We start from the raw sequence: 139,787 nt of genomic DNA on the forward strand, positions 1-139,787 counted from the left end.
AATGTATGTCCATCAAGCCACAAATCAAATATTAAAAGATGAAAGTATTCATAATGTCAACCATAGCGAAGAAACAAGTATTCTAAAAAAATCATTTTCAAATAGACTTAAACGAAAATCAGAAGACGAATTAGAAAGGCCTTCAAAAATCATTAATAGAGGCATTTTAAATAATCTAGAAGTGACGCAAACTTTTACAAGTACAGATATTAATAATATTTATCAATGTTTAAACCGTTATCGTAGATCATCATACCCTAAACTCCCAACAAATCTTACGGAATTAATAAATATAATGAGCGAGCACCAAGTTAAAACCGTCCAAGATGAAAACTTTATTCTTTTAGTTGATTCGGATAACAAAATTATTTGTTTTTCAACAAAATCAAATCTAAAATTATTATGTTCAGTAAATAAAATATTTATGGATGGTACTTTTACTTACTGTGCAAAATATTTTCTTCAGCTATTTACCATCCACATTTTTAAGAACGGACATTATGTTCCACTTGTGTACTTTTTACTACCCGACAAATGTAAAGACACATATGCGCGATCGTTTGGTTATATTATTGAAAAATGTTCAGAAATAAATTTATTGTTCAGTCCATCGAAAATAGTTTCTGATTTTGAAGAAGCTATCCATATTGGTGCAAAAATAATTTGGCCAGAAATACAGATTGTTGGATGCCGATTTCATTTGACGCAAAATTGGTGGAAACACATTCAAAGTCTTGGTAAATATGTATTTGAATACACACACAAATATATTATAAATATTATTTTTGTATTATTTATTGTTAATATCAATTGTATTAATTTATTTTTTTTAGGTTTATCAAAAGAATATAAAGACGAATCAAATGAAATAGGTAATTGGCTAAAATTGGTATTCGGCTTACCATTATTAAATTCGGAAAAAGTAAGCGATTGTTTTACGACAGATTTGATGTCAATTGCTCCAGATGATGAAAGGGTAGGAAAGTTCTGCGATTATTTAGTTGATTATTATATTGATGAAGGAGCAAAATTCAATCCTCGCATTTGGGCATCAAGGGAAATAACATCGGAAGGTACTACCAATAGCTGTGAGTCTTTCCACTCGAAATTAAATTCACAATTCACAAAAGCTCATCCCAAGTCCCAACATTTTCATATTTACCCATGTTTTAAATACAAAAATACAAACTGACACTTACATACATATAAATAGAATAAATATAAATACAATCAGTAAAAATAGCGCTTTTATCAAATGATTTGAACGATTATAAAATTTCTAAGATCACTTATTTAAAACATGTGTCCAAATATTACCAAAAGTAGTTACATTTATATTAATTAGATTACCTATACATTTATACAATTATTATTATCATTTTATACAATTCAGACTATAGTATATATTATATACATTTTAATATTTTATCATTTATTCACACATTTTAATTTTTAGTTATACAATTATTACTATTATCATTTTATACAATTTAGACTATATTATACATTTTAATATTTTATAATATATTCACATACACGAATTAATTGAAATATACATTTTATTTTTGAATTATACAATTATTATTTTTTATTATGTACTATATAAAATACATATACAAGGGGGGGAGGGGGATAAACAGTGTCCGGCGGAATCATTATGTAAATAATATTAACAGTAGCCGGCGGAATCGATACAAACCTTTTTTCTAAACAGGTAGTTTCGGCGGAATCAATAATTCCCCGATAAATTAGTACTTATATTTTTGAATTTCATATTATATATACGTATATACTGTTTATTTGGCGGTGCACACTAGTTGCCACCTTCCGAAGTCAAAAAAGTCAATAATTTTTATACGAGTTGTCTCCCGATGTACCCTAAATCCCTAAATGTTATCGTAAACAAAAAAGGTTTAGTACTTGTTTCCTCCTAATTAGCCGGTAATAAATGTATTAATAGTTCCATTTTCAAATAGCATGTATCAAAATAAGTTTGTGATTTTTAAGACATAATTTATGACTTTTTGCATTTATATTTGACACATTTATACCTGTATAACTGAACATTAAGATAATATAATTTTTTCTAAGTTTTGAGTAATGATAAGATGTAATCCATATTTCCAAACTAGACTTAGCTGAGTAGACAGTAATAATTAATAATATACGCTATCGTAAGTGATCGAGTATCAATTGTAACCACTGATTGTAAATGTAAATAAAATTACCAAATATTTTTTATTGATTAATTTTTATATAACTATTATTTTAATAAAGAATTTTGAATATAAACAAATATTGGCTAATATATAATGTTTATAATATATACCCAAATAATGTATATTCTTTCATTATAAATAATTAAATTCGATGAACTTAGGTATATCTACAAGCAAATTTCATAGTGAAGTTTATGAACTGCTACTTGATTCAATACAGTAGACAACTAGTGTAAACATGTTTGGAAGGCAACTAGTGTATATTAACCTTTTTATTTACGATAAGGCTGGGAAGCAATTCGTATATTTTGGGAGGTAACTAGTATGCACCGGATTATCTCTATAAGTAGAGACCTGTATAATATAATATTTTTATAATAAATAACATAGTAAAATAGATTATTCTGAACTTAAATTTAAAAGTGTTTACATAACCAACTAAACAAGACAACACAATATGTAAATACAACATTTCACATACAATATTATACAATTTTAATATTAAACATATATTTATTAATATATGAATTCATTATAAAATGTAATCATTCAACTTATTATCAGTGATTGGTGCGTTTATGCATTAATCATTTACATTATAAAATGTTATTAATATTATTTTAATGAGAAATATTTCAGTTACAGACAAATTAACTACTAACACCTAAGATATGTTTGAAATCTTCAAACCCGAAAATAGGAGACGAATGTTGTTTCACTCACTCGTGCATTTAAGATGCAATTACACAAGTTCCAAGGTGTATAAAACCTAACATCTAGATACAAATTTAATAATAAAATATCGGATAACCAAATCAATTAGGTATTATACAAATTATAATTACTGTATTTTTAATGTTGTGACTATATAGAAATAAATAAATAATCTTTATATGAGCATTTTATCTAGTTTTTATTATATGCCTATAGATAATGTATTAAAATAATTATCTTGATCAAAATGCATTTGTTTAGCTATAAAACGTTCTGTCTTTGTATAAAGAAAAATGTATCTTAATTTCCAATGTAAGAATTGTATACTCATAAAGTGTGTTGTACTCAAGACACACAAGGCTCCAGACTAGACAGTAAAATCCTGTAATGTTTCTAGGTTATTAGTATTGTCAACTCAAAAAATATTATTTTTGAAAATACTTTTTCAGTTGATAATAAAATAATGTTAGGTGTAGACATTAAAAAATAATATTTTTAAAAAGATAAATTTTTATAGTTTTTAGTTTTAATTTTTAAAGTTTTCAATTTCATATTTTAAAATATAGATATTTTACTGAGAAATTCGATGTTTAAAACTTGAATTTTGAATGAGTATTAAATTGTTAAGTGTAAAGTATATTTTAACTCGGGACCACTCACGTAAAAATTAGGTACAAGCGCTACAGCGTACCGTCAAAGCTCGTTCCTATAAACTGTTCACTTTAGAACACTATAATATAACAACATAACTAAGTCGAATCTTCAACTCACCCCAATACGAGAGGGGGTCAATGGACCCAGCCAACTGTACTTGTTTCATGTTTGTACTGATCGGTGACAAAAACCGTGACCATCCACCATTACGATTTACGAGCCTAACTAGTAACGATTGTAACTCAAATTAGAATTAATTTTATAATAAAATCCAATATCCACTGTACATGCAATGTTGAAATTATTAGCGTCTATATTTTATCCTCATCTCTCATCTAACATTAATTATGACTGGACAACGACAATCAACGACTGAAGTCAAATCGCAGTCAGGTTTCCGATACCAATTTTACTCGTACGGAGTAATAACTTACTTATATTTTAGTGTATTATAAAAAAACATAATGAATATTTATTTATTTTTATAATCTAAATAGTAAATTATGTCATCAGACGATATTGAATGATAAAAACAAGTTATTATTACATTTAGATTTATAAGTACATTTTAAGTTTAACTGGGGTAAATGCTTATCCCACATGAGTGTAATAGGTTACATATTATTTCATAATAATATTATTTTTATTCACTCTACTTATAAAAACTAAAAATATTGTGAACCTAAAAGTTAACCTATACGTTCAAATTCAATTTATATACCTACATGGGAAATTCTGACAAATATATTCTATCTCAAAATATGAAATTACAAATGTATAATATTATGTTTTCATTTAAAAAAGTAAGAAACTTAAAACAAATTTAACGATACAGTTTTTTTTTTCAAAAATGTCCTGTTGTAACTTGCAATTAATTACTTCAAATTCCAAAATTAAGATAATGTATTAAAAACCTACCAATATTCTGCTTATCTACGTATAATAATATTTGCTACGGAAAACTAATTTATTAATCGAGTACCGAGGCATCTCCATGCCATAACGATTTAACGTGAAGTACACTTGTTTTTTCTTTTGGCTCATACTTACAGTAATAACATGATATCATTATCTTGGTATTATATAAGGTATTCTCGAATTTTTTACGTCAGAAGCCGCATCAAAAACGATATTGATAGGTAAAGTTTATTAAATTTTCAGAACGTCAAAAAGTTATATCGTTGAGATTTCACTTGTATATTTGGGTTTATTATTAAAAATATTTTTTTTCTAAGTTCTTACATTTATAATGCTATAACCTTACTCGTGTGACGAACCGATGTCATTCTACTATTCAAAAACCACCGTGCACAATTATTCATCTCTCAACTTTATTGACAAATTAATACAATGTAGAATATTGTCCTATTGATTATACACATGTTCACATTTCTTTTTATTATTTAGTGACTTTTAGAATATAATCATTAAATTATAACAAGTTAGTACATTTTCGTTTAATTATTTCTTTTATACATGTACAAAACTAATGCTACGAAAATCAGCAGAGAAGGAAAATGATAGAGAAATGTTTCAACTTTTTTTCATATATAAAATATTTAAATTGTATTTATAAGTGAATTTAACTATACTTTAATCATTAATTTATTTTAAATAATTAACTTGTGTTTGAATAAATATATAAATATTAATGTATGGTATTATTATTATTTATTATAAACGTGTCTACTTTGATAACAGTCATGAATGTGTAACTGCGGGTGCCTATAGTTGTCAATGGTTTAGGCATGGTCACTCACTCTCCGGATAATTATTAGGTGGTTAGGAAACCATCTGACTATAAAAAAATCAGATAAGGATTTTGCGGTGGTTTGATTTTATATCGAAATCTATTGTTTTCTATCTTGCGTTACAGATAATTAATTTAAAACGAGTGAATATAACGATTTGAAAAAAAAATTATAATTTGGCAATATTTAGTTTATTTATGTTTAATGTATTTATAGCTTTTAAAACTAATAATGAAATTAATAGTATCAGATTTGATCATTTTCCAATGTTTTAATTTGTCCTTTTAAAACTAAATTATTAGAAAATTATGTATAAATATTTATGTCATAGTATCATACATAAAAAATAAATTCAGTTCGTGTTCACTGCCCGACCGTGCTACACGTCTGTTTCGCATATTATCGCATTTTATAGCTTTCGATAGCAGTACGCACCCGTACTCTCAACGTGCAGGTAATATGTTTATCTTTATTTCATTAGTAACACCAATTAAGTAATATCCCAACAATGGGTGATAGGCCTGTTTCCACTAACGATATGAACAACACCGACAGTCCTTCTCAACACACACTTAATAATCAAACATTTGCAGAGATAGCTTCAAATATCACTTTACCGAAAATGAACCAAGCAATTGTTTTCAATTCTATCAATAACATTAAACAAATTAAATATGTATCGGCAATCAGTAAAATCGTACCTGTGGAGAATATCATATTTGTTTCGCGTATTTCCAATAACAGATTTTGCGTCTTTTTTAACAGCCAAGCCGTTATGGAAAATTTACTAAAAACTCATTCATCAATTCAACTTAATGGAATAGATATTCCTATTCGAAGACTAATAAACACTTCCAAGAGAATCATTTTATCAAATGTTTACCCTACCATTCCCAATCAACTGATATTAAACGCTCTCCATCAACAAGGAATCAAAACTACGTCACAAATTACACACATGAAAGCTGGATTCACTACAGAGCAATTTTCACACATACTAAGTTTTAGAAGACAAATATACATAAACCAAGATAGCGCGACCAAACTACCTAATTCAATCACCGTAACCGTAGAGAACACTACGTTCAGAATATTTATCACTGATGATATCGTAACTTGTTTCCAATGCCACCAAACCGGCCACTTCTCTAATCAATGCAAAAATATACCTGATCCAATTAATGTCACTAATGAGACTGAAACCGTAACGGAATCCCATATTGATTTACCACCAACCTCAATTGAAGATAAAAACTTATCTTCCTCGTTACCTATTGTCAATACTCAAAATACTCATAATACCCAAGAAAGTGATAGTGTATTATTAGACCAATCGGTTAACAAAGATATTATTACTTTATATGAGCAGCCAAATAAACCTTCACTAATTGACAAACTTAAATTGACTGCTAACCCTAGAACAAAAGTACCGCTTCCTCAGCCAGCTAAACGTCCAGCTCCTTCAACCTCATCTACGTCTCAGCCTTCATCACTAAAATCGTTACAACCATCTAGCCCCCCATCAACCAAGCAGCCTCCCGGCAGCAACACACTCGACGGCCTAACCCAACAATCCAAAAAAACCAAAGGTAATGTAACCAAAAAACTAAAAGTAAGGGCCAATTCCAGCTCCAATGATATAGTACATACAAATATCGATGAATGTTTAGATTCCACTCAAGGTCTGTTTGACACACACCTGGATTTTTCTTTAACCTTTGAACAATTTAGAGATTTCTTCGAAAGTGCAAAAGGTTGCTCCGATCTCGAAAATTTATGTAACGAATACGCTAGTACTCCAGATGATATTCTAGAAATTATTTCAACAATTTACCCAAATATAACAGTTAAAAGCACTAAAAATCGTCTAACCAGATTATCTAATGCATTGAAAAAATTAATTCATGACCTCAATGCCTGTCAGAACGCGGAGCCTGACGGGGATGATGATGAAACCTTCTAGTAAACCATTAACTCTTACACAAACATCATATGCCAAATAAACAACTCTAACCAACCATGAACAATAACATCTTTAATATCATCCAATGGAATCCTAATGGATTCTACTCAAAAATCGAAGAAATAAAACTAATAATCAACAGGTTCTCTCCAGTAGCTCTATGTATACAAGAAACCAACTTCATTGACAACAAATCAGGATCTTTAAAAAATTATGTAAACTTTTTCAAAAACAGAACCAACCATATTAGGGCTAGTGGGGGAGTGGCCACCTTTATCAATACACAATATCCCTTTGAAGAAATCACCCTTGTCACAAACCTAGAAGCAGTAGCAGTAAGAATTTCTGTCAAATATAAACTAACTATTTGCAATTTGTACATACCCAACTCGCAGATCTTCAATTACACTGGTATCCAAAACATTATCGACCAACTACGCCCTACCTACGCCTTTTATAATTCTAGGTGACTTCAACAGTCACAATATCTTGTGGGGCTGTAATGACACCGATCAAAGAGGAAGAATTATAGAAAAAATACTCGATAACAACAACAGCATTAATATCCTCAACAATGGTCAAGCAACAAGAATAAGCACTAGTACAGGAAACCTCTCGGCAATTGATCTCTCTCTTTCTTCGTCAACTATTACACCTCATTTTGAATGGAACACAATGCCTGAGCTCTCTAGTAGCGACCATTTTCCAATTAAACTAACCTTAAAGTATACCAACCCTGATGAAAAACACTCTCGTAGTCTTAAATGGAAACTGAAAAAAGCCAACTGGGACACCTATCAAGCAGAAATAGAAAAAAATATAATAAATCATTCCATTTCCTTTTCAAATAATAATGACGTGGAGGATACTATGGAGGAACTCAGCAATTTAATTTATAACACGGCATCCAATATTTTTGAACAAAATAGTTATTCTGGGAAACGACCACCAGTACCATGGTGGAACAAAACCATCAAACATGCTATAAGGAACAAAAAAACTACCTTCAATAAATTCAAACGCACAAATGATTTGAATGATTTTATCGAATTCAAAAAATACAAAGCATTAGTCCAGTATTTAATAAAAAACGAAAAAAAAAAATCTTGGATAAAATTTACGACAGACCTTAATAGCAAAGAGTCGACTACCAATATTTGGAAGAAAATTAAAGTCATTAAAGGCATTCCCACGTCCCAAATTAAAATCATTTTATCAGAAAATTCTATACTTACTGAACCTCAAGAAATAGCCCAATCAATCGGCCAATATTTTTATACTAACAGCAGCGACTCCTCATTAACCCACGATTTTCTCAAGTTTAAACAAGAAAAAGAAAATGAAACTGATACTACAACAAATCTATTACCCAATATTGGCCAAGGTGACATATTAAATGAACCAATCACCATGCTTGAAATTGAATTATGTCTTCGGGGAAATAAAAGCAAAAGTTGCGGATCCGATAAAATTCCATTCATATTCTTACAAAACCTACCTTCTAGTGGCAAGTTTCTTCTACTACGTCTCTACAACCTAATTTGGAAAACAGGCTTAATCCCGATCAAATGGAAAAATGCAATTATCACACCCATACCAAAAAATAATCAAAACAGCTTCAAACCTACAGGATATCGACCAATATCGGTACTCTGCAGCATGAGCAAGTTATTAGAAAAAATCATCTACAACCGACTAAGTTGGTACGCAACTCATCATAAACTCCTCTCACCATGTCAACATGGTCTTAGAAAACACCACTCGACCACCGACTGCCACGTAAAAATTGAAACCGAAGTCATAGAAACCTTTGCAAATAAACAATCAATGATACTAATAAGTCTCGATTTACAAAAGGCATACGACACTGTTTGGCGACATAGAGTAATCAATTTACTTAAGAATTGGAACATACATGGAAACATGCTAATCTTTCTAACCAACTTCCTAAACCAACGATCCTTCCAAGTCAAAATTAGAGATCAAACTTCCAATACATTTATGTTAGAAAACGGAGTGCCTCAAGGTTCTCCTCTTAGCATTTTTCTATTTCAAACAGCAATTAACAACCTGCCCAGCATCATCACAAATCCTGCAAAATCAATTATTTTTGCAGACGACACTTACATTTATATTCGAGGTAAGCAAATTTCTGCAATGACCGGAACACTCCAAAAATGCCTCAATGACCTGTTTGAATGGTGCTTCAAAGCCGGGTTCATTTTTTCGCCTCAAAAGACGAAATGTATTTTATTTTCAAAGAAAAGGAAATTAACTAAACCAAAACTCTTTCTAGGTACATCCCGTTTACCCTTTGTTGAAGATATTTCAATACTTGGTCTCACTTTCGACAAAAAGCTTTCTTGGAAATCCCATATTATGTCACTTAAAAAAAATTCATACAAAAGCCTTAATGTCATCAAATCATTAAGTCATTGTGAATGGGGCGCTGAAGGAACCATATTATTAAATGTATATAGATCGCTTGTAAGATCCAAACTTGATTATGGTTCTATTTGTTATGGAAACTCAGAATCAAAGCTCTTAAATATTGTAGATAAGATCCACAATGCCGGACTGAGATTTTCAATTGGAGCATTCAAAAGCAGCCCGATTGTTAGTTTGTTATCCTTGACTGGTGAACCCCCACTTCAGTACCGAAGAACTAAATTATCACTTAATTATATAGCTCGCATCTTATCTTCACCGGAAAATTCAACTACTCACTTTTTAAACAAAAAACGCTTTTCAAATATATATGAACACAATTCTAAACTAAGAAGACCATTAGGATTGAGGTTACAAAAAGAGATGATGGATATCAACATTGAATATAACGAAATATGTCAACGCGAAAGCAGTCTGATTCCCACCTGGCAACAACCAAATTACCTAGTTGATACAAGCTTAACAGAACACCTTAAAAAAGAAACACCAAATACTATTTATAATAACCTATTTAATGAACTAATACACACTTCAAATACCAGCACTCAGATCTATATGGATGCATCCAAAACCGATTTGGGCATTGGACTTGCAGTAGTACACCTCAATACAACCAAACAGTACAAACTCAATAAATTATGCAGTATTTATTCAGCTGAATACCTAGCACTATTGAAAGGAGTTCAATTAGCCCTCGATATCAATAATACTAAAATCGATATAAGTTCTGACTCACTCAGTGCCTTAACAAATCTACAATCCAAAACCCTATCAGAACCATTGGCTCTTTAAATTAGCAACCTTCTTTCCAAATCAAACAAAGAAATAAGATTTATATGGACCCCAGGTCACTGCAACATAAAGGGAAACGAGAAGGCAGACGAAGCGGCTAGAAATGCAGTCAACAGTCCTGATGGTGAAATCATTCCTTTTTCCTCACTTGTAGATATAAGAAGAAACATAAACAAATACTGTATGAATTGTGGAACTCACAGTGGCACACGACCACGGAAAATAAACTAAGAGAAATAAAACACTCTGTCGTACTCTGGCCGAAATACACTGACATAAACAGAAAAAATGAAGTGATTCTTAATCGACTCAGAATCGGTCACACGAAACTGACACACGGACATCTTATGGCAAAGACAGATCCACCCCTTTGCCCAACATGCAATACAAACTACTCCATCAAACATATCATCATCCACTGCCCAAACTTCAACGAAGCTAGAAAAGATTTCAACATCCCAGACAACCTGTACGAAGCAATTGGTCCATTTTCAAACTTTCATAGCATAATTTTATACTTTAAAAAAATAGAATTGTACAATAGCATATAATCATTTAATGTAGAAATTAACACATGTAAGCTAATAACCTATGTAGTTGATGCTTAACCAATAAAAATAAATAAATAAATAAATAAATTGTACTTTTAAATTTTAATCAAATAAGCCATAACTAGAACTGAACAGATTTCAAGTTTTTTTTTTAGTACTTAGTAAAATCTAGACAGTTTTTTCTTTTTATATAGGATCGAATTTTAGCTTTTGTTTTTTATATTATTTTACATAATGGTCATTTAATACTTGGATACTCACATTCATCATTATTTAGGTACGTTAAAACACAACTTTTTCATTACTCAATACATAATTAAGATTTTTTGGATTAATGATTATGACATATTAAGTATATTTTATACAAGCTTAAAAAACTATACATACAAAAAAATTATAGACATTATACAATATACATAAACATATTATTTTTAAGTCTTAAATTGTTTTCTCCTTATTGCTATTATATTATAAACATCACTATAAAATAGCCAAATATGTACCTACTTATTTGTGAAAATCAGAAGATTTTGTTATGAATGCTTCAAATATTCATATAGCATATTTATTATTTATTAATTTATAAATTAGACATGAATTGTGTTAATATCCTGTAGTACCTAGTTATCAAAAACTACACTCAGTAAATCATTAAGCCTGATTTATTATTTTCAAGAACTTTGAATTATGAAAGCTGGGAAAAATCACTGAATTACTTGATTCCATGTAATTTTAAGACTTTGAATTACAATATCCTTCTTCAATTATTTCAAAAATTAAAAGTGTACATAAATACTGATATAATAATATTACATTCCAAAATGTTGTACTAAATTGAAATATTACATAGACATAAAGCGATACACACTAATATACTTACATATTATTTATAAGTATATACTTTATTATTAAAAATCGACAAAAGTATATTTAATATTATTAAATTGTTAACAAGTATATCATATTATTAAATCTTTCTATTAGCTTCAAAAGGCAATTAATAATTGTTAAATATTTATAAAGTTACTTTCATCTCATAATTCATCACTTAATTAAACCAAATATAATTTGAAATACGTATGTGTAAACAAACATTGTATCATTTTAGTTACGTGCTTAATAATTGTTAATAGAACATTAGGACAGTTAAAATATCACGTAATAATATTATATTTTCGGTAACCTACATATATATTGTTTATACCTACAACCACCAGCCAACATAATTTTATTTAATTGTATATTATAGTTCATTGAAAACATACTTTATAACCATATTATATTAATATATTAATAAAAAAAAACTCAATTACAACCTCTTTTGGCGGTTACTATTATATAATATCTCTATACATGAGCTCTGATTTACTGAATATAATCTGGTGAACTACCTGAAAATATATTGTCAGTATTCGAAAAAAGCCATATGATCAGGTCATACTGGACTGGAACACAATGAAAACCTTAACCATACTCAACACCCGGTGAATAGTTGATGAAAAATAATTTGCATGCGTACACTTAAGTACCTACTGGCTACTATAGGTAATAATAATTATGATATGTGAAGCAATAGTAACAATCGATTTGTTTTGCATATCTTAAACAGAAATAAACATGCACCCGGTCGAGTTATATGTACGACCAGACCAAGTAGTTGACGGAGTATGACAATAATAGCTGATATCACTTATAAAAATATAAATTCAACATAGATGTTCATCTGGATGAAGTTGTTTCGATGAATGCTAAGAATTAAAAAAGTAATCGTACCTTAGATAACGATATTGTTCAACACCATGTAATTTATAATAATATGAATTATTTCCAAATTCAAAATAACTATATATTTATAGTGAAGTTAATTACCATAAACTTTTGTTTATAACAAATATTAATGCATAATTGTACATTATACTATCAGAATAGAACCTGGTATTACTGATTGGACGATTCTCGTGGCAAGCTTGAATGTGAAAACCTTGGAAAACCTAACAATTGTTTAAAAAATGTAGCAATTCAATACTGATTTATTTTAGATATAATTTATTACTCATAATACGAGTACTTAAGTGGTCTCGTTATGCGAATTGAATTGGAATGGTCGATGCACAAATTTGAATTATTTCGCGAAACGTGTACAATGTGTACACGACTACACGTTATGAACTTTTTACAGCCAACGACGAATTGATCAAATGTTCAAAGATTCAGTTACTATACATAATATTACATACATTTTCATTTGTTTTATAAAAAAACAAACATACTTATGTTTTAGTATAATTGATGATTATGCGTATTCAGTGAATGCAGATATATTTAAATTCATATCATATTCGTATGGCACTTAGAGATTTTCATAATCGAACTTACTATCTACTTTTTAACTGAAAAAATTGTGATTACATTATTTAGATACGTAAAACTCAAAGACCGACCAATTCTTATTTTAGAAAAATTGTAGTCTCGGCTTATAGTCAGAACTAGTGCTTTAGATCACAATGATTTTATAGAGGTATTTAGTGTTTGAAGTATGAGAAATATTTCACAACTTAGTGAAATATTTCAATGTTTTATGAAATATTGGATTTTTATTAATTATTTCACTATTTGGCCCTACTGCATTATCAATTTTATCTTCCCGCCAATTTAGGAGATAACTATATTACAGTAATTATAATTTATATTATTTCAAGTTCATTAGCAAAAAAACTATGATCTTTATAATATTGTATACTAATATACCTAAGTACTGGTTTCCTAAAAATCAGGGCTTTAATGTTTCTTTTTAATATTTATTAATTATTATATTTAATATTTTTATTATGTTTTTGTTATATTTAATTATATAATTACATGTTGATTATTAGTATGCAAACTATGATCTTTATAATACATATCTAAGTACTGGTTTCCTATACAAATAAATGTCATAAAGATTCATGATCAAGAAAACTCTGATCTGATTTTTAACATATAAGTAATAACTATATATTATGTAACCACGTTCATGATACATATATAATATACGATATCTACCTATTCCTTATTTATTTTACATTTTTACATCAAATAATAGGTACAGCAAAAAAATATAACATATAATACATTGAAACTCAGAAAAAAATTTGTGTCAATGACTAATGAGGTATTTAATTTATTTAGATTAATTATTTAATATTTTACAAGACAAAACTACAACAATAATGATAATTGAAATATTTCACACATTTTGAAATATTTCCTGAAATATTTCATTTTTTTAAATTTCATGAAATTTTCAAACACTGGAGGTATTAATATACAACAAAGACGAGGGAGTGTTAATGGTTATAAAAATTACAGATGGCAATAAAAATACTGTAGTAGCTGTTCGAGCGCGATTGACGTCATGGCGACGCTTCTATATTATTAAAGCTGCTATCCAGCCTCTACGCCGCGCGATCGGACGATGACGACAAATCATCCCCCTCCTTGTCATATTATATTGCCGGCCGATGTCCACGACTCTCACTCGTCTGGCCATCACCGTGTTTTGTTTTTCACCAGCCGCCAAACCTGGCGTGTCTCGTATTTCGTCTGCGGTTCTTTATACTTAGTTTTTTATTTTGGTGACCTCGTGGTCAACTGACCCGTGTTTCATTTTGCTGGTTTTTTATTATACCGAGGGGTGTAGTGGCAACTGTCGTAGTTCCGAGATAGTTGGAGTCAGACTTTGCTCACTACATTCCGGCTTTATTCGAGCGACTATCAAATTATCATTTGTCATCGTCATCATCTCAAAAGGCTGTCGCCGTTCCAGCCTGGACTCAACGGGGAAGCAACAGCTCAGGTTTCACCTTTCTTTTGTGTATTAATTGTTGAACATTGAAATTGTATGTGTGTGTCAACAATCAAACCTTTTGATTAACATACTATATTATTATTTATTATTGTCTTTCCGCGTACGGGCCCGCGTAATTATTATTATTATTATTATTATTATTATTATTATATATATATATTTATTGTTGACAATATATGTCTGGCGCCTATATTAGTTAATATTCAGTAATTTGTTATTATATTATATTTATTAACCCTTTTTTGTACGCCGTGGGAGATCCCACCCCCGTCCATCACTACGCGAGTCGTTTGCGCTAACCGCAATATTAAAAGTAGGAGCGCACGGCGAACAGTAGCTGTTAAACAAATTATGATTTTTATCATTATTTTAACATTATAAAATTAATGTTTTTATTAACCTATTATTTTTCCACAAGATGAATTAATTCAATTTAAACATATGTGATATGAAATAGTCGATTTTACAAACCACGATTTTTTCAACACTTTAAATATTATACCTACCTACCCAATAACATTCCACTAACAGATTATTATTTAAGGAAATTCGGGTAACTACCTAAAAAAAAATATATAAAATATTAATTGAAACTTTAATATTAATGTGTATACTGTATAGTATGTTTAGCATATAATACCTTTCGGAAATTACCCAGTTTTCTATTATTCACTAAGATGGCTGATGTTTGCAAAAGTGCCTTTATTGAAATTGACACAAACGGATACAACCGAAGAATTATATATGCTTAACATAATTTCATAGATGACTTCATACTACTGATTTCCAACTTGAATAAATCAATTCAAAAACTTCTTACAATACTCAGTGTAACTAACAAGATATGACTATTATTTCCACTAAAATTAATACACCATGTGAATTATGACCAACTGATTTATTTTAAATATATTCAATTAGGTGTACACCCAACCGTTTTGCGTCTTGTATAAGGTCTTATGCATTCACCTTCAATAGTAAAAAATATGTACATTGATATTAACTTATAAGGCGAGCCTAAAGTCACCAAATATAACTTAATAATTTTAAGATACTTAGGACTAAGGTTTAATCTTTTTAAATATTTTATATCGTTAAAAACAAACGAAATTGTATTTTAAAATATTTTTTTCCAAAATTTAAGATTATGTACGTTAGAGCATATTTAAATATATAGATGAGTTATGCAAGACAACTTTTGAACACCGATTAGATGACTAAAACAAAATCTACTACCTTACACCAGCTCCCTCTACATTCAAAATATTTCAATATTGTATTATTCTATCCTTTAGTTTATGTTTGTACAAATTTTTAAGCAGTGGTACAGAATTTGTTTGACCGAAGGGACTCAGATATATCAAAAATGGAGCACGTAAATTCTCGCCAGCTCCCAACGTAGGAAATTTGAATTTTTCACCAATCCCTTGCCCTCTACTTGTACGCGCAATATAAACTTTCATACGCCCTTCGTTTTGCACATTCGTTATCTTGTTTATATGATGCTTTTATTATTTTTAAATTTAATATTTCCAACATATTCAATCAAACCTATATGCACATTTTAGTTTTATAAAAAAAAAAGCGATATAAATATAAATAATGTGCTGACTTATGAAGTTTATAAAATATAATGTTTAATTTTTCCCCTCCATTAAAATATTCACGAATTTTTAGTAAAAATTATCAATAAGTATACCTACTATATGTATTTGCACAACCCTCTTCTTAATTTTCCAAAAAATCTATACCACTGCTTACGAATTCGTACTCACTTACTAAAGGATAGAATAATAAAATCGCCATATTTTGAAAATGAGGATAGGAGGACTGGCGTGACATACATACAAAACTCGGTTTAGATTCAATTTTCCAATGGTCTACCACAAAGTAAATAAGAAAGCCAGAATTTCATTGGTGTTGAATTGTTTAATAAAACCTTAATATACTTTCACATAATATATTATTATATTTTAACCACAAAATAATTCCATGAATAAAAATTGTATCTTTATATAATATTTTAATATTTACATTGTATATAACATTGTATATGACATAATAATATATATAATTATATTGTATTTTTAATAATAATACATATTATAGTTGCATATTTATTATATAGGTACTTCATTATATTTATTATTCGTGATCAGCCGATATTAGATCGGTACCATCATGGCCAATGTTAACAAAAGCCAATAATTGACGATGTACAATGTGATCACGATTAAGGTAACACTAAATATGTCAGGTGGTCGTGGATGACCTTGTATTGCAACTGGATTTTCGAGAGGAGTTAGGGAGTACTTAAATACATATTTTCATATAAATTTCAAATTTTTAACACTATTGGTGTGCGCATGCGCAATAAAGCTTATATTTTTTTTAAATGAAAACACTGTTTTTTTTCTACATGTTCGGATAAATTTATTTTTTGTATTACAATTTTTTTTCTTTTTACAAAACTGACCAAGTTAGAGTAAGTATCGTACGTATTGGACGAATCGTATAAAATGGTTCTTAGAATTATTTACATAGTAAATTATACAAGAACGCCTACTGACCGGCAGTGGACGGACCGTACGCTTTAGTCCGTCGGTAATGACGACGAAATTTATCGAAGAGTCAAGTTTTCCTATAGGTACGGATGACGTCATACGGATTTTCCGATTCTAATGCGACAGTATTATCGAAAACCGATTGCTACGGATATAGTGAACGCACTAGAACAAATTTATCTGTTTCATACGAGCTGAGGTGCTGAGGTGCCAACGCGGAAGTGATGAACTGCAACGCAATTGGGCTCGTTTACCAGGTGTTGGTGACGACATCTCTGAACTTTTCACCGCCGCGCCGTTTTGGAGGAAGTATAACCGCGTTTCCGCCACCTATATGAAGCCCAAAAAGAAAAGTTCACTTACTGGATGACATTCGTGGCGATCCTGATTGTGGAATTGGCCTGTCCCATTATTTGGATTGTTCGTACATATCGGACGAGTCGTATGAAACTATGAAACAAATCAATTTGTGCTACTACGTTCACTAGGGGAACATGAGGCAAAGTGGGGTACCAGGACAAAGTGAGGACATCGTAATATTTATTTGTTCATGTATAAATTTCATAATATTTTTAGATTTATAACTTCCTTGGTCGTCTGAGATTGTGTGATAGAAGTTTTGAAATAAAATATCGATTATTTTTGGGATTAATCGATGAAAAACTGTACATGTGCCTGTTATCAGTTACTTGATAATAAAATTGTATAATTTGTTATTGACAAATATTAAATTCTTTTATGCTTTGTTTTTGATAGTTTGTTTTTTAATTAAAAGTGTATATTGTGTGCTTTATGATTAGCATACTTTATTTGAATTTAGACATTTGTATCAAATCAAATCAAAGGCTCTAGGTAAGTTAATTCATTGGGGCAAAGTATTTTTTAGTTAAAATATAATAATATATTATGTGAGGGTATATTAAGGTTTTATAAGATAACAGTGGTGAGTCGATACGTTAAAATTAATTATAATTTTAATTAGAACCTTAATATATTCTCACATAATATATTATTATATTTTAACTAAAAAATAATTTCATGAATAAAAATTTTACCTTTACATACTATTTTAATATTTAATTGTATTTTATATAATAATATTGTATTTTTAATAATAATACGTATAGTTGCATATTTATTATATACTTAATTATATTTATAACTCGTAATCAGACGGTATTATAGGGTACCATCATGTGTTAATAAAAGCCAATTGGTGATGTATATCATCGACAACGTGTTAAGGTATATGTATTATACTACGTATCGAACCAAATGATACCTATAACAAAACAAATGATGCAATTATACACGACTGAACTTCTCAATCATATTGGTACATACTTTTTCTTGTCTAGAATACTATGTGTTCAGTCTGAATCATCGGCATTGAGCTCGAAATGCGGCCGTATGATTTCGTTGTATATATACGCCGAGCCGTTTTCTTTAATCGGTGCGAAACACCAAATAAAAAACCACGTCCTGCACATCTGGTACAGTGGTAAGAGCCGCAGGATCGGCCAAAAGATCGATTCCGCGATCAAGATCACCGTGAACGTCATCCAGTAAGTAAACTTCTCGTTCTGAGCTTCATAGGCGGCGGAATCGCGGTTATACTTCCTCCAAATCGGCGGTGAAAAAGTCAAAGATATTGTCGCCACCGCCGGGTAAATGAGCGCAATCGCGTTGCTCGCCAATTCCGCGGTGACCCCGTGCACGAGCAGCACTGAAGTCACTAGGACGATGCATAGCAATAGCTTAAATCTGGGCAAACCGGTAGCCGATTCCAAACGTCCAAATGATGAATCCCATGGTTTGGATTTGTCGTACAACGCGCTGTCGATGATGTCCATTACCAATTGGATTTTGGTAGCACTAGCCATGATGGTGCTAGTATAATATCGCCCGATCACGGATTGTTATTTTAATTTGTGATGATAATGATTTAAGCGTGCTATTTATTATGCTTAGTTTATAAAACAATATTATGCAAGCACGAATAATGCAATACTGTTATCGACGAGAAAAGCATACAACGTATATTATGATAGAAAATCTTTAGCGAATATTTTAAAATAAATCATTAAACGGTTATTTGTTGAAATTATTTTATCGTGAACAAAAATTTGAATAGTAGCACTTGACAACGAAAATAACCAAAACAACGTTAGGTACATATTATAACAAATATTTAATATATTAGCCAGATAAGAAAATCGATTAATTAACATAATCATATAATGTTTCACGAAGTCTGTAAAATTGATTATTGGTAAAATACGCAACACTAAAGATTCTAATATTTTGTTACTTCACAATATAAAACTAAAATTAATATCTAATGTTTAAAAAACTATAACACTATAAACATGTTGACAAGATTTTTTTTGAGAATATTCTTGACAGTCCTAATATTGTGTGTACATTTTAACAGTATTACAAAAAAGTTTGTACTTGAATATTGTAAAATATTTTTCTTAGAATCGAATTTTTTTTCTTAAATAGGTACTTTTAGTTTAAATAAGTAGGTATGGCCTATTCAATGAAAACTATTAAATTTTTTTTTGTTAGTTACCTATCAAATAATAAGCATTATGTATCATGTTAACATTTCTTTAATCTTTTACTTGGTATCACATATAATTATCATTTTATGTATTAAATTGACAATCGATGAAGAAACTGTCACCAAAACCAAATATCAATAGGTAATGCAAAATAAGTAGATTTTCCCACATAGGTTACTATGAACCATCAATCTAGTGAATCATGTTGAAGGTGGCTTGCAAAAATAATTTTCAAATAATAACATTACTTTAAAATAATTAAAACACTATTCAGAGAGTTATTTTCAAGACTAGTATTTTGGTAGATTTTTAAATAATTGTTAAATTTAATTTTTGCAACACGTTTGTTAAGATAATTTATAACTTACAAGTAACTTATTACTTACATGTTTGATATCTAATTTTTTGGTGTTTAATTTTATTAGTTCAATACTGTTTAATACTCGTGTTTCAATTAATATATTATCAATAATATATAATATAGCCATATAGGTTTAGTATATTTTAGTTAGTTCGAAAATTCCATCGACTCGTTTCTTGCAATGTATGTGTATGACATAAGTAAAAGTAATATTTTCAAAGCGACAAAGCTTGTAAATTATATGACTATGCATTTTTAGAATCAATATACCTTTTATAGTCCAATAGCTCTCCCGAATATAGTTAGATAATATGTATATCATCTTATTGATCAATTATAATAAAACATCACTTCTATAAGAAAAAGTGTTTTTCCTTGCAAAACTCGTTTTTATTCTATTCAATTATACTCTATTTTATACTTGAATGAGTATAATATAATATTCATAATAAATGAACCAGTCAAAGTGTTCCAGCGTCATTATGAATAGTTAAGTTTAATTAAGATTTTTTTTCTCTCGTTTTCATTTTCTTAAAAACAATGAAACTCTTCTGTCATTGTTTACAAAACACAAACATAATGGTGATGATAATGATTATGTTGATAACACAATGAAACGTGCAAAAGTGGCAACGGAAAATAATTTTGTTATTTTACTTTAATGCCAACTTGAAAAAAAAACCTTTCATGTTATAAATTAAATTTAAATCATCACAATTTCCGTTAACAATTATTTAGTTCTCCAGCTGTTTGTTTAGGAAACGCATTATCGTAAGTATAATTAGTCATTCTAAACACGAATAAGGCTAACGTTATATATACGTATAAATGTACTATACGTACTAACTTAAGGTACGATAACGAACCGCAAAAATTGATATTTTATAATACCGGATGTCTTATAAAGATTTTCCAATTATAATTTATAAGTGGTAGACTATTGCTGTTTTTAATATTCCAGTGATCCAACCTATATGTATACTTGCTTAAGAATTCCGGAAAAAAGTCTTTTACTCTAACAAATAGGATTAATGAACTTTTTTTAGCGAATTATAATACGCTGATTACAAAATCAAGGTTAAGTTTAAGATTTTATTTTAATCATAAAACTAGATACTGCAAGTTTGTATAAATAGAAAGTGACAATCCAAATGAATTTCCTTAATTATTTTAAAGCATAATATATTATGCAAATACACAGTTTCCATTTAAATAATAATAATAATTTATATAATGCTTATAAAGCACAGCCCATAATGAGTAAACGTACGCACTAGTTATTATTAAAAATTATATTAATTTCCTTTTAGATTTCTTTATTATGTTACCTTTATAATTCATTGTTACGATTTGAGAAACTATTTTCCATTATAAATTATAATGTTAGCATATGATTTAAAATGATGTATACATAAAACAAGCATATACCTACTTTTATCAATAAAATATACGTATATTGTATTATAACTCTTGAATAAAATTTAACATACATTTCGTTAAATTGCCAAAATGTATTTTTATTTTTATTTTTATTGTTATCAAACAATACATTATAAAATTATAACATTAAATAACATAGGTATACTAGTTTTGAGATATTATTAACAAATAGTTATGGGTGGATCTGTTTAACCTAACCTAACCTAACCTACCATTACAAAAGTACATTAGATAATGAGATCAATTAAATATCAAAAGGATAGTATATTATGAAGTAAAGCCTCATAAATTATACATTATATTTTAGATTATTATTATTATATGTAACACATTCTGGTAATTTATAAAACTAATAAAATAGTTTAAAATATTTTTATCGATAACATCTTCAGAAATATCATAAGTTAGTAACTGAACAAAATAATGCTTTGTTCAATTAACAGTGAAACACATGATAACCAAATGCCTCAAATACGAACAATATCAACAAATCATTGGGCTAGATAGGAGCCTCGGCGTTGCACTTGGACCCAACACCAAAAAGAATAGTTAGATGATACAATTTTTGAAACCAACAAATCTTTAAAATATAATCTAAAAATAATATGTAAACAATTTTTATATACAATGTAACCATATTTTACTTTTAATTTTTAGTATCTAAGAGAAATATTTTTTAAAACTGTAAATACTGTAACCTAATTTAAATTTTAACTAATGGCCATACCTAGCTGGCGAGTTTGAAATTATCAATAAAAAAAATAATGCTTTTACTATAATATTTCAATTTTAAGTTACATATTTATATAAAAAAAAAATTTTTAAAAATGATACAAATAAATAATAAAAAGATCAATAAATTATATAAAAAGATGAAATTAATTGCGTAAAATTGTATTTAATAATTAAAATCAATTAAACAATTTTAATACAAAATATTACCTTCCTCATTAAAACAAAACATTTATATTTTACATAACTATCAACTATCAAGTACCTACATATTTATATTTATTTTATTTGTATTGAATTTTTTATTATTCTAGTTTCGAATCATGCTTCCACTTCATTTTACAGTTAGGAAAATGTCCTTTTTTCATAAATAAATAAACGCCTAATAATAATATATATAATAAGGAAGTGCAAAACGTAGACGGAACACTATATCATTTTCGGAAAGTGGTTTTTTTTAAATATTTTAGTAAGCTATACATAAAATAGTATGTATATAAATTTGAAATGTTTAAAAAACATGTACATATTATATTCATAAACACAAATACCCTATAACAACCAAGTTTATTCAAAATCTGATATTAATATTTAACAACTAATTACGCACATTTCAATATCTATTTTGCTTTAATTAAAATCAACAAATCATTAATTTATTGGAAGTGGCTATTTCCGCGTCCTATGCTGTGATTGGTCCAAATTTTGATAATATCTTATCATTACCAAATACCAAAAATTCAAATTTAATATAATATTTTTTAACATAGTAATTATAATCAATAGTATTAAATTAGTATATTACAAATAGTGTAAATCAGTCGTTCTTATATAAAAAAGTATAAAATTCTATAAATCACAAAGTATAATGTAAGTATTATTTAATACAGAATCATAATATTAGTTATATGTATTTAAGTTATCAATCATAAGTTACTTTACAGATACTGCAAAACCATATTTTTTTTTAAATGTTGTTTTAACATTGACATACTTAAAATGAAACCACTCTAAGCATCTATTGCAACAAATTGAATTATTTGATGAATCCTCATTGCAAGATTTACATATCCATGTTGGATTTATCCGCTTTATCTCCACAACTTGCTGGAGAGCATTGCAGCCCAGCCATCGCTATCAAAATACCTTTTATATCATCAATCGCAAGGTTACTGTCTAAAACAGCACAATGTATATTATTTGGATTATTTTCAATTGATGGTTCACTTATAAATCCATTCCCAGATACCACAATACTGGCCACATCCTTATCCACAAACCAAATTAACAGTCAACAGACTATATGTCTATACTGTCTTGAAAAAAGGAGAATAATTGTGTTATCTGTAGGATTATCCACTGAGGAATATACCGGTTATATGTGATTGACACAACACTTCTCTCAAATATAATAGAACAGACTATATGTCTATACTATAGGAGAGTATTTTCTTATCTGTGGGATTATCCATTGAGGAATATATCAGGTTAAAGATCTATATCTTATAAATAATTATCTATCTTAAATTGCACATCTGATTTAAGACTATATATGACCCAATTTAAGACGTAATTTTTTTATATATTTATATTTTCAAGAAATTAATAGGTCAACAGAGCATGTATATTATATACAATAACATAATAAATATAAATAATTAAATTATCGTATATAAATATTAAATAATAATTGATCTGAAATTTAAATTAAGGCGGTAAAAATCAGATGATAAAAATAATAAGACATTATCAATATTTGGACCAATCACAGCATAGGACGCGAAAATAGGTAAATACGCGTCGGACGCGGAAATAGCCACTTCCTAATTTATTTTGAATGTACCTTTCTAACAACTATGAATATAATGTATAAATCAAATCAAATATTGAAAGCTCCCATTAATTATAATAAATTATTTTAAAACGGTCATGACATTGCATTATCAAGTGGTAAACTCTCCTAACAGCATTCTGCTGAAATATAACTCATATCAAATGTATTTTCCTAAAATAAATAAACGTCTCTCTCAGAGAGACACACATAATCAACTTATTAATTATATTCAAATGATGAAACTCAAAAAATATATTTTTTTTTATATATCTAAGCGATTAAGCAATTACATGGTTTCACTATAATATTATTTATTAATTGTTTAAGCCCGTAAAATTTTTTGGAATGTACCTACGATCTTATATTTACTTGTGAATTTAGTAAATTCGGGAATTGTCTATTAACAATGTTTCAGTTCAGAAGTTAATTTTTTTGAATTTAGTTTGATATTTTAATTATTCAATTTTGGGTATTATTAGTGATAATCACTAACCTTAGTCATAATATATTACTAAATAATTTTAAATCAACCTTTTCGTTTCCAAAACTTTGTCAATTATGAACATAATTTTTCATCAGAGTAATATAACTATATTCTAACCTCTCTTCCACATCGACCATTATATCCTCTCTATGTATGAAGCTTTTCTATATTTTAAAAAAAATGTATATTTTTCAATAAATTTTAGAGGTAGTTTTTAGAATATATTCATATTATATTATATATATGTATACACGATTTTCTACGTCTACCACCGTATATATTCAAAAACAGCTGATTAAATACAATTACACGTTTCCATATGTTCATATTTACCACACTCGAATTACTTCTACTTCAAAATATGTCTTACGCACGACACATAATAACCTGTTATAAACCTTAGAATTTCGATATTGATTTTGAAATCATAAATTACAAAAATGTTACACTTTTGTGCGCTTTTTGTAAGTTTTTAAAATTACTTTTAGCTGTCTTTGAATATATCGTGTAATATTTATTAAACATTTTTAATAATATAGAACCTAAATTAAACACATACACAGGCTCATATCGTGCATTATAATAATTTTTAAGGCACTTTTCGACTAATTTCTAAGCGGGGTTTCAAACCGTTGTTAAAATTTGGTTTACCGGTTATAAACTAAATATGTCGTTAGTGTTACCAATCCCTTAAATATCCAAATTTTCGTACTACACACAGTCTCAAATCAGTCAAATCTAAATTATACATAGTTTCTATAAATTAATAATATATATTTACAATAAATGATTTTTATTTAAATAAAATAGAAATTTTGTTGAAAAAATTTTTTTTATAACTCATTTTTAGTGTACAAAATGCATGCAAATAATAATACATAATATCAGTAAAAAAAATAAAAATAAATTTAGATTACGTATCTTAAAAGTATGTAAATTATAACATGTACTACAAAAAGTGTGTCTTACTACACACGATTTTGAGAATTGCCTTTTACCGGAATTATACACAAGATAACAGATAACCAATTTATCTATAACCACTTCAAAACAATAGTAATCAATAGTATAAATAATTTAAAATCAAAAACAATGTCACGTGCAAAAATACGTTACCTACGCAGTAAACCTGGAATTACATATATAATTAATATTGTTTATGTAAATTGATCGTTCTTAAATAATTTCATTCTCTTACAATATTTAAAGTGATATCATATTTATGAAAATACATTTATGAACAATCAGTGGCGACGGGTGTCGACCCCTGTTGCAAAGTACGGATATGGACGTTAAATTGCATTAACATTAACATCGACGAAAATGAATATTTTCAAATAGTAAATATTTTCATTATTTTTATTTTCAAATATGTATATCGTTTTTACAATGCCACCCCCAGATTTGGATATCATTGACGTACTCACGACCATAATTTATTATTTTGATGCGGTGCAAGCGGATTTTTTTATGATTCGCCATACCTATTTTTTATACAATAGCAGACGGATATCCGGTACCTGTTGCTATTGTATCCACAACTACCAGACATTTGACAAGATTTACTTATTCTAACTGCATGAATATATTTATCTGAACTTATTTTACATTTAACAACAAAATTGAAAACGGATGTAGCATTCCGAAATCAAAAAAGTAGCTGTTATTATATTAAGACATTATAGGTGATTGAGAAGAAATTATTGAAATAACACTTCATTATATATAATATTATAAGATTTAGATAAAATGAAAATTATTATTATTATACTATACGTAATAAATAATAATTATTATTAATGGTGTATAAACTATAAAGTATAATAATATTACGATTCCAATGACAAAATATGATTTATAACAAATTTTCGATGCGATGATATCAATTGAGGACATTTTAAAACAAACATACTTTTTTATTTTGTAAATGGCAAATGTTATATAAGCTATTTAAATTTTAGCATCATATTCGATTGTTAGCCATTATTATGATTTTTAGAAGTTCTCCTTATTATCGGAAATGATTTATCCAGCTATTGAAAAATATAAAGAAGCCACGATCGTTGACTGTATAACCGTAATCAGTGGCAAATTTAAGGGAGAGGACAAAGGGGCCTGAGCCCCCCATGGGCCATGGCCCATAAGGTCATTTAAATATATTATACCTACTTTATATTTATAAGTCAACCGTGAAAGATGCTATAATTTAACGTCTTATCACGTACTGATGTAAAAAAATATTACCCCCCCCCCCCTAAAAGGTCCACCACTAATCGTAACTTGTCTCGATAAATGGAATATTTATATTAGTTTTTACTATTTATTTTTATTTTTTATTTTGATCAAAGATTATCGGGAACTCTGTGCCCCTTCAACAATATTATAAATATACACATTGAACCAGTGGTTCTCAAGCCTTTTTTGGTTCACGGCACACTATTATACATCACAAGTTTTCACGGCACACTCAACACAAATATAATAGAATAAAGTACTGTTTTCAATATTTTTTACCGGCATAATTACAAATATCAAAATATCCGATATTTTTATCGACACACCGCACACCTAGCCGATCTTGCGGCATACCGGTTAAGAACCACTCCTTTAGACGTATTTTAAGTATACTACATCATTACCGAATGCATTGCTTCCCACGTGTGTAGAGTATCTATTATTATAGTATTTTTAAAACGCCATACAAGATCTAATTTCGATAACAACAGTTTTCTTTATAGAGAGTTGGCAGAGAGGACATTATAGGCGCTGGTTTCGAAAATATAGTTCCATAAATATAAAAATAAGGTCGTTACGAAAAAATAATAGTGTTGACCAACGATATATTTTTAATAATCGATATTGCATATTATATTATATTGTTTCCGATATCATATCGTGATATCGGGAAAATACCGATACCGATATCGATTTAAATTTTCACATAATTACAACAAATTACATTTCATAATATGTTATAAGTTATATTTTATATAATTTACTTATTATTATACTTATCCTTATATCGACTGGTCTTGCATGGAAAAATGACCTAGGTATGACAGTTTTTCTTTGATAAAAATAAAAATATCAAATAAATGCACTTGTAGGTAAATTAATGAGAACAGACTTATGAAATGCTTGACGTCGTTTTCGAGTATAATGATATATCAGTACCTATACGTTAATACCAACATTCAATCGTGTATATTTATGTCCTTCTTTATAAAATTTACTTCAGTGAATGCCGTATGGATTGTTAATATACACACACACACAAATGTATATATATATATATATATATATATATACTTACCTATATTATATTATTTTATTAAATGAAAGTGCGATCGCCACTGTGTATTCACTTAAATCTCTTAAGTTCAAATACGTTTTAGTAAGAACGCGTGTTACAGGTGTTTGAATTTTTTGTTTTTGTTTTTTTATACTTTTTTAAAATATTTTATAAACACAATAGGTTTACGCCATACCAACGCCAGGCTTAACTCGTTGGATGAAACACGGAACGCGCGAATCAGACATTTTTATATGGTTTAAAAATTGAATATATAAATTATATAAGTAATAATGGAAAATGTAACGATCAGAAAAATAATCACTTGCTTAAAATAAGTCAATGATATTATATCATTGAATTCAAATCACCATCTATTGCAGTAACCCACGTCTTGTAAATTATACTGTAATACAGCAGAGCAATATCCACTTACCTGTTTTTATTTTCTAGAAATGATATGCTTTTAAATATATTTTGAGATTTTTGAGTTATTTATTGAAATTTTTTTTAAATTAGAGATATTTTCATATTTTTTCGATTTACGTTCATAAAATAATAACCAATTGTTAATTATAAAACTAATTATTGATAACCTTTGCAATGTCTTTTGTGGTTCAAACAAGCAGATTTTTAGAAAAATCTTAACTTGTGATAATAGATCCACGACAACGGATTTGGATGATATAAGAGAGGCTTTGTTGATTTGAAAGATTAATATCAATCTATGCAGGAGGCTGGCTTTATTATCTGAGTCTTTTTGATTATATAATTTATTATATCTTTAGCTATTTATTTTATTACTTAAATTTACTATTATTCTACTCTTTTCTTTTCTTTTTTTTTTACTTAAATAATGTTAAAACAAATCAAAATGTCTCCAATCGCAAAATGTATAAGAAAAAACAGGTTTTCAAGGAAGATGGGCCGTTAACTATCGAAGAGCTTCTGTACCAATATCCAACATGTCCTCCCCTCAATCCTATATGAAAATAAAAGAATTCTATAATAATCGTAGTTTAAAAGATACATATTAACTAACTGAAATACGCCGAAAAAGATGTACGAAATTGGTGTTTAAAATTATGTGATTGGTAATTATCTGACTATATTAATTATTATAGTGATCCTAAGGTCAAGCCATATTTTAACGCTTATAATAGATTACGTTCGGCCGTATATTACAATGTTCAATTTTCGGTTCAATTAGCCAACAAACTTTTATTACATCAATATAATAGCACAGAAATAATTTATAATTTTCTTACAGATTTGATTAATGTTTTAGACCGCAGAACACCTAAACAAAACACTTTAGCTAGGTATTCATGGTGAACCTTGTTCTGGTAAATTTTTTTTTTTTTGATGCCGTTGCTGCTTTTTTTAAATTACGGTCAGTTAGGTACCGCTAATAAAACTGACAATTTTGCATTTCAAGAGGCAGTCGATAAACGTTTAGTTCTTTGGAACGAACCAAATTACGAATCTTCTCATATAGAACAACTTAAAGAATTACTTGCCGGCGACACAACACGTATTCAAATTAAATATTACGGTGATTGTGCAGTCCAAGGTCCTCCTATAGTAATATTCACTAATGACATGTTATCAATATTTGGTATGGAAGCTTTTAGGAGTAGGATAAGATTACATAAGTGGCATAGAGCCGATTTCTTAATAAACTATAATTTAAAAATAAATCCATTGTTTTTAATACCACTTTTTTATATGTATAAGTATAAAATAAATATTAATAATACATAATTTTCATTTTATTTTATTAATATTTTAATTATTTCCTTTATCTTTCATGTCTTTTTTCCATTGTTCCAAACGTAGGTTTTCATAATAGCGATCAAGGTCTTCTTGAGTTGGATCCTCTTCCGTGACAAATTTTGGAATGTTTGATTGAGTAGTAGGTATTATGTTTGATTTTGGAGTAGTTTGTACGTTGATATTTGACACGGCGGCTTGATAAAAAACCGATGGCGTAAGTAATTGCTATAAGTTAGGACTATTGTTGTCTGCTGGTGATATGAATTGACTATTAAACGCAGACAGTTCTTCATAATACATTTCACCAGATTTTACCTTGTCTACTAGCATTTTCCAATTCGGTATGTGGAGCGGTGAAATGTGAATACGAATACGGCAAACCGTATTCGCATATCATTTCTGTTTGTATGTCCCGTGTACATTCTATATCTGTAAATTTGTCTGGTACGAAGTACGCGTTTGTTGTAGTTAATTGCGGTACAGGACAAACACCAACATGTAACGAAGGTTGTATTTTTACAGAAACAGACGGTTTAAGCCCTTGCTTTATGTACTGTCCACATTTTATGGGTTCTATATATCTGTTGAAATTGTTAGTAAATATTTTTTTCCAATTGTCTGATAATATTTGAAAATTATTAGACGTCGAAGTCGATGATTGACCTTTAACATTATCAATATGTAATTGATTAGGTAAACGGTAAACTAATACCCGACGTATCAGTTAATTTAAACGCGGTGTGATTTAATCCGCCTGTCTGCATGCGTCCAGAATAAACATTACTCCATGGCATAGATAAATAAGATAAGACGGGCGTATACGAATAATCGATAATTTTTTTACCAATTAACGCATTAGCGTTGACTTTAGTAATTTTTTCGTTTATCATTTGCCAGCCAAGGTCACAATTTTTCATTGTTTTATTTGCATACATGGCATAATAAGATGGAAATTGCATGGGCAAGTTTAACAATGAAATTAAAAGCTTCCACTTATAACATAAACTCTGAGTTTAATTAACATTTATATATATACATATATTATGTATACATAAGATAATTCACCAAGCACGCTCACCCAGCACCCTTATTTTTATTATAATCTTGAACCACTAACTTATTCACACGTCACGCAATTTAATTGTATATGTATGCCACAAACGTCGTTTATTGTTGGTATCGACTTACTACCAAAATAATATTTCATGTGCATATACGTTATTTTATTTTATATTAAAGTATTATTTTCCTACTATCGCTGATAATTATATAATAAAATATAACAATGACCATTATACAATACGCCTGTCCTTACTCCTTACTTAAGGATATGGAATTATTTAGGGTTAAATTAGTGGAACTTATACTAAATATGATTAATATAAAATTCCTATGTGTAGAAATGTTATAGTGATCTTCCCAATAACGATATAAACTTAAATCTTATGTATAAAAATCAACCTATGTGGTTTTAATTTAGTTTATAATTTATAATTAATTTTAATTAAAACACATTCGTGTTAAAAACAAAATATGAATAAACTACCTATTTTTATTATTAAATAGTGTTATTTCATTAAATTGCATCAGTTGAGCATGTTGACCGTATATTTATTTAACTGTATGCAATTGAAAATTGGATTGAAAATACAATGCAGTGTTAAATTGGAATATTTCACAGTTTCACACCACTGCAAGACTGTGAAATAAAAACGATTATGGCTGCAGAGATTCTCTATGTACGGTTCCGCTACATGGTTAAAACAATGCTTAACTTATAATAGTTAGAGTTGTAAGTAAACTATTTATACAGTGAAATAGTTTTGCGAAGTTTTTCGTAAATATTTCGTGTCATATAATCTGAACAAGATGTGTATTGGTTAGGCCGTATGAACGTATATAAAACTGTGTCGAGTCTTACAATTTTCCAATTAAATGTAAGAGTGGGTGAAAATAATTTTACTTTTCTGAAAACCTTCTAAAATATAGATATTTATAACGACCAACAGTTCAATGATATTAAACTATAATCTAGGACAGAAGTTTTTTTACAACCACGACGAACAACTGTCAATAATTGCTTCTTCTCAGGCTTAAGCATCTGAACAAAATGATAATAATACTAATATGTCGTATTATTTTTATATAACGGATATGACAAGTGCCGCATCAGCGAATCGATTATTTCCGGCATATACTCAAACAGTTTAATACATTTGATCGAAAACATGTAGGACGTAGGTATTATATATAAAATATAGTTTTCACAGTTTTTCTGACGGTACTGCAAAGGCGGAGAACTGGAGAGTTCTATCAATATATATTATCTGTCTCGTGTATAGACTACCAAATACATCTACGTACAATAGGGAGTATGTACCTAAATATATTTATATAAACGTCTAAAAACTGTACTTATTGGTATTTGGTGCCTAAAGTGAGTAGTGAAATAAGAATATTTTCTTAACCCTATTTTTTCTCTTATCGAGCCAAGCACTAATAATATTATTTCTAAAACATCAAATTTCTCTCCAAGACCTATACGTATCATGGATAGATCCATAGCAGATTTGCTGCCAAGTGCGTGGAAATTAGTTTTGGTTTTGGTCCAGTGATTTGGGCCAATTCCCACAGCCAATATCAAAATATACCTATGTATTTATTAATCAAGTAAAGCCACTCACAGTACAAAACATTTTTTGTTTATGTGTAGAATTTTTGCTTTATAAATTTCACGTAAAAATGTCCAAAATACTTACATAGTCACAGCTTTAGGCTAATTATATAAATATTTATAATGAATTGTATTGTATTGGTATAATAGCACATTCTAGGTATTTTTACCGTTTGTTTAACGGATATTACATGAGTTGAATGTTCATTCTGCACATTGCTCATATTATATACTATTATAATGGTGTTTCTTGTTGAAAGATTAAGAAATCAAAGATTCGAAACAATAAAATAACGAATGTTGGAACTATCGCAATTTTGTTACATTTGTGTTAATGTTACTGAAAATTCGAAATGTCGTAAATAATCATAATATTATGTCTAATATTTTTTGTTCGGAAAACACATTTCATTGTTGTCATATTGCACATATAACTGTGTAGATTAGAAATGTAATACGAATCAAGCTCTATAGAGATTCTAGATTATTATTGTTTTTTCTTAAGTTTAAAACTATTGAAGTGATTATTAATAATATTGAACATTGACGGGCGTTAAACAAGATTCTGAGATTTTCAATATTATCCATAATGTCTTATTGTATATATTATTATAACAAATAAAACAATAGCCCCCATTCGCGCAGTATTGTTTAACGTTTTTATATTTCCCGAACAACTATATTAAAACTCGTGCAAAAGTTCTCGTCAAATGTCAGCCGCTGTTATTGTGCTGATATACTATATATAGTCTCCAGTTTATCGCAAAAAAGTTGTTATTATTATACTGTTTGAAAATGGGTCTTCGTCTTTCTCGTTATTTCTCGACTACAACAAATATCTTTCAAATTATCGCTATGGTATTGCAACGAGTGAGACAGTGTTTATTCCCTGACTTGACAATCAGTAACGGTCAAGGTCCAAGAGCAAAATGTAAATCAATAAAATATACACATTCAGCAATAAAAAAAATTTTAATCGATACTATCACTTATGCTGATATACTACTTTATGACCGTTCCAACGGTTATGTAGGTGATATGTAGGTGTTACATGATATTTATATAATTATATTGATCAGATTTTTTTACATTCAGGCTAGAGTTTTGAACTATCTTTTTTCCAAGCCAATTAATTAAACTTAAAAACCTAAAATTTTGTTAATATAATAAAGTCAAATAATTAAAATTCAACGGACACAAATCAAGACGATTGTAAATTGTTTTAAGCCAATTGATTTTATGAGAAATTGCAGAACGGTTAGATTCATCAATCTCAACTCAAAAATATTCAACAATTTCAATTCCAAAATCATTTTTTGGAATCCAAATATTTTTATAATCCAATTGCTTTATCGAAAAGGAGAATGAAAAAGATCAAGAGGTTGACAAATGAGTTGGTTGTTAGATAATATTGTATTATTGTAATGTATGATTATTGATTGTATGAACAAATATTTAATTTTCTAATGATTACAGAAGTTCAAGCATGGAGCTTCGCATGCTTCATGTAAGTAAAAAGCCTATATTTTATAAAATATTTGATATTATACAGTGAATTATGTACAGCAACTCATCAAATTTAGTTTACTTGTGCTTATGTTTTAATTTTTTTTTTTTATAATAAGATTTTTGTAAATTATATTTTTGCTACCCTCCAATTAAACTTCAAAACTTGTATAACTATTAATTATAATAACTATAATAATGCAATTTAAAAAAAACTTGCATATTGTTATGTGTACCATTATATTTGAACAAATTAGTTGTTTTCTATTTTAAATGAACAATCCTTAGTAATTTTGAGATATTGTAAAATCAAATATCCTTATAGATGCTCTGATCTACTCTGATCTAATCGGATCTTCTCATCTCACTTCACTTTACTTACAATTATTGTAAACTTGATACAAATTGTGTAATATAACAATACTTGAGGTTTAAAAAAAAATCCTATGCAAAAAATATTTAAACAACGTTTGATTGACCTAAACCAAACGATAAGACACTCTGTTTATTACAGATTTTTTTCAAAATGACACGTTTAATATTATGTAGTATTTTTTTTAAATGAATATACATTTCAAAGGTAAAGTTATCGCAAAAAATCTGACAGTGTTTTTTGGCACAAAATGTACGTGACTGATATGGTCACGTGAGGGCTGAGAAGGAAGGGTATAAAACCCCCTAGCATTATTCACCTCCAAACGATAAATCCTAGAGACGTGGTTATTGTAAGCATTTGCATGCAGGCCTTTGAATACCCAGCACCCCTTTAAAAAAAATTCAATTCTAGAATCTACTGAAATACCACCCCGAAGCAATTGCATGACGACGGCGATGATTGCCTTAAATGGAAAAACTAGACGTACTAGCAATATATTATAAATGATTTGTACTTATACGTAACAACATGTGCTATACGAAGATTTTTTTATCGGTGCGATTGCGTGAATGATATTCACGATAAATAATCATTACAAAACTTACATAATATTATAATTAATAATTAGCTATTTGATTATCAATATCTACTCTATCTTATCCAGCCATCCACGCCTACATACAGTCAATTATTTTTTATTATTTTTGGAATAATCAGTTTTTGGATCTATATTTTTATGAATATTTTCAAGCATTGATAATACATATAGGTATTAGGTACCTATTACTTACCTACACATCATTCAACGCCTACAAGCTTGTTGTATGTACTAGAATCCACCTATAAATCAGCGGGATTAAAAAGAGACGAAGGAAAGCAACCACACACAAATAGGAGTTATACGACGATTAGAGCCAAACTTTGGAAAAAATGGCCTTCATTATCATGAACAATTTATAAGATGAGTATCTATTACGTTTATTACTTACGACCTACCTTATTTAAATGTATGTGATGGTTACAGCAATCTAATTTACAAAAATTAATTGTGATCAATGTTATGATAATATTAAAGTATCTAATTTTAATGAATATTTTAATATAATTTACTGGTTGAAGAATTAAGAATCTGTTAGTTCAAGTTTTAAAGACAATTTAATTTACATATACCAAATTATCAACAAAATTCGATAACTTATTCATGTACTAAATGTTATATTTTATCATTTGTTTCATAATTCAGGCGATGTTTTCTCTTTATATAATTTTAATTTCTGATAACATGAGCTTTATAAATTATTACTATATGTTCTTCGTTTTATTATTTAATTTTATTAGGTATATAATTGTATACAATTTTAAATTAAATAATAATATTTTATTGGCATGGTTTAATATTATATCAAATAGATTTAATTTCAAACTGACCATTTAAAATTTAAAAAGTATACAAATAATGTTCTGTTTCTGGAGATATAAAAAAAATTAAGCTATTATCACTTTATTTCTTTTATCGATTATATTGTAATCTTTTTGTGTTTAAAATAAAAACCAAAAAAAAGTATTATATTATTTACATTGTAATTTTGAATTTATAAATTCTTGTTTATGTATAGGTATAAAATAATATAAGGTAAATAATGCAAATGATGCAATTTTCAAGGCGACGAAAAAAGTAGATTCGAGCCCCAAGAGAGATTAGTCAAATGAAAAATAAACACGATTATGGTGAAAATCGGTATAGTAAAACCCAACTTGATGATAGTATGTTATAGAAGATTTTTCTATTATTGACAAAATATTTTTCGCATATGTTATAACTCATTAACTAACTTTAAATTAGCTTCAAAAATCTATTTACATAAAATATATAAGTATAAATAGACGAATGATGTATTTCGAATAATTACAAAACGATGTACATCAATGATAATGACTTAAAAAAATATTTGCCCAATCCAATGGTCGTTAATATGTAGAAAATCCTACTGTCTACGGTGGTTACTGCGAATTGTCTGCAGCTGACAATATTTTCCCATATGTATTTGAAATGTATTATAATAATAATATTTATGCCAAATTTGGTGTAGATACATTCCCAAGAAAAAGATTGCGTCTAACCGGAAATATTAATAGTGGGCATTTTGATGTTTATTTATCTATTTCTAATATTCCAAATTTTACAAAAAATGTAATTTTTACTTCAGTGAGCGATTTGTCTATTTGTAATAATATCAGTGTCACAGACAATTTAATTAATAAAATTAAGAAGCGTCGCCGTGCTAGATCTACAGATTGACCTCGAAGCAATCAAGTCAAGGAAGTTAAAAAAAAAAGACGAAAAAACTTTTTTCGGTCTGAAAATCCATTGCGCAAATTGTTAAAATAACTGGTCTTGCATATCATCCCAAAAATTATATTGGCACTATGAACCAAAATTGTAAATTTTGTAACTCTCCTAAATAGAAAGACAAAACACCTGGCATGTGCTGCAATTTAGGTAAAACTAAACTCGATATCTTGCTACAGCCACCAGAACCGTTACGCAGTTTACTCATGAGTGACTATCCTGATCACGATCACTTCATTAATCGTGCAAGGAAATATAATGGTTGTTTTCAAATTACTTCGTTTGATGACAAATAAGTTGTTGAAAAAGATTCTATGCCATTTTTTAAAGTGCAATGCCAGTATACTATTTGTATGACAGTTTAATTTAAAACACTCAGGAAGAATGCAAGTTAACATTCTACAATTTTAAGGTGGTGATTAACGCAGGTAAAAACCCTGCTAATGCAGCAACGACTAATGAAGTAGCTTTAGTAATTGTTGGGCAGTGATTTGAAAAAAGAGATATTATCATTCAAAAATAGATAATCGACTACAATGGATAAGTGAATTACACAGATTCTACAACGCACTTCAATACCCTCTAATGTTTTGTTATGGAGAAACTGGATACTCGATAGATATTTTACAAAATAATACTCAGAAGGATGCAAATAAAAAATTTCCCTTTAAGGATAAAACTGTATCAGCATCTGACTTTTATTCATACAGAATTATGGTTAAAAAAGAACTAGACAATCATTTGCTTCATTATGGGCCATTGTTAAACCAATATTTAGAAGATATGTACGAAAAAATAGAGACTGAAAAATTAAATTTTATTAGAAATCATCAAAAAAAGCTTGAGCACATAAGTATATTCATTTAAAAAATGTCGTCGGAAGACAAGATATTGAAGCAGATCAACTTAGAAGATTAGTCGTATCATCTTTTATAGCAAGTCCACGATATATGCATGAATTATCCCAAGATGCACTGACGTCTGTTCGACACCATGTCAGTTTAGATTTATTCATAACTTTTACGTGTAATCCAAAACGGCAAGAAATGTAAGAAGCACTCAGCTATGATAGATAAATTCGTGTGTGCTGAGATTCCAAATCCAGTTATAGATCCCTTATTGTACGATATAGTAAAGGCTAACATGATACATAGATCATGTAGACTTTTGAACAAAAGTTCTTCTTGCATGAAAGAAGGTGTTTGCAGCAAACGCCATGCAGTTTGACCTCATTAAAGAAACTCAAAGAGGAGAATATGGCTATCCAAAATATTCAGGGTGATTGATTTATCAAACAACACTCATTTTTTTTCAAAAAGTATTGACTTTTTTCAAAATTTTTTTTCTTCAAAATTGTAGATTTACATTCTTCTTGATTGTATAAATTTTTTATATTTTTCGCGCTTATATTTATTAGGTAAACCACTATCAACTTTTGATTTTCAAATGGTAACCTATACTTAAAATTTCATAAATTAATAAAGCTATTTTTTTTAATTAATTATATTATTACGTTAAAATTTCGAATTTAGCGCTAGAAGTTTATGAGTTATAGGTATTTAAAGTTTAGATTGGCGGAGTGGAGTGGTACGGGGTTACCCCGCAAAATGTTTGTCCACTACTCCGCTTGTCTAAACTTAAAATACTTATAACTCATAAACTACTCGTCCTAAATTCGATTTTTATGTATCAACATTTTTAGAAAAATATTCTGCTTTGGAATATGAAATTAAAAAACTATGTTGCCATTCAAAAAAGTAAAAAAAATTAAAAAATGATAAGGATAAAAAATATTTAAAAATATAATTTTTTAATAAAAGCGTTGGTTTTTTAACAACTTGAAACTATGTAAAAAATATTTTGAAAAAAGTCAATACTTTTTAAATAATAAGTGTTATTTGATAAAAGAATCACCCTGTATAAGGCAATATACAAATGATGGAGGTTTCAAAGTGAGTATTAAGTCGATTTGACTTGAATAACATGTGGATTGTTCCATACAATCCAGTTTTGTTGCGTACTTTTATTGTTCATATAAATGTTGAGATAATGTCACAGAAAGAATAGAAAATCCACCAACAAAATACTCTTCAGACTTTTTTCTGATATGTCAAACAGATGATTTTGGAAGAACATTGGTTTATCCACGAGTTGCTTCGTATTATGTGTGGATAAATAAGAAATTTGTTATATGGCCAGAATGTCGTGGGTTGATCAGGATTTAAGAAAGATACAGCTTTGGGTAGAGTTTATACAATCCACTCAAAGAATATTGAATCTTCGTATTTTCCTCCAACACGTAAAAGGCCCAACATCGTATTCATTTTTGAAGACTGTGAGTCTATGAACAACACCGAATATCCGACATTTCAAGCAACATGTAGAGCACTTGGATTATTAGAAGATGACAATCAGTGAAATTTAGCTTTAGAAGAAGCAGCAGTACGTCGTTTGCCTAATAAAATGAGAGAACTATTCGGTGTAATAAATATCCCCAACAAAAACATAGCAGTGAAAAAAGGCCAAGTTCCAAACTCCCACCCAAAAAAGTCGGCCTATTAAAGTAGTGAAATCTACATTGTGGCCAAATCTGCTATTTTTTAATACATAATCTCAATGCACACCTACATCAAAGAGCAACACGTCTTCTATTTTATTTGTATTGTTTAACACTTGGTCAGTTTCTGAATGAGGAATAAACTAGACTTGACCGCAATGTAGATACCACTACTTACTATGATTCGCTATCTTTTTTGAGAAGAAATCTAAACGTTTTTCTTTTTTCTGAGTTCTCTTCTCCTCACCACCCATGTAAGTCATAAATGAGCACATTCGATAATGATGTTTTATTCCTCATTTAGAAACTGACCAAGTGTTGAACAATACAAGTAAAGAGAAGTGTTGCTCTTTAATGTAGGAGTGCATTGAAGTTATGAATTAAAAAATAGCAGACTTGGCCACAATGTAGATTTCACTACTTTGATTGGCCGACTTTTTTGGGAGGGAATTTGGAACTTGGCCTTTCTTCACTGTTATGTTTTTGTTGGGGATATCATTTATTTTTGCGGGCTTCAACGTCGTGGATGACGTGTTGTTATTATTATTATTATTTTTTTTTTTTTATTTTTTTTTTATACGTCGTAGATTTTCTCTTGTAAGACCGTTTGGGTTTCTGTTGAGGAGCTGAGAAATTGGACTCTTGAGCGTTATCAATACCAGGCAAAAATACCTAAGTACGGTCTTTTATTTTTCGTCGTCGAGACTTAATACCATATTGTAACGCTGTTTGAAAGTAAATGTTTATACGCGCCACTTCATACGTTTAGAAATACACACTCTGGAGAGGCATTCATTTTGAAAAAATTCAATTTTTAGATTTTTCGCTTTAGTTACACTGTAAAATCAACCTTTGTGCCAAATTTCACGTTTCTACCTATACGGGAAATGTCTTATAATTTTGATGATCAGTGAGTGAGTCAGTGAGTCAGTGAGTCAGTAACAATATTGCAAATTTTGAAATCCTGCCATTTTGAAATGGCACATTATTAAGGGCTCATTTTCTTACAGTGTCCTAAGCTACTAGAAGTTAATCTGTGTTTTAAATTTAAAAAGTTTATCTTAAGAGGAAACAGAGATATATGGGTTAGAAAAAAAGGACGAATTGGTTCGTGTAAAGATACACTGGAATTGCTGTAACTTGGCCTGGCACTCTGCCGTGCGCTCAGATTATGGAATTCATCGGACGCTTCAAGGTTTTGGAATAAGTATAAGGATGATTTTTCGGACGATATCCGGCGACAATACCATAGACAACACATGGAAAATAATATAACAGACGATGAACTTTATAATAAATGTTTAGTATTAATTGAAGATTTTGTTTTGAATTTAAATGAAATGAGCTTAAAAGAATATGGAACTCCTACAAGATATGTGGACTGTTAGAAAATAGAGAATATTTAAAAGAAACAAGCTATGGTTTAATTGCTTTACACGAGATTGTTAAGCAAAATGAACACTCATTAACTGAGGAACAGTGATTTGTTTATAAACAAATATTAAATAGCATCAAATTAATTAAATTTAGGAAAATGTATATTTTTGAATGTCCTGGTGGAGCCGGTAAAACCAACTTAATCAATCCACTTTTTGCTAAAGTAAGAAGCTCATATTAGCTCATAGAGAGGGCCATATTTATTTATTTATTTGTAATAAGTATGCACCCAAAAATTAAGGCTCAGAAAGTCAGAACAGTTCTTTTACACTTAATAGACAAAAATGCAAACATAAAACATACCTACACGTAAGTTATACTAAAACTAAATGGCATTACAAATTTAATAATTAACATTTATTGCTTAAAAGTACCATTAACATTTAAAATCAATGATTTAAACCTCGTTAAGTTGTCGTGGAAAAAAATCAAAATTATTAATAGAATTCCCAAAAATTAGCATTCTGTTGATCAGAGCGAATTGACTGTAATTGTTTCGATGAGTGTTAGGATAAAACATTTGTGACCCACGAGTATTACTTTGAGGGACTCTAAAAGGTATTTGACTATGATTAATGAGCTTAATAATTTGTACAACTAAGATAAATCGTGATATTTTCTTCTAATTTCAAGCGACTCAATATTATATTCACTGGATAATTGCTTTTTTTATTGACGTCAAAAATTGATACAGCGGGAGACATAAACAAAATATTATTGGACTCTTTCAAAGCAAAAAATATGGAATACAGATCAGTGAATTCAGTACTAAAAGTAGATGATACAGTTAATTATCCGGTTAAATTTCTCAATTCACTCAACCCTCCTGGATTTCTACTACATTTATTAATATTCAAAAGTCCTATAATGCTTCTCAGAAATCTTAATCCACCAAAATTGTGCAATGGGACACGTCTACAAATTATTGGTCTACAAAAGTATTTTTTTGAAGCTATTATTATGACTGGATCTGCAAAAGGTGAATCAGTTCTTATTCCTCATATACCGATGATACCATCAGATTATCCTTTCCAATTCAAGAGAATGCAGTTTCCTGTAAAAGTATGTATTTCCATGACAATAGACAAATCATAAGGTCAAACCTTGAAATTTGCAGGGATCGATATAAGAGAAGATTGTTTTTCACACGCCAATTATATGTGGCATGCTCCAGAGTCAGTACGCCCACAAGTTTAGTTATTTTGGCACCAACAGGAATTACAACTAATGTAGTTTATAGAGAAATATTATATTAATGATAAAAATCAGCTTAATAAACAATTAATATAATATGACATATTTTTTTAAACAATCTTATTTAAATTTAATTTAAGTAAATATTTAATCTTACCAGATAACAACAATTAATAAACCCGGTAAAGACGGGTAATTCAGCTAGTAGATGATAAAACAAATAAATACAAATACAAGGCATATAATAAATAAATAAATCTGTACATAAATACATTAACTTAAAAACAAAAATAAGTTACACAATAACAGGAATATTAACGCAAACCCCGTTTCAACAATATCATTTTTTTTTTTTTGTGGTAAGTAATTCAATAATAAATAACTGTGAGAAATGCATGAAATTAAAAAAAAAGTTTAACGTAAAATCATACATTTTTATGAGCGATAGAAATTCAAATTTTGACCGCACTAAAGCACTATTTCAACGTATAATAAATATTTATCTCCAAACGATAGTATATGTTATTTTGTTATCATTCAAAAAATATAAATCGTATAGAAACACGAAACATTCAACCAATGGTTAAATGATGATTTTCTACACTCAATAAATGACGTTTTCAAAATACTTAGAAAATTTAAACTTTTATTATGGGCAACTTATTTTTTTTTTTTTACAAAGGATAATAAATATTTTTATGTTATAGATCAGAAAGTATTAAAATATAAGATTACTCGTATGATGTTTTTATCGTTTAGTCAATTTGTGGAAACTCTTAATAATATAAAAATTGATATATCTATTGTACAGTTTATTATGGCATTATCAAAGATGTAAGATCTCTAGATCTCTTTACTGTGACCAGAATTGAAATCGACAGTATTCTGAAAAAGTTTTTCAGACGTACGAATGAAGGCGTTAAATTAAATTTGAAGCAAATTATCTAAGTAGGTATGTTACCAAAGTGTTCTCTATCAACCGCCCACATATATTCGTTGTCGTCTGAGAGCATCTATAAAAGTGCCTTTATGTTAGGTACATTTTAACAGTTAGTAAAAAAAAACCATAACTTGTGGGTATAACACTTGACATTTCTTCTGTTCTTCAATAATCTACCAACTGGATTTATATTTTCACTTTTCATGAACTAGTTTGGTATTTTCAAAAGTAACAAAAATATACACTTTCTCTATATACATTATATTATATAGTTACTATAAATATATACTATATATACTTTTCGCCGTACACAAACCCTTATGTAATGCAATATTGTAACTACTCAAAACATGTCATGCCAAGTGCACAGTAGTAATTACTTTCACTGCTTGCTAGGTTTTTCATGTTTGTCTTCTGACTGGACATGATGGATTAGGTAATAAAATATACTGCAGCGAGTTAATGTAAAGACAAACAAAATTTGGAGTATGTATTACGTGCACATAACAAAGCTTTTACATCAATTGAGTAGAAGACATATTGACCGAAATTATACAACTGAAGACTATAATTTTTTCAGATTTTGGACTACAGAAGTAAATTATTATTATTATAGGGATTTGAATACTTAGAGGTACCTACTTTAGACAACTTCGAATCTATTATTTCAGTTTTTGTTTCATAAAAGTAATATATTATCGTACTATATCTGTTTTTGGTTTCAATAAACTGTTGTGGTTATAATTCTGGTTCTGACAAAAAATGAAAATAAAGATTTCCTTTTATGTTTAGGTTCATAAATCGGTTTTAATACATACCAAATTTTCAGTTGTATTTTTTTTTTTTATAGTACATTAACGTTTTTGATTTTAATTTATGTACATGATGGAAATAATTTTACCAGACGCTAGAAGGGAAAAATCTGATACATTATTTTTATTGATCCATTCACCAATTATGTCTGTTTATAAATTTTAAACAGTTAATAAATTATAACTATCATAATATTATTCAGTCGTCGAAATTTTTGCTACGAAAATATATAAGTAGGTACCAGAACCATTTTTCATGTCTACAACATATCGTATTGTTAAATATAGTCCATATTATATATTATTTTAAAATTAAAATAATTTACTATGTTATAATAATAATTATTAAAATATTATTTCATATTATAATATTAGTATCTGTTATTAACTCATAAGTTAATACCAACCTAACGTATAATGAAGAAAATAGGCGCATTGTGTAATTAATAGCTTAAAATTAAAGTGTATGGTAAATATAATACACGAAATGTTGCAATATTTTAATTGACAGCTTCAAACAAATAATTTTTTTTTAAACTGTGCATATTATGCATATTATGTGCGTATAATATCATAGATGTAATATTATAAGTTAAAAATTTTTTTAGATTATTGTATGAAAAACTTAGGAAGAATCTTATAATATCTTGAATAATTTAAAAAAAATTTAAACTAAATATTAATTTGCATATTTTCGAGAGTTTGATGAGTTTGGTCAAGTTAAAAATTCAAAGTTCAAAAGGTTATAAAAAAATTGAGGTTTTGAATTTTATATATTTTTAGCAATATAATAACTAATGTGTGAAATATTACATTAAGTTATCAAAATTTACACCATAAACGGCATAAACAGTAATTACCTATTTATTATCAGCTATACCTACTACCTATTACTTTACTTTAAACTTAAAAGTTTAAAAATAATACTGTATTTAATATTTAAATAAGAAATCACATATTTTAATCTCTTATAAGATTAAGTTAAATCGATTTTAGTTTGTTTTAATTTTTAATTTTCCAATCAAATACAGTACGCAGGAAAATTGTGAAAACTACCATCCATTCACCATCTGTTTCACGTTTATTATACATTTGTATTTTGTATGAATAAACTGTAAATAAATGGAAGCTCATAGTAGAACGATAATTTTTCAGATATTATTATGACTTTTTTTTGTGATAAAATATTTTTTATTTATCAAAATTATTAAGTTTAGCTAAATATTGTTTTTTGAATTTTGACTAATTATTATCGTAGTCACAAAAATGCCGATTAAAAATAATATAGATCTACATTATAATATATTATTTATGGTCACTGCGAAATGTGCATATTTTTTAATTTTTTTTTTTTACATGGTCAATTATATTCATATTAGAGCGATTTTCATATTGGGTACATGATGAGTGACAATCACTGCTTAATTGCCTGGAATCAAATCCACAGTGTGTAGACTAATACCAGTAAACATTGATTGATTCACTTGTTCGGTCGTCAATCGTACGCCAATCCATACTAATTAGTTTTACCGACTTAAGTATTGGCTACTATAATCGTAAAACAAATTAATTGATGCATATTATTTTTAATTAATTGATTGCATTCTGGAATCCAATTCGAGTAAGAATTGATTTACTGATTACCAGTAAAAATTGTTTTTAATTATTTTTATTTTTTCTATTTTTTATTAAATAATAAAATATGTACTTCAGATACAATACGAAGATAGATTGTTAGTAGTAATAGAGGTTACAATCCCGGCTCTATTTTAAGATAATAGAATATTGGAATATTTCTAGATCATCCAGAAATTTAGTTAGAAATAATTTATAACAATCACTATAAAGATATTTAAAAAAATGAATTTTATTTATCTTTAATTTTTATCTCTTTATATAATAGAATAACCAATCCTAAATTCAATTTTAAGCAAGAAAATATTAAAATTAAATTACATTTAAAAATGTAGTAAATGAAATTTTTTTTTAATGTTTTGAATATATAAACGAATAATCCTATATTACGAATCGTCCTATATTTCATCTCCATATCTGGTACTTAGTTAATTTATCTTATATGCTGCAGCAGAAAATTTATAGTAATTCTAAATAATACCAACAAACAATTCATTTTCAAATAGATGCATTTCTTTTTCAATGATTTTAAGTAAGGTTGTTAGGTTCAGTGGTTATTTCACTTTTGCTTAATTTTAATTTTTTTTTTTTTTTCGGAAGTACTAAATAAAAATATAGTGGCTATTATATTTTGCATCAGCAAACCCGACAGTTTACCTATACTAATTCACTAGCAAATGTTATATTCAAAACAACAGAAGGGATACACTATCATAGCCCATAGGTATATCTGTTAAATTTGGTCTAAATATTTTCCAACAATGATTGTATGTAGTTAATTTTGTATACTATAATAATAAGTACAACTATATAACTAAAATCGTTATTTTTTCACTTGAGTACCTATCCAGTTTCATGATAGTTTTACTTTAAGATGCCCAAAAAAATTAATATACCTCTATGGTGAACTATTTTTTTAATCACATTATGAACAGCCTATAAGACATTTTTTATTAAATTTTCAATATACCGACCGGGTTTAAACACTTTTACCACCATTTAAAGGAAAAAGTAGGAGTCAAGTGTACGCCGTCATCGAAAGTTTCACAATAATGGAGTATTGAATTTAAATTTAACATTCAACGATACATAATTTCATACAGAAAATGATTGTGTGTGGTGAGATTGTCCCAGTATTCAGCATACATTACTATAAATTTTAATATTTCATCATATACAGATTGATTCACCGAGCTTGGTCACCCCCCCCCCTGTTTTCTTTAATAATTCAGTTATTAAAAGTCTGATTTTTAGAATATTTAAATATACTCAAAGACCTTATATTAAAGATCTTGAGATTATTTGGACCACTTAAACCTGTGGCGATACAAACTTTTGTTTTCCAAATGAGAACTCCCTTTTTATAATAAATTATTTAGTAGATAATTTTTTTTTAAATGTTGATGTATTGAAATCAAAATTCTAATGAGTCGTTTTTGAGTAATTTAACTTTGTATTCTAAGGATAAATTCTCATTTTTCTCAGTTATGAAAAAAGTTCTGAGAATTTTGTATCTTTGACTACCTATATTCACTTTCTTAACAGAAAAGTAGAAAACGATATGACAGTTGAAGATAAAAGCATTTTTACTGTTCCAAAAAGTGATGAAGGATACAAAAATAAATAAATAACTAAAAAACAACCATCATTATAAAATTAATACATTCATCAATCAGAATGTAAAAGTTAAATAATTTAAATGTCTATAAATATCTATAAATATCCAAAATATATATGCAAAATTGTATCATGACTAACAGTCTATAAACTATAGATCTATTTACCACCAGACACCACTCTTGAAATGAAAAATTAAAGCAACCCTTTACCCTACTCCAAAAAAAAAAAAAAAAAAAAAAATGACAGGTACAATATTTTATTTTGTAATACATAGGTATACATCGCTCCACTCGATATTCAAGATGGATATTATAACCCTACAATAAATTTTCAGGAAATTATTAAGCTACCTTTTTGGTTTTCTCTATTTATATCATTTACCTGTATATTTTAATCAACTAATTTGTTGTACATAATTAAATTATAATTTATACTACTATCATCATTTATGATAATTAGAATGCAAATAATGAAGTGGTAATTAATCAACAAATCATGTTTATTGAGTGAATATTATTATAATAATATACCATCTTATTCAAATATCTATATTCTACAATCTAAAATACAATCCTCTATTTGACATAGAAATCAATATTAGTTGAGTAAATGTACAATAATATGATGAGTTATAATTAATTTATATTGATGGTTATTAAAAGTCTACACGCACACGATAGTTGATCTTAAATTTAAATTTAATTTAGTTAAATCTTATATACAGTTTTTAACATAAAAACAATTTAGGAAGAAGTATGTAACACATTTTTATAAGTGATTCTTTTATAAATTAGAAAATCAACGAAATCTTCTCATAAAATTCATGCATTCTCAATCAATTCCTGATGAAAATCCTAATAAAAATAATGACGTGGTTTCTTGATCTTTTATTTTGAAGTTTTTGTTTTTAAATATAATCATCAACCACACAAACTAAGTTCACTAATGGATGACTTATTGCTCACACAAACTCATTTTATTCTCCTATTATCACATATAAGTAACTATTTATTATGCATTATATGTGTAGGTATATGTTATATATTAAATTATGCATGTATATTGTATATTATACTTTTATAAATATAAATTTAATTCAGTATATTAGTAATTAGTAAATAAATATAAAGTTTTAAACAAATAACAATTTAGGTAAATACTTAGTGCTTTGAGATTGTTTACTATCTCATTTAATTTAAATACACATATTTAACATATATAATTTATATTTATATTTAAATTGTGTCAACAGTCATCAAATAACATGTTTTACGAATTTGATGATTTTACGATTTTAATTAAATAATACTTTTAGAAAATTAATGTTGTAGTAGATAAGTGACAATAGAAATTGTATTTTCACACGTGTTAGTGTGTTACTCGTTGACAAAAGGGTTAGGTTCAAGTTTTTTTCCAAAAGGGTTAGGTCTTGTGGTAGCGAGAGTCATATATGTATATTTTTGGTTTTGGTTTCTACTTTATAGTGCCGAATTCCTTTAAATGTTTTAAATTTCGTATGGATATTTTTGAATCTGGATTTATTCCATTCTTGAATGCACATTTTAAATACTTACTTTATAACGAACTGAAGAAACAAATCTTTGACTATTTTAGTACAGTAAGTTATATAAAATTTGTACAAAGAGAATTAATTTTAAGTTTAGCTTTGTTCATGAGTAAAAAGGCAACTGAGATATTTGTATTTTACATTATAGCAATAAGTAATTGAAAATCATTAAATTACTGTAATTAAAAATTAAAATAAACACAATTCTCAATATATACTTGTTAATATTTTTACAATAATTTTCCACTTTAATTTTATATTTTATATTTTATTTCTTTAAAAATAGTTTATTATACATTCTACAGAATTTCATATACACAAAAGTGAATATGATATTTTGAAAAATAATACAAATTATTCTAACTATGGTAATACTTCAAGGTTCTTTGGTAATCTTAATGAATTAAGAATAATTTTAAAAAAAAAATTGTTGAAATCGTACGATGATGGCGAATATTGAATTATACGAGAAACGTAAATTAGAAACGACATGAATAAACTAGCTTCAGTGCTAGGTTCCCGCTGACCACTTGGGATTTATATAATATATACTCCATTTGAGATCCAATTAATGTGATCAACACACTGCCACGGCTGATCTCATAATAATTAACGACAAATATACTAGGATAAATATTATTCCAGATCTTATGTAGATTATAATGTAAATGTATCATATTATAATGCATATATACCAGATACCTGAGGTACCTATAAGTATGGCAGTATAGGTAATATTTTCTAGAATATATCATTTTTTTTTTTTCAAATCAATGGATAGGTATTATTATTTTTTTTTATTAGCAATGATTACCGATATAAAATGTATTGTTACATTTACAATTTAATAATTAATAACTACTCCATAAATGTATAAGACTCTAACGACAACAAAGACGATTAAAAAATGCATCGTAACATCATTTAAATTTAATCGCTTTAGAGTTACAGGACCTTTTAATTAATAATTATACACTAGTAATAATTATTCTATAAATTCTATGTATAAAATATAATCTATTCAAGATTCAACAAAAAAAGTTGTTCATCGTTCAATGTAAATGTGTAGATATCATATTTTAAATTGTTAGTGATACTTTGAAAACACCAGGACATACAATACTTTAATAGTACAATTTTAAAACATTTAATTCAATCTTATACTTCAAAATACTACTAGAATATGATTAACGTAACATAATTATAAATCAGTAAATCAATACTAACTTAAATGCCAATTGAATTTATTTAAACGTTTTTTGTCTACTTAAATTGACTGTCGTAAATGAAAAATCTCAGAAATATATTACGACTTATGTCATTAATTATTAAAATCTTAATTTATAAGTGAAAATATAAACCACTTTTAAACATAGAACAAATCTACATTGGTGATTTTGATTACACTTACTATTTTATTATTATTAATGATATAGTATAGCACATAGTCTCTAGTAGTATAATACCAAATTACCGGAGTATAAACGCAGCATATAATGTAGGTATTTCGTCAAAACATAGCATTTGGTGTTAAAAAAATATGAATAGATAATAATTTTGTTTATTATACTTAGTATCTGATATGTTTTACACTAGGTAGGTACACATTTGGTTTGAATATGTGTTATGAATATTTTACAGGTATTCATTTTTAGTGTATAAATTAAATTATTACAATATTCAACTATTATACAATATTGAAGATTTCTTTCAAATAAATAATTATTACCTAGAGGTTTAAATAATATAAAAATTATGTGTTTGTTTCTCGTCCAATACTCCCAATAACATACAATAGGAGGAAAATAATTTCAGAAATTTTTTTCAGGTATAAAATTAAATAAAACGGCTTTGACATTATTAAATTTGTTGAAATTCTTTTGCAGTACATTTTAATGAATTTATTGGTTTTTTTTAAATTGATTTTTTTAACGTTAATGTAAAATTATTAAAATCAAAATACATTACTTTTGTACAAATTTAATAAATTTGACTAACGATTTTTAGTAGCTACTTTCACAAAAACCTATATAGTCAAATATTAATATTAATATTAATGTCATTGCATTTTGAGAAATATTCAATGATTGTTTATTAATTATAAAAGTGTAATATTTAACTATAATTTTAAAAAAAATCTGTACTTTTTTTCATTGTTTACAGATGACATTAGAACTGAACTTATATCATATTATGTATACCTAGTACCTAGTACCTATATCATTTTCTATAACAATTATAAACTTGTAAGTTTACTGAAATATAAAAAAAAATGCAATGTCTAAAATTATAATTGACTAATTAGGAAGACAGGGTGAGTTTAGCCACTCAGTTTTTTAATCATAATTTAGTTTAAAATATCAATTATCAGAGTGTATACTAATGGTACCATTTTTGCCCTCTAGATAAATTTTCCTAGTCGGGGCTATATTTAGCACTAATAATTTAACAATAATTTTCACTATTAATGGCAAAACTATAAATATATTGTAATGCAACATTGATAATATAAAAGGCACCGTCCATTGAAATAATTGCATACCGAGTAGGTGACTCCCATGATAACGTCAATATTATAATAAGTACCGTTGGTATAGAAATACAAACAAATCAAAATTGAGATTGTTATTTTGGTTTATTCAATTTATTGTGCTCCGTGTAGGTATTGTTAATGGGTTTGCTTATAGCGGCCGTTTCCTAATTATTTGTTGGTACCTGCATACAGTAATATGCGCTCCACGTCGCATCCGCTCATAGGTATATAAGTACATGATGCTATGGTGGCGTTAAGTGCACACTTGTGTTTAATTAGATTTCCGAAGAAACGCCGCGTCGTCTTTAAATCAAAAACTATTTCTGTGTCATATGTATTATGTACGTATAATATATATATATACATACACTCTCTCTACCACACACACACTCACACAACACATATATTAAACAAATTATGCGTTACAAATTTTTAATTTTAATGAGAATAATACTAATTATAAGGTAAGTAAAATGTAAAAAAACATTTATTGTAATGCACCAAGATTCAAATACTTTGATATATTATTATTGTATATTTTCTATGAAGTAAACTTGACTGGTTTGTTACATGATTATAATAGTTATAAGGTTATAACCATTATAGTGTGATCAAAATCGTTTTATATAAAATCAGAACACAATTAAGAACAGTAAAATTACAACCTTAATCAATATTATATTTTAGTTTTCATATTTGAATACAATGTTATACCATATCACATTCATAATATGATTTAAGGTAAGCTCTGCAGATTGTTCGAAAATGATTTTGGTTTACTTAGAATGAAAATAAATGTCATTAGGTGTGTTAATTATGTGACAAGAATTCATGAGGGAGGGTTTTTAATAATTCCACTCAAAGAACGATTACAAAACGACATTCAAAATAATCATAATATCATAATATCATAAATTATAATAAATAATTTGTCATCGTTTTTTTTGTAATTATCTCGAAAATATAAGTGATTTCTAAAAAAAAAAATATGCGTAGGTACTATATGAAAATAATTATCGTAATACTCATAATCTGCATTAGGGGGATTGCAATCGTATAATTATTTACCTACACATATATAGCACTGTATATTGCATAATATGCAAAATATTATATTATTATATTTATATATACTATAATATCATGTTAGGATAGAGCCTCTTGATCGCTTTACTCACCAACCCCTTGAGAGGAATAAAAATATCCAATCGGGAAACACCAATCTTGGGAGTTTTTTCACCAATAAGCATCTTAAAATTAAATATATACTATTAAAAATATTTGGAAGATAAAATATACAAACCTATTTTAAATTAAAAAGAGTATTTAATAACCTTTTTTTTTTTTTTTCCTCATGGTATCGAGGACTGGAGGAGGAACTATGGTGCCAGTACTTCTCCTCCAGCCCAAAGTATTTAATAACCTACCTAACAATAATGAATAAATATAATTTTTCCTATACCAATTATATTATACAGAAGATAAAAATATGTACGAAAATTTTTTATAACATAATAAAGAGATACAGATGGTCATACATTTAAATGCAATAATATTACTACATTTTTAAATAGAATTCTCAAATATGAATTTAAAAAACAATTGATAGATACTTATAATGTCTACTTAGATACACAGTAATATATTAAATATTTAAATATATTATGCCATGGAAATAAAAAATTCTGATCAGTAAAATACCAACATTGGAAACATAACAGTAATAATTTAAAAGTATTCTATTTGTTTAATTCAATTTCAAGAAAAGTAAAAGATACTTTGATATTTTTAAATTACAACTATTTGTGTCACGTGAACTATTTATTTCCTTTAACATTTAATTTTGTGTTTCATTATATTGTCAATTGCTATGGATTCTATACTAAGTATAGAATACAATGTAAGTAGCTATACATTTTTTGAAGTTACTGAACTAGAAGTTCTAAGTTCTAATTGGTAAATAAAAGAACATTAGATAGAAATTATCATTGACAAACAACAAAACTGTTTTGCATAGATGCCTTAACAATATTTTTTTAAATGTTTTTCAAAAGTATGAACAAATATCATTTTATCATATTATGTTCAATACCTACCTAATTACTTTACATATACAATTCAAGCCAACTTAAAATTTTTTTCTAACATTGTATAACATAACATATTGAGAAAGGTAGGTTTTACTATTTTTAGTCACTTAAGAATGTAAATTATTTCATAAATACACGAATAATATTGAGAAAATCGATATTAAACTGGATAAATGCCAAAATATCTAAATAATACAGCAGCAAATGTACCATGCTTATATACATTTATCATTTTTTTTTTTTTTTTTTGGTGACCATAAATTTAAACTAACTACTCGATTAAAGCGTAGAATCGGTTTTACCTAGTTTTCTCAGACAAATTTACAAAAGTAAAACCTTTTGGTTAAAATATTTCAATACTGTTTTATTTCAACCTAAATAATATAAGGTATATACTATATATTATTAGTTATATTAATTCTACAGGCACATTATTTTATCATTCATAATAATCAATAATGCTTTAAAAAAAAATTTTATTAAAAATCTTAACTTGGATTATTTTAATTTATATTTAAATTTAAAATTTAAATATCTGTTCACCCAAAAATATTATTTAATAATTTCTAAATGTTCTCATTTATAGTAAATAAATATTTATAATTTTATTTCATTTTAATTATTTTTAATAGTTACATTTCAAACTTTTTTGACATTTTTTAATGTGGATTCTGTAATTTTCGTCACTATTCAAAGTAAAAATTTAAATCTAGAGATAAATATTATATGTACCTATGGATTTAATGCCTAAGTTACGGTGAATTTATAAGTTGACTAATATCATTTTTTCTATTAGAAAGTTTTTCCAGATATTTTACATTTTTACTGAATTTAAATAATTATTTATGTAAAATTATAAAATGACAGTATTTTTCCCTAGTTTAACATTCTACATGAAACAATGAATGTATTGGTGTTACAATCATATATATTTTTTTCTCTGTAATCGAGTTTTGGATAAAAAGATATCCTTCAATCTTTGACATTTACGTTAATTTTTAATAGCAAATATAGAATAGTTTGAGGGGCCAAAAGTATAAATTCTAATAATTATCTAACTACATAATTTGAAAAACTAAAAAAAAAAACCAATATTTTATGCAAAAATTATTTTCGACAAAATTCATTTCGTTAATCTATTTGTTTTAATTAAGAAAGAATAACTGTAAAAGATGAAATTATTATTTACGGTACAATTTAAAAATATTTTGACTATTTTAAATTATTTATAAACATTTAAAATGTTTAATTTTAGTTTCTCAGCACTGTCAAATAAGTTTGAAAATGAAATGTAAGAGTCCTTATAAGTTTTTTTTCAAAAATTATGTAATATTATGTAAAACACAAAAACACAATTTTAGTGAAAGCAGTTTGAAATTTAAATGTTGAAAAAATTTATCAAAATCACAAAATTATGGTATTTATTTTATATTTACAAATTCAAATTAATAAAGAAAAAAATAAGTACAAGATATAAATAATACCATATTTGCTTTGATACCTAGTACATGAAATTAAGTAGTTTATTGTGTTCTATTAAAATACGTTAAGAAACCAGAAAAGATATTTATTGTCCAAAATTTGATTTTTATTGATAAAAATAATTGATTTTAAATGGACAAATCTTACTATAGACCATATATATTTTTCATTTAAGTCAAATCTTATTAATCTAGAAGAATAACAAAAATAAATATTAATCTTCGCTATAACGTTGAAAAACATGCACTACGTACCAGTAGCGTATATAGAAATAATTTTTGGGGTGAGCTATAATATATAGCGACTAACAATAATTATCTAGCACCTAGAGACTACACTATAGTTAACAGTTAAGACTGTAATTTCGAGAGGGACTGCAGACCACTAGCTCCCCTCCCCCCCCCCAACTATATACACCACTGTTACGTACAACGAAATTTTCAATATATTAAGACTAATTATCTATTTATACCTATCGTCAAGGGCACTCATTAATCAAAATCTAGGGGGGGGAGGGTGGTAATATCACAAAAAAAAATAAGAACCGACAAAATCACTTTTATAGTTGTATTAAATAACAGAAAATATATTTATGACATAGATAAACGATGTTCCTACATGTAATATTGTAATACAATACACCATGTAGTATAATACATTTAGTAAAAATAGTTTATTATTTACAATTCAAAAAACTTTTTATCATTTCATTTTTGTCTAGAGAGGTGAGATGTAAATCCCTTGCGCCTCCTGAAGGGTGTCCTTGCCTATACTAGGTAACCATATGGATGGAAATTAGGTGCGCTGCGCGCCTTAAACTTTTTTCCATACCTACAGTTCAATGTTTAATCTTTAAATCAATGGTCATAAAATCAATATAATACTATAATCTTATGATGTGAAACATAATTACGATTATTACCTAGTATTTAATTTAAACATATTTTTTATCCTATAAAATATTATTAAAATTAATCAAGATTGTAGACTGAGGGAATATAGTGAAATATATTTAATTGAACTATAAAAGTACTTAATCAAAATGTATATAATATGTATCTATAATATAGTTTAGAATTTATTTGGTTGAATTTATAACCAATACAGCAAAATATTTGAAATAAATTACTCTCGATATAAAAAACCATTAACATCATACAGTTAGTGCTAAAACTCAAATCATACCCACAATTTTTCAAAAATAAAAAATTCAACATGTTCAAACTAGGTACTGTGCAGTTTTTCTTATTAGGTAAAGGTACATTTTACCTTTCAACTCCAAACTTAATCGCCCTAATAATCTCAAACGTCATCACCAGTTACTAAAACTTTAGTAAGCTTGTTTAGTATACATGTTCTAACATGCTTTAATAAATTAGGTTTGGTGTTATAACCGTATTAATAACATCGCGAAATTATGTTCAATACATAAACACATATTTGTAGACTATTGAATGGTCAACTAATTTCTCATTTTTTAGGTATGATAAAAAAATGCTTCGATCTTAAAAAACGGAAGCATTTCCAGTTTTTTTTTTTATATTGGGGAAAATCAAAAACAAAACATACATTTTAACTCAACGCAAATTTTAACAAAATCGATTTTGTTATTTTGTCTTAATTGTGGAGTTAATAATATTGAATACTAGAAATTGGTGAAAAACATCTATACTGTCATAACTCATAACCTTCAAACAATATTATGGTATAATTTTCAAAACCTTTTGGATCTTTATAATTTATTTGTAGTCATTTGATATATCTGATGTTCGATTTTGTTTTTGTTGATTTTTTAAATTGAAATTAACGTAATACATTATAATATATTAATGATATTATATTATTGAATATAAATAAATAAATTATCAAATACCCTAAACAAGAACGTATTTTTTCGTGTTATTGACGGCGATACCGGAACTGATTTCCCATTAGCATGAATTATGACCTACTCAAAGACAAATGACGATACACCTACACTCAAACCTCCAATTTTGTGCCAATCTCATCTAGTATAAAAAAAATCGGGTAAGTGGGTATCGCTCTGCTGTACATTGGGGGTGGGGTAGACCTCTGACTAGGGTAGGTTAAATTTGAATGCAATGATAGGTATCATGGTATACGAAAAACGATTCTGAACGGAGACGGTATATCTGTCAAGAATATATTATAGATAATTAGAAATTTTCAAATCTTAGATTTAAAAAAAAAATTTTTTATGAATTTCTAGGATAAAATAATTTACGAATTTTCGTGATTTTTACATATGTTGTCAAAATTAAAATTTGAATGCATGTAAAAAAAAATTGTGGCTATATATTTCTTTTATTTTTCAACTGCTATTGTAAAAATATGATAAGAGCCTTGTATTAAATTTTCAAATCATAGGTTTAAAAAAAAAAACTTTTATGAATTTCTATCTAAGATAATTTGAACATTGCCGTAATTTTTACATATTAAGTCAATATTTGAACTTTAAATGCTAATAAAATCGTGCCCATGTATTTTTATAATTTTTTAATCACTATAAGAATAACTTATGCGGAACTTTGTATTAAATTTTCAAGTATTTTGATGGGGCCAAACAATTTTTATCGACACTTGAAAAACAATTTTTCAGACAAATTGAAAATTTCAGTCGTCTATAAATATCTCAAAAAAAGTCAAAATATTTTGAAAATTAAATCATGTAAAGAAAATTCCAATCTAAATAACTTGTGAAATTTTCAAATATCTACGACTTATACTTTTTGAATATTTACAAATATTTAAAATCGTTTGAGGATAAATCGTTATCGTTATACGCTATTTCGTAAAAATTTAAAATTCAAACGCACTTAAAATTTTTCCTATAATTATGTTTCGAGTTTTCTCTATAGCTATTGAAGGAAAACTAATATAAAACTTAGTGTTGTATTTTTAATCCTTAGTTATAAACACAAAAAATTTCATGATTTTTCAACTTCAAAATTACCTGCAAATTTTCGCGTTTTCGACAGATTTCGTACTATAAACGCTTATAAAAAAAAAAATTGTTTCCTAACGATTTTTAATTTTTTTTAGCTACAATAAGAACAACTCATAAGGAACCGTGTATTAAATTTTCAAGTTTTTTTGGTCATCCAACATTTTTTACCGACACTTCAAAAACAAATTCTTATAAAAATCGAAAATTTCAGTGGTCTATAAATATCTCAAAAAAAGTCAAAATTTTTTTAAAATTAAAATGTATATAGATAACACTAACATAAACATTCGGTGAAAATTTCAAGTATTTACAGTGATTAGTTTTTGAATTACAACCATATAAAAAAATCGATTTGGTCGAAAACTGGTTTTGCGTAAAAATTCTCGATTTTTTTGAATACTGTTTACTTTTGACCTCTATAATGCCAAGGATATTCACTTTTACATCGGAAACCACCCCCAAAGTTTGAAATCGAAGCAATATTTCAACTAGTTATGCTGTACACAGACACAAAAAAAAACACACACATCATTGTAAAATCAATACATTCATCACTTCGTTCAGAATCTAAAAATAATAAAATATGTACAATTTATTTTTAAAAATAGAAAACGTGTCGAATGTTTATGGTTGTTTAATAATCATATTCTATAGATTTATTTAGATAATGCTCAACATTGTTTATAAAATGGTGCCGTAGATTTAGGTATGATCATAACATGATACATGATAATGTGTACAATATACTTTAAATAAAAAGATAAATTATGTCCTAACTTTTTCCAAATCACTTTGAACACATTTTAAGTTGAAGAACTTAATTTTTAAGTAATTTTAAGTTGATTTTTGTAACTTGTAGATTCATGAATTTAAAGTTTTTATAGCTAAAATTAACTGTAGAGTTGGGGCTATCTTCACCATCACCATCACGTCTAGTTACAATAATCATGTATGCTATGTAAGATTTAACTGTATTTATAAAATATTTACAAACTCAAGTATAATGTAACTACACAAAATAGATATATACATAATAAATAGTAATAATTTAAACGATATAATTTTTTTTTTTTTACGACCTTTTAGACCATACATCCAAATATAGCTGTTTCCGTCCTTCACAATTTTGCTTCAACATAATATGCCAATGTCAATCTTCGTATGTGTAAAGTATGCTATGTCTCTTTCAACACAATCCTCTATCGAATTTGGAGTAATTTCTTTCTTGGATTCTCTTCTACAATCGTCTATAACAGGTTAATGTTTTCTCCACATTTTGCCTGCTCATTCCAGTCTTTTCTTTTTATATCATTTATTATATCCGGTCTATTATACACATCACATAACTCATCATTATGTGTTTTACGCCATTTTTCCGTTTGTGGATTACGGCAGGTTATATAACATATTATATACTTCTTAATAATTTTCTTTCAAACATCCTCAATCTTTACTGCTCAGTTTTCCTTACAGCCAAACATTGCTCTACAATATCATAGAGCTTATTAACGTAATGTGTAGCTGGACTTTTAGCTTTTATAAGAGTGTTCTTGGCTTAAATAAATAACTAATGCGTAATAGCACTTGTAGTCCATTTGAATCCTTTTTAGTATCTCATATTCCAAATTGTTTGATTGTACCCAGATATTTTAATTCTGATAGACACTTTCTTGAAACTGAAGAACCCTACCTCTGAAAACTCTCCTGTTTCTTTCGTCCTGTCATCTTTCGATATCATTATACTCAAGCATATAAGCATATTTATAATTTATTGATAATCTAATACGACAGAAGCAATAGGAAATCCGTGAGAGGTGAAGCGTTTGGGAAATATATACACTTGACTTTTGTTCCTGAGGTATACAATATGAAAAATAACGATTTTAGAGTCTATAAACATATACATAGATGGTTTATCAAAAAATTATATTATGTGTTTGTCGTTTGACAAGACAGATAGTGATGTTATTAAGCTTTTTTTGAACTATTATGAAGAACTATGAGCCCACGACTTTGAAAATTTCTGCCGGAGAAAAACAATCTTATTAATTTTCAATTCACTGAGTTCCTTAAATTTCTGGGTTTCTACTAATCTACCAATTTCCATATAAGTATTTATCTAATTTCTGAAACTATGCACATATGTATATCTATTGGATAAAAATAAACTAAAACTTTAACTCAAATACCTATATAATTAAGATGGATTATGATTAAATCTCGTCTACCGTAGTACCGTGATCGTTTGAAAATTTACCTATACGACTAACCTCCAATGAATATGTATTTGAATGGTTAAAAATTACATACAATCAACGCTTATGATTACAATAAATTAAGTACTATCGTTGTGTTAATTTTTATGATATACCGTTAATAGTTAACCTTAAGTGCGCCAATTTACCCTGAGTTCCCCTAAGTATATAATGTATAATTTTAAATATATGTATATATAACTTAAACTAATTATGTACGTATTTTTCATTCTAAATACCATGATATAGTTAAAATTTTTAATATTGAAAATGTAATAAATTATTAATAATTAGTATTTATAAATTATTATTTTATTACATAACACAATATAAATTTTAGTATAAAAACGTGTATTTTCAGAGAATACCAATCATAAGTCATTTGTTAGTAAACTAATTATTGCAAACCCGAGTAAGTATTCGCAACAAGGAGCAAGAACTTACAACTGCGAGCAAGAATCTGCAACGGGCAGCAAGTACTTGTAACGAGGAGGGGAGAACTTGCAAGGGTGAGCAGATTCTTGCATCTTGTTGCAAGTGCTCATCCTTGTGATAATTAGTTTATTAACGAATTTTTAGTAATAGGTCATCGGTTATCTAGTTATTTCTAAAAATACATTTTTATAATGAATCATCTCATTTTGTAAAATTGTATAATTGTATCATTGAAGCTTTGAAGGAAAAATACATACGATTTAATTTAATGTATATATATTTTTAAATTATACAAATAGTTAACTAATTTCACCTATATTTAAAATGCAAACTTATTGTTCAAATTACTTAAAAAAATCAATTACTCCAAAAACGATATTTAAAATATAGGTAGTCATTAAAAAAAATGAAGTTGTATTGAGCATATTATACATCAGTTAAAAAATATGTAATTAATAGGAATTTACGATCCATGAGTCTAGTTTAACAAACAGAATTGAAAAATAGTTACAGAGAAATAAGTGATAAAGTATGCTTTCCGCGAACACAATATATTATTTTAGAAGTAGGTATTCTATTTAATTATTATTACCTACAATAATTATTTTATGTATTAATGTATTACCTACCACTAATATATTAACTAAGGTATAACCAGAAATAAAACCAGGTCAGCGGTGGTGTACCTTTAGTTGACTACCAATAACGTTATGCAATTGAAACAATATTATGTTTGCGAATAAACTATGCCTAGTTACTCCAAAGTAATATTATTTTTTACTATTCTTTTTAGTGTGGTATTTTTCACATTGTCTGCACCTCTACGCTCTACCTACTACACTGGTTTTATTATTTCCTGCTCTATATTATTATTATTATAATTATTTTATATTTTATTATTATTACTATTATTATAATTATTATTGTCTCCGGCATAACAAAATCGTGAAAGTAACGCTTATTTAATATAAGTTTTATAACTTATAGACGAACTGCACAGATGGCGTATAACAGATGTATTTCGGTGAGTTCTTTATATTTTTACTTGAAAACAATATTAAGTTTTTGTAATTTACATTAAATTCAAGAATTTAAGGTTATTATCTATATAATAGGTATTATAGTATAATATTAATATAGGTATCTACTGTACACTAATATAAGTAGGTATATAACATATTTTTTATACATTAGGCATACTATGAAATGTAGGAAAAATATAGAGAGAAGCTTAAAACTAAATATTTTGTACAATATAATGCAAAAAATCTAAGTTTCCTGCCGTTTGTCTAACATAACATTGTCTATTTCACTTCTAGTTTTGCCATCTAAAGCAGACCATAACCATATAGGTATTATAGCTTACAGATGTCTTAGGAAAAATACTTTTTAGAGGACAAATCTATTACCATTTTTACCATTTAGTATTTACCACTTACATATCATATTAAAATACAATAACAATTTTCAGAGTATAGAAACATAATATTTAGTGTGTGGTATAGTAACCAATGATAGCTGTAATTTATATTGTATTCTGCGACACGCTCATTAACGGAAAATGCACGTAGGTACTCTTGTACGTCGTTTAGGCGGAGATTTAAATGAAGTTGACTCGTACTCAATGTTAATAAATTAAAGCAATTTATTTCAAACTTAAAAACAAAATAGAAATGTATTAGATTTTTAAATTTGAAGACAAAATATATATTAATACCTATTTTACCTGAGAAATAACTATCGACTGTAAATATTATTAATGTAACAAATGGTCATGATTAGCCGGACTGTTAGGTGCGGTGTTATTTAGTGCACTAGTCCATATTATGGTGATTTTCATCACATTTAACTTATGATCACTATGGTGATCTTCTTCACGTATGATAACTAATCTAAGTGTGGTTTGTTTCAATAAAATAAACATAGGTAGGTACCTATCTATTTCAATCAGTAGGTATATAAACACTCACACTGGACAATATTAGATTTTTGTGGTTTCCAGCGAATCAGAATTAATAATTAATAACTAAAATAATTATTTACGTTAAGATTTAATTATTGATTTACTATAAAATATATTTGTCGACAGTTACCTTTATACATTTATCAACAATACAAAACCATACCTATAGCGTGACTGTTTGATATTTATTTTGTAGTATTTGAGTCTTTAAGAACTTTTTGACAACTTAGAAAGTACTTACTCGAAGTATTTCCTTTTTTCAGTTACTATTGTGTGCCGTCGAAACTACGTTTCAGACAATTTTAAAAGAAATTACACGAACTTTACAAACTGACAAGTAGACATTGTGTATCCATAAATTGGGTTTATATAACTGCAATAAAAATGTTTATTCTTTTTTAGATAACTCAGCCATATGTTTTTAACGAGTAAGCAACAAATACTATGAACAGTAACAATAGGTATTATGGTCTTGGTCTATGATTCTATGTAGTACTAATGTTATAATTTTATAGCCTTATAAGTACATTTTATAAACTTCTCTAACGGAAGATGGGAGCAATCTGCAATAATCATTAACTTTATAATTACGTACATATAATCTATATTCTAATGTTAATGTACCTATGTGATTGGGGACACTGTTAGTTGATAGTCTCCGCTCCTAGCGGGTGAATAACAAAATAAGATTTTATGTTATTGGGTAATGTTGTACCTATCTATATGATAAATAATAAGGTAATGATAATATAATTGTATAGTTTTTTTCCTTAATGTTAGTTTTGTAGTAAAGTTTTTGTAACTAAGATATTGTAATTATGTTAAATATGCAAATCGTTATGTCTCATTGCATTATGTCTTATGTGTATCTGTTAATATTATAATGTGGAACGACGATGAACGGATCTTACATATATCATATTAAATAATAATAAATAGAGATTCGGGTTGCTTATCCTCATCCATTCCAATTGACAGTGCCGGATCTAAGAAATGTGACGTCCGGGGCTGATAAAAATGTAGTGCCCTTACATAGGTAGTACCTATTAGCTACGGGGGTCAGGGATTGCGTGTTGTCCACACTAAACAACATTTTTAAGCAGATACCAATCATACATTGATACATTTTACAAGCATACATTTTATAATTTAAATTAATGAAATCAAAAATACCTACCTACATAAATCTAAAATGTAAATGATTTGTAGGAAATTTAAAAATAAAACAAATAATTATTTAATATTCTATACTGAATTTTTTAGGTAAATTTCTTTATTAAGCAATAGTGCAATACAAATTAATTTATTGTTGCAACAGAATAAAAATTAAATTTCCAGATTTAGATGTTTAAACGTATTTTAAATAAGAGTTCAAAATAAAATGTTTTATTTGGACCTTGATTAAATTTAACAATCAATGTATAATTTATTTTGACAGGTGTAAAAATTGCTAACCGTTGGTTTCTGTCATTGAAAAGAAATCGATGATTGTACATTTTTTTAAGTTCCACTTTTCTTTTTCCATTTTCAGCCCTACTAAGCTTTTCCTGTATTAATTTCTTTTATTTATTTATTTTTGATAAAGTGACTTAAAAAAAAATGTTAGAGTTGAAATAAATCTGACGACTGTTGACTATTTAACATGAATAAAATATGAACAGTAAAAATATTATCGAAACCCGAAAATATAATATGCATTTATTGTCGATCGCCAGTTAAGGTTTTCTCCGAAAACTGACTGATACAGACTGGGCAACTACGTATAAATACAAAATATGTCAACACCGGACAAAAATACAAACAAAAGATAAACGTGTTGGAATATCTAATATTATTTATTCTGTTTAAATATAATATACATATATAATATTTAATTTACCTACCTATGTATATGCTCAACACGACAACACTACCTACTTTATTGCTATGCGCGACGCATTTGTTTTAAATAATATTTAATTTATTTTCTAAAAATCTAAGAATACAATGTTTAGAAACCTGCCAGAGTAGAGACATAGTTTAAGTAACCCGTTTAGTATGCTCTGGTTGGTGTAACGGAGCTGCTGTGGGTGAATACCCACCACTTTAAAGAAATTATATTATTGTAACACTCGGGTGATTTCGAGTAATCAACATGTTTTTTATTTCTATGTAATGTTAATATCCAAGGTATGGGTATGATGGTCCACGTCTCCGAGGTCGTATGGTATGGTTCACGGGGTCGAGACCATTTTGTCAAAGTGGGGAGTGAGTTGGTTTATTCACAGTTCACGTGCGTTGATACGTCCGGACCGCTCAAATAAGTGGCGTTGGTGCATATTCTCGTACGGGTAGCGTGGCCTATGCAGGCGTGCTTGGAGGGACTTGTCTGATTTATCATTTATGTGCCCCGAAAACGGGTTTGCAGTGGTATTCCGGTCCGGCGGCGGTCTTCGGTGTCCCGTTGAGCTGGATTGCTCGGCGTGGCTGGCTCGTCCGAGTGATCGGCGACTCTTCTGCGCCGTCCTAGGGCACCGTCTTCGATCTACTTGAACCGGCTTGGCCGCTCGTTCCTGGTTGGGAGCTCACTGGTGGGACTTCTGACGGCGGTTGCGTCCACTCGGATTATCGTCGCATGGCCCGACGGTATAAACTCGCGACGGCCGGCAGCGTGACGATGGTGTGTCGGCTATGACGGAAGGTGGTGTTCCCGCTGTCGTGCCAACGTATGGATAATCACTTATCGTGATTACCACAACTTCGAGGGCGTTCGTCTATCGCCCTACGACAGAATGGAGATTCGATTAACCCTGAGCGATTGTGATACAGTCGGCATCCGTGTAGAGCCCTTGACGATGACGACGCTTCGTAGTCTCCAGCCTCCGCACTGTATGTGGACAGAGGTTTCGGACGGTTGGGTGTTCGTATCGTCACTCCGGTCATCGTAGCTGGGTTTCGGACGGCGTCTTAGGGTTCGCTGGTATCGTCGGTCGGCTCCTGCAGTTCTACTGCTCCGGTGCGGCGGTTGGTGGTCTTCTCCATTTTCAGGTGACAGCAGCTATGCATTTTGAATAGTCTTGAAGGTTGGAAAATTACTGATAATGATCCTTGCTTTGTTTTTTTCTCAGGTGGGGGGGGGGGAGTGGTTATGCCGTTTCTATACCAGGCTCGCGCCTCTACTAGTGGGTGGAAGTTTGAAGATGGTTAGGTTTATAGGCTAATATATGTAAATGGGTAGGGTTTGGGTTGTATTTTAGTAATAGAAATAGTGTGAATTTTACCTAGAAGTCAAATGTGGTCATGATCTAAGAAGGGGCTCTTGTAGAACATTTATTTGGATTGGTACTGAATAGAGGTTTGGATGGATTTGAAGTTTGCAGATTTAAGGAGAACCGAATTTTTGACGATAGTGGGCATATCCATTATTGTACGTATACCGATAATTTGGACAGATTCGATACCCCTCCAATGTGAAGGACCGATGAAAGGTGCTCAAGAGGAGGTCAGCATATGTAAGAACCCCCTGTTCTTACGTCACCCCTAGACGTATACCCTGTGTGCATTAATGTGATTTTGATATCCCAGCGATTGTATTTACAAGTCTCAAAAATGTGACATCACATAACTACTACTATGTGATTTCCAATAGATGTTATGAAAAAAAGTGTTTAAAAGTATGTTCTCTAAGATTTCACAAAGTGATTTCTATGCGATTTAATTTTGTAATAACAAATAGAAATAAGTATTCGATTACTATATGAGTTTTTGTATGTGATTTCGTATAGATTTATCAATTAGCAATATTGCAATAATGCAATTGCCAAATGCGATAACAAATAGACATCTCAATCTCGTCATTGTGTCGTGACTCCATTAAATTATATAGCATTATGTATCAAGATCCCATTTCATCTTGTTTAATTAAATCATTTTATATTGACAATAATAATGATAATTTTTCTAAATCAATTGGCTTAGACTGTTTAAAAAGTAAATGTTTGTATATAGGTACCAACAGGTAGCAAATCTATTGCTATTGCTTTACTTTATCATGAAGTATAATTTGTTTTTTTAATGCTAATAATTAATAATTTCTGTACCTTTAATAGTTAAGAATGTTAAGATAGTTGATAGTTAAGTTAAACTATTAATAAAGAATTTAATTTTGTCAAAAATTGAAATGAATACTAATTTGTTTTATTTATTGCTTGTGTTTAAATCTACCTACATAATTTAATTTTAATAACCAAATAAAGAAATAAAGTAAAACTTTATATGATTGCATAACAAACTAACAAATAAAGTTGTTTGGTTAGGTAATAATTATTACTAAAGCAAGGACTTTCATGCACTAAAAATCATCAAATATGCATTTAAAAATATGCACTTATGCGTCAAAAAATTAAAAATATTTGGTTAAATATGCCCTTAAAAAAATTAATTTTATTATTATTCTATATAAGTTTTAACTAGATTTATATTATTAAATTCATTTGGAATCTGTTTTGAATGTTGGATCCCATTCTTCTTAATTATTATTCTGCACATAATAAAACAAAAAAGGTATTTTAAAATAATTATTGAATTATTAACAAATATTTACTAGATGTTCTAGAACTAATGCGAATCTAATCTACTCACTGACTATAGACATTTGATACTATCGTTTTTATATCACGTACCTACTATTCGTCAAAAATAGACAAAATAAATACCTACCGACCATTATTATTATTTCAAGATAAAATTTATCTTTATCGTCTTTATGAGTTTATAACAATTGTTGACCTTAGTTCATGAAAAATGTTCACCAAAGAGCTTGATTTTTGATAAATCATCAAAATATGCACTAAAAGCTTAAAATATGCTCTTATAATCAAAAATATGCCCCTTAAACCAAAAAATGTCCAAATATGCATTAAAAACTTTATAATAATATAATATATATATATATATATATATATATATATATATATATATACGAGTATATAAATAATTAATTATAATATTATAGTTGTTAAGTTGTAATTATTATGTTCTATAAAGAATGTTGTTTAATATTAAAGTGAAATTGGCTATTCATATTAGTATAGCACCATATTAGCATTTTATTGATATTTTAATTTTTTAACAAATTGTGAGAATTTTAAAATTGTAATTTGATTTTTCTGAAAAGCCAAGGGTGGCAAATTACTCAGGGTCGCTTATAATATAGTATTAGCATACTTATGCTAAATTTGGTAGTTAGTGGGATGGGACATGTTCGGTTAAGTATGGGGTCGAGTATACCACGATTACGGGTGACCTTTTTGGTTATGTTTTGGACGTGCTGTCCGAAGTTGAGTTTGCGCCCTATTGTAACGCCAAGGTATTTACTATTTAGCTTGTTTGGACTGTGCGGTTGTCAAGTAGTAGTGGTGGTATGTGCGTAGTGTTAGAGCGACCGAATAGGATGCCTACAGTTTTGGTTGGGTTAATTTTATTACGCCAGCGGTTGAAGCAGGTGGATGCTACGTTGAGTTGTAATTGTATGGCCACATTCTTGGGGTCTTTGTCGGAGGTGAAGAACATAGTATCATCGGCGAAAAGTGAGAGGTAAGCTTTTGGAGTCATTGCTGTAGGTCAGGTATAGAGTTGGGGATAGGTAGGATCCTTGAGGGGCGCCTGCGAGGGTAGTTGGAAAAAAAATTCCGGAAAAAAAATCCCCGCACTAGGAAAAAAAATCCCCAGTGGCATTATACCGGTAGTAATAAATTATTTTATAAATTTTATTATATGAAAAATAAAATAAATATTGTATATTATGTTAAAAATTGTTATTTTATAATAAATTAAATATTACTAAATATATAAATGTATTATATTATACGCATATAAAATGTATGCCATGATGGATAAACTTTCGGGGTTTTGAACAGTATACTCGAAATCGCGATCAAGATGTAATTCCAATTTCCAACTGACCAATTAGTTGTTATTTGTTTCAGTTCCGGTTTAAGATTAGATAGTAGACAACACGCATCCTATAATCGTCGTTAAGAGTGTTTTTCCAATGTAGGTACTCGTACTTTATAGGTATTCAGGTAGGTACACAATTAGAGATAATGAACTTTTTTCGATTGCAATAAATTGATGTTATAGCGATCATATTATATGGTATAGGTACCTATACGGCTATACTGCAAAGAAACTGCGCTCAGTCATTTGTTGGCACTGAATTAGTTTACTACATAGTGTATCCTTAAAAATGGAATTACTAAAAACACAACGAGGGTATAAAATTGCATATAAAGGCCATATGTATACATTACAAAAAATATGTTTGAATTTTATTCGTTGGCGTTGTTCAAAATTTAGTTCGCTTAAGTGTCCGTGTATTTTAAAAACGTGCTTAAATATAGATAAACCAACGTTTTTAACTTTAAATAATGACCACGTGCATGAGGGAAATGACAATTTAATTGGTGCAGCTAAAGTGAAACGATTAATGATCGAAAAGGCGAAATCATCACATGCAACACCTAGTCAAATATATTCGGAAATAGTTGCCAATTGTACTACCAATGTACTCGCAGAATTACCTCGGGAGGACTATTTAAAACGGTCGATTCGAGGTAATTGAAAGAACTATGTACACGAATCCAAAATGATGAAATAAATGTTGAAGACTTCCTAAAAGCGATTGCTCATAACATCAGAAAGCGCTGTAATGACTAGGTAATATTATAATTACATTACTTTTTACGGTACCTAATATACAATATTTATTTATATTACCAATTTTTTATAAAATGACAACTTTTAAAATAATATACAATATTAATTTTACTTATATTATATAATTTATAACATACCTAATAGTACGGTACTACTGGGGATTTTTTTTCCGGGATTTTTTTTCCCATGGATTTTTTTTTCCGCAATTCCCTGCGAGGATGTTTCTGGAGGACGAGAATGAGTCTTTGATTTTAGTGATGGAGGTCAGTAAGAAAAGATTCAATGATTTTAACGATTTCAGTCGGAATGTTGAGTTGAAAAAATTTGTAAAGGAAACCTTTGTGCCAAACTCGATAGAAGGCTTTCTCCACTTCGAGAAAGATGGAGGTGGTGTTACCGTTGTTGTTAAAGTTCTGGCTAAGTTGGTGGGTAAGTTTGGTTAATTGTAGAGTAGTTGAGTGTTCAGGTCTGAAGGCAAATTGTTCTGGACGGATTTTGTCTTTGAAATTGTTTTGAAGGTGAGCGAGAATGAGACGCTCGTAGATTTTAGATAATGAGAATAGTAGCGCAATGTGTCGGTAGTTTGTGGTCTTTGTCTGGTTTGAGAATGGAAATAATAACTGCTTTTTCCAGGCAAGTGGAGAGTAACAGATTCTGAAAGAGCTGTTGATAATCTTCGTTAGGAATAATACGATATTGCTTGGTAGGAATTTAAGAGCCGTGTTGGTGATGAGATCGTCACCAGGGGTTTCTTTTTGCGAAGACCACTAATGAGTTTTTGTATGGTGCTTGGGGTGGTAAATAGGTGGTAATTAGTTAGGTTGGTGTTGTATAGTAAGTGTATAGTGAGTGATGGTGATCCGTTACTTCTGATATGTCGGGGCTTCGGTTAATTTGAAATTGGCTTTTGAATGAGAATCGGCTATCAGTTCAGCACGATCTTTGGACGAGAAAAATATTGATAAAGATCGAACGAATGCACCCGTATACATATATACGCATCGACCAACCCTAGCGTTGTTATGATTGGTGGGCGTATCGGCGTTCGGCGAATGAACGTGACATCGATCTACGGGTCGCCAGGTATCCACAATGTCATTTTCACTCGGCAATATTGCGTAAAAATACTCGTGCACAATACAATATTGTTTGTACAAATAAATAAGCTAAACATATCTCATATAATATGTATACCTACCTATAAACATAAAATTACAAATTTTAGAAAGCTATAACTTATAAAATAAGTTTCCGGTAAAAAATGTTTATACCATCGTTTAAAAAATTTTAAATCATGAGGGGATTGGTGAAGTATATTTTAGTACAAAGTTTTTATTCATATACCTACCATAGATAACTAACTATGTACCTATAAATAAAATGTACAACCAAGCACTTTCTTTAAAATATTAGTTATTTATTTGATTTTATCGCCATGACTCCATAACATAATTTTAAGTAAGTACAATAAGTACATATACTAAAATTATTTTAATTATTTTTTTGATTGATGTTATAATATAGTACAGAGGTTCCCAAACTTTTTTATCTCGCGGTGCCCTTTTTTGAAATAAGAGGTTTACATGGTACCCCTCATAAAAAATAATAAAAAACCAGAACAATTTGTAATATAAATATTATGAAAATATTTATTTAATTGTAATTATACATATATTATAAGGCATTAGTTTTATTAATATTTAGGTATATATTTATTTAATTATTTATATATATTAAATTAATGGGATGATGAATGATAACATTTTACGGCAGCACGGAGAGTCCCTGTAGAGACACTACGGCGCGGCGCGCAATAGCGAACCACTGATGTAGTAGATATTTTACAGCTATATAGGACTAAGTACATGTACATATGCAATTACTTATAACCTATTATAATAAATTATGTGATTGATAATAGGTAATAATTGAATCACCAAATATTAAAATGGGACTTCAGACAAAATTATTGCGATAAATTAAAAAAAGGTGGTTAGCACAATTTTTTATAGTAATTTGTAAAAAAAATTTTAACTCCAATTCCTTTTCAACAGTGGACAATCTAATTATTGAATACCTTCCCAATTATCAAATTACATAACAAATGCTTTAAAATTAAGAAAACTATGCATCTACATATAATCAAATAAATAATTTTTGTTTTCAATAATAAACATAATATAATAATAGTCATACATTTTAACCACAGTTTGATATTTAGATAGGTACCTAGTACCTACACTTTATGCTAGAATCAGAATTACACATTAAAAAAAAACATTAAATTTTTTTTTATATTTAATCTGAGCTAGTATATCATAGCGGATAGGCCATTTTTGGCATACAGGAAAATTTTAAAAAGGGGTCCCCAAATGAAAAAAATCTAATAATACATAATATTAAAGGACCCATTGGCCATTACCAAAAATATCCCGAAGGAGAGGGCTCACCGGGAAATGCCCGGTAGGCCTATCCGTCCGTAGTATATTATGATTTAAGGTTAGATGGTTAACATGTAATTACAAAAAAATTCAAAATCAAAATAATAAAATTTTGAATTTTAATCCTTTTTAACCAAATTTTTCCAAAGAAGTATGATTGACTTTTTGGAAATATTTATTATAATATGTTATTGTGATTAGTTTTATTATGGTAAATATCAATTTTTGTATGATGCTATTGCTTAAAAATTAAAATTAAATGCTCATCAGAACTATATATTTAGGGTACAATTAATAATCAATAAAATGTAACAAAATCTTGTGTTGATATTTATTGGTATTGCTAAAACATAATTTAAATCAGTGATTGAACAGGTATACTTCATTGTGTTAGTTACTTATCTAATAATGATATGTTATTATATTCATATATTCTACCAATATTGATAATATTTAAATGTGGACTTAAAAAAATACCATACAGAATAAATATAATGAAATAAAGTACTGTACATTTTTATATATTTATGGATTTTTTTTTTTTTTGTGTGTGTGTGTTCAGCATAACTAGTCGAAATAATCCTTCAATTTCAAACTTTGGGGGTGGTTTCCGTTAGAAAAGTGAATATCCTTGGTGCGTTTTAGAGGTCAAAAGTAAACATTTTCAAAAAAAATCGAGAAAAACAAAAAAAAATTGACAGAAAAACGGGAATTTTTACGCAAAACCAGTTTTCGACCAAATCGAGTTTTTTATATGGTTCTAATTCAAAAACTAATCACTGTAAATACTTGAAATTTTCACTAAATGCTTATCTTAGTGTTATCTATATACAGTTTAATTTTTAAAAAAATTTGACTTTTTTTGAGTTATTTATAGACTACTGAAATTTTCGATTTTTATGAGAATTTTTTTTTGAAGTGTCGGTAAAAAAATGTTGGACAACCAAAAAAACATGAAAATTTAATACAAGATTCCTTTTGAGTTGTTCTTAATGAAGCTAAAAAAAATTAAAAATCGTTAGCCACATTTTTTTTTATAAGCGTTTATAGTTCAAATTTTTACGAAATCTGTCAAAAACATGAAAATTTGCAAGTAATTTTGAAGTTGAAAAATCATAAAACTTTTTGTGTTTATAACTAAGGATTAAAAATACAACACAGTTTTCCATAACCTTTTCTTCAAGTAGCTATAGAGAAAACTCGAAGCATCATTGTAGGAAAAATTTTAAGTGCGTTTGAATTTTAAATTTTTATGAAATAGCGTAACAATAACGATTTATCCTGAAACGGTTTTAAATATTTGTTATAAGTTGTAGATACTTGAAATTTTTTTTTTTTCAAAATGACCAACTAAGTTACTCTTAAATCATAAAGCTTCAATACTTCTGATAAATATAGGATATGTAAGGTATCCAAATCTACAGTATTATCTATAACAATATCTCTAAAAAAACAAACCCTTGTTCATATTTAAGTCAAAAAGAAAAACATTTTTGATTTTAAATAATGTAAAACTTGATTTTCCTAGAATAATCCAACAAAGACATTTAATCATGATGAAACTAGTCAGCTAACATGTCCTAAATCTGCCTGAGTATTATGTCCAACTGTTCAAGAAATATTCAAACTTAAAGATCTATATGCAGTTAAACAAAGTCATGAAAAATAATGGATTAGCTACAACATTATGCACTTAATCTGCAAATGGTATTTTTTCACCACCAATGGTAGTATATCTATTAAAAATATTTCCTACTTAATTAATGGTAACATTTTCCAAAAATTGTACGGTTGGAAAGCCAAATTTCAGATAGATTTTGAATTTTGAGCGTACCCAGCAATAAATGTACTTATTATACAATGATATGTTTTTTCTGTCTGTCATTAACTTTTGGAGTAGTCAAAATGTTCTAGTTTTTGATTTCAACATCTTTAATAATAGTAAAACTAATTTATGCATCGATAAGATAAAAATAAAATTTGAAAAGTGATTTTCAAAATCATCAGAAAAAATAAAACAAACAAAATCCTATACATATATATATAACTATATAGATAAAATTAGATACACAATAGACTTCTACTCACATTTTAATTAAATTTACTTTATTATTATTATCAAAACTGACTATTTCAAATTAAAATTAAAATTGATATATAATGGTACTAAAAATATATTAATATGAAAAACAAAAGAACATAGTACCAACTCAGATTCTTTACAGTCTTATTATTTCAATTAAATTATTTATGTAAATTATTATATTTAAATAATATTCTTAAAAATTAATGATAAAGACTTAATATTGTCTTATTTATTAAATTCAACTAAAATGTAATTGTATATCAATCAATTTATTTATGTTATCTTACAGGACACAGGTTATATTTATATTCAACAACTCAAAAATAAACAAAATCCTAAGTATTTATTAAATATCTAAAATTACAAACACTTCACATTTTCCTTCATTTTCATGTATCTGCATATTTGAAAATGTTATAGCTTTTACTTCTGTTCCTTGAGGATGTTTCCCAAGTTGAAACTCTTCTCCAAAGCCTTTAGCTTTAATTTTAAATGCTGTTGTGTCAAATTCTTCTATTTGTACTTTCTAAATTGAAATATTATACATTAATTAATACAGCATATTAAACTATGTTCAAGTTAATAAACCAAGTCAGCCGTGACCAGTTTTTGTAGGGCAGCAGTCAGGCAACATCTGTTTGTCACTTTGTCGCCCTTCCCCACTCCTAAGTGAAAACTTTTTGTACACCTGCCATATAGTATTGCCATGCCCCTACATACAAGTCGGCAACTGAAAACGTTTCTTAACTTAAACAGGAAATATTATTGGGAGATTTTAAAATTTTAAAATTACTGAACTAAATAGCTTACTCTTGCAATATAATTAGGTTCAGCACTAAATATGAACAACAATTCATCAAGAAAATTGTACAAAAGAGTCATCATATCGTGACCCTCAACTTCTATTTCATACGACTCTTTCATTTCAATATAATCAACCTCTGTCATGTAATGAAACATAGCATTGGCACATTGTTCAAATGCTTCAGACAAAGTACTTCCCCACGCATGTATTCTACAAAAATTAAAAGATATTAATAATTTTACATTCATTAACAATTACATTTTAGTTGAATTTAATAAATAAGACAATATTAAGTCTTTATCATTAATTTTTACTAGTATTTTCCAATATGTATTTAAGTTCTTTAATGAACAAAAAATAATACTAACTGAATATCTGCTGTATGGTCCAGATCTGAAACAAATATGTAAATTAAATAACGGTTTTAATAAACGAGAAGTATTTTAAAAACATAATATAACATTTACATATTTTTTAAGCATTAATTGATTTATGAAAAACCTATAACATAAAAATAATGAATAGTAAAAGTTCAGTAGGTACAATGAACAAAAAATTGTAGAGGAATTGAAAAATTTAACATTAAAAGTGACTCATGAAGAAATTGTTGACAAATAACATTTACCTTTAAAAGAACACTCATTTTGACTTTAATATAAAATCAGCATGGGCATAAATAGAGGGAGGCTTAGCAGAATTAGCACCCTCAATTTTAAAATTAGCACCATAAAATAATGTCTGTTCTTATGTATCAAACACTTCTTCTTATAAAAAAAAAAACTAAAATGACAAAATGCATAGCTTAAGCACCCTTATTTTTTTATTTTTTTTATTGAAATTGCGCCTATGATAAAAAGGAATTATGTTGTACAAGAATAATAAGATGTTATGGTGTGAGTGATGGAAGCCAGTAAGGCTGCTGCAAAAATACACTTGGGATTTTTATTTATTACGTATATGGAAACATGGTAAAGAGATATACACAATTTTTTTCGAGATGTCAAGAAAGATTGTCTGGTAATGAATTAAAAGCAAGATTTGAGGTAATGATACCTCCAGGACCCCCATATCATACTTTTGGTCCAGGCACAGAACTAAATCCTGGTCCCCTCTTAGATAACAATTCATTTTTAAACATTTTTCTTATATATATTGAAGTAATTAATTGCATAAACGCCAGACACTTCAACAGTCCAGGCTCCAGTGCCATGGATTCTTTTGACCCCCCCCCCCCTTTTGGGAGCCCTGGCCACTGGATACCTCATCACTTTTTAGTCTTTAATATTTTAGTTAGGTATCAAAATATTTACAATTCTATCACAAATGTAATTAATTTGTAGTAGGTTAGGTTAAAAAAAATTTATATAGGTATATCAGTAGGCTTAGATAGCTATTCTAGCTAGGAATGCCTTAATTAATAATTTAATAAAAAGGAGGTAAATAATTCAAAATATATTTTAAATAATTGAACAAAAACAATTTTTAATTTATAGAATCAAGTAAAAATAAAACCAACTTTTGACTGTCCTAAAAATGTTAATTTCGAAAATATCAAAATAACTCAAAAAAAATAAAGCGATTCAAATCCATTCTCAAAAATAGTGGTTTCTATTTAAGACATTTTTATTTTACTGCGCATGCGCTGATAAAAATAGTTAAAACTAGAATTATCAAAAACATATGTATTTGTATATGATATATAATAATACAGGGATGGCCACTAACCTTAATTTTAGGAGGGGCAAATGTATGAAGCTATTTTGAAGTGAGCCACATTATTAAAATAGAAAATTTTTAATTTTATAACAAATTTTTTACACTACACAGAGCATTATTGTTCAGGTAGGTAGGTACACATTAAGAAATGGGATTTTACTTTTGAGAAGTGTTTTTTATATTATATAAATTAGAGATTGGTGTCAAGAGCCACAAGAGACTCACTTGAGAGCCGCATACAGCTCCTGAGCCTCGTTGTGGCCACCTCTGTAATAATGTTTGTGGTCCTGTAAGCAATAAAATCCCTAATCAAATTCCAGGTGATGTGCTCGAAATATTTCCTGTTTCTTTTAAAATTGAACACACAGAATATGTGAAAGATATTTTTACCTACTTGATTACTTATTACTTTTATCAATAATTAAAGACAGAATTATGATTTTTATTATCTTATAAAATATAAAATATGCCAATTGTTCTGGTTAAACTACCATAAAAAGGTACATTAAGTTTTTCTTTTTTATACCACTTTTTATATTTATTAGTTATTCTTATTACAGCTTGAAAATTCAACAAGAAACTCTTTTTTTTAAATTGTTAGTAAAATATAACCTATTTTTCCACAAAATTGGAAATTACAACTCAAACTAATAATTAGCAATATCGTTGATAAAATAAGCTATATTTTAAAAAGAGAAGAAGACAGTGTATATCTCATCAAAAATACGTAAATAATTAATAAAAATAAATGGTACATAATACACATAATATAATATAAAAATATGTAATCAAATTATTAGATATTTAAAGTTTTGTTTTTGTGTTCTATTTTATAATTGATAAACCAGAAATTGTACAAACTAACTTACATTTGTGATTGAACCATAACAAGGTATAATACAAAAACATATTTGGCAAGCCTCACATTCGTATTTGCACTCCGGTAAATTCCAGTCTTCTTCTTTAATGTCACCCATATTTCACAATGTTCTTTATTGAATATTTATATTATATTTTATAAATAAGTAAACATAAGCAAAGTTTAGTTTGAACTGAAATGTGTAAGCAAATGATTTAATATTTAATCATTTATAGTATTTGGTATAAGTTAAGTTATAACACAGAACAATGTTATAACTAAGTCATAGAATATAGATTAGACTAAGTAGTAAGTAGTAAACTAGGTAGTTAAACTAGTAAATAAAGAAAAAGAAAGTCAATTTTTATCGTTATCAAAACCAAACGGCAAACAGTACCAACCACGATTTAAGATAGTATATCTATATGGTACCAACACTATTATAATTTCGTCATGACCTTGAAAAAATAAAAACCACGTGATAAACTTATAAATCATAACCACAATTTAATTTACACTACATTTCAAAAGAGAACATATAGTATATACACAAATCGACGAATCGATTGTAAATGGGAAATCAATCCGTTCATTGTATGAAAAGACTTGGTACATATAGCAAATGAACATGAAATATTTAAATAGTATTTATGTGACCTTTAACATGTTTAATTAACATTGACTTAAGATTAAATGATTTATCACAATCATTACAGAAGTACACATTTCTTTTCAAAAGTCTGTGCTTTTTAAAACCCTCATGTTTTTTCCTTAAATGCTTATTTAAACCTGAAATGGACATAAATTTAGCTTGGCAAACCTCACAGGAAAACATATTAAAAATAATATACTAATTTATAAAAAAAAATTGTATGTCAAAATAAAACTTAAAATTGGGAAACCGGAAAATCTACTAGTCGGCGCTGGCTAAACAAGAAAAGTTTACTAACAAGGAGTACACTACTAAAATAGGCAATCTTTCAATAACCCCGAAATCTCCAATTTATTGTTGAGTGCCCTACTTTTATTTTTATGACCCAATTAATGCGATAAGATAAAATGCATGCAATGAATAGGTATTTTCGACGTTCAGCTTTGACTATCCTCTTATTGCTCTTATTATTAGGGCCCGTATTACAATAATTGAACTCAGGTTAAACTACCGAATTCGGCCGGTTAAATCAGTGGTTCAAGCGTAACCGAGGTTTAAACTATGACGTTTAATAAAACGGTATAAATCATATTTCGCCGCCAAAATCATGACTTTTGGCAGCAATTAATAAATCTACATTCTACAATCACAATTTATATACAATATATAATACCGTGATAAGTGATGTGGTTTAAAATAATAACCGCGAACGTGGTACCATATACATGGTATAAGTGTGATAAGGAAATGGATCATACGAAAAAATTTTCCTGCGAAGAACGGTTCGTGTTATTAATTTGTTTTGTCATAAACACGATGTAGAGAAGATATCTTCTCTACATCGTGGTCATAAAATAAAAATACTGTTATAATATAATATTTAAATCATAAGGGCCAGTTGTAAGTTGTACCGTCTCTGATTAAAGTTAACGGGAGTTTAATCTAGTGACTAGAGGGGTTCGTAACATAGACATAACAATAATATTATTATGTCTATGGTTCGTAACCACAGGTACAACTGGCCCTATGCGGTAAATCTACGGTACAATCATGGAACGAGTGAATTAATGAATTTTAAAGTGATAAGAATATAACAAATATTTTTTAAAACTTCGCCGTTACGTTGGCTACACTCACGTCCACCGTTTCGTTACGAACCCCCTCTAGTCACTATAGGTAACAACAATCGGAACGCACTTCAAACTCAACGACGCGCAACTACTTTAGCGGTACCTCTCTTCTTTCTCGTCAATTGCTTATTTGCTTGTTCTCAGCGTCAGTACACGCAGAGCTAAGGCCCAATTTTAGGCGACTTGCGATTTCTCAATTCTCAGGTTTTTAAAAATTTTCATCCGTTCCGATCCAGCTACGATGGCCATCTCAAAGCCCGAATTAGCCTGCGTCTACGCCTCATTGATCTTAGCCGACGATGACATCGATATCACGGTAAATATTCTCAATCCTCGTATAATGTCGATGTTTATGTTATATTGTGACTAATACAATGTCTGAGAGTCCCTTCTATTTCTCTACTTCAATCCACGATGGTCTGTTATCCAGCTGTAAACGCCACCGAATTCAATGGCCATTTCCTTTGCCAAGAATTTACACGACAACTGTCGCCACCATTTTTCACGTTAACCACGGTGATCCATTAAGCTCGAGGACCACATTTGCGCTGTCTGCGACCGAAATAATCGCGGATATAAACTAAACAACAGTGAATTGTCTACTGATTTTTCGTTCTCAGCGTTGCCTCTTTAAAGTTGCCTTTTCCATTTGTATTGACTGGATTTTCGTGCTCTTTTTTTTCAAAATTCCGTTCCCACTTAATTGTCGAAATGGTATCGTATCAATATGTTTCGAAACTCGGTTTAGAGGATATCTGAGAACTTTAACTACTCATGTTCTATTAATATGGATAATATATTATAAGATTCTTTTCTTATTGTTGACGCATATTATGTTAAAGCTTGCAATTTATTGTGTAATGAGTAAAAATGTGAAATGGTCAATCGCTTTTATAATATGTTATAAATCCTTTATTTTAGATACGTTACATTATCTTCTGTAAGATATTTTGCTTTTGGTTGATAATAAATAGACCATAATCTAAATTATAAGGTTGTTTTCAGCTGGTTTTAGCTATGTTTATTTTATTTATGATCTTATTATTAAAGGGAGAAAAAATCCAAACAATCCTAAAGGCTGCCAATGTTGAAGTTGAACCATACTGGCCTGGTTTGTTTGCCAAAGCTTTAGAATCTGCAAATGTTAAAGATTTAATCTCGAACATTGGATCGGCAGTAGGAGCTGCACCGGCTGCAGGTGCCGCAGGTATGATTATTTTCCTATAACAAAAAACTATTTTCATGAAAATTAAGAGTAAATGATAAATTTACATCCAATTGCAGTTGCTGCACCAGCGGCTGAAGCCAAGGAAGAAAAGAAAGTAGAAAAGAAGGAAGAAGAGAGTGAAGAGGAAGATGATGATATGGGCTTTGGTTAGTATATTTAGTTTATACCCGTATAATCTTTTGTTTAAGTTCACACGTACATACTCTGCTGCTGAATAGTATGGCCCTTTTGGTCTATGCCAGGTGCTACATTATAAATTTCAAGACCATTTGTAAACTTTACTCTATTCAGTTTAAGTTGACTCTCTCTCGCGCATGCATACTGAACCGCCAAAACGGTCAGACCCCTCTGGTCGGGGAATGGTGATCCGTGATTGGTCGCCTAACCTAACCGGTGTCATGGTCAATAGGTGGTAAGGCGACATCGGACACTAGCGCTGCAAGACATGCAACTGAATAGAGTATATACACAAAAAAAATACTATATCTACAATTAATATAGTCTGTATATTCCATATTTCTGTGTTTTTACTATTTAGTTCAGTATGTAATATATTATATACTGCTAATTATATATCAAATTCTATGTGAAATATGGTTTAAACATACATTTGTTAATTATATACTATTATGTAAATACATTTTAAAACATCTTTGTGATATTTATACTACTTTTACCTCAACTTGTCATGCAGTTATACCCTTCTATTTTATTAAAATTTCCAAGGAATGGTTTTGTTAGTAGACAAGTAGGAAATTCACCAGCTAAAAGAAAACTGTTTTTATGTGAATGTACCCTTGCTTAGTTGTGTAGTTCTTAGTTGTCATAACAGATAGAGGGTTGGATGCTTAACCAAATTTTTTTTTTTTTGTTGAATTGAGTTTAGTGAACACTATATTTTCTTATTTATTTACTATAAATAAATATGACGTAAGGTTTTGTGATGTATGTAACCTAATTTAGCTTTGTTTTTTTAAAAAAATGTAGTTGTAATTAAGTAGTCTTTCTTTCTTACTTTGTGTACTTTGCATTATCTTAAGATACTGATTAAAGACTATTTCCAATGATTAATATCAAATTTGGCATGTATTATCATAATTTTATTGATGAGTACAATTTGTATGAGGAAATCAACACCTTACTAATGTTACAATATAAATTAGATTTACATAAATATTTTATTATTTTTATAACTTCAGTTTTAAATACCTCATATTTCTGTTCATCCGTTAAGTTACGTCATGTTCATAGTTACAATTATTAGTTAGTTTGTCAGTTATATAATATTTTTTGTTTGTATTAAAAGAAACCCTATACATGCATTTGTTGTCTCAATCTATCAATTGCGGAATATATCAATTTTATGCTGAGCAGTTTGAATCTTATACCTTTAGCTTAAAAATTGGAGCGAATAGACTGATTATGAAACTCGATAGTAAAAACATAATATGTGTTTTGCTGGAAGTATATTTTCCCGTTAATTCAGTTATTAAGTGAGTTAAGGGCATTTTTATTATACAATTTATTATACGCACACAACTCAAAAACTGAATTATCCTAATTAACCAATTCCAACTAAATACAGATATTGTTCTTACCATAACATTTCATAACTATTCACTCTAATTTTTAAGCTAACAGAATAAGATGTGAACTGCTCAGCATAAATTTATTATATTCCGTGTTTGTGTTAGACTGAAACAACAAATGTGAGTGTGGCGTCCTCTTATTTTCATAACTTTTCTTCAAAGTAACTTCAAGATGAACAGTATTATCAAAGATATCAATAATGACTATTAAATATAATTTATAAATACTGTGGAATCCGCTAATTATAGACGCCGTATAAAGGGCACAAATCGGCAGAGTCCCTAACAAATGCATACATTTTAGGCAATTTAACTTCATTGATAAGGGACAAACCGTTGGTTTTATAAGAGACATAGTTTCATCTGTTAAACCCTGTTTTCTTAATGATACTGTGATTATCTAATCATAATGTCTATTATATTTTATGCCATAAAATATGTTATAATTTCATACGTAGATATACAGGTATATATTTCATTTTTATCCTACTATCACCATGTGCATATTTCATGAAGATAGAAATGGTTTTCGAAATAATATTTCTAATAAGTATACAAATTATAAATGTATGTAAATAACTAAAAATTATTTGTCTTATTTTCAACATGTATGGTCAAACTACATACAAAAATCATTGGTTAATTGAAACAGTCGGATATTAGGTACTAATTGGTCATCGCCCAATGTGTCCCAATTTATCAGATTCTACTGTATAGATTATTGTGGTGTTAGCTTAAAATATATTAAGATACTGGAAATTTAACAATCTCTGAATGAGCTTTAATGGTTTCAATAAAATATTTTAATATTAAATTTTTTATTTCCAGGTCTATTTGAATAAAAATCAACTCCATCGACTGACTTACCTCTACCAAAATAACAACATTAACTTTATTTGTATTATTTTGTAACTTGTACAACTATGCAGTTTAAATTAAATGTTGTTATATTTTAATATTTATGTTATTAATGTTTTTTTAGACCTTAATGTTTTCCAATATTAAATTTTTGAACACTTGGTAATCCAAAGCTATTGCTTATTTCCTTAAAAATCTTTTGGTTATTTGAATAAAAAACCTTGCATCTAGGTGGTCTTGGTAATTTTAGGAAAAACTATATGACAACCACCATTCAAAGTGCATTACTTGCCAATTTTAGGTGTATTTGTCAAAATGTATTTTTATAATTATTAATAATTTACCCAACAATTGTGTATAAATAAAGCTTATTATTTGTCTACTCACTCAAATTCTAATCATAGGTTGTTATTCAGCGGGTTTTCTGATTAATTCTTTGCCTTTTTTATACTTGAACCACTCAGAAATTTAAAATTTTCAAAAAGTTGCACTGAATTATTGGGAATATATTCGATTTATATTAATGTTCATTCTTTTCTATCCTGATTTGTTATACTTCCAAGTGTTATAGAAGAAACCAGTAAAATGATCACCCAGATGCATCAAATTGTTGATACCATAGTCCATAGACATATAGAATAGACTAGGAATGATACGAATTATGTGAGGCTAATATGACTTAATAAATTTGCGGTTTTACATGGTAAACATTTATCGTTCCTGGTCTATTCTATTGCGTATATGTCTATGGTTGATACCCTTGAGCTCTAAAGATTATAGTACACTGATAAAAAAATTGTAGGTTATTAAAATGTATTATGTAATAAATTATAATTTAATCTTGTAATTGGTTGATATCAGATGGTGAATAATTAATAATAAAATGGTGATTAATTATTGATCATTGATCAATATTTTAAACAATTACAACGAAGAATTTCATATAAGAAAAATCAAATTATCTAAACTCGATTTAGTCCTTGACTTTTGAACTACTTCCTAACCAAAACTACCTTTGATAAATATTAAAGGTTCATCAATAGCTTACAAGTTGAATACTTAGTCTGTATTAAAAATTCATATTTAAATTTAGCAAAATGTCCGATAAATTTATATCCGTCAAAGATTTTGAAAACTATGCTGTTGGTGCCTTGCCGCGAGCTGTTCTTGGATATTATCAAAGTGGGGCATGCGACGAATACACACTTTCTATTAATAATAAAGCATTTAATAAGTAAGATTTAAAATTTTTTTTTAATATTAACAATACATAAGAAATGTCTAAATGTACTATCTGGTTTGAAGATTGCGCATAGTACCACGGATGTTACGTGATGTACAAAATAGGGATTTAAGCATCACTGTTCAAGGTGATACAGTAAAAGTACCTATAGGTATATCTCCTTGTGCTATGCACAAAATGGCTCATGAAGATGGAGAATGTGCGTCAGCTAGAGGTAATATACTTTCAAAGAATTAGTACCTAATATTTTACACTATAGTCAATTAAAATTAAAAACTTTAATGTATTGTATTTATTAATCAATGATTCTAAAATAAATGAATTAAATAGCTGCTGGAAAGCATGGTGCAATTTTTATACTTTCAACATTGTCAACGTGCAGTTTGGAAGAAGTTGCTGCGGCAGCACCAAACACTGTTAAATGGTTTCAATTGTATATATATAAAGATAGGTAGACAATGTTAATTATTAGCAAATCTCAAATACATTTACTTTAAATTTATAATATTTGTTTGAGATAATAATAATATAGTACATTAATTATAGGGTTTTAACTACATCATTAATAAAAAGAGCCGAAAAAGCTGGATACAAAGCACTTGTGTTGACTGTTGATGCCCCTGTGTTTGGCATCCGGTATAAAGACATAAAAAATAACTTTAGTTTACCAAGTTGGTTAAAGTAAGGCAACTATATAAAATAACTGATTATTTTATGATTTTATTAAAATTATTATATTCTAGATTAGGGAATTTCTCTGAAGACCTGTCAGTAATGCATCAAACTAGTGGTTCAGGCTTGACAAAATATGTAATGAGTCTTTTTGATGATCGTTTAGTTTGGGATGACATCAAATGGCTTAAAAGGTTATTATTAAAATACATTATGCAAAAATATTTATGTCTGAAAGCTAATATACTGGAATGAATACAAAAATGAATATCTTTTATTTTTAGCATTACAAACCTGCCAATTATAGTAAAAGGTATTTTGAGTGCAGCTGATGCAAAAATTGCCGCTGACATGGGGTGTGATGGTGTATTTGTTTCCAATCACGGTGGAAGACAGTTAGATACAGCTCCAGCCACTGTATGTTATGAGTGCTGTGTAATCAAAAAAAATTTCTTCTTGATAACTCTGAATAGCATGCAATTTATTTTAGATTGAAGTGTTACCAAGCATTGCACGAGAAGTTGGACATCGTGTTGATATTTATCTCGATTGTGGCATAAGACATGGAACTGATGTATTCAAGGCTTTAGCTCTTGGAGCTAAAATGGTACCTACATTTCTAATATTTACTATCTTTATGAGTTATACTCATTAATTTCCTTTAGAACTTTAAAATTACATGTAATTGGTAAAGTTTTAATATTTGTTTGTGTAGGTAATATATTATTTTAATTTCTAGGTTTTTCTAGCGCAGCCTATATTATGGGGCTTGACATATGATGGTCAAAAAGGCGTAGAGGACGTTTTTGGTATTGTTATTAATGAATTTGATAACGCTATGGCTTTAGCAGGTAACTATTTTTACAGTTATGCATAATGTTAAATTGCATCGGGTTTCAACTAAAATACATGACGTTTTCAGGTTGTGTGTCAGTAGATCAAATTGAAAAGGAAATGGTGGTACACAAATCAGTATATTCTAAACTTTAAGTATATTATAATATATTGTTATACACTTATACTTGTACAAAATTGAAATAACAAGTATATAGATTTGCTAATAAATATTTTTAACGTATAAAGTTCATGGTACTCCTAAAATGTGTCATAACGTAAAAACCTTAACATTGAAGCACTATCTGGCCTCAATCCAAATCAATCAACTACTCAAATCCACCCAAGCTAGTGAATTAATTTCAGAGAACCATACGCTTCAACTAAAAAGATACTGGTGTAGTGGTGTCATCAGAGGCGCAAACTAATTCAAATTATGGGGTGGCAAAACAAAAGTATTCAATACCTACCTGTTAGAAAAAAAAATTTCACTGTGCTCACTTACATATAAATAATAATATTAAAATTTATCAAATAAAAATATAATATAATATAAATGTATTGTAATATAATGTATGCTTATTGTAATGTCTGAAAATTGACCAATGAGTATCATTCAATTGACCTACCAAATGAAGAGAGGCAATTGCCCTCCCTGCACCCCTAGATTTGCGCCTCTGGGTGTCATAACCTTTTAAATCTTAAACTTTATTAATGATTAAATAATCTTATCTTCTTTCTTCCAAGTTAGATTGTTTCCGTTCTGGTGGCCAGCCCTCCACACTTTTTTCATGTTGTATATTTTAAGGTACCACATTCACTTACTGTATAAAATACTAAAAAATAAAAGTTGAAATAGAGTTTCTCTGATTTATATCATTTTATGTCCTACTATATCCAAGATATACTAAAGTATGATGTACGATATATATTTATTTATATTAAAGCATTTAAAGAATAATGACTTATGTATACAAATATCTAAACCACTATAATTGAGAAAAAATATCTTATTATAATTTATAATTATAAAAAGATTAGAGTACCAAGTAATTATACAAATTTTTAAATAAATAGAAATTGGTAAATAGGTATTCCATTTAGAAAAATCTAAAAATTATTGTATTAATTATCAAAAAGTATATTTTTCTTTATATTTCACTCTAACTGTATGATCAGTGATCACCCTTGTTCTGCACTCATGTAGAGTTCTTTCCTCGCACCAATTAGTTCCATGTCACTCTATTATGTTTACCAAAATTTGCTAAAATAGTAATCACTAATTTTCATAACTGCTCTCACTACATAGGACTAAGGAGTCACCTCTTGTTTATTAAAATATACCTACAGATGTTCAGTGGCGCAACTATGGGAAATTTGTGGCTTGTAACCCCCTCTCCCTAAAATGTTTTTAAAAGTAAAATATTTCAAAGTGAAGACCTCCCAAAAATAGATCCGAATTGCGCGAGTGCAGACGTTAAATTAAAGACAGTCATAATTTAAATTATGCAACTGGTGAAAATTCTAAAAACTTAATAAATTTGAAATTTCTATTCAACCTTATACACTTTTAAGATACTGCCTAATTTACTGAACTGAGAATATAGCGGCCGTAGTGTTAGCAAATCAAGTACGAATGGACTGATACTCCACAAGAGTCATTATAATACCCCCACACAACTCCCTACCAAATTCCAAATTGCTCTGTCGAATATCACATTTAATATAATATACAATTTTTGTATTTATAACCTAGATCAATATGATTATATTATGTTCATGGATTATTATATATATATATATATATTGTATTTACATTATAGTCTTACATGAAACTCTGACATGAACGCAGTTTGTTCCATAGACTATTAGAAACAAACTACGTTTTTTATTACTTTTAAAAAATAGATATTAATTTTTACTTTTCAATAATTACCCTCTAGGTACAATTAATTTTATTGAAATCTTATTTAGGTGTTTTCTTTAATGTCAAATTATTTTAATCCTTACCAAGGAGTGAACTAAGGTTAATTGAAAGCATTTGTAATTCATCACTTAATGATTATTGAAAATTAAAAAGTAATTATGATTTTACATACATCATCAAGCAATTTACTAGAGCAGTTAATTTAAAATTTGGTTTGTTCCAGGGGGATAATCGAAAAGTTTGATTTACAAAATTGTAGAAGATTTTTGATTATGTACCTACCTAAGTTAGTATTTAATATATATTGATACTAAATATGACAACAATTTTCAACCCACAAATAGTATATGATCCAAGACTTAAATAACTGTTAATTTATATATTATATCTATTTATTCCACTATTATATACCTATAGTTTAAAAATTAAGAAACACACTGGTATGTTTTGTTTTTTTTTATTGTTAAAAAGTAGAAATTCTTTTTTACTTTTCAATAATAATTATAGTTTAATTATTAAACTTTATCATTTATTTTATTGAAATCTTATTCGGGTGTTTTGAATCAATTTTTTTTAATCCTCACTTTGAAGTGAACTAGTGAACTAAAATTAATGGAAAAAATGTCTAATTAATCACTTGAAGATATGGCAAACTCACTGATCCAAAGAAATGTTTTCCATTTTCAATAATATTAAGTACAAAATATTAAAATTATAAAATAGAAAAATAAAAGTTATTATGGGCTTGTGTTTGAAAATATTTGAATTTTAATAAATGTATTGTATATTATAAAGCAGCTTATATGAGGGATCTTCTATTGTATTTTTAATTTTCTGGTCGAGAAACAAAAATTTGTATAATCCTCATAATTCATCTTCAAATAGGTACACAAAATACAACCTTGGACCCCTGATATTAACATTTCAAATAGTTTAAATATCTGTAGCTCTGTCAAATACTATATTATTTGGTACTCAGTATCGTTTTAGTGATGGTTTATTATAGTAATATTTGTTATAAAAATTTGTATAGGTACCTATGACTTATTTGATTAGATATATGCATTATGAAAAACTAACTTAACCACAAAAAATTTGAATGCAATATAAAAATAATTGTATATGCCTAGGAATTAAAAATATCAAATACTTATTGCATGTGATTTATTGATAAAATTAAAAAAAAAATTTATACCCACCTATTTTATTTTTACAAATGTTGATAGCAAAACTAACTTTCGATGATTAATATTACCTACAAAATGAAAAGTAAAATTTAATGTCTACTAATTTTCATATACAAGGAAATTATACTGATTTCAAGATACAAGTGTACCTACAACCTTTTGATAGTTTTGTATTACCTTCTATTCAGGCACAAATTTAAAAACAAAATCCTTCATCTCAACTATACATTTAAGTATATGGATGTGATTCCAAATCACTGTCTAGTGTAAAACGTGTTTTTATTTAAGTAAATGCCTTAAAAATGTTCTAATGCAACGAAACATGCAGGGTTCTTATTATTTCGCGCGTAGGTACTGATTCACATAGATGGTGCGATTTCTTAACAGTATTTATTTTATAAGTTTTAATTGATCCGATTTTTGCGGTACACTAGAAATTTACACGGTATTTAAATAAGGTACAACCCTGGCCGTATACAAAATTTCATTATTATTGGTAATGTTTTTAAGTTTTCATCGATATTTCTGCGACAGGTAACCAGGATGTGACATTCGACCACAGATATGTATTTTTATATATCTGTGTATTCGACAGAGAAACTTGGAATTTGGTAAGAAGTTGTATGGGGATATTATAAATTATAATGGCCCTTGTGAGGTTTCAGCCCATTCGCACTTAATAGTTGATTTGCCCACGCCACGGCTGCTCACTAAGCTGCTGTAGCCTAATTTCAGAAAATCAGCAGTTCAGCAAATTACTAATTAGACCAACACTGAACACAAACATTTTTCTCAATATCATATTTGTGGTTAATTTCTCCATGAATTATCATCATTTTTAATCTTATCATTGCCGGACACTGTGAGTGATAAGTTATATTTTTTTTTAAATTATAAGACATAAAAGTAAAAATATTTTTAGCATAACTATTTAATTTTTTAATTTTTCAATAATTCTAATCTTGTATTCATGATTTGTCATGCTTGCAGCTTTCCCTGACAGCCTGATATAAAATGTATACATCTTTTAATATATTATACTTATAGACGTTCATTTAAAAATATTACAATGTTGAATGTTATAAATCGCCGTGTATTCAGGAAACTAGATCGGAAACTTATTGTTCGTTATACATCCACTAACGATTTCTACGGATTAGATAAAATAAAACCAATACCCGTTCCGGATATAGTGAGAAAACCACGTCGCTTACCATTTTTGAAATCAATATACGCTGGTCAGTATGATGTTGAAGTTCTTACATATCCAGAAACACTTAATCTGGAAAGGTATAAAGACCTGGAATCTCGAGTGCAACAAGTCCAGCACAATTGCACGAAAATTGACACTGTCCGGCAACTAGGACTATTTGGCATGAGTGCTCCATACCCAAGTTCAGGTCTCAACTTATCAGACACTGAAATAGCCCGTGTATTTGAACACTTTGATTCTAACACTTTTAAATCCGTGTTTGATCACATTCTCTGCGTCGACATAATCAAAACTTTTGGTACACCAAGTCAAAGATCAAAATATTTACCATTACTTGCATCGGGTGCTGTATGCACATTACACGTCGATACTGTAATGGGTACACTACTCCCAAACGAGAGCTGGGAACTCACAGGCTCTGTTAAAAATTCTGCAGATGTTTTCTTGTTATTTGTTATTGGAAGTAGAGCCTATATAGTCGAAAAGGATAAAACTTTTGTCAATGGGGAAAATTTAGAATTGAGACAAATTGTTGTTACTCCAGATGATGTAATGGAGAATGTTGATTTAACCAAAATTATGCACAGAGGTAAATTATTCACGTGTTCCATATTGGCAACATCGTTGAAGAGAGTTGTTCAAGCAACCATTCAGAACTTATTACCAAAAACAAGGTTAAATCTAAAATTGAGAGAATATGATTCTGTTCTGAAGATAATAGCAAAATCATTAGTAAACATCTATACACTGGAAAGTATGATATATCTGACCACGTGGATGACTGATGGATTTGATGATCCAGACATTGAACTAGAGTCAGCTTCCATACAACTATTTGCTCGTCAAACAGTTGACAGTATATTGATAGATTTAAAAATGGTAAATGGAAGAAGTTCAATAAATGAACCATTTTTGACTTTATGCAATGAGGTGGAAGATTTAGTTGAGAGTTTGGAAGGAAGTATGAAATTAGCTGATTTTATTAGTAGTCAAGGTGTGGAGTTTTTCAATAAATCTGATTATGAAGAAAATATTTCATTTCTAACTAAAGCTTATAGAGATATAATGATGAAAAGAAATGTACCAAGTTTAAAATATGGTCTTCAACAATTTCTACATCCTGCACTCAAGGTATATAATATTAATAATCCATGGTATTTGTACTGAACTAATTTTACTTAATCAATTTTTTTTTCCTTTTTCAGCATTCCGCAAATTTTCTTGAGTATGATGTATTGAAATTCCAACACATAATTAACCAATGCCATGCTGCTGGTCAACTGAGCACCGATAATCAAATGCTTATGGAAAGGTTATCAACAGTAATTGTATACATTTACGCCATGACAGCAGTTCTTGGAAGGGCATCTAGATCATATTGTACTGGAATCCGGTTTTGTGATTATGAAGTAATTAAAATAACTTTTAGAATTTTTCGTTTTGAGTTGTAATTTATTAAGTATAAATATTATAATTATGACTATATTTTATTATTATTCTTAGATGAACACTGGAGAAACAGTGGTAAGAGAATCATGTACCTTACTTAAACCAATCTTAGAAGAACTGATGAGTGGTAAATATATTGCAACTGATTCAGTCTACGAAACATTTGCTGACCAATTACTAGTTGATAATATAAATAGGGGACAAACAGTTACGTAAAATGTATAATTTATTATTTGTTACATTTTTATTTTTATCGAATAATGTATAATACAAGTATTTTTCAAATTCAATTGTGTATAATTCAAATAAAATAAAAACAAAGTTTTAGTTTAAAGTTGCATACGAACTGTAGTTACCTACATCCCAATATCTAATTGAATAAATGCTCTTTACAAGAATATGTTGTGTGGCCATTGGATATTTTCTGGCACTTAAATGGGTTTGAAATGTTTTACTATGCATTTTTATTTCTGAGGACAATAAAAATGTATTGTATTTTTCAAATTCATTATGGAACAGGACTATTTAACAAATTTACATTGCAAATGTTAAAATATTTCTTGCAAAATGTTATGTGTATAATATTTGAGATAATATCACATGTGTTGTGTTATCAATGTTGAAGCTCTGATTTATCAGTGCAAAAAAAAATAATATATAATACAAATAATTAGTATAAAAATACTTAAAAATAATACTCATTTAATAAATTAAACAATAAAATAATAATTGATATACTTTGTGCATTTTAAAATAATATGTTCAATCTTAAAGAGGGTTATTATTTTACGGTCTGCAAGGCATGACATGAAAAAATAAAAAAATTAAGTTAAAGTAAAAACTTGATATTATTTATTAATGTTTATTGTATGGCTAAATTTCTTTTTTAATCACACATGACAAATTGCCTAAGGCCAGCTTTGGTTGGTATTATTCTATAATGGGTAAAATTGCATAATACAAATATAAAAAATATTGTAAAATAATACTAATGTATAATACATATTGTTCCTGTTTGGCCTTTAGTTTGGATAACTGTGTAGTTTATTTTGAGGTAGTTAGGTAGATACTAGGATTAATCTACTTTGAGTGAAACAAACAAATGTGTATAATTTATTTATTGATTAATTTTTCATTTCAACAATGACTTGTGATCAAAAGTTAATGATTGAAGCTTCAAAAATGGAATACATTAAAAATTCAGTTTTAAAACTGTTAATTAATATACTTTTTGGATAGCTCCTATAGTTGTAAAAAAAAAAAATGATGTCAGTTCCTCGTGTTACAATTTCTGTATGGAGAATAATTAATATAAGTACCTACCATTGATTTTATGATATATTATAAAATCACTATTAAGCTATTATACTATCATACAATTTCAAAAATATTTTTAGTCTAATTAATTTAATTTTTTTTTTCAGTTATAGCTAGTTAGGAACAACTACAGCAAACTGACTTTGTGTTTCAATTATTTATTCACAAACAACAAATTTACTACATTTAATTTCTATTTATGTTTTACTTTCTTTACTTCTACATACATGTTACTATAGTTACTATATCTTAGTTATTCTTAATATAATATTGCACTTTGATAAATGTTATACTTTTATTGAGATTTCAGCATTTTTAAATTTTATCCAATAGTATAATATTTTAATGACATATGTTTGTATTCACCATATCTATAAATTATGACAATAATATGTCTATTATAACCTATACCAAATGGCTGCATGCCATATTGTATAAATATCTAAAATTTAGACTCCAAAAATCATAAACAACTTATGTAAGCTTGTAGTCCAAATGATGTGATGATCAACATCCTTTAGCTGATTTTCAATTTTATAATAACTACACCTACCTAGAAACTCATAAGCACTTAAGTAGGATTGAGGACTTATAGAATTTACATATCGATCATAGTGTTATAATAAAATATAGCAGATTGATATACAAATACATTTAAAATATATAAAAAGAATTTACATAAATGTAAGGTTTGATACTTACTATGACCTTGAAGAGATAGGTAATATAAATAAAGAACAAATAGAGTCGTAAGATGTATAACTTATACTTTATTACATTTATATTTGTGTCTAATAATGTATAATAATACAGATATATGTTTCAAATTCAATTGTGTATAATTTAAATAAAATATTCTTAGTTTTAATTTTATAATTACATAATAGCTGTAGCTATCTACATTCAAACAACTAATTTTGAAAAATGCTCATTATAAGAATATGCTGTGTTTACATTGGATATTTACTGGCACTTATACTGGTTTAAAATTGATTTTGATGAAAAAATATATAATTTTATTTACTATGCATTGTTATTTCTGAGTCTTTATATAATTTATATAAAAATAAATTGTATTATTTAATTACATTATAGTACTTAAATAATATCATAAGGGTTGTGGCAACAATGCTATAGATTGCTGATGTGTCCATACAAATAAACAATATGCAATACAAACTAATGACATAAGTATAAAAATACTCATATACATAATACTCGTATAATGTAAAATCAAACAATTAAATAATAATTAATATACGTAAAAATATGGTTTGAGCGTTAAAAACAATGATGAATCTTCAAAGAATTTTTAAAGAATGTTAAGAATCTAAAAGATGAGAATAGAAGAAAGAAAATTAAAGAAACCTTATAGAAGAAAGTGAATATTATTTACAAATACTGGTTGTTTGGTTCAATTTATTTCTTCTTATAATCTTCTTGGTAACCATATTGGGGGGCAGCGTGGCTGTATGATTCTTCTTTCCAGTAGTTGAGGTCGATCGATGGAATTCTATCGTAATCGTTGCAGCTCACCAAAGGATTCCTAATAATTATATTGAATATGATAAATAATTATAATGTTATATTATATTACCAAGCAAATCATAATATTAATGTTTTTTTTATCGACTACTCACTTTTCAGAAATCTTCAAGAAGCCTTGAGGCTGGATTGTGTGTAAATCATCGCTGTTATCACAGAATATTCTAGAAACACTAGATTTTCGGATTTCGTTAAGTTGTTCTAAATTTGAAAAAATAATATTTTTTTAATAATGTTTAAAAACTCTTAATTATCAATAATTGTATATTTTATTACCTGGTGTGAAGGATCCAGCTTGTCCACCCAATTCGTAGAAGTATCTATCAGAAACTTTAGTTCTGTAAAATTGTTCAGTCAAAAGACACAAGAATGTTGGTCCAGCCAATGTGTTTGGTACATGAGCTTCCAAAGAACCACCGACGGAAAGATCGACATCGTCTGGGTGGTTGTAGAGCAGAGCGAGTTTTTCAATTCGCTAAAATGAGAAGAAAAAAAATTTAAGTTGTTATGAACTGCAAGTTATAAAAGTAGGTATACAGGGAGGTACGATAGATACTCACTTCAACATCGATGTAATCGGAAAAGTCTTCAAATTTGTGTGCTCGTGGTAGACCACAAAACTCTCTGTAATCGTTGTAAGATGCAAGACCGTGGTCTCGGCCTCTTTGTACGTCAATAGCTCTCAAGTCACGACCGAATGGACGGCCTGCTCTGAACAAGAAGTCTGTAATCTATGAACACAACGATTCATTAGTGATTGTACAGCATATCCTACTGTGATTCGTCATAAAGTGTTTAATAATTACTTCGCTGGTGAAGAACGGATCGACTTCTTCTTGGCTCTGGGTCGTCAAACCTCTCGATAAGTGATCGAAGTTGTATCCCTTTTCAATGATAGTCGGCCTGTTGAAGTAGTCCGATAATCTGACTGCGCTCAATAGATTACGGTCTTCGCCGATCAAGCTATACACATAAAATAAAAAATATTCCGTTTAATGAATTTGGCTCTCGATGTTGACGAGTGTGTGACGAGAGAAACCTACTGGAATTGTCCTTGGATGGATGAATGGAAGTATCTGAATGCTGCGTGAGCGTGAGCGTTTATGACACTAGGATCAACGTTCTCTTTGTAATCATTTGTGAATCCTTTGGTCTTGTACAATAGACCGTATTTCAACATGTTGTCTGTTCCTAAAATAATGGGCAACCATTCGTGGTAGTTGATGTGTTGGAATTCGGCTATCAGCACTCGTCTGGATTCTTGGTAAAGGGTTTCATCGTCCCAGTGGGGGTTGATGTGTGACAACACCGTGGCAATGCGGTTGTGCTCTCTGAGGAACAGAATCTGTAAAACGGTCAGCTGTGGGTTCTGGTTAGCTCTTCGGTCACCTGAAACGACGATAGTGTGTTATAAAAACAGTTTTTATTACCAATTTCTACCCAACATCGCTCAAACGTCAAAAATGCAATACTGACCGAATTGGTAACACGGTTCTTCTTCTGTTTGTTGATCGCAAACGGCACTCTTGTTGGCCGCTGCTGGGGGCCATGGTCTTCCATCTCTGAACTCCACTCTCAACCTACCGCCAATTCCTTCACGAAGCGTGTCTGCTAAACGTTGGTTTGAACCGTACACGAAAGAAGCGTCCATCCAGTGTGAAACGACTACTAACTATAGATAACATGCAAAAACAATATTATGCCTACGAATTATTTTGCGTACAGCGTCGCTATATTTTAGTGCTTAATATTTTATGCGTGCAATTTTATAAGTATACACGCGGTTTAAAACTGTAGACCTTAAAAACTTATTAACTTATAGGTCAATAGGACATTAGTCAATAAGCTGAGAATGTTTTTTTTTAAGTTTTGTAAAAATGTAATACATTTTACTCAACCCTTGTTTTAACGCACATTTTATGCATGTATATATTATACTGTTTATACAGAGGTGATCAAATTGAATAAATTGGATGAGATCAATAATATATTAGTTACTTGTTCTGCGGGCTTGTTTCCAGCGTTGCATCCAGTTTCTTGGTCAGTAGTGGAACGGACAAAGTTCATGCACTCCCTGTGGAACTTGGAGAATACTGGGTCATCTTCGGGGATCGTAATAGGGAAACAGTGCACATCTGGGTTGTTGCTCAACAAACGGCCGTTGTCGTCGCAACATCTGATTGAGTGACGTTCTACGAACAAAATAAATTGCATTCGTTTCAATGTGTTTCAACCTCAAGTCTAAAAATACTATTCAGTCAACAGATATTATTATTATAATAATAAAATAAAATCTGCCTAAATTCCAGCCTTACGTCATATTGCTATCACTCTCGTATCATGTTTGTTAAATTTACTCGCTTTGTATTTATTGAGTAACGAGGAGAAGGCGCGAATTATTGTAAAAATGAGTTAAGCAAAACAGCACACTATTCTGTTCGGATAATCGTGTTTAAGAAAAAATTAGGATATCTAATGTTAATTGATTATTAGTCATGCGTATTACGCCATCATATCGAGTTTATGATCGAATTTATGCTACGTTGATGTGTCAAACCAATTTCAATATTTTTACGAATCCATTAGGATATAACATTATAGATGTATATAGTGTGTATGAGTGGTTATTTTAATCTACATCTATATAGGTAGCTGATTCTGGTAATTCCACAAACGTTTAAATGTCCTACATTTTAATTTAGCTTTCAACTAGGAAGAAAAAACGACCGGTTCGGTTTGCAATACACCTACCGGCCCTGAGGCCGTTTTTGGGCAAAATATAAATTTTAATCATTTATCGCACGCTCATCTATCCTTAATGCGCATAATATCTCCGTAATACAACACAGAGTATAATATGGTACGTGTCAAAGAATCACTTTCTCCGCTAGAAGCTCAATATAATAATTGAAAAAAATATGTGCATGTATATTAATACATAATATGTTATAGTATCCTCCCACTCGTCGTTAATTTTACTCGCGTGTCGAGAAAAAAAATTAAAGGGCGTTTTACTCTGCAGATACGTACGAATTCTACGATTTCAATCGTAATAATGTGTATATTATACTAGGTACGTATAGAATAATATATATACGTGATGAATACCAGATACCTTGTATGGTTATATGAATTACACGTTTACAGTCTTGTACACTTACTTGCTTGTGTTGTACCCATGGACATGGACATATCATGAGTTACGATTTGGCCCCAGGTCATGGTGATGAGAGTCCACACTGGATCAGGGATGGGGACATCCGGGAACATGACGATACTGATGAGACGGGAACCGGGAAGTGGTTCGCCGGTGACAGACGTGGGTGGTGCGTGGATTCCTGCATGATTGATATATTTCATGATTAAAAACGTACATAAATGTTTTAACTATCACACAGGCCCTAATTTTATGTGTACCACGAATGTATACAAGTGTGCACTACGATTTGAACGTGTGTGTACTACTGTGTACAAAACAATAATTACATAATACACCAGCTACTAGAAAATATGAGTATTTCCTGAATTTTGTTGTTTGATTTGATTGCATTGTTAAATTACTTAGATTACTATACTAATATTTATATATATATATATTACATATGTAATACATTGCTTTTTCTAAGATAGTGGTGAATACAATTTTCGTTTAAAGCAATAAAATTAAGTATGCAATCCGAAATTTTACAAATAATATGGCTTGCAGTACACGTATAAACGATCTTATATAATTCCATTAAAGTGTGTAAATTGGCAGATATAGGTATACTTGCAACATTGTGTAATTGTGATGTATATAATATATTTGAACTTACCGTCAGAATACTTGGGTGGCAAGAGTCTGGCGTACTTGGAGTTGGGAATACCCCAGTTGGTGTACCTGAGATTGTTACAGGATCCATCGATGGTCCTGTATTTGTTGTTGGGGCATGGGCCCACAGGTGGCTGGCATCCAGCGCCTTGTGGGGCTGTGGGTATCTCACCGAAACTATATAAAAGCAAGCGCGCGAAAGGTTTGAAAATGGTCCACGTTTACTCTTGGGTTATGACTAAAATATTATTATAACACTCACTTGTTGGGTCCGGGACGTGGTCCTAGACCGGCAGCGGCGGGTGACGGTGCGAAACCGAAACCTGGCTGTGGTGCTTGGTAGGGCAACGCGACTAGGGGTTGTCCATACGATTCTTGTGGCAAATAACCTCGAATCACGAAATACAAAAATTATTATTTTACATACGCGTCATAAACATTGTATATTTACACTATTTACAGTTCTACAGATAATTTTAGATATGCAACCACTTACGTGCATTGTGTAATGTAAAATGCATATAGCATATCATAGTGATGGGTATTGTAACTTACCGGTGTAATTGTACTGTTCCGGAGCCGGGTAGTACGATGGCTGGTGGAATATGGCTGCAGCCGAACAGAACAGGCTCGCCGTCAACAAGACGACCATTTTGTTCAGCGTCATCTGTAAGCAAAACCGACGATATATATAGTAAAAAGTTATTTCGTAAACAAATGTATATCCGAGAGAGCACATTTTTTAAATTCTATTAATTGTCTAATAGGTTTCCAAATTTCCTTCGGCATTGCAACGCACTTGCACGATCATGGGATATAATAACCCGCGTCATAGATCATATAATGCAATATAGTCTTGTAATATACGATTTATACATAAAGGTATTGTAATAGGTAGGTATTAAATATATAACAAATGGCGATAAAGATCGTCAATTTTGCAAAAATTTGTTGAACGATATTAATCGCTCGTTCGATATGCAATATTTTTCTTTTGCCCATTTCGTCGTCTACGCGTCGTCGTTAGGCAAAATGGCCTTTGTAATATTATAATAATAGGTTTTTTCTTATGTGGAATCTCACGACTTTAATCGTTACAGGGGGTAGTGTAACTACTAGAAAAAAAATATTTCGTATGCCAAAGAACAACAATAATAATACGAATCACGCCTAGTGATCTGCAAATATACACGAAACTAAATATCTAATATGATATATATAACAATATCGTGCGACTATTAATAATCGTGTCAAGGGCGATTAATCTAAGATTTGGGTGTGTGTGTTTTTATATTTTTTTAATGCGGTATTCTATGATTATAATAATGGTAATAATTATTATTATTGTCGTTGTTATTGCCGGGGCCGTAGACCGTTTTCCCCTGACCATGCTTTGCGTATAGGTACTTACGTTGGAATGTGCTACACATACCTATATATAGAACCATAAGTCCTATATTATATACGCGACCGCGGCTGTCCGTGTATTATTACATTATATAATATACGTCGACGACTTCGTATCGTTTCAATGATCAATGCTGATCATTATCATAATATCGTTTATTTTACATTGTTGTATTATAATGACGCTCGCGTTGCACTCTTCGGTTTATACGCGATGACTTCTCAATTTAACCAATCACAATTTTTTACCGCACGATAAGAGGGCTGAGGGAGGGTGACAGCTACTTTGCCTCAGGGTCCAATACTCGGATACCTAATGGTTGTGTCTTGTGTGAAACGAAAATTATATTTTTCATTTCATACTTTTATTAGGACATTCATTATTGTTCTGATATTCGATTTTTAACATTTTGAATATACCTACGCAACGTTTATTCAGAAAAAAAAAATAAAGACAAAGACAAATCTAATATGATCTGTACATAATATGTAGGTACATTATGTAGGCACACACTATATTATGCACATATCATGCAAATGCATTTATAATAAACTAGGAAATATTTATCATTTTAAAATCACATAGGTACATTATATTGTATATTTATTTCGATAATTTCATAAGTTAGAAGGTATATTGTGAAAATTTATATTTTCAAATGAACCACGATCCGGGCCCCTCCAATATTAGTTTTAAATATAACGTCCTGTGCGTATCTATATATTAGGTATATAGTTATATTATAGGTTCGACGAACGGGAGACATGGCACATGTATTACGTATAATATTATAATATGATGTGTATAGTCGTTAATCGTGCAGCACTATAGCTGTTTTATTATATATACGAATGCATTAAATAGTTAGTAGGTGTATAATGTTTAATGCAATTAAAAAATCACTGCCATTTATATGAGTTATGTAATGATATATATTACGGTTAAATCTAAAATGATTACACAACTTGTGGATCGATAAAAAATCGTCTTAGTAAAGGTACTTGAAAGAAATAAACTACATTTTATATTACAAAGCACCCGGATACGTGTATCATACATAATATAGTTAAATTTTTTTTTGCACCTACTCCTAGTAGGTAGGTAGATAAGTCGATTAATTATTAAGGATAAAAAGCAGCACTGCATAGGATTGCAAATTAAGTATTGCATAAAATATATTAGCGTATTAATATTAGTAGTACACATCTTTCATTGTCTAATAAATATTGGTCTGGTTTTGAATGAAATTCGCATAAGCCACGACAAATTTTTTTTTAATTTAACAACGTTAATGCATTTTTTATTATGACGATTTACTCGATCAAATTGTTTTCAAATGAAGATAAAAAATATCAATTTTTCAAGAAGACTGACTGTTTGAATAATAAGACCTTAAAGAAAAATTGTGTTTTAACTCTTGGATCGTAACAACATACCTACGATAGTATACGACTTATCGTTAAACAATAATTCATATTTGTGTAGGTATATAATTACAGACGTTCTTGCTTTTTAGTGTGACATATTGCGTGTTGAGATTGCATGCGAGACACCGAATCTGAAATCTTAGTTGAAAACTATCATTGTCGTAGGTAATATGTAGGTACTCTAGAAAGTAAAATTCGTTATTTCAGAGCCGACATTTAAGTTTAACAGTTCTACTATTTATCATCGACTTCCGTTATTCGTTTATCTATCAAAATACTAAATATTATTTGATATTATTTTAGGCATATTATATCATACGTCGAGTTATACTACAGACTCATCGTGATATTATAATATCACTTTGACACTTTCAAATATCGAGTAACAGAATAAAAACCCAGTTTCAAACGTTTCGAACCAGTTTCAATATGGTCCACAATATTATAAAAATATTACATACAATATTGTAATTTGTAGACACAACAGTCAACCGACAATTATACGAGTACCCGATTGACACGGTGAGAATAATAATTATCAAACGTCGTTTGTGATCTACCGCAATAGTACCTACAAGTTCGCAATAAGTGTAAAATGTACAACGTAAATGATGGTACCTCTATATCGTCATATACTAAGGCTACAGATGCTGTTTCTATATGTTGATATGTCATACTGACGACCGAGTTGTACATTGTACGTATTATTATTATTATGACACTAAAACGATTTTAAATACACATTAACCATATTCGCCGGTATAGACCTTCTCAACGAACAAATTGTGAACGGAACCGAAAAAAACAAAAACGGTAAGTCGCGCGCCATCCGTCCTTGACTACATGTCCCCTTGTCTCAGAAATCTAGGCCGCGAGAAATTTAAGATAAAATAATACAATATTTTTTATACACAACATAATATTATATAGATGCCTACGTATCATATTATACGACGATGACTATGTCACGAAAAAAGTGGTTACGTCTATACAAACGAGAAGCGGGATGAATAATTTATTATGTGAATCAAAGAATCAAACAGCAGGAAACATAAGAGTTCAATGCAGAATTCACACCGTTATAATCGATAAAAGTGAATGAAGATTCTGCAAATGCACGTAAATAAAAACGGTAATAAAAGAAAAAAAAACTGTATTATTGCTATCATCGATTTCGCAAAAACGTGACTCAATATCACGGTATTTATCATTACATTAAATTATTCGTTTTTCGAATGCTCGGTGCAACAGAGCGTATTTATTACTCGCGACAACCGAAAGTGTTGATCGCCCAAAGTCACTACACGCAAGCATATAGGTACCTCGTGTGTCGGCATTCGTTTTGATGTACGACAATAATAATATTATATAGTTATCATTAACACGTTCACCTCAAAAACTACGGTAACCTAGTTATGTCACACTATATATATATATATATCACAACGACTTTACACACACACACACACACACACACATATATATATATATGTATGGATGTAACATGTAACAAGTTTCGCCTCCGTTACAAAACGCCGCTTACGTGTTTATGCTGATTGGTTAGGTTTAGGTTATATATAATAATATTGCAGATACGCGTGCATGTTTATTGTTTACGACGTACGATGTTAATACATGATTTAGGTATAGGCAATTATACACGTATAACATTATGTGAATATACATATAATAAAAAGCGCGCAATTTATACTATGACCAATAATTCACTATCCACGATCACCGTACGCGATAAGTACACGATATGGCGTGTTTCCAGAAAAAATCTCAGCCGGAGGTTGTGGGTTAGAAGTGACGCAGTGTCAAGGTTGCGGTCTACGAAGACCAAATCGTTTCATCATAATCGATCTGGTAAAGCGGTGAACTCGCAGTATAATAATTATAATTCATAATAATATTTGAATAATCCCGTGGGGTTATAGCAATAACAGCCTGTACACGATCAACCTCTCGATTCGACGGGACCCAGTGGCCGGTGAACGGCAGTGATTAAAATAAAATGTCTTAAAGAATAAAACGTTGCCGGATAGTTTAGGCACCTACTCGAAATAATACAATTATATAAATCGTCGAATACTACAATGATTTGCCGTTTTATTGGTGTAAACGTATGGGAAAAAATATAATTTTTCAACTTCGGTTGTAAAGTTATACCGAAAACCATCTATATTTACCTAGCGATTTTATAGGAATGTCAATAATGAATTTTTTATAACATTAAATACTATTGTCAATAATAAACGATCTGGGCACTGAGAATTCGGTAAGAAGACGTTTTCTATTACTATTGAGTTTAAGACACAGGCAACACTTGTGGATACCACGTGCTCTTTGGCTCTTTAAGACCCACGAAGTCGGTACCCAAAGAACGCGCCTGGTTAGCTCTATAGTACTTATCTTATATATAATAATATGCATTTGTCTATTACGTAATAGAACTCAAACTCAGTTAACCCGCGACTTCGTAACGCCTATAATAATATAATATAATGCAGCGGCGGCATATTATTTATACTGCAACTGTGGTGTATGTTTTGTGTGGTACGAGTATAATACGTCTAGTTAGTAGTTACTACAATAGTTAGTCGTATTCTCGCGTTTTTTATAAACCTTAATACGGATCGGACGAATCCCGCAGTGACTGCCAAGTTGCCGAACGATCGTGATTAAATACAAAAATATATTATTGTTGTGTTATACGGTTCGTATCCTCGGGGAATAAGGCGGGTTTATAGTCACGGCTAATGCAACTAGAAAACCTTTCGTTCTACACTCGAAATGAACCAACATTCAACACTGTGGCTGTATATAATTTATAATAAAGTTACAACGGCTCGACGCGTGGACACTGCCAATTATAATCCCATCACTTCCTCATCGTCCGTTGCTAAACCTGTGCATGTGGGCACACGTTATAATGTGGATAAAAATAAAAACCACCATGCAGTTCACAGATAAGCGGATATATAATAATAGGTAGTTACCTATAATATATTATAAATTACTTTCGTCACTTTTACGATTTCGTAGTTTCGACTGCAACGACTGTAAATAGATATAGGTATAGGTATATTATATGACGTGTATGTGTGATATTATGTATAGTGTTTATCTCCTAGGTACTAGTGGTAAGTGATGACGAAAGTAGGCTTATTTGATGGGACCGGATTTTGACTTACGGAAAATGCCTAAAAAAAGTGAAATGTTGTTTTCAGCGACGATGCTATGGGTGCTGTAAATGCTTACACAGTTACACTGGGCTATCAACAATAGATCGAAAACAAAACCATAAATTTCGGCCGTGGTGAAGATGTTGACAAAATTATGATTATACTGGTTATAGACCCGTGATGAATTTGGGAGTAGAGATCTTCTCAGTATCTCACTACTACCAAAAGGCAGCAAATCTATATGTGACAGTACTAATATCAGCACAAAATTACTTGAGAATAAAAAGCCGTCTAAGAATCATCATGCTAAAAAATAGCTGCTTGTAAAAAAAACTGCAGTTGGAATAACAATTTTTAAATATACCTACATAATTTTTAAATCAATTTTATTTGGTAAATAACTGGTGCATTTAATATCGTCATCCAACGTAACGTAACATAATAATATTATACATCTGTTAAACCTCTTCTCAGACTTAAACGTAATTGCATTAATCTCGATCGACATAATAACTAACTACATTATTGTTGATCAACGTCCAGATTAATTATTATTATAATGATATCCCTATATTACTATATGTGTTAAATAAATGCGCAGAAAAAAAAGATTGACGAAATAGCGAAAATCGGCCACGCATATATAATATAGGTAGGTAAGTATTTCGGTCAGCGACAGGTATATGCGCGTTGTACGTACTCGATCACTTTAATTCGCTGAGTAAACATAATCATAAATAAAAAATAATGATATAACATCTTGTGATGATGGGTGCCACATCATTCGCAGCATGCACAGATCTTTAACCCCACTTGCATGTTTGCCTAGCTCTGTAGCGGGACACTTGCGAAACACGTGAAATCTTGTGGGTCAGACGCAATAAAGATCGTCGACAATACGTTTCGACAAAAATCAATATCACGAGAGTCGTATAGACTTACACCTGTAGATTTTCGCCATTTTCGGCCCGAGATCGTGCACGCCGCGGCGCATGAGTCGAGGCTGTTTGGTTTTTTTTTTCGAAAATCGACCCAGTTGATGTGTCGTAATCACAACAATTGCTCCTTAACGAGTAGACGTTATGACGAACGATAGTAAATTCATTGTTGTCGTTTAGTCGCGAGTCAAAAAAACGTCCAGACACGTGTGACCCGCGGGGCTCCAGCGAGATTGAAATCGGTCGATACACGTCATAACACAACACAGCTGAAGCACGTTTATGGTATATTATGCACAAGTGCATATATGTGCATACATTGCGTGTACGAATTTTCGAAGGGATGTGTTGTGTGTTCGCAGCACTAAAGTAAATACATGGAAGGCGTGATTTCCATTGGTCGACTAAGAACTATACTGAATTAAATACTTATAAATACTAAACAAATATTTAGTTCAGTGACTCACAACGGGTTTTTATTCATCAGAAGTGGCGCAGCATTTGAAAACGACACTTACAAGTGCAGCCCTATAAACAAAATGTTTTCGTTTCTTCCTTCTTTGGCTGTCGTCAAATTATTAATTAAATGTGCCGCGTGGTTAATTAATTTTAGCTTTTTCTTCGTCCTAAAACGGTGACGTTCAAATGTTTCATTTGACAACCGACACTTAACTCATCTTAATTGTATTATTATAACATCAAATTCTATTTGTCTGTTCATTTAATAACATTATAAACACTATAAAACTTTAGTTTAAAAAACTGAGAGTAGTTTGCGGAAAAGTATAAGCAATGAGGGAGGGCTGGAAAAAAAATTGAAAATAATATAATTTAAATATGAAGCCTTCAGAGATGTTGACAGTTAAAATTCATTTTTTACCTACTCACTTAGTCGCTTAATGAAACCTAAGGTTTCATTATGATAATATAACGGTGAAAACTTCGCACGACCATCGGATTGCGATGGGGTTGCGCAACCCACCACAACGAGGGTCATATTTTGTCGTCGTTGTAGTTTCCAATCGTTTAACGGAATCTGCCGTTACGCTTATAAATACACGGTAGGTACGTGACGTGTGAGTAGGTGAGAGTGGGCATGGGACGTTATGTTTGTATGCATAAAATAAAAATAATATGATATTGTACGTTATGGAAGGATAATCGACACGCGTCTTAACGGCAGTCGGCCTTCAACTTGACACTATAGCTCGCGCTTGATGCAGTTGTACGCTCATCGTCATCGTCACGGTGAAAATGCGATGCTCGGCGAACGATCGATTAACCGGCGGAACTCTAGTCGTTAAAACCACGATTTAAGATCTATCTTCGTGGTTATGACCGAGTGTTCGCTATTACTTGTTACAATAATATAGTTATGATTGTTGCTTATGTTTTTATTGTTATTATACGTAGGTATTATTCTCTATGGCTTAGTCAATAATTACAACGCAATCACAATTTAACTACAACTTCGTGTATCCAGAATCTTGCGGTTTTAAGATAACAATGATTTGTCTATTACTCTGTTTACCTAGGTTATAATTTGATAAATTATAATATCCCGAAAACTACTATGGAATTAAGAATTTATCAAAGAATGATATTGTTATTATTTTTATTTTTTATTTAAACAATTTATTCTTAAAAAATTAAGAGGACTCTTTTGTTATTATTAAAAATAAATGTATATTTTATTCTTATTACTATTAATTACTTATTGATTAAATTATATTTAGTAAATCATTTTCCTTGGAGAAATTTAATAGGTATGTTTTGATATGTAACATGATTTACACGGAATTTGCAAAAATATATCGGTTTTCTATATAAGTTCATGGATCCAAGGGACAAAAATATCAGTTTTATATAGGTAATATATATATCAGGATATCGGATATAAGAAAAAAAATGTATCGGCCTGCTCAGGATTTGAGAGGGAAACGCATCGATGATGTGCACGTGAGCCGCGGGAGATTCGCTTTCGCCTTCTTATTGGCGAAAAATGACGTTTGACGCGCTGTAGCGAGTACAGTATCCTTGTCAGATAAACAACCTCGTCGGACCGGCTTTTATATTAATTTTACGCGTACCAGCTATATACTGTAAACTCTACAGTGTAGAGGTACGAGGTACGATGACCCATAGCGACGGGAATGTAAAAGTTATACTCCAGTCTGGTATAGGCCCATTAAATTTTTATTAGTAAGAAATCAGTCTGGAACCCATTTTTTTAGGCACACCGAATATTTAATATGTATAATAGTTATTACCAGTAGGCTTTCTTATAATTGATGTGTTACTGTTTCATAATAATGTCCACATTGCATTATTTTTGTTTCCGTATATATATATATATATATATATATATATATATAAATTGTGTTGCTCAACGTTTCATCAAATATAACTTGTGTAAAGTAATAAAGCCCCGTTATATATTATAATATCTATGCATCGTAAATCGTAATTTGTATAGAACGCGCATTATATGATACATACTGAGCAATGTAATAATTAAAAATTGACTACGCCGTTACGTGATTTTTTTGTAATAATTTATATTTTTTTACGAAATACGCATATCTAATATATGCGTATATTATAATATATTTTATATACATACGGGTGTCTGGATTATTGCGTTAATATAATATTATTATTACAATAACTGAATAACCCCCAGAGGTTCACGGCATTGGACCAACTTTCGTTGGACCAGCCCAAGGCTATAATATATGTTGGTCCACCCCACGTTTGTAATACTAAGGTTATATCAAACGCGTGTTACCCGAATTATCGATATAAAAATCGCAATTAAACAATTATTAAAAACGTGCCCGCAATCAATGCCAGTTGCTTAATTATAATGGATGTTTAAATCTATAAACCCTTGTGAACCATTGTTGTCCTACAAGTTCATTGTTCATTGCGATCAAGTAACCAGAAAAAGGGTAACGGCGTTTGATGCCTTGCTAGTGATAATACTAGTATAGGTACCTATTATACATTCTAATCCGAACATCAAACGATATCCAAAAAAGCTAATTAAAAATTTGGAAATAAGACGACAGGCTGCCATATATAGTATTAAAAAGAAAAAAAATAATATCTATATATTTATGTGAGAGTACCTAAAACTAACGATTTAGTTCACATAATATTTATTAAAGAGCGACTTTCACTTAATAATCATCTAGTGATTGATGATAGTTGCGAAATTATTGGTTATTTCATCAAATATTTTATAATTGTATAATTTTAAATTAATTAAATAAATACTTTTATATTTACGTGGTATATAAATTCTAGTTCTATATAAGTATATATTTACTATTATACAATCGATAATATAAATAACGCGAGTATATTATGATATAATCCGATATCGATCGCGCTTAATTAAAAACACAAGTTCATCATTCGTTGTAATAAATCAATCACGCATTGGATTATATTTGCTAAAGAAATATATGTGTAATGTTATGTACTGATAAGTATATTGTGATATTTATGAAAACAGAAACGTTTACTAACAAGAGGATTATATTGTCGTTATTTTTTACGTCACATAACAATAGACTGTATAATATTATTATATTTTCTTTCTTATAATGTTCCCTAATGTCCACAGAAACACACACACAATACACACACGCTTATATTATGCATACCTATATAAATATATAGAGATCACATAATAATATGTCATGCTTGGAGCGCACAAGTTTTATTCACACATACACACGTGTGGCATTATAATAATAATAGACACACGTAAGTGACAGTTTATAATGTGTAAATCATGCGGACAAAATGCCCTAGGACTACCGTATGAGAAAATAAACGACTTCGGCTATGGGTCACACAGACAAGGTGAGCTATGTCTCGATCTGTACCACCTGCAAGAGTTCGTATAGGTAATATTATATTAGATACAATATAATTGACGTAGATTAAATCGTTTTGTTTTGAAATTAATTACAACAGAACAGTAGTAGCTGTTACATTTATTATTATCATATTTTTTTTTTTTTTGACCTCGATACAATTTATTTCTATGACCTTGTCACGAGGTAGGTTTGTCAATAATAATTAATAGCTTCACGTATAAATATTTTAAATATTTTGTGGGTCAAATATTAATCATTACAATGGAATTTTGTCCAATTATCTATTTTTGTTGAGATTATTTAACCTATATACAGGTATAATGGTACAACCACAAAGTAAATATTATAATATAAACATTATAAACCTACAGGGTATTGATTTCCGGGAGTGGTTAGTTTTTATTGAAACTATTAAGCAATAATTTTGCTACTTAATAATTTGTGATCACACGAACACATTATTAATTGCGATGTAAATATAAAAAGCGACACTGAAACGCCTTTAACTCACACACAATCATAGTATTTTTTATTTTTTATAATTATTAAATATCATATACAATTATTGATCATATTACATGTATTGTTTAAAATTTAAATATTCCTAAGTACAGTAAATTGTTCTGATTTAATATTTTGTGCGATAAATTAATAATAGATTAAAATACATAATGAAAAAACTAACCACAAACATTTGTAATATTAGAAACAGTCAATTTTTAGACAAACTAATAAAATAATATCAATAAGTCACTGATTTTATGTGAACACATTCATTTGAATATACTCGTTGTATTAATGTATTATAATATAATATGTTGTATCTATACCTATATAATAGAAAATTAGACAAAAAATATTATTTTATGGTACCGTAAAAAATTATTTCACTGGTAGTTTTGCTCTATAAAGTAAGGTCATTTTTATAACTAAGTCATTGTGCAAATAAGATTATATTATGAGGGTGATATTGGTAATAATTATACAACGAAAAATATCATACATAATATTTTATGCGTCCTTATACAATATAATGTCCTTAAGATTTAAATGCTTAACGTTTCGATTAGATCAATCTATTATGTGTATATATCTAAAGTATGTAATTTATTATTGGTATGTGGGGATAATATTTGAGTACCAAATTATTGAAAATAAAAATAAATGGAACACGGATAAGGTCATTAATATTTCAGTATTATGTATATCGATCATTATAATGCGAGCAGGTATACCTTAGCCGTATATACACGCATTATTTATAACTATATGATTATTTTTCAATGTAATTTATCGACCAATGGAAACCTAACGCTTTGTAGATTATGTACGGGAAAGAGATATTTGTCAAGATACTATAAGATATAATACATTAATACGGTATACATACAATATATTTAAGTAGATATACTATACCTTTAGAAAAATATAATGTATTCATCATAATATCATTCATATCATTATGATATTAAAATAACTATAATATACACACTTAGCGCTGTTTGAGTAACGGAAGTATACCTATTACATTTTATACATGTTATACAATATTATACACGTGCAATATAATATTATAGGTAAGTCGAGAGTGTTTAATATCAGATTCTCATCAGAATATTGCGAGTGTGTGTGTGTGGTATACGCTGCAAAAACAGGACACAAACAGATGCCAAGGTATAGTTTTTCACAATCGTTTTTACTATCACCTGGATATTATACAATCAGATCACTTCGCTAAAACAATTCCATAATAAAATAAACAAGAGGGCATTGATCAAACAACTATTTGCCGGGACCGGTTTTCGTTTGTACTTTCATTTGACAATGAAAGTCCGGTTTTACGTATTTATTATTATTTAATGTAGGTATATTGTATATAGTGTTTCTATATTATTATACTCTATATAATAATAGTTATTATTTATTAAACAGCAATTATGGTCTGCATGAATATATTATAACGATAAATTTCGATTTCTTACGATCAACGCATATTCCGGATCACCGTGAAGTATATATGGTGACATGCACTTTGCAACCTTAACTCGGAGAGACTCGAAAAATATAGGGTATAATAGGTGTACCTATCGAAATTATTAAGTAGGTAAGTGGCGTATCTAAGATGTTTACACGAGAATTTCCTAAAACTTTTCAAACCTTTGATAAAAATAGGGTTCACTTGGTCTACTAATAGTTTTACATGATATAATAATATAATGTTTTTCGTATAACTAGACGTTATCGATGAAAAAAAAATTATGAATATGAGACTTTTAGTCTCCTCACCACTCTTCATTCCCACGCATAGTTAGTTTTCACCCCACGGCGCCATACCATCACCGATAATATTATGCAGATATATGTGCATCTTAAATCACAATAATATAATGTCCGTGACGCGGGCAGCTCATCACGATGACTGTGGCTGTGGAAGGAGCTAGGCCCATATACGAAACATTTCGCGTGCCCGCCAACCTAACCTACCTATACGTGTGGGCACGCATAAACATAGGTACCTTACAATATGTGCCCCTTGACAATACCCGTTATGCAACGCAGCGTTGCAAATTAGACAAGTGCAATAATAGTAATAACAATAATAATAATATGTGGTCTACGGCGAGATGATTGATTGTATTTATCGCGCTGCCGCAATTGCGGCGTGCGTGTGCCGCAACGTCGCGGTCGTCGTGACAAAAACGAGACCAGCGTTGAAGTCTCTGGCGACTGTTATATCATATTATAAGCTGTCATTATTATAATACCACCATGATGTGTACTACTTGCACAGATGAACGGTGTGACAAGTGGGAGCCGAGAAACTAGCGTTATAGTATGTAATCGTTGGAGTGAAACTTATGTCTTATAATATATATTAAATAAATTAAATATGTGCATACAAATTTTTGTTTCAAAAAAAAGGACTTGAAAATTTGCCAAATATGTACAATATTTCGCGAAACGGTCTCAACTAGATTTAAACTTTTATAAAATCCTTAATCACAATAATAGCACTAACTTTTGAGCATGCTCACAATATACCTAATACAATGATGTGTAGCTGTAGGGTTTTAGATAATATTTGACAACGAATTCATACATAGGTAATGTACGTATATATATACTATATACCTTTTTTTTCATGTTCAAAAACTAGGAACGGGTGGGAATTGTTCATCACAATACTGCAATACCTATATTATAGTCCTTTAAGTAGGTATACTGTGACACTTTGTCGATGTTATAATAATAAGTGACGATATATTATAATATAATGTTTCGTCCATGTCCCTCGTCGTTCCGGTACAGTCTATTCTGGGTGTTGCGAAATTCTAGTCATCAGCACGAGGTACGTTATATGTTCTACAAATATGATAGTATATATTATTATGGCTCGTGTACGATATATTGTCATCGGAAAAAATCTTGCGCGCCCAACTCGACCGTGAAATGATAAACCGTCCGTATCGTGAATAAAAATATATGTATAGGTAAGTATTTATTCGTGCGGTAATGAACGGTGACGTCGGTGCTGTCGATTTTCATGCGTATATGTATGTGTGTGTAATATAGTGTACCTAATACCCATAATATTATGTGATATTCATTATCTGCAGAGGAATGTCGTCTAGCGGTGAACGTAACGACCCCGGAGCTAAGTGCGCACAAATACTATAGCTAGCTGCGATAACGACGACAGAGCGGGCATGGCCGTTGCCGGGATTCGAATCCACCACTGCTGCCGCAATTATCTATTTACACATTGATATATTATAATATCTTATAAGATCGTGTCCGAGCTGTATATTACGAGAAAATCGCACCGGTTTCATCATACAGCGGCGTACATGACACATTATAACATTTTATATTGTACCTACATTAATACATTATGGTAATATTGTAATAATGCACGTACCTATATTATATTTTAATCCGTGTGCGTCCATTTTGTAATATTTTATAGTTTTATATTTTATATCCTGTACTACAAAACACATACACGACAGAATATATTACACATATATATGTAATATATTATGTAAATTAACGTATCTATGTATTGAATATAATATAATGCAGGTATGCGATGTGTGTCATCTTCGCACCGCCGAGCGCGTTTAAACTAGATAACTAGATCATATTATATAACATATAAATTATATACCTATACTATCGCGGAGATATGATGGAAATAAAAATGTTACAACAAATATATATATATGTACTATGTACGATCTCAGACAGTGAATTGTATTTATAATAGAGTGTATGATCTGAACGTGACAACGTGAAAATCCGTTACCGATGTATATATGTTTGAAACTTGTTGCATCATAATGTACTCGACAGGTTTGCACAGATAATCGCAACGATATTATTATCAGATATTATTTATTTTTTCGTAGGTCTTATTTATATAATATAAATATATATATATATATATATATAGGTATACCGACTATAGTTAGGTACCGTAGAACACATACCTACAAGTCTTCGGACCCAAGGACGGGTCGTGAAAACCGCACAGAATCGAAAACACAATTTTTGCGTGTCGCGACCGCCGGTCGGATTTTTTTTTAAATATTTGATTTTGTAACGAGTCCTTCGGAATGCCACTGAGGACTAGCATCACGTCCCGCGCGATGTGCTCATGAAAATCGATCGATTATGATGTTGTTTCAATATACGTTTTATTATATCGGTATTTAAATTGGCCAACGTATTTGGCCGCCAAAGAGAAGTTCTCACGACCGCACCCACGCACTGCACATATTATGTGTTGGTGAGGTGCATAGACCGTAAAGTTAGTACTTCGTGTACTTACTTCATAGTTCGTCAATATTTCTAGTGCTTTTATAATATATTTTGTTACACAACAGGTTTAATTAACTTTTAAACCATATACACATGTCGATAGTATATCTACACACTGAAATAAACGCCTAACGATATGTATTTTCATATATTATAATTAAAATAAATACAACAATTATTCGCGTGATTCTGAATATAAAAAATTATTTTATGTACAATATAATACATAAACATATATGCATAAAGGCACATAGTACATTTGAATTGGGAAACGGACGCTGCACAAGTGCGAACAATCCTTTTTAATGAGCTCCTAATTTCTCCTCGTTAATCCGATACGTCATCTGATCGATATAATAATGCGTGTTGTACCTAACAATGTATATATGTGCACCCATAATTGTATTATCGTACACAAAATCGTTGACTAAAATCGTGTCTGTTGTCCGTATACGTATTCACAGCGATCTATATGTGTTCATACGATAGATTTGCCGATCAGAATATAAGAGAATAAATCATATTATTATTATTATTATTATATATTACAAGATTCAATATATTACGATATAGGTATGTATATACCTTTTACGATGATTACTCATATGGGAAAGCCACATAACGTAGTCGTTCGTTTTCCGAAAATCTCATTAGACAAACGATGTATAGGTAGGTGTCTAATAAATTGCTTTCCGGCTGCCGAACGCGAAAACCCGCCGAAATGCATCACACGAAAGTTAGATAATGTACTCTGAGCACGATCGAAATGTTATTATAACATATATTATCGTTACATACTTGTACCTACGTTATATTATCATGAATGTATACGCTGAAGTGGTGTTCCCATAGGGTATAACAATATATATATTATATAGGTAGGTACAACATATTATATATTATAGGTACGCCGAATGCTCACAAAATTATGTTGAAGAATCAAAATAATTATTATCGGACGAAAAAAGAGCTCGTTAACGCAAGACAGGTTCCACCAGTATTTCTCATAGAATTCATGACGGTTGATGATAATTATGAATCTCACGTCCAAACTCCACGAATGGATTGGAACTTAGAATTATTATGGCTACGGTGGAAATAATAGAACGAATAATCTTTATTGGCTTGTTTAAAGAGCATATTGTAATAAATAGTCGATTAATTTAATTCATCGGTTTCATAAAACATTTCCTATAGATGTTTGAAAAATTTGTAGTTTGAATTTTGTTAGTGATCGTTGACATCTCATCACTAGTATAAAATATGAACTATCTATGCGGTCAGACACTCCGACGGCTTAGTAGATTATATACTTTCAAAGAATTTTTGTGGGATCATCACTGCAATAAATCAGTATCGTTTGTATAAAGTATAAACTGATAAACGTTATATAATATTATGATTTATGACGATAATTATACGTCCTCACTCCTTATTATGTATTATACAGAACGGTCAAGCACAACAGCCGAGGGCGTCGTTTCGATTTGTATAAAATTTACGATACTCAAAGTGTGCCAATAATTTAACAGACACGCGATTTTTTCTGATTTACATACCTTTTCAAAGGCTTTTCACATTTCCTGATGACATAATACAGATAAAGACACAGTTACAGTGATAACAATAATATAAAAGTCACCCATAAATGGCGTCGCACAATATTTAAGACTTGGTAAGTCGTGATCATTATTATTATATATTATGTACAGGGATCCGTGCGGTCTCATACGTTATTTGTCTTGTGCTGTACGTGTAGCGTGTTACTTCAGCGTGTTCGTCTATATAGTGCGAAGAATGAGGTCACATTATATATATTTATATGATATAATGTATTATACATATTGTCGTGTACACAATATTTTTTGTGATGAATGCTGCGGATTTACGACGCGCTGCTCACAAACGTCCAATCCAGCATGTGCGCATAATATTCGTTTCACGTGTACCTGCTTACGTCATATTATAATACATGTGCGGTGCAGTACACCTATATACATAAAGCAAAACACAACGCTTTTCTCGAATAGGTACTCACACACTGACGTTCGAGTATTCATAATCGTATGCAAATTGTATGCGTCCGCCCAAATGACTGCGACATATGTATATATTAACGCGGGTGTTTATTGTTATTGTTGCAGAGTTTTACACTGACGACGTCTCAATACAAACGATTGTAATAATAATATAGATACGTGCGTAGGTACCTATATTATAGCTATAAGTGCAATCCGTATACAGCGATGTCAGTAGGAAATTTCCATTAGACAATTTCCTGCAGTTCAGAAATTTCTAAAAAAAATTTGGTTAGCCCGTAATTTCCAGAAGAATTTTCTTTGGAAAACATTTTTATAAATATGCTGGTGATATGTATAATGTATATATACTATAGAGTGAAATCGTTGAAAAATGAAACTTAAATCCTATTTCCGGATGCAATGCTATACGCCTAATCATATCGTCGTCATCGTCGCACATCCACAAAACTTTCAAATGAGTCGTTTTCAACCGTACTTGTATCGTGTTACTTACTCGTATCGAGGGACTCTACACAAGACTTTTACAGTAAATATTAAATATTCAATTTAATTTGCACATAAACACACTGAGAACGCGTAGTATTATTTTAATTGTACGTAATTATACAGTACCTATATAGATGTAGCAGACGTCGTCGTCTTTTTTACATTATTATTACGAGTATTATACATATATTTAGGTATGTTGCGCGTTTAACTTTTTCTTTTTCGTTTGACCCGCGTTCCACCACACGTATCCATTATCTTTTATATACTATTTAGTATTTAGTAAAATATCCAATAAACCCCATATCATTCTCATCGATCTATTGACAAGTACGTTCCAGATGTGCCAATATTAGATATGTATACATGTATCTTTCATTGCACGTTACGTGTCTGCTCATAATAATAATAATAATATCGGAGAATTATCTTTGATTCATACTACAATAAACTGTCCATGTTATGGATTTATCTTGATAATCAAGGGTAAAACATGTTATAAATTATTTTCAACAAATAAAATAATATAGGTATCCTATTCTTGGATCAAATTCTCTAACAAAGAGCTTACGTGATTACATTGATCACATCATGATAATTCGATTTATTGACTAAATCTGATCACATTTTTGAAATAGCCAAACAGTTTAAATGTTCTTCAGTTATTTTGGATCTCACATATTTAACTCTTTATAAAACTGAAAAAGACCTCTCGGCTAAATAATTTGATATAGCCATATGAGACAGCGCATAGGAATAATGCATCTCTTTGCATCTAAATACTCACTGCACATGAAGTTGAAGCATATTATTATATGCAAGTACCATCTCAATTGATGTGTAGGTATATTATCGATGAACACATCTTCGGAAGTCTGATCATAGAAATTGGTTTTTTATATTTATTTATACACTTGTGCTGCACATGCTGTAAATTACGCTGCGCGTAGGTATAACGTATATCTTTGTATTTGTATACGTATAATGATTTCACTGATATTCGTGCATGTCAAATTACGGTAATAATATGTAGACACGCAGAATGCGTGTGAATATGTAATATGTACTCGGAAGTTTCCGGAGATTTTTCAAAAATACACATAATGATTTATCATACCTTTAGCACAGGAATTTATGGGATTTCTGGAAACCGATAATAATATAATAATATATACATTATTTCGATGGTACCCATGAGCAGTACATTTAATGAATAAACTTCGTCGTGGTTGTCAGACATTAGTAATAATTTGCGTATTAACTACGTGACCGAAATAATGTTAAGACGTACAATGCTAATATTATAATAATCCACACGGTGGTGCGGATAATGACTAATTGACGATTTTTTCTTTTTTCGTATTCACTCGCAACAATAAGTCCAACCTTGGACAGTCCAATGATCGCGTAATGGTTATAATAATGATATAATGGATACAAAAAATGGATTGAGTATTTTTTAATATAGTTATTGGAAAAATTATTTTATAATAGATTTTTTTGTGTGAGGTAGATTGTAGTTGTCGTTATTGTACAACGAGCGACTGTCTAAGTAAACTAAGTAAACGAGTGTACTTCCGGCTGAGCTATCTCGGAAAACTTCCTCTGATGGCGCTATTTTATACGTCATAGTAATTATAAGACTGTATTGTATAATATATTGTGGTCGTTGAATTGGTGTTTTCTTCTTTGACGTTAGTGTATCCGTCAAAACGATCATAACAATGACGATCGACCAGCTCTCCCACGCGAACACTCAAAAGAAAACCATTAAAACATCTCCACACGTGTATGAAAGACAGAGAAAGAGAGCGCACGTAAAATTAAAATTAAATAATTTATTGTAGGTAACTGTTTTTGCACTCGCCCGACTTTGTGCCTTATTTAAAAGCCCACGAGATACAATATGATGTTATATCATATCGGTAGACGTTTAAATATATTTTGGTACACAGCACTAGACGGACGACGGTGTGTGTGTAGTAAGCACAGCTCGGCGCTTGCTCACGGGTTGGATCCAAAACAATGGCGTTAAATGATAACGAACAGCAAAACGTGACTGGCGATATATACGGTGAATAGATTATTATGATAGCGTATGATATAATATTATACGACAGGCGCCGGTATTGTGTTTTTTGAGTATCCGATGTACCTCTATACTATTATACGGTGTACATGACTACACGAGACGCTTCATATATCATATCATTATTATTATAGTTTTATATTTACCTATATATATAATATATATTATGTATACCATGGACCAAGTTATAAGTCTACGGTGTAAATACGGACTGCGCTAGAACTCGTGTCTGTCGGTATGATATAATATTATAATATCATTATGACGTGTATATATATATATACATGTGTGTGTGTATTAAAAGTTTACCGCGGTGTATTTCGCTCTAGCGTTATCGTCCGTGTTGTGTCAAGTGTACGCGTACACAGAAATAATAATACTTATTAATTATATAAGAAAAATGGATGGAAAATATTCGTGACATTTCGATGGTTCCCCGGCCGAATTTACTGTGCTGCATTGTGCATTTATTGTGCAGTTACATATCTTAGAACTCTTATATTATCATGTCTATACGTATATAGCTACACGTTACAATATTATATTTTACGTCCTTTCACTCGGCAGAGAGGCTTTATATATGCCAGTGACGACAGTAACGATATTATAATATAAATACATATCTTAGCGACGGCATCGCGATCGTGTGTTTTAATATTAATATATACACCACAAAATATGTACAGTCCCATCCCGCTCAAGTGCGGTCCGCTCTTTCTGTAGGTACATCATGCCTTCGGGACAGCGATCGTCGCAAAGAAATAAGGTCGAGATCGACCAAACAGGGCGTTACAGCACGTCTCGTTGTCTAGTATCACACACGATACAGTTTGGTCGCCAATGAGTTTCCGTTCCACTGCAGATAAAACATTCGTAGGTGTACAATATGACGACCACACGTGCATAGAAGTACAGATTGTTTGAAGACACTTCGAATCGACTTTTAACAAGAACTTTTTACACACCGACCAATGGAAGTCGTTGCTGCTGCTGCTATTGCTGGTGCTTCGATGTGCATTGTTCACATTCGGTTTTCAAGAAATAATCCGTTTCGAGTGTTTCGACATTTACCACACCTCAGAACCGGAGGCTGTGTGACCGTGCCGCAGAAGTAGGTAACTATATTACGTGTTTATATAATATTATGTATGTGGATCGCAATCAGCCGGTCGGCGTTTGATTGATGATGGCCTGATCTCCATTAATATATACACAAGTATAAATTATGAATACTATATAATATAATACGCTGATATATTGCTCAGTTATACATAATTTATTAAAGGTATCCTATCTCCCAGATTATCGTGGCAATGTATAATATAATATATATATTTTTTATATTATGTACATTAACAGAACGATCCGAGCATGGTGATTGTTTTTAAAATCTGCGTATCGCCCTCGGTATACCGCGATATGTGTTACACATATTATATGTGTATTATGCGTTAAATGAGTCGCACAGTTCAGACGCACGTCGGGTTAGGCTAGGCTGGGTTAAAGGTTAAGCTAACAGCGCGTTCTAAACTATAATACCTAATGTGATGTATGTAGTGTCCCGACATCATCAAGTAGCAGTGAGTTAAAAAACAGTTTCTCTTTTTCGAAAAAATATGTTAGCGATTCTAGGAACTTGTTTTCTCGTAATATTTCTGATTTATTTTTGACTTGAAACAATAAGCGTCCGTTAATAGCACACGAGTTATAGCAACACGACTATGAAAAATTCGGCGCAACTGTTGTAACAACTTACTTAAGTTGTGTGCGATATAAAATAAATCTAACATAAATATAATGACAACGTTTGAGTGAAATTATCTATTGTAGGGGAAATAAAACATATAATGTGACGTGTTGTAAAATGAGTGCTTGTGGATGCCTTTATATCTGCAGTACACGTGTATATGTATAGTATAGAGGTGTCTATAGAGAATAACATATTTCTAAGAAATTCGATTTATTAGAGTTCTGTTTTTTGGATTCTTTTAATGGACCAAACGATGATGCGACGGTTATATGTTTGTTTAATTCAACTCCTGTTCTATATTGCGTATACCGAATAATGCATTGAAATCGTACATCCTGTACAGTTCACAGAATAATCGTGAAATTGTGCATTACATCTACTTTTGGTGATTAGTTATTACAGATTTATAATTTGTCGGGACATAATTATTACGATTTACGGTAGGTAGGTGCAAGGTGTACTGTACACAGGTACTATATATATATAATATTTATATACAAAGTGTCTGTGCATGACGTAACATCACTAAGCTATATCGCGTCCTCAAGTCATACTTATAACCTGAGGAACAATAGCTGCCACGATGACCTACGTAATTATTCGGTTCAGTGTATTTCCCAACGCCAACTGTCAATTTAGACGCATGACTATGAAACGACTGCCAAACATTATACTTATATATTATGTTTGTCAATGTCGTCCCGGGATCTTGCACGCGTGCGTAGTTCGTGAGGGATTCAAAGTGAACAGTCTCTGAAAATTCGATAATCACACACCCGTTTGGAGCTATGTATAATGGAATAATTTAAAATTTCTAAATTATTTTAATAACACGTTTGAAAACGTTATGAAATTTCCAATTAAAAAAATTAATCAATGCCCGTTACTTAACTGCGCGTGTTCGACAAGGTTTTAATAAAAATAAATTTGGCCCCCCTGTGTTAATTGCAAATATAAATTAAAAATTCACAAACATGAGTGTGTAATATGTCTATTATGTGAATATGTGATTGAAAAAAGCGTAATTTATTATAAAAATTAATAAATATTTTTATAAATATTATATTCGACGCCAGTGCGATATTTATATAGTAAAATAAATGAAATAATACACACGTACACGATATGACAGCAAAGGACAATATAATATTATGAACATTTTAATGATGTTTGATTTTAATTTCTTCGCGGTTAATCGATTCAATTATCTAGTCTTCATGGCAATGTGGTATAATATAGACGTAATTTATCTTAATTAATACCCGTTATACGATCATACGTAATTGAGTGAGTTCGTACGCCTCGTACAAGATTAAGAAAGACAAATAAATCTCCTCTCAAACAATAGAATATATTATTATAATATCATTATTATTATTAATATTTAACGTTTCAACGATATTTTGGTTCCTAATATACTCTTGCAATATATAGGTATATAATACGCCCGATATGTAGAGACCAGATCGGATTTCGTGTGGGAGTTTTGTATAAATATTTATGTATATGCATACACAGAATCACCACATATCTATACCTATAATTATATATTTTATATAGGTCTGTCTGAACGAGCGAAAGGTTAATTTTGCAATTTCACAGGCCACGGCGCCCGAGGCTAATGGCCACACAGATGCTTAGATAAACAAACATAATATAACAATATTCGATTAGTAGCGATTTCGTCAACAATAACCGGAGCGAATCCCCGCCGGCCAAAATCTAAAATCATAATAGCCCACTATAATATTATATACAATATTATATTATACATATTAATTATTTATGTATTTATAATTAAATATTATGTGTGTGTTATGGGTATATACGATAACGTCCTCGAATAAACTAAATATAAACACAACCAATGCGTTTTTTGGGGCTATTTAGCATGCTATATTTTATCAGGTAGCTGAAAGTTGGCGAAAACCACGAAATGGTATGCGAAACGCGAATAATGACTTATTGAAGTCAACCGTACCTATGGCATTTTATTCTGCACTTTTCGAATATTGGAATGATATGTTCTCCAACCAAGAACTTTGTATCTTGTTTACGATTCTGTCAAGGATCGATAAATATTAATTATCTACTATATGTCCGATATGTTTTTATATTGTATTTATTAATGTTTGATATCTTATAATATTTACGGACTAAATTCGTGTTTCTGAGTGTAATCATACGAGAAGTTTATAAGCTCAGGACATGAAGCGATTTTAAACACGGTTAGGTTATGTGGATGACAAAATAAAGGTCGTCCACACACGGAGACATAACGATATTTAATCGTGTTTGTTGACCCGATATCAAACGACATTGACTCGACCCCGCGACCACTGCACTACATATAACACGATATCGTATATAGCCATATCGATCGAAATTCAAGGATCGTCGATTATTGACGTACAGGTGCGGACCTATATCGGTTGTTATACATATATACATTGTAACGATCGTATATTATTTATAATGTTAAAGTCATGCACGGATTATATACCAGTGGTCCTAAAAACTCGGGGTCGTGACCCATTATAATGGAGTCGCGGTGTTTTTATAGTCAGTCGTGGAAAAATAAATAAATTTACATTATGTTTGTATTAATTGTGTAAAATTTAATTTTTACGAAATAATATTAACTAAGTATTAAAAATTATACTTTGAAAATAATGATTTTTTTTTACTAAATTTACTTTCACTTTTAAACTGTATTTAACGCGTAACAGAAAATAGTAATTAATTCTATTTTTACATAATTTAAAGTCATTAAATGAATAATTTCATAATTATAGTTCTTAAAGTTTTTTCTTATTCAAAATTCTATTTTTATAAATTGGAATATTCTGTGCATAGATATTAGTAAAAAACTTAAATTGTTGTAACGATAAGAAACACCTATCCAGAAATGTTAAATGTTTCATTACTATTTACTATATGGCATAATTTACAAAAAAAATATTGTATTTTCAGAAAAGTAATTACTTATAGACATCATCCTTTAAATAGATCACCTTAAAATATTCGCTAGGGATAATATTGTAACTATTTTCATTCAGAATGACATATGTAAGTATTTGAATCACTAACCAGACATGGACGTCGCATATTACAGACAAGTAATACCAAATACCATATAAGACCTACCTACCTATACTCAGTCGGCGCACACCATTTTCGATTTAGACGCATTTATAATGGACAAGTCGTTTACGTTACAAAATTATACACCGGTCGCGTACACATTCAATTTTTTTTCGACTGCATTACGATATTATTATAATAATGTAAATATCATTATATTGCAATTCGATGCGATGTGTGGTATGACTATGTGTTTATGTGCATTATACAGGTACGCACTTACACCTTACGTCAGGTATAGGACAACTAGCTGATACATACATTTTATCCTATGTAGCTTGTGGGAAATTTGTGTAAAAAAAGATCATTCCTATGGAAACTTCTGATAAATCACCCGTGCGTGACTCCATCGACCATCGTTTAGCTTACGGTACAACATTATAATTTTATATTTCGAGTCAACACGCTGACAACAATAATATTATTTGGAGGTACCCATCATCGAACACGAATAAATGTACTATGCGAACGTACACGTACTTTAACAATCAGTCCTAAATTTGCAGTGCTATGCGTATAGATATTATGTGTCTAGGTATTTAAATAGTATAATATATTATTATTAAAACGTCGAAATATACGTAAATAGTGAAAGTCCAGTTTTTCACCGATATGACTTCATCCGCGACTGTACCTACGATATTTTGTACGTATGCACATTCGTGTTCATAACAAAAATGCGAAATATGGCTGCTGGGCAAATAATACATTATAATATAATATTTTACAAGTCGATACACGTATAATACTCTTTCTTGCCATAAACTGCGCGTTTTTATTATTAGTTTCGAAAACGCATTTGCATCTTATTTTTTTTTTCATCTTTTTAATGGTCCCATATTTGATAAATGATTACATAGAAGTGTGTGCATTAATGGCTATATTATGGCTCGTATTTATTATATAATTTTAAAACGGATCTTACAATATCCGTCACAGTCTACGAGAATTTTTAAATGTTTCACGAATTTTTCTATTTACATTATTAACTTTTTTACCTCTAACAACTAATTATTCAAATAGCGTTTTTAATATACTCGTAAAGATTCAATCTTCAATAATTATTTATCTAGTAGGTGCGTGTTACTAAAATGATATACGAGTAAATAAGTACCTATACATAAAAATTTAATTTTTCCTACACTGTATTATTAATACTAAAATTTTATGATTATATTGTAGGTATACCTAGTATAGAAATTCTACGAAATTTTTTTTTAGCAATAAAACTTCGGATGATTTTTATGCGTAAAATATTGAATAGTATCGAAAGACGATTGTTAGGTATTTGATAGTTTTAAATCGTTTGAAAGTTTCTATATTTATTTTCAAGTATTTTTGCATTTTAATTTTTACGTTATATAAAATCATCAAAACATAAAAGACATTTCGGTTATTTCTTTTATTACTGATTACTAGTACCTATATATTATATTATGCACGTTTAACAATTAAATTCATCAAAACCATGATCGTTTCGAAAACTTTTTTAGTTTGAATTACCGTTAGTTCATAAAAAAAAATATTATTTATAGTACGTTGTTACTCAGCTTTTATTCGATTTCGAAATCGCTGTACACAGATCACTCACTTATGTCTCTCCTTTTATAACATTTCGAACTATATGGTTACGTCGAGAATTGATAAGTGAAAAAGGTGATAGGTGATAGGTTCACTAATGCACTATTACAGTGAAAATATATGATTGACATTCAATAATAGGAGGTTTAAGACAGGATTTAAATTTCTTTCACTCAAACAATCTATATTATATACTGTATAACTATATCGAAGGAAATAATATGTCGTTATTATATGTAGGTGCTTGAGAATTTTTCGTTTAATAATAAAAATTAAAAATAAATTTATGTTCGCTGCAGTAGTGAAATTTTATAATGATTACAATATTGATTTAAAGACGAACAAAATATTGAATTTTCAAAAATTTACCATTTCTTAAACGTTTTAAATGTATTTCTTAGATGTTTTATATTACATAGTAAAATATTTCACATGGAAGCTCTCATTCCATCAATCGTAATTTTATTCTAACAGACTACGTATACCAAATTATAATATATTATACCTAATAATATACCTTAATTACTTCTCATATTTTTCTATACACATTTCTGTGCTATATGTTGGAAATTTATTAGCATAACGTTCTTAATACTAAAAAGTCCGAAACCAGTTAATTACCAAAAGTATTTATTATGAACCGTTTAATTTTTGTTTTTTAATGACTTATAATGAATAAAATAAAACAAATAAAATATAAAAACATGAAGAGCCAAATGAATCGCATTGAGATCTTTTGTATAAACTTTTTACAATTTATTAGTACATTAGCCATAAATCAAGTATATATATTTTTTTACATGAATAAAATAAATGAAATAGTTTAACTGTAACAGATATATTTCGCTCTTAAACATAATCGGAAAAAACTAATTATTTTCTGGTAAGTCTTAAAGTTTCGAACGTCTTAGAATTAGCTTAAAAAAAAATAGATAAAAAAAATACGAAATTTGGTAAATTATATTTTCTAAAGTATTATTAATCATTGACCAAAAATTACATACGTACCTCGTACTACAAAATTGTCCCAATTCGTTATTATAAAACGGTTAAGTCATAACAATAAACGCGACAAATTGTTCGTATTAATTTTTTCTATTTTTTTTTTTTAATCATTCATAAATATAAAAATATAATTATTATAATAGCAATAATAGAACATAATATCACTCGGACTTAGCAATTAGATTTGCCTACCTTAATGCGATTGGGCGCTGATCGACGTCGGAGTGTTCGGCAAAAAGATCGGTGCACAATATACTATACCTACTCCTCACGCGTCTTGTTTACTATAACGTTCGGCGCGCGTCGTAACCTAACCACAACACCGGTTCGGAAACGAATGGACCTCTTGGGATTCGCGATACTGTTCATATAATATCAGTTTTGTGAAAGTACCAAGGTGATTGTGACGCCGTTTTGGTGGTGTGTTTTTTTTCTCTCATCTCGCAGGGTCAGCTGCTCGGTTCTTGGTTCGATTTTTGGTGTGTATTTTTTCCCGTGGAGGTCCTGCTCAACTATGCGGTTTATACACTTGATCGACACACCTTGTCCTCTTGACATCGTATACATCGAACGCGCGCACGCACTTGAGTGTATGTGTGCATTTTATATTAATATATTTGTGTATATTAATTACGTATATTGTACAATTTGTATTATTTATAAGTATCAATATCTTAAATAATAATATAATAGGTGTCCATAAAGGTACGTATCGGGTATAAAAAACAATCCCCACCTAATGATTTACTACAATAGAATTTCAAAGCCACATGAAACGTTTGTAGCGTTTGTATAAAGTTAGAGTGAGTATACGAGGTATTCACAATACTACAATAGTACCTATATAATATAATATTATGTCATAAAAGCCATTCGAGTATAAGGTGCCTGAATTTTTTTTTCTGAAAGAGCCTGCTAGCACTTTGTATTTTTTTTTTTTTTGTCTCAAAAAGCTGACTGAATTTTAAGAATTGATATTACATTAGGACATTAGGTGTAGTGATTGATGGAAATGGAAGTTAAGCTCATTGGACAATTTGGATTTCATTAATAAATTACCGTAAATGAATTTTTAATTTGTATACTACAAAAAGTGATATATTTTGGTACTTACGTATAATAATATATGTTTACAGCAATCAATAAATTATTTATAAATTTATAATTATATAAAATTTTAATAAGAAATGTCATTATAATTTAAATTTGTAATCATTTTATTTTTTATGGTGTTACTATTAATCAAAAACATTAGTAGCATAACATCTAAGGAAAAAATAATTTTAACTAACAATTTTTATTTATACATAACAATAAGGTTTTTTCCCTGGTAAAATTGTTATAATAAATTTACAATAAGATGTTTTAAGAAATAATATTTTTAAAAAGTAGGTCACTAACCATTAAACTTAACTACAAAATAAAATTTTTTAATTTTTAATTTTAACGAATTACCTATCTATCTATTCTATAGCCTAAGCTAATTGAAAAACTCTACATTCTAAAAGGGATTATGACATATGTATGTTTCATAAATATGTGTGTTATAATAAATTGTACTATTTTTCATCTTTATATCAATTTCCGATTGCCCATTTAAAAAAAAAATCATAGTGACCATCAACTCGCCTTATATTCTAAATGTCTTCATTAAAAAAATACCATCAAACACTTTTTTCAATTATACTATTTATACTTATTTTTTAGTATAGAACTATATACATATATACTATATTATAAATAGAATAGGTAAATTATACCTACCTCACGCTGAAGTTATGTCTATGCTTTATTAAAATTATTTTCACATTGTCTCCGACGATTAATTTCTATGGAAAAATGGAAAATATATTATTAAAAATAAGTGATAAGCTGATAAACAACTGCTAAAATACTTTAACTGTAATAATGCTTCTGATAACAGTTTAAGTTGTAAATACATTTAGATGTCTACCTATTCAATAATTTTATTTCGTACTACGTATATGAATATAAATAACAGTTAAATATTCGTCTATATCGTTGTTATTATAACAATATCATGGATATGCTTTCAAATTTCAATACACTATTTAGGGCTACATGGGTGAAAATTTTGTTTTTAAATTGTGCAAGTGTGCTTATAAATGTTTAATTTATTTAGTTATAGTGATATACTGATGATAGTACATCAAAAAACAATTACAAAAGTAACAAAATGATTATTGTTGTTTTATTTCACCCTATAACTATTAACCTTAACCAAACCAAACACGGTTTAATACTATATATGTATGGAGTACCTACGACCTGCCTACAAAATAATACCCCGTGCTCATATAAAATTTACAAATTTTTCGCTGCTCAGGTATGCTTAGTACGTCAATGTTATCTCTATAGTCTATACTATATAATAATTATACTCGCATGTACGCACGTCCTTGATCATACACTTGAAGAACTCGCTGGAATGTCATCGAGGACTGAGAGTTAGGTGTTTGTTACTTGCAGGAATAGTCGTAGTAGAATTGAACAAAAGTAAAAATCATATCCATATGACTGTTGTAGTGCAACTATTATGTAATTTGTAATTTGTTTGTTATTATAATGATCTTCATGAAATAGTAAAGTAAAAATAATACATTTTTAAACGCGTAGCTTATAACCCACATACTATAATTTATGACGTTAACACCATCATACGAGATTGAAAAGTAATACAAGGCTGGTCCAGTTAATTATTCATATTTATTAGTCTATTAAGCATATAAAAATAATTAAAAAACTATAATTTAAGCCAGTTCAATATGGCGATAATTGGGTTGTGTTGAAAGTTTAAAATTATCAACTAAATTAAACGATAGTAGGTATTATTTGTTTTCTTAATTAATGTTTTTATGATTATATTTTTCTTTTGTAGATACATGTTCAAAATTCAGATTCACTGATGTAGAAAAGAATCAAGTTACAAAATATACACCTGTTTTTTAAAAGCGTTTGGTAACTTTATAGAGAACACAAAAAAAAATCACTCATAATATATCTGGTTTGGTTATAATATATAATACATATACGACACAATAATAATTATAAATTAAAATATTTATATCGATCACCAAACTATACAGTAAATTATCATATAATAACAATTCAAATTTTAACTTGATTTTAATTTCAGTCAATGCCTACACATAGCCTTGAAATAATTTAAACATAATATAATATTATATGGGTATATTATACTATTTTTTAGTGGTAAATAGAGTATATTCATACAAAAATGTACAATGCATTATCACGTGTGAAATGTTTGGCGGATTTGGATGCATGAAAGTCATTCCCATGCGTCTAAGTTCAATACGATGGTGCCGACGGAGTGAGGAAGTGTCTATTATATGTTTTTGAGAAGTGTGATGCAAACAGGCCGTTAAATCTACGTCGAAGAATCAGTGGAGACATATTTGGATCACACGCATCGGTTCTTGCGTAATTTATTCTCCATTATTATTGAACAAAGTATTCTTATTTTATTTGTATTCTTTGTGGCCCTGTCCGTGTGCATAATAATCTGTGAGCAAGTATCCACGCATGTTATGTTTGATTCATAACTATAGATTCTGATTTTTCCAAATTGTTTATTTAAGATTACATTTTAAGCTATTTATAATTTTTACAAAATTTTTCTAGACCTCCTGTAGTAATACAAACTTCATTTTTCAAACAAGGAATTATATTTTTTGTTATAAAATATAAATTATAGATCACATTATTTTTAATGTTGATAATGTATCAATAGAAATTTGAACGAGTACTTAGTTTCAGTTCGTGATAATAGATTTAAAGATATGGAGGTTATGGGGATTTGCAAATTATAACAGTTAATTAATAATTATTTATTATCGTTTTATATTTTATAAGAATCATTGTAGAGTAATAAGTAATAACTAATAAATAGGTACTTACTATTTTTAATTGATCTAAAGACATAATGTTACGAATTATTATATTCATTAAACATCATATTATAGTATAAAAACTCAAAAACTTTTCGTTCAAATTTTTATTTAATATTTAAATGATTCAACATTTTCGAAAACATTATGTATCCAACAATGTATAGTAAATACAATCGTCTCTCTTTTCAAAAAAAAAACCAAATTTGACATTCCTTAAACTGTAAAAAAGATCCAAGTGTCTACAAACAATATGGATCGGAAGGTAAATGTTACACAGGCAAAAAAATTTCAATTTAAGTAATTATTGCATTATTAAATGATAAAGGGATATATAGGTAATGTAGGTCGATTGGTAAATCACCTTACCTATTGATTATTATAAAACTATGTTACATAATAACGACTCAGGAGATGTAAAATCGCATTCACAGTATTGTGTTAAAAAAAATAATAAAATATAACAACACTATACCTTATATTAGATATTACAGTTCTACGTTACATTGTCACAGACCACACGATATGATATTGTCGCGTACCTACTCACAGGCACGGTGTTAACATATTTAGTCTTGACAATTTCGCTTTGTTATCCAAATGAAATCGCTCAGACATACATCATATACATAAAATTATATATATTATCACTATATATAATGTATATAATATACTTTACTCTACAGCATTGCAGTACCTACATAATATTATTATACCAACCATGATTTCTCTGTGCGATGATATTCCCGACATGATTTGACGTGACCCTTCGACCCTCTTATCATATAATAATATGATAATATACAATATGACAATAATATTATACTCGGCATGTGCACTATGTAGTAACAATATGGGCGTGGCTGAAATGTTCTGTACAGGGTACGTTTATTTTTTAGACGAACCGAAGGGCTAATGTCTTATATTTTAAGGCCATCATTCAATCCAAAAACCACTCACTTTAGATAAAATACAGGAAAAAACCAAACACATTTTTAAGTTTGTAAATATCAAAAACCAAACATTTTTTAATTACTAAAAAAAGTAATGGATTTTTAAAGGCATAAAATATTTAATTTATTATTTACATGTCTATATTTATTTAAATAAACAAGCATAAAATACGTAAATATCCATCAACTCAAAATATGCTCAATCACAATAACTGCATAACAATTCTATATTTTTTTTTATATTTTACAATAACAATCAATCTTATTTGTAAACATAATTCATTTTTCAGTTAGGATGGTAAAAATGTCAAACAATATGTAGTGCTCCTGTTAAACTTTAATAAACTATAAACTATAGTTATAAACTCAGTAAATATTTTCGACGATCGAATTACATCTGATCTGAAGATTAAAAATAGTGTGTGGAATTTTGTTATACAATGAGGTGTGCGGATTTTGTCCATTAATATTTTTGGAGTCCAAATTATATAAGTGTGCAGTTCAGCAACCTGCAGGGCGTCAGGTATCATATAAAATTTATTTCCAGGAGAAGAGTGGAAAAGTGCTCTGTGTTTCTAGATACCTAGGTACGTAGCTTTATGGCGATATTTTTTTCACTAAGGAAAGTTTCTGAAAATAAAAATAAATGCATATACAAATATACAATTTACTCACGATAAGACGTTGTCAGAGTTTACAACGAAATAACACACCCAGTAAGATTTTAGGACTTTAGGTATACCTATATCCTAAATATTATAATGCATAATATGATTATATAACTAATTTCACACTGTCCTGTGGTTCTGTCGCTCCAAAGAAAACTATACTATCTACCGCCGTCCATCTGCTTACAATCCCGAGCTCTATACAAACTCCAATTTGGGCACGTGACTTGACATTATTATAAGTAATAAACCTCTGATATAACATTGAAGTTTTTCGTCCCATTTTCGAGTGTTGTTCGGATATGATTAGATTTTTAGCATTTTAACATTCTTAAGACAAAAAATTATTGTACTGATCGATAGTGCTTGAGTTCTAAAACATATTTTGTTATTTAGTATAATATAGAATAGGTATTTTAAAACAGATACAATTAATATCAAATTATTGAAAGTAAAATATTTTATATATAGCATATTTTTTTTTAATTTAGATTTTTAGAACTATAATAAATTGACTGTAAAATAAACGATATTATTTTCTCATTTTTGTCACTATTTACTGTTTGCAAAACATTATAGGTTTGATTTATATTATTTTTTGAATAAGAAAAATAGAAAAAAATTTACGTGAGTATAAATAAGAAAAATACCTACAATGCATTGCGTCGCTTAATTATAATTAGCAAAAATATTTTGAATAGTTATTTTTGTTCATATTTTGATTGTTTATTTTACTATTATAGTATATTATATCAAAGCACACATTGTAGTAAAATTTTTGTGTCATATTTTAGCGTATATTAAATACAATTTTAGTGCATTCCTAGTCCACTGATCGCTAAGGCTTTAATTTTTTTTTTTTGATTTTATAACAGGAAATCGTATGATATTCTTTAAAATGTATTACGATACATAAATATATATTACATAGGGCAGATCTCTAAACCTCCAATGTATATAATAGTGTATGGACGTTTAAGAACACGCGATTCATGAGTATATAGCAATATTATATTTACGAATGTTGTGCTCACGATCGCCCCCATATAATGTATGTAAATCTTTCTGCTGTAATGATAATTATTATGTTGTGGATTTTGGTAAAATTAAATAGACACCGTTTTTTTTTATTGCGTTTCCGTTAAAAAAAAAAAAAAAACATTAATTTGTTCGTCTGTTTTTCCAATTATCTTGTGCGATATTATTATAATATGTGACTGCCATACCCTTGAGCACACACGATTTGCATTTTAGAAACTGGACCGGACAACAATATGATTATAATTGTTATAAATTACTAATATAGTCATATAACTATATAAGTATACCATATTACAGACAGACCGGATTCTAATCGCCTCATAGTGGGCGCATACTGGATTACATCGTGATGACTCCATTTTTGACCGTATAATATTCGATTTTTTCACTAGTTAGATAGGTACTCGTTTTCCATTTCATACATTATCGTTCTTATTATATATATAAATGCTCGTAAACCTCACATAATTGTTATATCATATACGACTAAAACCAATAATTACTATTCTTGTATTCCCATTATGTTATGTGCGCGCGTGCGCAAAGTTTTAAATCCACTAAAACAAACTACTTTCATCTGCGTTAGTTGTTACCTATATACATATATATATACGTTTCCGATCTCGTTCTAATATAATAAATACTTAGGCAATAGATGGGAAACTTCAACAACCTTATAATACATAAATATATAAGTGAAATTATTGATATATTTATTGTTTATGCGTGTTTATTTACTTATTTAGGATGTGTAGCCATGTATCGATTAATTATTAATCAAATATATGATGTTTTTTACAGATATACCCCAGTCTGAGTTGTGAAGTAGACAAACTATTTTTTATTTTGTAGTACGTATACTTTTAAACCACAACATAAACACAAAATTTAAAATTCGTCGTCAATCATTAGGTCATCTGGTCATGCGTGGTAGGTAGGTACCTACTAGACCAACAGTTTCGAAATTCACGAGTTGAACAGTATTTATCGTTTAGTCTAATTCTTGTAGTATGCATTGAGTGATTTCATATCTAGGGTGTAACACCTCAGGTTATATTAGTACGTGTTATTTTTAAATGTAAATAAATATACGTGATTATTTATATCAAGGATAAACGCTAGGGGGCTTAGGTACTAGAACCCCTTCCCGAAGTATTTAAGTATTCATTATAATAAAGTACCTATTAATCTGCAGGTTTGTTGAAACCCCCCAAAAGTATTCCACTACACGCCCTTGATTTCAATGTTGAATCATAAAAAAAATTTAAAAAAAGCTATTATTATAAGAGTAGGAAATAACAGTTGGTAGAATGTTCGAATTGCATTTGAATACACTAATTATTATCAAAAACGAAAGATACAGCAGTCGGTGCAAATCATTTGCGTCCATCACACCTTTTTTATAACCCACTTTCGCCCGAAATCATAGCCCATTTACGCCCGAAATATTTTTAATAAAAATGTGTTAAACCCGTGCGACTTTGCCAAACTGTATTCTGGAATACAAACTGCAATAGGTACTACTTATTACCTCTTATAAAGTGAAAACTATTGTACTAATTATTTTTCCCGTTTTAACTATTTTTAATTTTTACGTTACACTCTTATCGATATTATCGAATTTTTTATCAGGGGCGTCATTTTGTGGTGGCAGGGTGTGCGGCTGCACCCCTTACTTTTAGAATGTTACAATTGGCCTGCGCCTTGCTGATGCCTAAAATAATGCACGAGCCACGAATGCACAATTATTTATATGATTAAAATCAAATTGTAATAACCGGTCTATAATGAGTATAATGTATGGAAATAATTGAATGCAGGATAATATACATATAAATATGTATATCTATTTTTAACTGGCCTGGTGAAATTTCAAAATGGCCTGCTTGAAACTTCGCACACCCGAAAAAAAACCTGAAATGACGCCGCTGTTTTTTATTATATTATGACGTGTGAAAAAAACAACAGTACCTATTAATTTTTATAATAATTGCATGTACTTAACCATATATTGTATTTTATATAATTTTATGTGAGATGAATTATGACTACTGTAAATAACTTAGTGTGAATTAATTAAGTGTTGTTTAACTTCGAATTCTTAAATTTAATGTTAGTTATTGTTATATTGACTAATTTTTTTAAACCCAAAATGTTGAAAAAATTATAAAATTTAAATTATATTATTAGAGTACTAATAATTGTCTAAATAATATATTATAATATAATCTACTAGTCTACTTAATTTAAGTATTTATGAAGATAAATATAATCTATAATAATAAGAATCACAACGGAAATGTTGCATACGAAATGAGTGCATATGGGTTATAAATCGGCAGGTAGTACCTTATCTTTCGGGCGCATCTGTCCATATCCTCGGTGCGCAAATGTACTACTCTGGGCCGCAAATAGGCCGTAGCCGCAGCAATCAATGAGGAAAAACAGTCCATCTATACAGAGTGATTACCAAAACATGCTCGCATCCATTTTCGCTTTAATGATGCATTTATATACATAAATTTATGGGCGTATATAGATTGCGCCGAAACTACCTTTTTACCTGTAAAAAGTCTATTGATTCCGCCGGCTATCGACTCCGCCGAACTTAATTGCATAGGTTTCCATATTATATCTTAATCAATATAACCTATAAAATTTTAGACATATTTTGTTACACGTAGATACATTGATATTATTAGAAATTCATAATATTAGGGAATGCTCAATTCAACAAAGCACATTCTAATATATTTTTATTGACGTATGTATTCAATTTAAAGATTCAAATTGATACATATATAATGATAAGAAGGCTCGATAATAATAAAATAAGTAAAAATAAAAATTATGAAAGAAAAAATAAATATATAGAACACTTTTAAAGAATATTTAAATAAAAAAATCGATAGATTTAAGTATATAAAACTGGCATCAAAGCACTATTCTGAAAAATAAATAAATAAATATTATTATTACATTTTAATTACTATATTTAGTATTTACTATTATTTATTTTATTTTTACTATATTATTTTTGCTGTTTTGGCGTTAGCTAAATAAATTTTAAAACATATTATTATTTTACTATTTTAATACATTTTACTTACGAGTATTTTTGAATTGTTTTTTGAAATGTTTATATTTAAATTTAAAAAAAAATATGGTAAACTAGGTGATCCTATACCTACACTAATATCTACCGAAATTGATAGCCGGCGGAATCAATAAATAAAAAAGCTCGCCGGAATCAATAGCCGGCGGAATCAATATAAACAAATATCGGGCGGAATTGATATTAAAACGGCGGAATCGATAAAACCCCAAATTTATGATCGGACTGTATCAAAACAAAGTTTATTTTTAAAATCGGATTCTCTTTTACAATAACTTGTTATTCATATATGTTAATATTTAAAAATGTGTATAAGTAATTTCTGAATTATTAAACTTTATATACTAAGGATAGTATCCCATATTAATATTAATGATCACATAAAAACAAAATATATTAACCTATAATAACAAATAATAAGTTGTAAAAATTGTCTAATTGACTAAATATTACAAATATTTTATATAATATTTTAGGTATCCTTAGTACCTACTACCTATACATAATGCATTAATGTTAAACAACTTAAAAACTATTCATTCACATTTTTATTTTCGGTATAGCAATTCTTAGATGTTATTTACATTGTGTATGATTTTTATATAATAATACAATAACTAATGTTTAATATACATATATATATATATGTATCATATGAAAATCTATAATAGGTATAAGTTCCTACGCGTACCTATAGTCATAGATCATATAGCCGAATAGCAACAGGGTATTAACATATTATGGAAACCAATAAACAGCAAAACTTGTCTTGCCTATTAACTGAGTATTAAGATGTAATGATAAAAATAATTATTAATCAATAATGAATGTTTCACTCAAATAACGCATTAATATATCGTATGACTAATGATTATAATGGTAATTGATGTAGCGATCCGTAGCTGCCGGAGACGATTTTGGATGATCGTATAAACACGTATATATGATTCTAGGTATTTATTTTATTTTTAATGCTCAACACTGACACGTTTGTAGAGGAAGACTCGTACAAAACATACAAAACTGAGTTTATAAATTATAATGTTAGTACTAAATTTTGCGGTATTTTTCGAAATCAAACAGTGCAATGTGTTGAGTATATTTATTTATTTATATAATTTACACCACGAACTTTCACAATGTGCACTCAAACCACATATGCTTTTTTAGAATATGGTGGGCAGCTTAATCAAAAAAAAAATAAAAAATAAAAATAATATATCCGTCATACTGTATCGATTGCAGATAGGAATTAAAAATATTTTTGTGGAGTGTTTAATATATTGGCCACCATGAAGCAATATTGAACTAGTTTCAGATGTATATCTAAATATTGTTCGTTACATATTATTATTATTAGTTATTACTTATTACCAAGGCAATTCGCTTAAAATATACATATTATGAATATAATATGTAGGTAGATGGTGTGTGTGTTATTCGCGGCCTTAATTTTATTATTATCTAATAAGTTTTATAACAACTATATAATATCATAAATTTAATTACTATCATTTTTTCTTGAAGCCTGTATAAGACATGTATATTATTATGATAGTTGTTATTTTCACACACAATTTGCACAAGTAAATTTATACCTATATATATTTCATTTTTAATAGTTAAATGTTACTTATTAATTATAATTACATTTCACAGTACTTAACTCAGGGCAGCTGGAGCTACCGTATTGACGTAGTTAGGTATAGCGCTTAACGTCTAAACGTCTAAACTCTTAAGCAATACCTACGTAGTACGTACAAACACAATATATCACGATAAGATAAATTTTATATACTAGCAGTGGTGAATCCTGCACGGCATGCGTGCCAAAGATGGCACGTTTGTCAAATTTCAATGGCACGCAAAAAATTAAAATTGTGAAAAATTATGCTATTCATAAAATTTTTCGTATAAAAAATTCAAAGAAACAAATTATATATATTTCAAAAATTATAATATTCCTATGTAAAATAAATTATGTTTCTATATTATCAATATAATATTTATAATGTTCTATTTAGCGTATACAAATTTTGGACACGTAAAAATTGTCAACCCCTTGATTGCAAAAATTTTACACAAGATCTAAAAAAGTTCACCACCCCTGCTATTTACAATATTACAATTTATTTGTTGAAAAAATACACATATTAATATTATAATAATTATAATAAATAGTTGTTTGTTGAGGTGTGATTAAAGAATATTTATATAGAAATTATTACCGGAGAGAATATTCTCATCTCCACGGTAAATGAATTTATTTTACACTTATTTTAAACATTTAATTTATACATAGCTATATAATTTGAATTTGAATTCTGGAAGAAATTCAATAATTATAATGAACCAATTTAAAAAATGTTTTGAGTGTTTTGACATATTTGTTTTAAGAATATAGATGCATCTAATTTGGCTTCAAAGGTAAATGTTGGCACAGGATGTTCATTAATCCATCAGTTTTTGGGCTTTTATGATTAATCGCTTACGCTTACCCCTTTTCTAATCGTATGGCAATAAAAATAAGACATACCTAAGATACTGTTTTTAAGAATAGTAACTATGTAGAATACATTTTTGTATTTATAGTCATCAACTATTAGTTTAGTAAAAATAATGTATTATTAGTTACAAATAAATAGTTCACATATTCCCGTGCATAACAAATTATGTAAGCAATGGCCTTCCCAACAAATTGGAAGCTAGATGGTAATACTTGGTAATATGTATACTTTTCAGAGAAAACGCCTTGCAAATTATATTTAAATTCTTAGTTAAATAACAAGCAATCCTGTAAGTATAGAGTAATCATTTTTTGTCGTGAATATTAATTAGTAGCTTATATAGTCGGTTTTGTTTAAGAAAAACATACATTTCGAATTATATAAATCGAGCAAGAATTTCAAATACAATTATATATAATATATTTGTCTCATTTTTTTTAATAACTGTAACCCGTATCAAAAATACAGGTTTTTATTGCCCATAAATATCGATTTCGTGACAAAAATAGAAAATAAAAACCTGTTTATAATATATATAGAACCCATAATTTAAATCAAAAGTAATATAGATTTAGGGAAATCTCACGCTTAGATAAATATTGGGTATTCTTTATATATTAACATATTATAAAGGGAAATTCTAATGTGTTTTGTTTGATGGTGCAAAAATGCATAATAAATCATTTTTATTTATACATTTTGCGTAATAATTATTGTACTTTAAAATGACGTATTTTTTTTTATAAGTACATGTACTTACAAAGCAAAATTACTATAGTTTTACATATTTCTAATAAATTAAAATAATAATAACAATACATCTGATTATTTTACCAGACAAAGGTATGTTTGATTATAAATTATATGTTTATAAGAAGAGAAGATTAAAATGTTTTCACGAATATTATACGCCCAAATTATAACAATTTAAAACGTTAAGTGTACCTAATTTACGAAATAAATGAACACACCTACTGTTTTCATAATTATTACATAAAGAACATGTTCAAACTAAAAATGCGTATAGGTAATATGTTTTATTGACATCATATCTAATTTTTTCTCACTTATCGTGCAGTAAGTTTAATTTGTATCAATATAATATATTATTTTGATCGTTCATTAAACGAATTTTATTTCTTTTTTAATGTGACATTAAAATATTATATTATTATTATGTGTATAGTCACCGTTTATGGTGGGCACAAGAAATGATACAGTTTATAGGTCTAAGAACCTTCATATTATATTACATTGGAAGTAATATAATAAGTACTTGATATCATTATATTGCTTATATAGATACTGTCAAATCCAGGACCACTTTTGACTATTATACCTACATATGTACTAAATAGGTATCATACAGTTTGAAGTTTCAACACATACATTAAACCTTATGTATGGGTATTCTGAAAATATTTGAAATACTTTAATTGTGTTATGGAATGTAAGTAAACTATATTGTATATGTGGGAACTATATGTAAACCTATTTTACCTACAATATTGATATATTATATATTATATAAAGTTTTTTTTTTCATTTTATTGTAAAGTCTTAACTCTTAATACATTTCTGTGACTTATGATGCAAGCCGTTTAATTGAGTATGTCTGTTTCTAATTCCAAATGTATTTTTTAAATATAATTTTACCTAGATACAAAATTGTAATAATTATTTAATAAGTCTGTTGCAAGCATTTCAAATCATTAAAAACGTTAATATCGGACATGCTCAAGATTCGATAAAATTATTCTGATAGATTTCATCAATTTTCGTGTGTATTAAAAAATATTTCAAATTTTATTTAATTTTTGTTAAGTTTTAACCGGTTTTTAAAGATCGATATAATAATCAACAACACGAAAATTAAGTTCGATAATAATTTTTTATTATGTACTGATATTATGTAGGATAACAGAGCTCATAAAAACTGTAATGTGTAGGCAACTTATTTATGATAATGATCTATGTAGAGTTAAATCACATAATAATATTTTACACTCCATATTGAGTAATCATATAGTTATTGCAACATTTCTCTTAGAAAGTTGTTCAAAATTGTTTGTTTTATATCAAAATTCATTAGACAATTAATGTTATTTGAAACTAAAAGTTCGAGAATAATGGTTTTTGTTCCGCTTTCTTAAATGGTCTG

At 29.1% G+C, this 139,787-nt stretch overlaps 7 protein-coding genes, 1 non-coding gene and 2 pseudogenes across 11 annotated transcripts; 6 read left to right on the forward strand and 4 right to left on the reverse strand.

Annotated features, from left to right (window-relative positions):
• Window positions 1-424: 424 nt before the first annotated feature.
• On the forward strand, window positions 425-2,442 carry LOC149058390 (uncharacterized). The gene is made up of 3 exons (XM_089218367.1): window positions 425-737; window positions 834-1,088; window positions 2,381-2,442. Exons 1-3 carry the CDS (start codon window positions 425-427, stop codon window positions 2,440-2,442), a joined length of 630 nt encoding a protein of 209 aa, XP_089074493.1.
• An 8,446-nt stretch (window positions 2,443-10,888) lies between these two features.
• On the forward strand, window positions 10,889-14,550 carry LOC149058391 (delta(24)-sterol reductase-like; annotated as a pseudogene).
• Window positions 14,551-18,873: 4,323 nt separating this feature from the next.
• On the reverse strand, window positions 18,874-19,386 carry LOC107162770 (receptor expression-enhancing protein 5-like). The gene has a single exon (XM_015509791.1). It carries the CDS (start codon window positions 19,384-19,386, stop codon window positions 18,874-18,876), a length of 513 nt encoding a protein of 170 aa, XP_015365277.1.
• Window positions 19,387-30,031: 10,645 nt separating this feature from the next.
• LOC149058392 (uncharacterized) lies at window positions 30,032-67,975 on the reverse strand (annotated as a pseudogene).
• A 5,955-nt stretch (window positions 67,976-73,930) lies between these two features.
• On the reverse strand, window positions 73,931-77,340 carry Archease (protein archease). Of its 3 annotated transcripts, none has more exons than XM_015509781.2 (4): window positions 76,997-77,327; window positions 74,780-74,804; window positions 74,417-74,621; window positions 73,931-74,132 (listed from the first exon to the last, which is right to left on the reverse strand). In XM_015509781.2, the coding sequence occupies exons 1-4, from the start codon at window positions 77,034-77,036 to the stop codon at window positions 73,953-73,955; spliced, it is 450 nt and encodes a 149-aa protein (XP_015365267.1). In that variant the 5' UTR covers window positions 77,037-77,327; the 3' UTR covers window positions 73,931-73,952. The 3 variants fall into 3 exon arrangements, with proteins under 3 accessions (XP_015365267.1, XP_015365266.1, XP_089075214.1); XM_015509780.2 differs by having other exon boundaries at window positions 77,053-77,325; XM_089219088.1 differs by lacking the exon at window positions 73,931-74,132 and adding an exon at window positions 74,139-74,353 and having other exon boundaries at window positions 77,053-77,340.
• A 1,486-nt stretch (window positions 77,341-78,826) lies between these two features.
• RpLP1 (Ribosomal protein LP1) lies at window positions 78,827-82,543 on the forward strand. The gene is made up of 4 exons (XM_015509806.2): window positions 78,827-79,084; window positions 79,819-79,975; window positions 80,053-80,142; window positions 82,414-82,543. Exons 1-4 carry the CDS (start codon window positions 79,010-79,012, stop codon window positions 82,425-82,427), a joined length of 336 nt encoding a protein of 111 aa, XP_015365292.1. The 5' UTR covers window positions 78,827-79,009; the 3' UTR covers window positions 82,428-82,543.
• LOC149058393 (small nucleolar RNA snoR122) lies at window positions 81,055-81,125 on the forward strand. The gene has a single exon (XR_016190663.1). It is a non-coding gene; the product is annotated as a small nucleolar RNA snoR122 (small nucleolar RNA).
• Window positions 82,544-83,383: 840 nt separating the features above from the next.
• Window positions 83,384-85,440, forward strand: Hao (Hydroxyacid oxidase). The gene is made up of 9 exons (XM_015509784.2): window positions 83,384-83,677; window positions 83,749-83,900; window positions 84,017-84,137; window positions 84,233-84,367; window positions 84,430-84,552; window positions 84,643-84,775; window positions 84,849-84,965; window positions 85,098-85,209; window positions 85,281-85,440. Exons 1-9 carry the CDS (start codon window positions 83,541-83,543, stop codon window positions 85,346-85,348), a joined length of 1,098 nt encoding a protein of 365 aa, XP_015365270.1. The 5' UTR covers window positions 83,384-83,540; the 3' UTR covers window positions 85,349-85,440.
• A 3,749-nt stretch (window positions 85,441-89,189) lies between these two features.
• On the forward strand, window positions 89,190-93,311 carry LOC107162775 (complex I assembly factor Egm, mitochondrial-like). 2 transcript variants are annotated; one of them, XM_015509799.2, is made up of 4 exons: window positions 89,190-90,650; window positions 90,725-90,928; window positions 91,023-91,190; window positions 91,878-93,311. In XM_015509799.2, exons 1-3 carry the CDS (start codon window positions 89,376-89,378, stop codon window positions 91,182-91,184), a joined length of 1,641 nt encoding a protein of 546 aa, XP_015365285.2. In that variant the 5' UTR covers window positions 89,190-89,375; the 3' UTR covers window positions 91,185-91,190; window positions 91,878-93,311. The 2 variants fall into 2 exon arrangements, with proteins under 2 accessions (XP_015365285.2, XP_089075390.1); XM_089219264.1 differs by lacking the exon at window positions 91,878-93,311 and having other exon boundaries at window positions 91,023-91,302.
• Pxd (Peroxidase) lies at window positions 93,036-125,763 on the reverse strand. The gene is made up of 13 exons (XM_015509798.2): window positions 125,603-125,763; window positions 98,197-98,308; window positions 97,904-98,030; window positions 97,646-97,818; window positions 96,992-97,168; window positions 95,829-96,022; window positions 95,307-95,502; window positions 94,874-95,219; window positions 94,637-94,793; window positions 94,391-94,561; window positions 94,107-94,305; window positions 93,926-94,031; window positions 93,036-93,831 (listed from the first exon to the last, which is right to left on the reverse strand). Exons 2-13 carry the CDS (start codon window positions 98,306-98,308, stop codon window positions 93,705-93,707), a joined length of 2,085 nt encoding a protein of 694 aa, XP_015365284.1. The 5' UTR covers window positions 125,603-125,763; the 3' UTR covers window positions 93,036-93,704.
• Window positions 125,764-139,787: the final 14,024 nt, after the last annotated feature.

This window comes from Diuraphis noxia, unplaced genomic scaffold (genome assembly GCF_037042655.1).
Source record: "Diuraphis noxia isolate RWA-SAM2 unplaced genomic scaffold, SU_Dnox_SAM2 contig0002, whole genome shotgun sequence".
NCBI lineage: Eukaryota > Metazoa > Arthropoda > Insecta > Hemiptera > Aphididae > Diuraphis > Diuraphis noxia.

Coding starts and splice junctions, on each gene's coding strand:
- LOC107162770 (XM_015509791.1), bottom strand. CDS start 19,386: ATGGCTAGTGCTACCAAAATCCAATTGGTAATGGACATCATCGACAGC.
- LOC149058390 (XM_089218367.1), top strand. CDS start 425: ATGGATGGTACTTTTACTTACTGTGCAAAATATTTTCTTCAGCTATTT. Junction 738..833: donor GAAACACATTCAAAGTCTTG/GTAAATATGTAT, acceptor TATTTTTTTTAG/GTTTATCAAAAGAATATAAA. Junction 1,089..2,380: donor GGAAGGTACTACCAATAGCT/GTGAGTCTTTCC, acceptor CGATGAACTTAG/GTATATCTACAAGCAAATTT.
- Hao (XM_015509784.2), top strand. CDS start 83,541: ATGTCCGATAAATTTATATCCGTCAAAGATTTTGAAAACTATGCTGTT. Junction 83,901..84,016: donor AGAATGTGCGTCAGCTAGAG/GTAATATACTTT, acceptor TGAATTAAATAG/CTGCTGGAAAGCATGGTGCA. Junction 84,138..84,232: donor TTGTATATATATAAAGATAG/GTAGACAATGTT, acceptor CATTAATTATAG/GGTTTTAACTACATCATTAA.
- Pxd (XM_015509798.2), bottom strand. CDS start 98,308: ATGACGCTGAACAAAATGGTCGTCTTGTTGACGGCGAGCCTGTTCTGT. Junction 95,503..95,828: donor GAAACAAGCCCGCAGAACAA/GTAACTAATATA, acceptor TGTTATCTATAG/TTAGTAGTCGTTTCACACTG. Junction 94,306..94,390: donor CCGATTACATCGATGTTGAA/GTGAGTATCTAT, acceptor TTCTCATTTTAG/CGAATTGAAAAACTCGCTCT.
- LOC107162775 (XM_015509799.2), top strand. CDS start 89,376: ATGTTGAATGTTATAAATCGCCGTGTATTCAGGAAACTAGATCGGAAA. Junction 90,651..90,724: donor TTCTACATCCTGCACTCAAG/GTATATAATATT, acceptor TTCCTTTTTCAG/CATTCCGCAAATTTTCTTGA. Junction 90,929..91,022: donor TCCGGTTTTGTGATTATGAA/GTAATTAAAATA, acceptor TATTATTCTTAG/ATGAACACTGGAGAAACAGT.
- RpLP1 (XM_015509806.2), top strand. CDS start 79,010: ATGGCCATCTCAAAGCCCGAATTAGCCTGCGTCTACGCCTCATTGATC. Junction 79,085..79,818: donor ACGATGACATCGATATCACG/GTAAATATTCTC, acceptor TTATTATTAAAG/GGAGAAAAAATCCAAACAAT. Junction 79,976..80,052: donor ACCGGCTGCAGGTGCCGCAG/GTATGATTATTT, acceptor ATCCAATTGCAG/TTGCTGCACCAGCGGCTGAA.
- Archease (XM_015509780.2), bottom strand. CDS start 77,104: ATGGGTGACATTAAAGAAGAAGACTGGAATTTACCGGAGTGCAAATAC. Junction 74,622..74,779: donor GACCATACAGCAGATATTCA/GTTAGTATTATT, acceptor TAATTTTTGTAG/AATACATGCGTGGGGAAGTA. Junction 74,133..74,416: donor AACCTAATTATATTGCAAGA/GTAAGCTATTTA, acceptor ATTTCAATTTAG/AAAGTACAAATAGAAGAATT.